The sequence below is a fragment of the Myotis yumanensis genome, unplaced genomic scaffold (genome assembly GCF_028538775.1).
Source record: "Myotis yumanensis isolate MYYU_CA2020_CCGP unplaced genomic scaffold, mMyoYum1.0.hap1 SCAF_13, whole genome shotgun sequence".
NCBI lineage: Eukaryota > Metazoa > Chordata > Mammalia > Chiroptera > Vespertilionidae > Myotis > Myotis yumanensis.
This window is the reverse complement of record NW_027223764.1, coordinates 26,251,022-26,395,200: the sequence shown is the minus strand read 5'-3', so window position 1 is coordinate 26,395,200 and position 144,179 is coordinate 26,251,022. Positions and strand designations below refer to the sequence as shown.

The window sequence follows — 144,179 nt, the reverse complement described above, 5'->3', positions numbered from 1 at the left end:
AATAGTTTCCATATTTTACTAACTGCATCAACATTTAACCTTTTTTGCCATACTCTTAGGGAAATGGGTCTATTTATTGGGAAATGGGTTGGTTTTATTTGGGGACTCTTAAGCCTGTAAAGCAATGAAACTGAAAATGTAAAGCATGTGTTTTTTATTGCTTTCCAAAGAAAACCCACACGTTTAAGAGGTGAATGGACTAGAATGACAGTTCTCTGACTCCAGCTTCTTCATAACTCTGACTCTTTTTAAAAAGTCATATGGTTTTAAGAAAAACACATCATTGGGACTGGGCAGCACTGGAATGAGAAAGACCCATTGTATTAATCAGTCAGAGACCATTGACCTTTATAAGAACATTTTTTTTATGATTTAAACAAGCGGATTTCTGGTAGATTAGAAGATTTCAATAAAATATGCCCTCATCTGAATAAATCATAACATAGTTATGACCAGTTTCCATCATACACTAAAAGATGTGGATACTTTATGCAAATTGATATCTGTTCATCAATAAGAAGGAAGGAAGCAAGGAAGGAAGAAAAGGGGGGAGCTAGAAATGAGACAGAAGAAAGATGATTTAGAAATAGGAATGAACTTTATGGTGATCTTAACTTTTCATGGCCTATAACCCACCAATTACTCCATCAAAGTAATTAGATACAAAGATAACTAGCAAGATTTATATAAACTAAAAATTGCAATGTACCAATTACTTTCTATATGTTATATTACTTAATCACAACTCCATGAGTAGCTTTTAAAATTAACTTCATCTTGCCCTAGCTGGTTTGGCTCAGTGGATAGAGCGTTGGCCTGAGGACTGAAGGGTCTTGTGCTTGATTCCAGTCAAGGGCACATGCTCGGGTTGCGGCTCAATCCCCAGTAGGGGGCATGCAGGAGGCAGCTGATTGATGATTCTCATCATTGATGTTTCTATCTCTATCTCCCTCTCCCTTCCTCTCTAAAATCAATAAAAATATCTTTTTAAAAATAATTTAAAAATAAAATTAACTTCATCTTAATGTTGAAGATAAAGCTCAAGAGAGGGTAAGTAACTTTTTCAAAGTCACATAGCAAAATTACAAAACTGAGATTTGAACTAAAGTGTTTCATGCCAATATCTTTCTTTCCTAATCCTTATAGGAAGAAAACAATTAGCTACCACCATTCTCCCTCCTTCAGCTTTTGGGCTTTCCCACCATTCTGTAATTATTTTGATAATTATTAAATGTTATCTACATTCTTCCTAGATGTTCTGTTTCAACTACCTTATATGTACAGTAATTAAGACGCAATGTACTAAAGCTGCTATAGTTCTTATAACTTCATTTTTTAGAATAAAAATAACAATTGCAAATATTATTAATGTATTTCTTTCCACTAATAAAGTCAATTAATTTTTAAATTAGAATCACAGCCTTAGAAAGCTCTTAAATATTCCCTTGCCCAGGCTCCACCCAGACCAATTAAATCAGACTTAGGTGAAAGCTTTCAAGTAATTGGGGATTTCAGAGCAGATCTTACTTTGAGCACAGCTGCTTTTTCATCATGTCAGGAAATTAGGGGTTTTTCAATACTGTTTCTATCAATGGACTTGACATGCTTCTCAGTTTCATGTCATACATAAACTTGATCATCATAACTTACATGGGCTTATCTAGATTACTAATATGAAACAGGGTTGAACCAAGTGAATTTGATTGAACCAAATACATTTACCCACCTGGGTTTTATTTATGGGTGGTCTGAGAATCAAAATCATTCCAAAATTGGTTCATAAATAATTTTATTAGCCCCATAAATCCGTTATTGTGTGGTGATGAATAGCACAGGGTTTTTTCGTGACAAAGATCTTTACTGAAGACCCAACTCTGACTTTTTTGTACAATGTGACTCTTGGCAAATTATTCTCTAACTCACAGTTCTTTTGCCTGTGAAATGTGGATATTATACCACCTTATCTGGAAGAGTTGTGAAGAATAAGTTAGAACATCCATTAAAGCATTTAGCTCATGATCGGTACATGAAAAGAACTTAATAAAAACAGCTACTCTCATTATTATTATTTGATTTAGAAATGTGTCACATTTTCTGTAATGTTAAAAACCTTTTACTATTCATTCTTTTATATTTGTGGTTAGCTGATTTGCTGTTGAATTAGTTGGCTTGCTTTGATTTGGATTGGATTGATTTTCACTTTCTGTTTGAGAATACTAAGACAAAGCAAATTATTTTCCACTAGACAGTGCTTTAAACTTTGCTAGTATATAACATAAAACCATTAGGTAATGGCTTCAATTTTCTGCTAAGAAATGAGTGGCAAATGTTTTGTTACTCACCTTACATTAAAAACTGCTGATTTCCAGTATAGTCTCACACCTAGACTTAAGTGGTGGCAGAAACTAACACAGTGCCCTGTTTATTTTCTCAGTTATTAGAATTACAGCATTATTTGTAAGATTAGCTGCAAAATTTTTGTCCCCTTCACTAGGTAAACTATACGCATTTGAAGAGCAGAAATTTCATCTCTAGCACAGTGTCTAGCTCACGGTAGATGCTCAATAAATATCCCAAGAGAAATAAATGAAATGTCTATTGTACATCTAATATTCCTTGCAATGACTCATTTTTTTAGAACAATCTTTCAATGTAGATGGTATTAACCCCATTTCACAGATGAAGAAATTGAGTCCAGAGTTAATGAACTGAAGACTGAGATTCATGACCTAAATCATAGCCTTGGATCCTTAGGGCTGGTGGCACCTCACAGGGGCAACTGACCATTATGCTTTCTCATAAATCCAATCTTGGTGTTTTCCTTTACATAAGTAGAACTGGGTCCTGTACCAAGCAAAACAAGCTTTATGCGTTTTCCTGAGAAGTTACAATAGACCTTCAACTCCTGTATGCGTGATCAAGATTTACTCTTTACAAATTGGATTGGAATTCCAATCTGGCTGGTGGGTCAATTCTTCCATGACAAATAGGTTATAACCCAGTTCCAGAGAGAAAAATGTGAGTAGGTGTCTGAAAGGACAGACACCACCAGCAAGATGAGTTCATTTTTCCTGTATCGGCAGGCTTTCTGCTTATGCTGGCTCCTTACTGTGCGTTTGGCCCAGGTGGACTGAAAAACAGGACTTGTCAGGAAATTGAAACTTGTAACCAAACTGGAGAGGCCACTTGCCGTGTAGCATGTCTCAACATTGCTCTCTCAGCATCACAGCTTGCATAATCTCCTATTTGGAATTGGATATAACTTTGAATCTGTAGCAGTGTTGAGTTTTTATTTCATTGCATCTAGTAGAGAATTCTTGACTGGAAATTCTACCTGTGGTTCTTCCAGTAACTTTGTGGTATTAGGAGACTTTTAACTTCTCTGGGAATAAGATAGTCTGCAAAGCCAACATTCTAGAGAGTTTTAAGGAAAAAATAAAATTTGTCTATGTGAGAGAACAGTGCTTGCTGGAGAGAAGGCAGCATGGCTGCTCATGGTGATTAAAATGGAGCAAATGGCCTGGCTGGTGTGGCTCCAAAATTGAGATTAACCTATGAACCAGGAGGTCATGGTTTGATTCTCAGTCAGGGATGGATCCCCAGTAGGGGGTGTACAGGAGGCAGCTGATCAATGATTCTCTCTCATTGATGTTTCTATCTCTCTCCTTCCTCTCTGAAGTAAATATATATATTTTTTAATGGAGCAAATGGCTGCCAGTGACTCTTGTGGACACATTTCAGAAAGTAGAGGAGGCAGAGAACAGGTTGTGGGCACCAGCCAAGTAGAACCTGGTGGAGAAAGAAAAGCTAAGAGCAGTTGCAGCAGGCACATAGCGGGTGGAAGTTGGAAGTTGAGCTGAGTACACTGAGCCTAAGGTATTTTCCCTTGAATTATGCCAGAGATATGGTGACTGCCATAAACGGGTATCAGAAGTAGAAGATGAATTGGGGGGGGGGGATTAATAGGGAATAGCAACAGAATAGTTTTAAATAAAAAGAGCAAAAAAAAAAAAAGGAGGAAAAGGAGAGAAAGCAGATTCTGGCCATTGTATTTTCTGTGTTACAGAAGAAAGGAGCGGTACAATTCAGGATGAGGGTCATGGTGTGGAGAACTTTAAGGATCATTTATGGAGAAGAAGGATGTCAGAGGAAGAAACTCCAGGAAGTCACCTCAGAGAAAGAATTACTGTGAAGCATGTATTGGATGAAAATAAGTAGAGTTAGACACCATACTTCCAGCTGCAGATGTCTATCTGCTAAGGCACAGAACAAAGGACATCAAGTATATGTGAGTTCTTAACCCAAAAAGACAAGTCTGATACCATAAATATCAATACTACCTTATTAAATGGAATTCACAATCAAAATGTAATAGAAGGATTTTTCCCCCAAAGCATAGACCTGATCAGATTGAGGAGAGGGGTGGGGGTGGAGGTGGGGGCGTGGGGGGAGAAAGGGAAGCAATTTGGCCCGGATCTCTGAAGTAAGTTTACATAAACAATCCCAGAAGATCCTCATCACACAATATATGCATATAGTCAACTTAGAAAAGTGTTAGACTGCAAATAGAAAACTGAACTGTGTTTTAAGCAATTAAGGATTTTATCTCTCAGAATCTTTCTCTTTTTCCATTCCACTATATTTGACCAAAAAAAAAAAAAAAAAACAACAACAATGCAACTGAAGCCTTCATGTCCACATTTCAGGCCAAAAGAAATGGAAGGATGATGGGCAGAAAGCAAAGGGTGCTACTTATTTTATTTAAAAAGGACCTCCCTCGCCCAAGGGCACCTGCTACCTTCAAATTTAGCAAATATGAAATCAGGTAAATAGAGGACCAGAGGAACCTTAGAAGCATGTTCTTAAATGAAGAAAAGAGTAACGGGTAAGTCTTTTTCATCTAAAATATGATGTTTACCTATATACCTTTTTCTCCAGCTGACTGGGATCATTTTGGATCCTACTCAACTTGAACTTTGACTCCTGTACATTGTGATATGCAGGCTCTCCCTGACCGTACTTAAGTCATTGAAGAAAATGTGAAAAACAATAGCACTGAGGTCAGATCCCAGTGGTAGTTCTCACCCCTTACTGTCAGGGAAATCTAGTTATTCAGCTGGTCTCATTTCCACTCAGAAAAAAATATATATCAGTAAAGGAAAAAAAGGATACTGGGCAAACAAACTGGGAATCACAATAGGAATTAATATTTGAAATAGATCTTATCATTATTTACAAATATATTTGTTCTATATATAAAACTATATCTCAAAAATAAAACCAGTTAAAATATATAATGGATTTCAGCACTGTATTTTAACTTAATTGTTTTTTTAAATCTACTAGCTTCATAAATTTTTAAATAGTTTGGGTTTCTCATCTTCTGAAAGATGTTGACACTGACATAAAGATAAATGTCTGTGTACATACAAGTAATGCATACATCTAAGGATGAAGAATTAGAGAAAATGAGAAAAGTATAGAAATAATAAGTGAATAAATTCTAGGATTCTCATTTACCAGGTGAAGGACATAAACATATATCCCTGACAAAGATCGCTAAACCAGCAAAAAGTGAAATAAAGTGGTGATAGAAAAGCTCTCCTATTGAGACATCTGGTAAAATTAGCAAAAAGTAGAGAATTGAATACATTTGTGACCTTTGTTTTAAAAAGTTAGTTTCAAAGAAAGGGAAAGTTTAAAAAAAAGAAGAAGAAGCTATTTCCACAAAGAGGAAATAAACCCACATACTAGTAAATAGAGTTAACTAATCTTCTACAAAGGAGCAAAGGCAATACAATGAAGAGAAGATCATCTTTTCAACAATTGATGCTAGAAAAATTGGACATTTACATAGCAAAAAAATAATAAATCTATTTACAGTGCTTATGTCCTGCACACACAAAAATTAATTCAAAATGAATCATAGACCTAAACTAAAATGCAAATTTTAAAACCCCTAGATTTCAGAGGAGAAATAACCTTAGGAATAGCAATGACATTTTAGTAAAACACCAAAGGTATAATCCATGAAAGAAATCACTGATAAGTTGAACTTCATAAAAAATAAAAAAACTTCTGCTCTCCAAAAGACACTATTAAGAGAATAAGAAAACAAGCCATAGAAAATATTTGCAAAGAACTATCTATAAAGGATGGTTATCCAAAATATGCCACACACAAAAACTTTTAAAACTCAACAGTACAAAAATAAAAAGAGCTGAACATACACCTCACCAAAGAAATTATACAGATGATAAATAAGCATATGAAAATATGCTCAACCTCATGTGTCATTAACCTCATGGGCAAATAAAATAACATTGAGATGCCACTATATACCTATTAGAATGGTCGAAATCTAAAACATAGCAACATCAAATGCTGATGAGGATGTGGAGCAAAAGGAACTAATTGCTAGTGAGAATTCAAAATGGTACAGCCACTTTGGAAGATTGTTTGTCTGTTTCTTACAAAACTAAATATAACTTATTATATGGTCTAGAAATTGTGCTCCTTGGTATTTACCCAAATGTGCTAAAAGCTTGTGTCCACACAAAATTTGCACACAGATGTTTATAACAGTTTTATTTATAATTGCCAAAATTTGGAAGCACCAAGATGTCCTTCAGTAGGTGACTGGATAAACAAACTGTGGTACATCCAGGCAATAGACTATCACTCAGCATTAAAAAGGAACGAGCTATTAGGCCACCAAAAGATGTAGAGGAACCTTAATTTCATATTGCTGAGTGAAAGAAGCCGACTGAAAAGGCTACATGCTGTGTGATTCAACTCTATTACATTTTGGAAAAGCCAAAACTATGGAGACTATAAAAAGAATCAGTGACTACCAGGGGTGACGGGGGATGAAGGGATGAATAGGTGGAGCGCAGAGGATTTTTAGAGCAGTGAAACCATTCTATATGATACTATAATGGTGGATACATGTCAAAAGACATAGAATATACAACACCAAGAGTGGATTATAATGTAAACTATGGAATTTTGGTGATAATGATGCATCAATGTATATTCATTGATTATAACAAATGTACCACTCTGGTATGGGAGTCTTTATAGAGGTTCCTGGTATGTAGCAGGCACTCAAAAATATTTGTTCCCTTTTTTCCCTCTTGGTTGCACAGAGTGTGAGTGTGAGGGCAAGAAAAGGGCTTCTTTTTTCCTGGCTGTAGTCTTTCACAATTTATAAGAAGCACCTAGGAATTAAACCCCAAGATTGTTAGCTCCTCTGATTCAAACAACCCCTCTGTTCAAACTGCAAGACAAGATAAGCTACTTTCAAGGCTCCATTCTTGCATACCCCTCCTCCATGTGGTTTTAGTGACTCCAGGGAACATGGTACCAGAGAATTTCTAGTTAGTAGAAATACTCTACTCCCTCCCTTTCAAACCCAAGCTGCTCCCCTTTCCAACTCTGGTTCTAAGAATGGTTTACAGGCTTGTGAAGACGCTGATAAAGACACCTCCCAAGAACATCTTCCCGGACTAAAATAGCAAACAAGCTTTCAGCCCCAAAGACAACCCCCCTCTTATCTACTCAATTTCAACCCCAACCCCACCCCTTTCCTTGTCACCTACCAACAGCAGCCAAGGCTTTAAATGGGAGATCCGCTTCTTATTCTTTGCCCTTGTATTGATTAGCAACGCACCAGCCCTTCCTCTTCTGGGAAAATAAAATAAATTTCTTCTCTGTATCTCTTCTTTTAGTTGTTAATTCTTTCACAGCCCACATCACCAGCCAAAAGCCCTAACACAGAGAATGTGTTTTTCTTATTTCTCTTAAGGGCAGTCTGGGAGGGAACAACTGCTCTACAGATGTTAGAACTGGTGAGAACTACCACTGGGATCTGACCTCAGTGCTATTGTTTTTCACGTTTTCTTCAATGACTTAAGTACAGTCAGGGAGAACTTGCACGTCACAATGTACAGGAGTCAAAGTCCAAGTTGAGTAGGATCTAAAACAATCCCAGGCAGCTGGAGCAAAAGGTCAAGTTTAAGACATGCAATTGAAAAAAGTGAGTGTAAGCTCCCACATCTGGCTCCAACTCAAGTGTATACGGACAAACATCATATTTTAGATTGAAGAGACTTATCCCGTCACTCTTTTCTTCATTTAAGAAGAACATGCTTCTAAGGTCCCTCTGGTCCTCCATTTACCTGATTTCATATTTGCTGAATTTGTTGAAAATTTTATTTTCGATATGTTGTACGTTAATTTATATGTAACATAAGCCCTTAGCCAAGTGCAACTATGTGAAACTTGGCACTTTGGCTTAAGTTTTAATTTATGAGAAAATGAATGAAGTCTGTGCCTGAATGACTCAGTTAGATGAGATGCTTTCTTTCATTTTCCCCAAATGTCTTCAGGCTATTATAACACAACACGGCCAAGATGATGTGGAGGATAAAGCAACATGCTCTTTCCTCATATGTGAGACTCGTGTTCTTTAATACAGGAAATGCGTCCTTAAAATCCTGGGGGGAAGAAGGGGAAATGGAAATCGAGAGCAATTATAATTATGAGTAATTAAGTGCCACTACTATTATAGAGCCAAGAAACAAACCATGTAAGAATAAAAATATCTTTTTAATACTAAAAATGAAGGATAATGGTAGTTTCTTCAGGATGATTTTGAAGACACATGAATGCAACAGTCCCATCCTCCCCAAGGACTAGAAAATGAGGGAAATTAAATTGTTGCCCTTGCAGAATGAACGTCACTTTCCAATGAAGAGGAGAAATATTCTACATCCATAAAAATAACCAGATGATTGGGGGATGATAATTCAAGTAAAGCAAGAATGTAGCGACTGATGGGGTTGAGGATATAGAGATGTGATTTGGAGAAACACAAAGGAGGCAATGGTTCACTGAGGGCAATGTGGCTCAGTATTCAACAAGCAACCATCTGATGCCTAGGTCAGCTCTCTAGGTGCTGAAATACTAGAAACTGTGTCCTCTGGACAAGGGATGACCCTACTTGTTAAACAAAACTATGTACATATATGTATATGTTTTATATATTTATATTACACATTTATTTATAGGAAGTTTCAGTAAAACTAATCATCGAGGCTGGGCTGCATATTGGATGCTGCTGTGCAAAGGTGATTCAGTTGGACTTGGTAAATAGTGAGCTCCATATCACAGCATCATGCCAGGTTCTGAGATCAGAGCAAAGAATTAAAACAAAAAGATCCTGTTCTCGCAGAGTTTGCAATTTAATTTGTTCTGAAGGATGTCATGATAGGCAACCAGTTGCCTCCCCAGCAACCTCACAATACCAAGCACTGTCTTTTAGATCCTGAAAGATGTTAAATCTGGGTGAAATTTCCCAGGGTGCTGGTGACCCAGCAGAGGCCAATCACAAGAAGCCAGATTACATTCTTCTGCAGCACAGAGAGCTCTTTCCTGTGGCAGGTAATAAATCTATGATATTTTACAGCCCTAAGCTATAACACAAGAGAAAAAATAACTTGGTTCAAGAAGTGATTGAAGGAAATAAATGTATTAGACACTGATCCTGGGTGGCGAGGCTCCAAGAAGCTGCTGCAATGAGGCGGGATGTGGGATGAGAGAGACACTGCGGCTTCCTCTGGTGGTTGAATTCAAGAAACACAGAGTGCCCTCTCCTCACACATCTCTTAATGCTGGTGCTAAGAATGGAATATTGATCTGGATTTACCATACATCATCAATAGGAGCTTATTCTCCCTGAGGTTCTGATAAAACCCCACCAGGAAGGCATGCCTTCCTTCTATATTTTTTGTAATGAAAATAACAAAAAGTTACTGCCGGGTATGTGTTGGCCATACAAAAAATGTGGAGGCATAGAAAAGTGTTTGCAAACTAGGGACAGACTATAAGTCTGACAGGTAAGCAAATTCTTAGGTTTGAGGAAAGCAGCAGAGTGTAGTGTAAAGAAAAATAAACTTTGAAATTGAAAGACCTTCCCTAACTCCCAGCTGCATAATTACTCACTGTGGTACTAGAGCTTTTGTTGAAAATTTCTTCATCTGGAGAACCTTGTACCTAATTAGAAGTAGCCATCTCACTTACACAAGAATAAGAATAAGAATAAGCCTGCTTCTCTGTCAGGACAATTCACTGTGAGGGTGATCTAGACAATTGCATGGGGTTGAGATAGGGAGGGAGGTAGATGACCACAGCCAGAGATTCAAGCAACCCTCTCTCAACTCAAAGGCCTCTCCCACCCATCCCTCAAATTAAGCACAAGAATCCAAATGTGTACATCAATCTAAACCTGGACAGAGAGCCCTAGCAGGCTGCTGACACTGAAGAAAAGATGCCTTATCACTGCATCTGTGAGGGAGCCTGTAATGACATCTGATGGAGCCAGAGCCTCAGAACACTCAGCCGGGGGACCTGGGGCTAGCACCTGGCCATAGAAAGGGAGAGAAAATCTCTTCAATGCCTTGCATCACGAATTTTCCCCAAACACTGTTTGTTGGAATTGTAGCTGGATCCAGGGCAAGAAGGTCTGAGAGCAGAAATAACCCAGAAAATAGTGTTGGAATATTATTTGCCAAGAGATGTTACTAGACGCCCTAGACAAAACAAGGTTCTTTGGTCCAATTAACTTGGGAAACATTGCAAACTAAATCACCCCCGTGAAGATTTGCATTTCACAAGAGCACATTGAGGCTCTTCCCTCTGTTACTAATTTGACCCACAGTGGCCTTTCACTTCTTCAGCCACACCAACATAACGTGGGGTTTTCAATGAGCCATTTCCTCTGCCTAGAGTCTTCTCCCTTCTAATCATCACATGACTGCCTCCTCCTTGTTATTAGGACCTCAGATTAAATGGCACCTTCCCAACACACTTTCCTGACCGCCAAACTGAAACCATCAGCCCAACTCTATCAAATATTAGTAACAACTGTTTTCATTTTTCTGCATATTAAGTAAGCTCCACATAACCATAAATTTTTCTTCGTTTTCATCAGTGAATCCCCAGTACATATAAGTATCCAACACAGTTTTAGCACTCAATAAGTGTTTGTGAATAAATTGTTAACTGGACATCTGCTGTTTCAGATACTGTAGTTTGGAATATAATATCTAGTTTCAGCATATTGTTGTATAGGTGGGGAAATGTTTGCCCACAGAGATACACTGGCTTTCCCAAGTCGTGGTGTTCACTGCAAGCATGAGAAAAAGCAAAGTAGACCTAAATCCCAAGATGAGAAAGAAGGAATCAACATTTGTCGAATGACCGCTATGTGCTTTTCGGTGTTAAAGCTTATAGCATCACTAAGTACTTACAACTCTGCCAAAGGGGCCTTGGCATGTGTGTTACTTCGATGAGGAATCCAGGGTTCAAGCCAATTACAGGCAGGACTTAAATATGAACCCAGGTTCAAGGAAGCCCAAAGCTTGTGACCTTTTTACTGGACCACACTGCCTTTCTGGAGTGGAAGAATCTACCATGGCCTTAATCATCAGTGGTAAAAGTGGAAGCATACCTAACCAAGAGAAATACAAGCGCCCCCTCACAGACACATAAGTTCAAGGTCAGAGCGTGCCCAGAAACAAGCTGCTGAGATAAAGCTGCTTAAATCCTGCCTTTCAAGAAGATCACTGTTCCCAAACCTGGAGTCATGATCAGTCTGTTGGACGGACCCAAGTGCTTTCCACTTGGAGGGTTTTTAATGTGGAAATAAGAAACAAAGCAGGTCATTATACATACTTACAACAGAAGTGGACTAGTAGCATATCAGGAAGCAGAAAACCCTCTCTAGATCTTCTAGTTTATTTATTTATTCCATTGGCACATAAATATGCAATCTAAGACATATATCATTCATTCAACAAGTATTTAACGAGTGTTTGCCGCATCCGGGCACTGTGTTATATGTTGGCAATACAGCGGTGAATAAGACAGAGAGATCCCCTGCCCTGTCCAATCAATGTTTCATGAATGAATGAATATAGGAATTAATGAATACAGCTAAAGATGTGCAGGGCTTCAAGAGCTACTTGCTCTGCTTTGAGAGTTCTGCATTTAACTTTGCAACATACATATTTCGGGGGGAAAGCATTGGATTACCCCACTATTTCTTACGTACTAGTAAGTGTAAATTTAACCCGAGTAAATTTGGTTTTGAGTTCTGCTCCAGAGAAAATTATTTCATTGTGCCTCTGTTTAATGAGGCAAGTCAAATCAAGCACCAGCTACCACCTGCTTGTTCTAAGTCCTGGTAAACTGACACCTGAGAACCTTATCTGAACAACCTTGTCACTTTCAAGAAAAGATGTGGTATGACCTTGGTCAGGGTTCTCCAGAGAAACAAAATTAATAGGATGTGTATATATTTATACAGAGATTTATTTGAAGGCATTGGCTCATGGGATTGTGGACACTGCCAAGTCTTAAATCTGTTGGGTAGTCTGGTTGGGTGAAAACTCAGGCAAGATTTCAATGCTTAGTCTTAAGGCAGAATTTCTTTTTCTCTAAGAAATCTGTTTTTGCTTTTGAGGCCTTCAACTATTTGGATGAGGGCCACCCACTTTATCAGTGTGGTCCAGTAGAAAGTCAACTAATTGTAATAATTACATCCATAAAACACCTTGACAATGGCATCTAGACCGGTTGTGTTTGACCAAACTATTAGGCACATAGCCAAGGTGGCATATAAATCACAACCTCTTAAGTGGCCAAAGTTTTCTGTATGACTTAATAATTTGATTAAGTTATTGTTTTCTATTTCTCAACAACAGTCTCAAAGTCAATTATTCAGAAAATAAAACAAGTGAAGTTAGTAAGAAAAAAAAATAAAACAAAGCTGTGTTTTTATTGTTCACAGAGACACTGCCCAAACTCTACTGCTTTTCAAAGGACAGATTGCGTGACATGCAGTAAAATAAACAACCCTGCAAAATAGCCAGCCTATTTGTGCTGTCACCATAAAGCCAGGATGCTGCCAACAGGGAGAATTATGACCGGATGCCAAAATCAGCAACATCAGAACCAAAGAAACTGTAGAGAATTATATAGACTTTAGAAAGTAAGGAGGAGAAAAAGAAGGGAGAGAGAATGATAAAAAGGAGAAGAAGAAAGGGGAGAAGAAAGAGGAAGAGGGAAGGATGAAAATGGAGAAGGATTAAAAGGAGGCAGAAGAGGAGGAGGAGAAAGAAGGAATTTGCAGAGAGGGAGAAGGTGGGAGAGCAAAGGAAACGAGAAACCTCTTGGGGGCTAGAATCTGTTTTAAACTGGGGTGTGTGTGTGTCTGCAGCCTCGGAGGGAGGGTGGGTGGCACTAAGAGAATAAGCTGGAGAAAAGCAGAGTAAGTTCTGTGCCTGCCTCTCCCCTCCATTCGCCTGCTCCCTCTGCAGAAATCTGCAGCAATAGCCAGAGCCCAGATGCAGGGTCTTTGGAAATAAAACCACAGCAGAGCAGAAGCCAGCTGGGGTGAGGGGTGAAGAACACGGTGGGACTGAATGGTTTCAGGAATTCACGGCACCCAGTGGAAGCACCCAGAGTTGCTATTTTAACATGTAGAGGACTTAGAACCTCATACACTGTTGCTGGGGGTGCAGCTACTATGAAAACAGTTTGGCAGTTTCTAACTGTGGTGATGGTTGCACAGTACTGTAATCACACTAAGAACCATTTAATTATACACTTTAAATAGGTTAATTGTATAGTATGTAATTATCTCTCAATAAAGCTGCTAAAAAAAGAATCCTCTCTCTAACCCTAACTCTAATCCCATGCATTCTCTCTGAGGGTTTGAAAATGAAGCCTTGATGATGATTGCGGAAAGGTTGCTAGGTGGGTGATTTCAAAGATTAACTGTGATTTTTAACGTTCTAGGGCTCCTATCCTTCCCTCTCCTTGAACTTACCAGGATGGACATGGACTAGAGCAGTGTCTCAACAGCAGTATTGGCAATCTGGACCGGATTCTTCTGTGCTGGGAGAGGCTGTCCTGTGCATTGTAGGATGTTTAGCGGCATCACCTGCCTCTATCCAACAGATGCCAGTAGCTCCTCCCAGTTGTGACAATCAAAAATGTCTTTAGACATGGCCAAATATCTCCTAAAATTGCCTCTGAGAACCAGTTGAGAACAACTGGACTACAATCTGACTTCTGGCCCTTCTCCAAGAAGAGTTGCCAGAGTGGCCAACCTGAACTCACAGACAAGACACATCTGAGCAGGATGACTACCTCGAGAGGAAAACAATGGACTGGACAACATTTACTCATGAACAAAAGTATTAGAACTAGAGGAAACAGTGATTTTAAATGACAGTTAGAAATAACTAAGAGAAAAGGGAAGGTCTACTGGAAACTATGATGAGGGGTTGTCTCTGGGGAAGAGTAGCAGGGGGATGAAGGACTGGGATGGGAGGGAGAGTACATGTTTCCTTTATAAAAAGTATTTTAATTGCAATATGCAACACATGGACATAAAAGAATGTTAAACACAAAAGAACAGCTATTTTAACCATTATTCCAGACCACAATTGCTTTCCTTTCCCTAGAGATAGCCAGTATCCTGTATCCTGCTTTTTATTATTATTTCTTTGTTTTTAATATCTTTACCACTGTGCATGCATCCCTATACAATACAGTTCAGTTTCAAATTTCTATAAATAGAATGTTATTACATTTATTCTTTGTTCAACATTAAGGTTGTTAGATTCATACATATTGTCACATGTTACTGTTATTTATTCATTTTGATTGCTGTATAATAATGAATTGCATGAATATACAACTCATGTACTCATGTTATTGTTAATGGACATTTAGGTTGTATCTACTTTAAGACTATCATGAAAAATGCTTCTGTAAACCTTGTACGCTCTCCTCAGATGCATACTGTTCTCTAGGGCACATACATAGAAGTGGAATCGCTGAGTCACACGATCTTCATAATTCACTTTTACTAAACAATCCAAATAATTTTCTAAAGTAGTTTTTCCCATATACATTAGTTCCCCAATTATCCTCGGTCCATGTGTTCCAAGACCTCAAGCGGATGCCTGAAACCAAGTCTAGTACTGAGCCCTAATCAGGCCTACCCCTTGGAGATTCTGTGGTTCAGTTTCAGATAACCATAATAAAGCAAATATTGCAATAAAGCAAGTCACATGAACTTTTTGGTTTCCCATTGTATATTTACACTATACTATTAAGTGTGCAATAGCATTATGTCTTTTTTAAAAAAAAAAAACAATGTGATAAACAAGTGGAAGAATATACCATGTTCATGGATTGGTAGAACCAACATCATTAAAATGTCCATACTACCCAAAGCAATCTATAGATTCAATACAATCCCCATTAAAATATCAATGGCATATTTCACAGATCTAGAACAAACACTCCAAAAATAATATGGAACAAAAAAAAGACCCTGAATAGCTGCAGCAATCTTAAGAAAGAAAAACAAATTTGGAGGAATCACAATACCAGATAGCAAGTTATACTACAAAGCCATTGTATTCAAAACAGTCTGGTACTGGCACAAGAACAGACATATAGATCAGTGGAACAGAATAGAGAACCCAGAAATCAACCCAAGCCATTATGCTCAATTAATATTAGACAAAGGAGGAGGAGCATACAGTGGAGTAAAAACAGTCTCTTCACTAAATCGTGTTGGGAAAATTGGACAGGTACATTCCAAAAAATGAAACTAGACCACCAACTTAACACCATACACAAGAATAAACTAAAAATGGATAAAAGACTTAAATGTAAGTCGTGAAACCATAAAAATCTTAAAAGAAACTATAGGCAGCAAAATCTCAGACATCTCTCATAGCAATATATTTACTGATACATCCCTTCGGGCAAAGGAAACTAAGGAGAAAATAAACAAATGGGACTACATCAAAATAAAAGGCTTCTGCACAGCAAAAGATACCATCAGCAAAATGACAAGAGAGTCCACTGCATGGGAGAACATATTTGCCAATGATTCATCTGATAAGGGGTTAGTTTCTAAAATATATAGGGAACTCATACACTTAACAAAGGTAAGACAAATGATCCAATTAAAAAATGGGTAAATGATCTAAATAGATACTTCTCCAAAGTGAACATACAGAAGGCCAAGAGACATACAAAAAAAATGCTCAAAGTCACTAATCATCCGAGAGATACAAGTCAAAATGACAATGAGGTACCATCTCACACCTGTCAGAATGGCTATCATCAACAAATCATCAAACCACAAGTGTTGGCGAGGTTGCGGAGATAAAGGAACCCTAGTACACCGTTGGTGGGAATGCAGACTGGTGCAGCCACTGTGGAAAACAGTTTGGAGTTTCCTCAAAAAATTAAAAATGGAACTCCCATTGAACCCAGTGATCCCACCTCTAGGAATATATCCTAAGAAACCAGAAACACCAATCAGAAAGGAAATATGAACCCCTATGTTCATAGCAGCACAATTTACAATAGCTAAGATAGCCCAACTGCCCATCAGTATCAGTAGATGAGTGGATAAAAAAGTTGTGGCACATTTACACAATGGAATACTATCTCGCTGTAAAAAAGAAAAAACTCTTATCATTTGTAGCAGCATGGATGGACCCACAGAGTATTATGCTAAGAGAAATAAGCCAGTCAGAGAAAGATAAGTATCATATGATCTCATTCATATGTGGAATCTAATGAACAAAATAAACTGGTAAACAAAATAGATCCAGAGACATATAAGCATGGAACAGACTTTGGAACCTCAGAGCGAAGGCAGGAGAGGGTGAGTGGATGGGAAGAGATCACCAGAAGAACTTGTATGCAATGAAAGAAAAATACCACATGATCTCACTTATTTACGGATAATTAAGAACATTATAAAGTGATGAACAAAAATAGATACAGAGACAGAGGCAGAGCAACATCGAACAGACTGTCAAACTACAGCGGGAAGGCCGGGGGAGGGTTAGGGGGGGTAAGAGATCAACCGAAGGACTTGTATGCATGCATATAAGCATAACCAATGGACAGAAGACACTGGGGAGTGTGGGAGGCTAGGGGAAGGTCAAGGGGAGAAAAACAAAGGAGACATATGTAATACTCTTTGTAATACTTTAAGCCAGGGGTCCTCAAACTTTTTAAACAGGGGGCCAGTTCACTGTCCCTCAGACCGTTGGAGGGTCGGACTATAGTTTAAAAAAAAACTATGAACGAATTCCTATGCACACTGCACATATCTTATTTTGAAGTGAAAAAAAAAAAAAACGGGAACAAATACAATATTTGTATTTGCATGTGGCCTGCGGGGCCGTAGTTTGAGGACCCTTGCTTTAAGCAATAAAACAATTTTTAAAAAAAGAACTTGTATGCATATTTGCATAACATATTGACACAGACAATAGGGTGGTGAAGACCTCCAGGCTGGGGGCGGGGGGGGCTAGAAGAGGTCAATGGGGGTGGGGGGAAGGGCACATATGTAATACTTTCAACAGAAAAGATTTAAAAAATAAATAACATTAAAAAACATGTATAGCTTAATTAAAAATATTTTATTGATAAAAAATACTAACCAGCATCTGAGCTTTCAGTGAGTTGTATTCTTTTTGTTGGTAGAGGTCTTGCCTTGATGTTGATGAAAACTCAATATCTGCAAAGTACAACAAAGTGAAGCATAAAAAAATGAGCTGTGCCTGTATTTAAGCACTTATCACATACTATGGCTTTATCTTTTGCAGTTTGAGCTGCAAACATAATACTAGTATGAATTTCTTTTGCCCCCTACAATTTCATAGATAGAAAATTTGCTCTTAATGTAGATCTTAGCAACCTTAGCATATGATTTTTTTTCTTTTCTTATTAACTCAAGAACTTTCATGTTTTCACTTAAAGCAGAGGTTCTCAACCTGTGGGTCACGACCCCTTTGAGGGACTAACGACCCTTTCACAGGAGTCGCCTAAGACCATCAGAAAACACATATATAATTATATATTGTTTTGTGATTAATCACTATGCTTTAATTATTTTCAATTTGTAACAATGAAATATGGGGTCACCACAACATGAGGAACTGTATTAAAGGGTCGTGGCAGTAGGAAGGTTGAGAACCACTGACTTAAAGGAAGCTCTTTACATCTTCTCTTTGGCATATTCAAATTGCCAGCATCAGGATTCTTGCACTTTGGGGCCATTGTTAAGTATAATAAGGTTCACTTGAACACAAGCACTGAGATACTGAGACAGTCCATCTGATAAGGAGGTGGCTAAGTGACTAATGGGCAGAGAGTGCATACATCTTAGATACACTGACCAAGGGATGATTCACAAACTGGGTGGAATGGAGCAGGAAGGTTTGGGATTTCATCACACTCCTCAGAAAGGCACAAAATTAAAGATTTAAAAACTATGTCTGGACTTTTCCATTTAAAACTTTTGGACCTTGGTTGATCATGGGTAACTGAAACTGCCAAAAGTGAACCTATTTTACTAGCAAATTTATTATACAAGGAAGAAATTACAGGTATAATGAGAAAGCAGGAGGGAAATCTACTATTATTTACAAATAATTTTATTGTGAATATGAAAAACCCAAAAGAGCTGAAAGACAAATGCATACATTACAACGGCGGGTATACCTTTATTTAGAAATCATTACCTTTCATCAATACAATCAAAACTACATAGAAAGCCGAAACCGGTTTGGCTCAGTGGATAGAGCGTCGGCCTGTGGACTGAAAGGTCCCAGGTTCGATTCCGGTCAAGGGCATGTACCTGGATTGCAGGTACATCCCCAGTGGGAGTTGTGCAGGAAGCGGCTGATCGATGTTTCTCTCTCATCAATGTTTCTAACTATCTATCTCTCTCCCTTCCTCTCTGTGGAAAATCAATGAAATATATTTAAAAAAAAAAAAAAACTACATAGAAAGATTAAAGAGAGTGGGTGACCCTAGCCGGGTTTGCTCAGTGGATAGAGTGTTGACCTGAGGACTGAAGGGTCCGGGGTTTGATTCCGGTCAAGGGCATGTACTTTGGTTGCAGGCTCCTCCTCAGCCCACGTCCTGGTCAGGTTCTAGCAGGAGGCAACCAATCGATGTGTTTCTCTTTCACTGATGTTTCTCTCTGTCTTTCCCTCTCTCTTCCACTCTCTCTAAAAATCAATAGAAAAATATCCTCTGTTAGGACTTGAGAGAGAGAGAGAGAATGAAAAAATTAACAACAGGACTAGTAAAATACTTTGGAATAAGTTTACCAAAAATTGTGTATGATCCCATGTAAGAAAATATGTAAAAAACTGGAAAGACACAATGACTTGAAGAACTGGACAGATAGAGCATGTTCTTGAATAGAAAAATTCAACATAATGAAGATATCTATTCTAATTATAAATTATTATAAATTTATTGTACTGGCAATAAACTGCCAACAGTGTTTGGGGGAACTGAGGACACTGAAAACAAATTATTGGGAAGTTAATAAAGAACAATCAAAAACAAGAATGGTTAAAATTTTTTTGAAAAAAGAGTAACAATGTGAAGCAACTAGCCTGATCAGATAATAAAACATTCCAAAACTACAATATCTAAGAGCTACTAAATAGGCTATAAAATCTCCCACCCACTCCTGCCCCCACCTGATCATGTCCCACCCACTGCTTTCCACTACAGATTACCTCTGTTATTGGTCTCTTGTGAATCTTTTCAGAGTCTCTCTCTCTCTCTCTCTCTCTCTCTCTCTCTCTCTCTATATATATATATATATATATATATATATTAGAGGCCAGGTGCACAGGTGGGGTCCAGCCAGCCCACCCCGATTGGGGCCAGTTAGGGCCAGGCCGGCTGGGGGGAGGGGCCAAGAGTGGTTGGCCAGCTGGCCACGCCCCCAATTGGGATGGAGGGGACCCAGCAGGCCATAGTGCACGTCAAAGCAACCAGTCTTTCCAGTTATTCTGGTGTTCTGGTTGCTCGGCTTTTATATGTATAGGTATATATCCTTATTCTCCCTCATTTTTACACAAAAGGTAGCATCTCATTTCAAAATCTGCTACGTGTCATTGCTTCCATTACTAGTGTCATCCAATCTCCTACCAAGTCTCATGTAGACAATTAACTGACCCACTAGATTGTAAGTTTCTGAGTGGTAAACAAAGTGTCTTGGCATGTGCCTGTCCCTCGTGCTATCTTGCTGAGAGCCTAATACTCGGTGGTACTCAATATGTATTTGAGTGAGTGTCTTGCCATCTTAGAAGGCAGGAGTCTGGTCCTTCAGAGGGGAAATGCAGAACAAATAAATTCAGGGTTGAGGGAGAGTATTACAGCAGCAAACCCTGAGGGCCTAAGGAACAGCCAGGAGAGTAGAAGGGCACTAACATTTATGGGACAGCCACTGAGCCTGTGCACAGAGGTGTCTGCAGGTGAGTAAATGTGCCCATCACTCTGCCAGTCACCGTGAGGAACACAAACACCTATGAGACAGGATCCAGGCTGGCTAAACACTTTGGAAAATGGAAACAACCCAAAGCTTCACAGCTGCCTTAGAGACTTACCAACACAGATGGGCAGGTAAGACATAGCCAGACAGATGATGCAACAGGTCTCCACATACTGACAAAGCCAGGGCTGACCCCAACTGATGCGAACCCCCAAATTTGTGATACTCCACAAAGTTCTTGGATTGGAGCCCAAACTTCCCATGTCAGCAAATAAAAGATGTTTAGACAAAAGGGTAGATAAAACAGTCTAAGAAATGGCCATTGTCCACATGCCAGGATACACAGCAAAGAACAGCAAATCTGAAGGTCCAGAGGCTGAAAGTGAAGTCAAGGTCAGGAGCCAGGTGTTCAGAAATCGGCAGACAGCTCCTCACTGGTTGGGAAGAAATGCTGTGATGGGTTATTAAAGCACCCCCCCCCCCCCCCCCCCCCGCTCCCAGAGTCCAGGAAGAGCTCTCAGTGAAAGCACAGCCAGTGAATTGAATGGGATGGCAGAGGCCACTTATTCATGTTTTACCTGTAAGAGAACTACCATCAAATTCATCTCTGAATATACACAACAGATAAAGGCACTTTTTGGCCCCAGAATGTTCTTTGTGAGCTGAGCTTCTCTTGTAAACTACGTAACTCTGCCATAGCTTTCTCTGAAAAGCTGGTGCGTCTTAGTCACATGTGTTTCCTTAAGTTCTTTTATGACAATCATTTCCTTGACGATATTTCCGGTTTTCTTTGTTACTGAGGGCACATGTCGTGTTAAAAATTTCAGCCTATTCTGAAGGCTGAGGAAGAAATGAATTCCAAGATCATTGGGTGGGATAATTGCGCTCTACCACCATCAGCACAATTCCCCCAGGTGCACAATTTCACACGAGGGTGCCCATATACCCTAGCACACACTTATACACCCACACACCACACACACATCCCACTCAAATGCAAGCACAACACACTGCACACACCACACACAGGTACTAGACCTGCAGACAGAGGAACACACACATGTGCACAACACACACATATACAACACTCAAAAACAACCCCATGACATAACACCACACACAACCCCACACCAAGTACACTATTCTCTCTCTCTCTTGCGCGCGCGCACACATACACATAATGAATACACCACTCATATGCACACACACCACACCACACACACGCACAAGAAAGAATTGCTTTTATAGTTTATGTGTCTTTCTCTCACACAAGATTGTAAACATAAAGAAGTCAAGCACTCTGGCTCATTCCTTTTTTTATAATATAGTTTTATTGATTTCAGAGAAAAGAAAGAAGAGGAAGAGACAGATAAAAATAGAAATGATGAGAGAAATAGCAATGATCAGCTGCCTCATGCATGCCCCCAACTGGGGATTGAGCCTACAACCTGGGTATGTGCCCTGACCGAGAATCAAGCCATGACCTCCTAGTTCATAGGTCAATGCTCAACCACTGAGCAACACTGGCCGGGCCTGGCTCATTCCTTTTTTATCTTTATGACCTCCTTGCACCTACTTGCATAGGGCTGGCTGCAACATAGGTTTTCCTCAGGAAAGGTAGAAATCTAGCAGCTGCCACAGTGAAAATTACAGTGAGATTTCTTTTTTCTGTATGACCTGATATAAAGTACTATTGTTCTCTGGTTTATAGCTGTTTTGCCTTCCAAATCCGTTCATCTTGAGCTTTGTTAAAGGTGATCTCAGATGAAAATGGCAAACCACACAACAGCAATCGGGAATATCAGTAAGGGGCTGGAACGCCCTGTCGGTGGATTCCGATCACAGCTCTGGCCCTTTACTGACCATGTGGCCTTGAGGGGGCTGAGTAATATCCTCAAGCTTCAGTTTCCTCCACTTCCAAATCAAGGGAGATATTAACAGCAACTCCCCAAACTGTTGTCAGAATTAAGTATTATAATGTGCTATCCTTAAAGTGTTCGGCACCCTCCCTAGTTTACCCCGAGTGCCCAATAAATGTTATTTGTTCTCAAAAGAAATTGGGAGCTTTAGAAACTAGTCAATACAACCCTGACCTTCATTTGAAAATGAGCTGAAATAATTTCTGGAAGGAGAAAAGTCACAGTAACTTCAACAAATAAGGGCAAGTTTGAATCAGCCTGAGGAATGCTAAGTGTGAGGGAATCATACATTTGTGGTTTGTACCTTATTCATGGGAAATACATTCTAGGATTGTGTGTTGCAGAGCGGTAATCCAGCCCAAACATGCAAATTAATAAAAGGGGCATAGGAATAAATCCTGGTGGTTGAATCTCTGTGGACAACACTCAGTCAAATGTTTTCAATCATTGAGGCAAAAATTCTCTCTTACATTTCTATGTATTTGTAACTGTTTTCTGTACATGTTTTGCCTTTAAAAATGGGCTAAAAGAAAGCAAAATTAATTTTGCTGATTCTGCTAAATTCACTCTAATTCCTTCTATATTCCATAAGAGAAGTGTGGCTTTTGATCTCATTCACTGATAAGTGTTTTTGTTGTTGTTTGTTTTTTCTTTGTTTCCCTTGCCCAAGGAGATATATCAGAAAAAGAGATTGCTAACAGGATATCAGAGATTTTACTGCCTATGTTTTCTTCTAGGAGTTTTTTATTTCAAGTCTTCTATTTAAGTAGAACAAGAAGAATCTCGCTCTCCAACTCAGGATGGTCTACTTTAGTAAACCTCACCATGACCTTCAGTATATCATTCATTAACAAATATATCATTGGAACTGCCAAGATAAATTCCCTACCTTGAACAGTAGTCACCTCCCAGAAGCCACAAAAATGAGTGGATTCCCAGCACCGTAATGCTACTCTGAGTTCATTTTTTCAATACCTCTAGGAAGTCTTGATCCTTTGTAGTGAGAAATGTGGAGGAAGACTTGTCTCAGTCTTAGCTGGTTTGGCTCAGTGACTAGAGCATCTGCCTGCAGACTGAAGGGTCCCAGGTTCAATTCTGGTCAAGGGCATATTGCCCGGGTTGCTGGCTCAATCCCCAGTAGGGGGCATGCAGGAGGCAGCTGATCACTGATTCTTCTCATCATTGATGTTTCTATCTTTCTCTCTCCCTCTCCCTTCCTTTCTGAAATCAATAAAAATATATTTTTAAAATAATAAAAAATAAAAAGTTTTAAAATTGAAAAATAAAGACTTGTTTCAGACCACAACCTCATATTTACTACAAAGACAAACAGAATTTCCTTCCAGAAAACTTCAGGCCAAATGCTGCTTGTTATGCAAAGTCATATAGTCATATGTTGAAAACCTACACCCCAAATATGATGGTAGAAGGTGGGTCTTTTAGAGGGTTATAAGTCAAGAGGGTGGAGCCCTCATTAATGAGATTAGTGTTCTTATAAAAGAGGCCCCTAGAGATTCCTACCCCCTACCACCATGCAAAGAGATAGTAAGAAGGCACTGTCTCTGAACCAGGAAGAGGGCTCTCACCCAACCATGCTGGTGCCTTGATCTTGAACTTCCAGCCTCCACAACCATAGGAGAGAGATTGTTGTTGTTTATAAGGTACAGGAGGATCCTGGTTTGGATTTTGGTTACATATTTGTTCCACTTGTTTCCCTAGAGGGGAAAAACATCAATGGGCCAAAGGGAAAGCTTCTGGCACTTTAGCTCAAACTCTTGAATCAGATAGAGCACACACATACGCACACACCCCAAGATCAGTTATGAGGAAGTTCACACAGTGGCTCATGAGAGTCACCCTGTACAAAGAGTCAGGAGAGGTAACCTCAAATCTCAGAGAGGGAACATTTGCTGAGGGCAGTCAGAGCTGTGATCCCTTGCAGGGGTACTTGACTCCTGTCCCAGATTGCCTCTGTGAGGACATACCTAAATTCCTCAATAGAGGGCACTCTCGATGCAGGCAGAGAACCTGGCTCAGATAACATAAGTCCAACTAAATTGTTCTGGAAGCCCATGCCCGCCAAACAACCCAAGGGAGAGAACCATAAGGGAGACCATATATGGGAAGCTGAATGGAGAGGGCACACACAGGCATATGGAGGACCCAATTGCTCCAGGCCCCTGACCACACAGGGAGAAATTAGGGAGACAGTGCAAGACTGGCCACTGGCAGCACTCGTTTATTCAGTAGTCCTTAGGACAATCTGTTATCTATTTGCACAATCTAGCTTATGCTCTTGGGAAAATGTTTTTAATAACATGTGTCACATTTCATAACAAATAGTGGAAGATTTGGAAGCAGGACAATCTTATCTAACATTTCTATCACTCCTACACAAGTTTGTCAGAAATCCATTTTTTTAGCTTGGTTTGCAACCCATGATTCTTTTTCTTTCTTTCTTTTTTTTTAAAGGAAACATTCCAGAAATATCCATGCCTTGCCATTATTTTGTGCATAATTTTTACAGAGAAAATTGTGGTAAATGAGGCTTGCATGTGACACCTGTATGCAATCTCTATAAATTCCTTTCTTCTCTTACTCACTGTAGAGCTTCTGGATCCAGTATCTCTCATGCTGTTTCTGATGACTACATTATTTATGTGGAGATAGAGGTTCTAGCTTTGTGTATTAAAATGGGACCAAATGATTTGTTACAAAAGGAGAATTTTAGGAATAATCCCAAAAGAGACAACATACTCATGTCTTCATTTTGCTGCGCTTTAATCCTCACCACCTGTTCTGATCCTATCTCCTACCCATCCCATCTCATGTAAACCAATATGCAAGTCAGCTAAAACTCATCATTTATCATCAGCAAAATCTCCTTCCCACAACCATTCACCTCTGTGTCCTCACTGAAGTCTGACTATCCCCTGAGAACACAGCTTCTCCTGCAGCATTCTTAAATGCTGCCCTCCCAACCCTGTATAGTGTATAGTGAAAATAATGATGGGTGTGTAGGTGCCTTTCTTGTTCTTCAAAGCTACTTTCAACCATTTTCCCTCTTTCCTCCCTAAATCACCTAGCTTTAATTCTCATGTCAGCAGATTGTATCATCCTCTATCCAACTTTGTTACTTTTATCTAAAAATCCCTGGGATAGCCCTGGCTAGTTTGCTCAGTGGATAGAGAGTTGGCCTGCAGATGAAAGGGCATGTACCTTGATTGCAGGCTCTTCCCTGGTCTGGGCCCTGCTTGGGGCGTGTGCAGGAGGCAACCATTTGATGTGTTTCTCTCACATTGATGTTTCTCTCTGTCTTTCCCTCTCTCTTCTACTCTCTCTAAAAATCAATGAAAAAATATCCTCAGGTGAGGATTAAAAACAACAACAACAAAAACTAACAAACAAACAAAGATCCCTGGGATATTTCTTCTCATTTCTTGAAGATTTTAGCTCCTGGCTCACTGTTTTCTCTCCAAAAATATTCTTTCCAATTCCCTGATCTCTGAATTTCATAATCTCCTGTCCTACAGTGATCTTGTCCATTACACTACCTTAGTCATTCACTTCTACAGTCATAACCTAGATGTTATCATTACCAATAACTTTTCCCACCAAAATTTAATTTCACAATTCTGTTTTAACCACACCACAGCCTATATTTGCACCTCACTCCATCAGTCCTTTGACCCCACCCAGACCTTTAATCCATATTCCTCCCACTTTTCAGTAGCCTCACCCAGTCCATCTCACTTTCCTCTTTCCCCAGGTGAAACGCAATGGTCAATTATTACAACCCTTCCCTTGCTCCATAATTGTTAGCAATCATCATGAAATTGTTTCTTTTAATAATATTTATATTTCTCTTAGCATAGAAATTTGAATCTTATGTTTTTGAAAAATTGAACAGAAAAGAAAAGGACATAGGAAAAAAACAATTCTAATCTTATCACCCAGCAATTACTTCTGTAAAAATTTGGTGTATATATTTTAGACTTCATATATGAGAAACTGTATCCTTTTTTAAATTATTTATAAATGTAGACATTTGTATGTAATTTTAGTGGTAAAAGCATATAATAAAATTATTTAATAAGGAAAATGATTCGTTTCCTAGTGACTTCCTATTGTAGAGATTTTATTTTTAAAAGTGTTTATCTGTGGAGTAATGATGAGAAAAGTTGAAAGGCAGGTGCAGTCAAGGCCAAATTTCATACAAAAGTCAATTATCTAGAAGGAACTTCTAGTGCTATGACTCTTCCTGTCATTTTGCTGTCTCCACAGAGTCCACAGGCTATGCTCTCATTGCTTAATTCCAATTTATCGTATCAGACAGCTGCAGATACCAGTCTAGCTGGCTTTCCCAGAAAGGCAAGAACCACTCCATTCCTCCCGGAATACACACACACACACACACACACACACACACACACACTCATTTTCTTCCACAAGTACTGCTACAAACTGCCATAACCAATGTGAGTTCCAACTTGGCCCTATAGTCATCTAGATATGCTTGCATCTGTGTTCTCTGTACCAGATCCTATCTAGGTAACAGACTAGCGCTGGTCATGGCTCTTGATACTTTTCTCCACTCCTTCCCATGCAGTGTTTTGTTCTCCAGAGCCATCTGAGAAAAATCACCTGGCTGGGAAACAACGCGGCTACTTTACATTCCCCATCACTCAGGATCACAAGTTAGAACTCTGTTGTATTTCTGATTATAACTTATCAGAGCTGGAAAGGAGATTAGCAGTTGAAGTTCATAAATGAAAAATGAAGAAAACCAACTAGAGAAGTGAACTGTTGCTAGGCTATACCTGGTGGGATAGGACTATGGAGATGAATAAAACCCATGATATTTTTAACTTTTACTCCAGAGTTCTTTATGAAACAGCTGTATTCTATTCCCTACAATCAGAACATTACTTTTAAGGATAACTGTTAACAGATTTCATTCATGAAGAAGAGTGATTCTCAATGACAAAGGAGGAGGCACTTAATTGGGGCAAGATGGAATTTGAGATTTAAATGTTAATTAAAATGGAGTCAGTCATAGGTCCCCAAAAGTTAACACAATATATTGTTTCACTCTCTCTGCTTCCTGCTGCTGTGTCGGCAAGGTGGGGGAGCCGAGCTAGCTCGAATAAAGACTCTTATGCTTTTGCATCGGACATGGCTGGCTCCCTGATGTGGTTTTTTGGGGATCCTGAAATCTGGGCATAACATTTGGGGGCTCGTCCGGGATTCCCAAGACCATCCAGGGACCCCCAGTTCGAAGAGTCTGACTGGCCGCGGTAAGTGTCTGTGTGTTGTGTATTCTGTTCTGTGTGATATATGTTATCTCTAAGGGACTTTTCCTGTATCTGGAGGAATGGCTTCTAGATGGTACTCACCGTCAAAACTCAGACTGGCTAAGGGTTCGAATCTGGCCTATCTTTTAAAAAAGGTAGAAGAGAAGCATTCCTAGGCAGTTTTCTACTGCCTCTGTTCAGGGACTTGTTCTGTATCTGTTCTGTGTGAGCTCACTTCTGAAATCTGTAATCGCCCGCAATGATCTAAGTGGACGCACAGGGGGATCAAGGGCGGGAGGAGTCGGGGGACGCCTCGACCCTCCATCTGGAGGGGTGTAGTTTTGCTTCTGCGGAGTCGGAAGGTCTGTAGAAACCCCCTCAATCTGAGAATCTGAGACGAGGCGGGTCGCTCCCGCCAGTTTGGCGTAAGGCCATCGTCTAGTTGCTTCCATGGAGTTGGAAGGCTGTTCTTTGGGGCCCTCTGTTTGTCTGTGTCTGTGTTTTTCTGTTTTCTGTGGACTTACTGGACGGATGTTATGGGACGGACTCAGACTGCTCCTTTGGGTATTGTGATTGATCATTTCAAGGAGATTGGGGGAGGCTGTAGAGCTCCCTCAGGAGTTGGAAAGTTGGTATTGTTTAAACTCTGAGTGAATGTCTGGTGAAAGTGTGTGAGTGTGGAGGGAGGGGGTCTGCCATCCCCCCCTCTTTGTGTGGCTCCACGACTTTGGTCAGGTGGGCATCTGAGTGAGGATCTGTGAAAACAGGTCACCTCCTCCCCAAGTAAATGCGTCTGGGATTTCTGTGCATGTGTAGAGAGAAAAGCTGGCTTAAAACTAATGCGCGCACTGTCCGATTTTGGATAGAGTTTTGAGCTAGAGTCTCTTTGCAGATGTGCAGGATGGAGCCCAAGACTGATCATTTACCCAAAGAAAAAAACGGATGCTAGCTAGATTCTAGACTGATTGAGAAATGCTGAATATTTTGACTTGCCAGCTAAAAGTTTAAGGTTTGGATTGAATTGGGAAAAATTGTGTTATTGTGGAAACTAAATGCCTTTGCTTATTGGTACAGCCACCATTTTGGGCTGCAAGCTTTGGCAGCCGCCATGTTGGCCGCATGGTTTGCCGCTCCCCTGGGGGCTGCCATCTTGAAACAGCAAAGGCCCCGCCCTCTGATTTAGTCAGGGGTGGAGCTTTAAGGCAAAGTTTTATGGGGCTGCAAATGTGCTTGCTTTGTGGATTTATTTTTTTAAGTTAATCTCTTAAATCTAGAAAACCCTGCTTTCCTTAAACTAAGGACAATCAAAGGTTATGTCAAAGTCTTTAAAAGGGACTGATAGCAGTAATCCAATTTCTAAAGTCAGATAGAGACTGTGGTTTCATGCTGAACCTAGGTTACCCAAGGACTCTAGATAATCTGTTTAACCACAGCTGTGGTTTGGATTGCATGCTGTCTCTGCTTCTGTAAATTGATCTGTCCTTATTGCTTAAATATGTATCCTTGTTAAATTTGAATGTATTGTTAATCTGAGGAATGTTAATTATTTACATGTCACCTAAAAATTAAGTCTAAAAGTTTTAACTAACTGAAAAGCATGGTTTTGGTGTGATGGGAGGAAAGAAATTTTGAATGGATGGTAGGCCAGTAAGCTGGAACTGGTCACTGGTGGTGGATTGTGAGAAGGGCTGGACACTGCCTAACTTCTCCTTCCTTGGTACCCCTGAAACATCAGAGGGTACTTCTGGCCTTGGTTTTCTTGGTTTCTGGTTTTGGATTTGTTTTTGTTTGTGATGAAAACCGTTTCTATCTGAATGAGACATAGGTCAAGAATCCTGTCCTGGAATGTGGGAAAGGGAAGACCCCCACATCTGTTCCTGTCAGGCCCCCATCAGGGGACTTGGGCGATGTTCCTGTTATCAGCTCAAGAGCCCAAGACTGTAAAAATACTTGTTCACTGAAAAGGTGTAAGTGTAAATGTTTATTTGATGTTTGTAAGCATCTCTGTTTGTTTGCTGGGAACTTTGATTTGCTATGTGATATTCTGTGCTGGGTTGGGATTTTGGAATTCTGGGGTAAATTTAAAAGGTATTTGTGGCTTTTCTAGTCTGATTGGGACATTTAAGGATGGGGCTCACAGTTCCTCAAGGCAGAGATTTCATGGGCCCTTCCCCCTGCCTGTGAAAGGAAGGCAACGGGCCCTAGAATCTGTACGAGACCAGCCCCAACCCCAACTCCTCCTCATCAGCACAGACCAGGAGATTGGGTCTACAGCAGAAGGCACCGCCAGGAGACCCTCGAGCCACGTTGGAAGGGTCCCTACACTGTGGTGCTGACGACCCCCACCACTCTCAAGGTAGACGGCGTCGAGACCCGGGTCCATCTGTGATCCGGGAAGACTTCATCATCAAATGGAGCGTCGATCGAGATCAACGCAACCCGCTCAAGCTCAAGCTACGGCATGCTCGACCTGCCTGATGCTGGTAACATTGCTCGCGATCACTCCTGCTGCCGGGAGCCCCCACAATACTGTGTAATAGACTTAGATGATGCCTGCATCTTCATGGACATGGCTCCAAAGAGACAAGGACAATTTATAGGAAGGTCAAGAATAGACTTTAGTAGGATTTGGCTGCCTGAAGCGGCCATGATGCCAATATTATGTTTCATTATATTGATATGTTATATTGACCTTTGATTCTCTTGCAGGTTTGAATGTATGTTGACTGTCCTGGAAGGGGACTGTGTGGGGTGAACCCCAAGAGTAGAGGGTGTCTGGCTGCCAAGAGGGCAGGTGCCCAACTGGGCAGGGAAGGGTGCCCATCAGGTTTTGGTCTCTGTTGAGAGACAGTTGATGGTTGGCAGCCTGTATATTGTCTTGCAGGCCTGCGTAACCATGCCCATGTCAGGGGTAGTACAAACCTCAACTGTAGAAAGCTGGGAAAGGCCTGTTTGGAATAGAAGGTCTAAGGCATGGTTATGCATAGAAAGAAAGTTTAATGCCAACAGTTACTGTTTTGTTATAACTCCATGAAAAGGAATTGGCAAGGAAAAATCAGAAAAATCTTAGAGCAGATCAGTATGTTTCTCTCCTTACATAATTCCTCTGAAATATTGGCAATGCTAAATAAGTCATGGCAATACATTTCTTTGCATAGATTCAATAAGACTGGTACCTAATAGTGGTTTTATTAATGGAAAACTTTGACTGGAGTATCATGTTTTAAAGAGCCCTGTCTGAGCTCTAAAGACTTGAAGCCAGTAAAAATGCCACGAAGAAAGCCTGGTATCCTGCTTGGAAGCCCTGAAGATGGCTGGCGCTGGAGCGTCAGGCCCATGCCCTACCATTATTGGCGGTTGGTAAGAGTAGAAGGGGAGCAGTAGGGATGCCTCTGCGTTCCTGCGGAACCCCCACACACTCTGGGCCGCAACAAGTAGGAGGGCTACTGAGATGGGCTTAAAGCCTAGAGCATGGGCTAAGGTGGAGTTGCTACAGGTGAGGGATTCACCTAACTCAGCAGATACTGCAGGCGGGTCTGATGGCAGCTGGGTGGCACGGCTTCCTGGCCCTACGGGGCACATTAAGATTCAACCATGAGATTCCAGCAAAGGTAGTCAGTTACCATTCTTGTTGTGTTTATGCAAACATCAGGACAGTAGATAAATTAATCTTGATTTGGCTTTTTGATAGCCATGGAGGAATTTTAAGAAGAAAAATCCTATTTCAATAGAAGTTGTTAAAGCTAAAATGGTTTCTTTCCCTTCCACCAGACCATTTGTTAAGATATGCCCAGTACGGGCCTCTAGCAACGGTGGAATAGAAAAGCAGTCCGTCTCATGATTGAGCTGGAAGTTCCAAGACAAAGGGGGGAATGAACGGGCGAGGGCTAGGCCCTCCACCTTGCCCCAGGGTAAGGGCTACGCCCTCCACCTTGCCCCAGGGTAAGGGCTAGGCCCTCCACCTTGCCCCAGGGTAAGGGCTACGCCCTCCACCTTGCCCCAGGGTAAGGGCTAGGCCCTCCACCTTGCCCCAGGGTAAGGGCTACGCCCTCCACCTTACCCCAGGGTAAGTGCTCCATCTTACCTTGGCCACATGCTTGGCAAGGAGCTTCTTCCCGGAAGTCTAAGCCTCTGCTGGCCACACCCAGGAACAAGACACAGACTTGTGCCTGGCCAATCAGCAGAGCACAGTCCTTTCTCCTCCCCTTCCTCCAACTCCCCCTATATAACCGGTCTCCACACAGAGTTATCTCTCTCTCTGCTTCCTGCTGCTGTGTCGGCAAGGTGGGGGAGCCGAGCTAGCTCGAATAAAGACTCTTATGCTTTTGCATCGGAAAAAAAAAAAAAAAAAAAAAAAAAAAAATATATTGTTTCAGTAAAAGAACTCTAATTAAATGCCAAAAGGCTTCTTAAAAGGCATCTTCAGTTCCCTTAGAAATCTGTGTAAATTATGTTAACAGATTTTATAAATTTTGTTGTAGTGTTTCCCATTCAGCTATTTCTAGGTAAGAGCTGACAAGACTGAGGGGTAGCTGGGATGACAGACCTCATCAATAATCTGGGGATATCTTGGCTATAAAAGACTTATTTGTTAAAACAAGAATACCATAACTGGTTCGTTTCAATGAGACATTATGGGACTAATTTACACCTCCTGTAAAGATATCACTGTTGCTCAAAACATTCTGGAGGGGTGAGGCAGGGGGTGGGGAGCTCTCTTTTAACCTGCCTTCATAGGTTTTTGTCTGCTATATATTATTTCAACCATCCTCTGGTGTTAAAAACCTTTTTTTGACATTGGAACTGATTATGGAACCAACATCATTTATAATGATGCTTCTTGTTTAAAAAAAATTACTTAATATTCTAAAATAAAATCTGTCATACCTATTTCTAAGCCTATTTCTAAGCCTTCTTTGTGGACTAATTGCTTAGAATAACCCTTTGTAAACATTTATTATGTACAAATGTCAGTTGTTAATACCATCTAAACCTCATGCCTTTTAGTCATAATATTTAGCAACTATCAAAATATCATAGTCACAAAGGAATTTGGTTTTTCCCATTCTGTCCTGATGATAGATTTCAATAGACATTGCTAATAAGATATCTTTCTTCGAAATAATGTGGTTAAAGAGATTTTCATTATGTTGTTCTGTCATTCTTTCCACATTATTTTGAACACATCTTGACTACTAGTTGATACTTTGGGGCCTAGTTCAGGCTTTGAAAAACGTGCCTAAATACTTAAAGCAATATACAACTCAATGCAATTCCTATTAAAATACCAATGGCATTCTTCTCAGAATTAGAGCAACTAATTCTAAAAATTATATGGAACCACAAAATAATCTGAATAGCCAAAGAAGTCTTGAGAAAGAATGAAGTGAGTAGTATACACTCCCTGATATAAAACTATACTCCAAAGCTACAATAATCAAAACAATGTGGTATTGACATACAAACAGATATATAAATCAATGCAATAGAATAGAGAGCCCAGAAATGAATCCTCACTTACATGGTCAATTAATCTATTACAAAGGAGACAAGAATGTACAATGAGGTAAAGACAGTATCGTCATAAGTGGTGTTGGGAAACTGGACAGATAAATGCAAAAAAATGAAATTGGACCAATTTCTTACATTATATACAAAATAAATTCAAAATGGATTGAATATAAGCCTGAAACCATAAAATTCCTAAAGAAAACATAGGCAGCAAAATCTCAGACATTTCTCATACCAATATCTTTTTAGATATGTCTTCTCAGCAAAGGAAACAAATAAAAATACGGAAATGGGACTGCATCAAACTAAAAAGTTTTTGCAGCGCAAAGGAATCAATCAACAAAATGAAAAGACAACTTACTGAGTGGGAGAGAGTATTAGCAAATCATACATCTGATAAAGGATTAATATCCAAAATATATAAGAAATTCATACAACTTAACACAAAAAAACAAACAATTCAATTAAAAAATGGGCAGAGGGCTTAAATAGACATTTCTCCAAAGAGGACATACAGAGGGTCAACAGACATGAAAAGATGCTCAATATTACTAATCATACTTAAAAATGCAAATTAAAACCACTATGAGATATCTCCTTATACCTATCAGAATGGCTATCATCAATAAATCAACAAATAACAAGTGCTAGAGAGGATGTGGGAGAAAATGAACCTTCATACAATGTTGATGCAATTGCAAATTAGTGCAGCCACTATGGAAAACAGTATGAAGATTATTCAAAAAAATTAAAAATGGAGCATCCATATGATCCAGCAATACTACTTCTGAGTATTTATCTGAAGAAAACTAAAACACTAATTCAAAAAGATATATGTACCACTATGTTTGTTGCAGCATTACTAGTAGTAGCCAAGATATGGAAAACATGATGTCCATCAAGAGATGGATGAATAGGGGAATTGAGGGAACCAAGATGGCAGTGTAGGCAAACACCTGTACTCACTGCCTCCCACAACCACATCAAAATTACAACTAAAATACAGAACAACCATCATGCAGAACCACTGGAAAGCTGGCTGAATGAAAGTCCTACAAGAGAAGTAAAGAAGAAAGCACACTGAGACTGGTAGGAGGTGTGGAGGCACAGAATGGGCTGGGCTGGCACTCATTTGGGCTGCTTCTTTAATTGGGAGGGAGATTGCCTCTGCAGAGGCAACCCAGAGGAGCAAGGGATCCCAGCCCCACACCACACACCCCACCCAGGGTCCCAGAGCTGGGGAAAAAAGTCCCTACGGGCATTAAGAACTATGGGCTGTAAAAACCAGTGGGGATTGGGCCTCAGTGACACACAGGCTGCTAGAGACCCAGCTGCTCCTCTTAAAAGGCCAGCACCACGAACTGAACTTACAAGCTCCCACTTCCTATGAGCTTCAGTACCCGGCGAGGCTCTGGGGGACCCAGACACATATGAGGAGCAACTGGACTGTCTGCCATCAGGGATGGAACTCAAGGCAGCTTTCTTCCAGATGGAGGTGCTTGCAGTGGTCATTGTTCCTGTGCTGGGACAGGTTGCAGGGCTGACTGGCAGCCATTTCTGTTTGCTCTGCCCTGGTGATTCCCTGAGACCCCGCCCCACCCAATTTACAACCCCACCCAAGCTGTGCACACAGCTTTCTCAGGCTAAAAACCTGTCAAACAAGCTGCAGCTGGGTCAGGGAGCCCCAAACCCAGTGGTTCTCAACCTTGGCTGCACATTAGAATCACCTGGGAATCTTTTTAAAATCCTAATTTCGGGCCTCATCCTCTGGAAATTCTGTTTCTTTGTTATGGGGTGGGGCCACAACATTAGTAACAAAGAAACAGAATTTCTGGAGGATGAGGCCCAGACATCAGGATTTTAAAAAGATTCCCAGGTGATTCTAATGTGCAGCCAAGGTTGAGAACCACTGCCCAAACCTATTAATAAAAGACCCAAGACCCAGCACCAGCACCAGCCTGCCTTGCTTCACAGCTCTGGGCCTCATCTGGGCACTTCCCAACCTGACATAAACAGGAGGAATCTGCAGATCTCTCTGTAGCTCTAGCTGGGTGGCCCCAGGCAGTGGTTGACTTTGCAATTCCCTGGAAACCCTAGAACCAGTGTATCCAGTGATCAGTGTGAGACCATACTAGATTATAACTCTTCACATCCATAAATGACACACTCAAGAGGCAGACTCAGTGTGCTCCAAAGCCCCACTGAAGCAAGTCCTGCTCATAAGGGTGTTTCCTGCACAGTAGCTCTCCCACTATAGTTGCGGCTGGTCCCCATAGCCAGTTGGCCTAGAGGTCAATTCCTCCCAGTGACACCAACAGCAATCAGGGCTCAACTATAACAAGACTGTGCACACAGCCCACAAAGGGGTGCACCTAAGGTATCTACCTCAAGTGACTGGGGAGACTGAGCCACTGGGCCCTATGGGACATCTACTACACAAGGTCACTCTGTCAACTCAAGGAGATTTAGCAGCTCTACCCAATATATAGAAATAAACACAGGGAAGCAGCCAAAATGCAGAGACAAAAAAACATGTCACAAATGAAAGAAATGGAAGAAAGCAAACTATTGGATATAGAGTGTATATAAACCACAGTTATAAGGTTACTCAAGAATCTTCTAGAAACCTCCAAGGAACTTAGACTTTCAAGGATCTTAGTGAGAATGCCAACAAAATGGAAAAGGACCAGTCAGAAATTAAGCATACACTGACTGGAATAAAATATAATATACAGGGATTCAGCAGTAGACTAGAGGATCCCGAGAATCAAATCAATGATTTGAAATATGAGGAAGCAAAAGACACCCAACCAGAAGAGCAAAAAGAAAAAAGAATTAAAAAATATGAAGATAGTGTAAAAAGCCTCTGGGACAACTTCAAGCGTACCAACATCCAAATTATGGGGGTGCCAGAAGAAGAGAGAGAGTAAGATATTGAAAACCTATTTGAAGAAATAATGACAGAAAACTTCCCCTACCTGGTGAAAGAAATAGACTTACAGGTCCAGGAAGTGCATAGAACCCCAAACAAAAGGAATCCAAAGAGGACCACACCAAGACACATAATAATTAAAATGCCAATGGCTAAAGACAAAGAGAGAATCTTAAGAGCAGCAAGAGAAAAATAGTTACCTATAAGGGAGTGCCCATACGACTGTCAGCTGATTTTTCAACAGAAACTATTCAGGCCAGAAGGGAACGGCAAGAAATATTCAAAGTGATAAATAGTAAGCATCTACAACCAAGATTACTCTACCCAGCAAAGCTATCATTTAGAATTGAAGGTCAGATAAAGGGCTTCACAGACAAGTAAAAGCTAAAGGAGTTCATCACCACAAAACCAGTATTATATGAAATGCTGAAGGGCATTCTTTAGGAAGAGGAAGAAGAAGAAAAAGGTAAGATGAAAAAATATGAACAACAAAGTAGCAACAAATACATATCTATCAACAACTGAATCTAAAAATCAAATGAATAAAAAATCTGATGAACAGAATAAACTGGTGAATGGAATAGAATCAGGGGCATGAAAATGGAACAGACTGACAGATCTCAGAGGGGAGGGAGTGTAGGGGATGCAGAAAGAGATTAGACAAAGATCTTATATGCATGTATGCATTACCTATGGACACAGACAATAGGGTGGCGAGGGCCTGAGGCTGGGTGGGAACCAGGTAGAGGGAAGGAAGCTATGCGGGGAAAAAAGAGGGACATCTGTAATAATCTCAACAATAAAGATTAAATAAATAAATAAGAATGAATAAAGAAGATGTGGTGTATGTATAATGGAATATTATTCAGCAATAAAAAGAATGACATTTTACCATTTGCAACAAGATGGATGGACATAGAGGATATCATACAAAGTGAAAGTAGTCAGATAGAGAAAGACAACCTACGACTTCACTTATATGTAGAATCTAAAAAACAAAACAAAACAAATAAAACAAAACAAAAACAGACCCATAGATAAAGAGAACAAGTAGAACAAGTAGATGGTTGCCAAAAGCGGGGCGGGGGGGGGGGGGGGGGGGAGGTTTAAAAATGTGTCAAAAGACCAAATTCAGACTACAGCTGCAGTTGAGGTCATCTTCCCAGGCCTTGATCCCTTCAAGCCCCACAGCTGGGGGCGAGCTGGAAAGTTTGCAAGCTACCATTCTGGGGACTTCTGGAGAATAGGGATGGTTCTAAGATTATCTTTAAGATCGGTGCTGAGATTCTTAGTTTGCCTAGAATTCACAAAATCTAGAAGTGTAGTTGTCACCTCTAAAAACAAGCAATTACCTTTTCTCTCCTGCACCTTTCACACCAGGATTCCTCAAAATGTGGCTCATGAACCATTTGTAAAAGGACTCCTAGTCCCTATCCCAGGTCTGCTGAATCAGAATAGAATATCTAGAGTATAGTTCAGGAATCTATGGTTGTTGTTTTTTACAGTTTCCGGGAGTGATTCTTATGTATTCTAAAATTTGAGAACCATGGTTTTACAAATTATTAAAGCCTACCTCTAGGATGCTTATAAATTATACCTGACAATATATCAAGGCAAAACCTCATTGAGCTGAAAGATTCATTAGTGTTATGTATTTCATTCTTTATTAGGACCAAATAGCAAGAAGTACCTGTCCAGGTCAGCAATTGTGAGAACATCAAGACACATAGGCCCACATTCATTCTCCTTAATATACTTACTTCCTTGTGTTCCTTTAGTTTAGGTACTTTTGTCACTCAAACATAGATTTTTAAAAATATACTTGTCTATTTAACAAATTGCTAAACTAATCAGTTCCTGCCATGAGACAGGTCTTGTGCTTGTCATCAACAATATACAAATAAATATGTTAGGATCCTGTCCATCCAACGGTTCACAGTCTAATCCTTTCTTTCTGGTGTCCTCTAGCAGTTGCGATAGAACAGCAACCACATTCCCCACAAAGAAATTCAGACATGGCCTAGTCCACTGGTCTTTCACTGTGTTCCTTAGAGCTCTGAAGTGTCTCCGATGTTCCCCAGGGGATGTGTGGATGGCCGACCAAGCAGGCTCCATATAACTACCTGCCGTTCAACCATTAAAGGTCCAGTTTTTCCTGCTTATTTTTTATTACATGTCCACATGACATTCTAAGACAAGAAACTTTATAAAATATCACCCTATAACACATATATTTTCAAATATTTATCTCTGACAAATAGTTTTAATGCTGTATTCCATTCTCCCCTTTTTGTTGTTTCTGGTTAGTCAGCGAGGATACCTCAGATTGATGCTGACATGTCATAAACTTCCCACCAGTTATAATTTGATAAAGGTGTTTGCCCTCAAGCGGACTGGAGGCAGTTAGAAACATTAACTTTCTCTGAAACCACTGCCTTGGCATTTCACTTGGAAAAAGATGTTTTTGAAACCACATCAAGCCACACAAGGAAATTCAAAACCACAAACCTTAACTCTCCCATTTCCTGCATTCTCATTCCAACCTGCTCCAAACCTGGTCTAAGCTGATCTCTTTGCTAAACTCCCCATTGAGCTGTGTATTAGCACCTGCTTCCACTGGATTAGAAGATATTTCCATTTTCTAAATAATATTTGCTTTTCACATCAAGAGTTAGTTCAATTGTTCACAAGAACCTACATGTTAAAAGAGAACAAGGAGGGCCTTTTATTTGTCACTGATTAATGATATACATGAAGGCATGTGCTTCTATCAGCATGCATGTTTAAATACGAAAAAATCATGCCCGCCAGACCACATGTTAAGCTCGGAAGTATAGAAAGGACCATTTAGGGGGTGTAAGTGTGGGTTTCTGAGGGAATAAAGGTATTGCCAATCCTTGAGAAGGAATATAGCATCGTAATCTGGCTGAGTGACAATCAAATATGCTGGGTTGTTTGTGCTCTCTACCAGACATACCTCTGTAGGTCAATAGGGACCACATGTTTACATGGGGTATGAACATCTGCTTGGTCTTGGGGTAGTTCTTGTTGAAGCAATTCTTAATAGACAGCGATTGGAATTCTTCCTTTTACTGTTTATGTTGGCACTTGTAGCTGATTAGGTTTACAGAAAGGGCTATTTCTGGAGAAGGCAGTTTACAAAGACATGGATTTATTCTACCAGAATATTCACTCAACTCTAATTAGTCTAAAACCACTATAATAATTTGGAGATATTTTAAATGTTCTCCACATTGCTGTAGTGAATCTTTGGGTTTGGGACTTAAGGAAAGCAAAGGATGTGAGTCTCTACAACCTCCAAACAGATGCAGTGATTGCTAGGGGCCTTCTGGAATGAAAAGCCCCAATATGGTTCTGGACTCTGATTTGCTTTGTGAATTTGGACATCTTTTTTGACATCACTAGCTTAATAGTCCAGATTTCTCTCTTGCAAGACATAAAATTACCTATCCACCTGACCTCACAAGATTACAATATGGCTCTAAGGTCTTGCCTATAAGAACATTCTATAAAATCCTGTATAACTGCAAGGGAAATATAATAAACTATTTGTAACTATTACTGAGGTCATTAAATAAAGTCATTAAGTGGGCCCAACCCAGACCATAGGCCTTTCTCAGAGCCACTGAAAGCTAGTGTGTCTGCTGCCTCCAGCTCCTTTAGTGCAAACACCATTATTAAAGCTAAGCTGGTAGGGTAGGATCTCTGTGGACCATAGCATTTGGGAAGTTGGCCTAGGGAAGAAAATATGCCCAGATGAAAACTATTCATGTCCTCTAACGTATTCTTAAATGTATATTTCCTCTCACATATGCATAAAGGCACAGCTAAAGGCATAGAACAATACTAAGCTGCATCTTCTGGAAAATTACACATGAAAGGGTTTATTTCATGGAAGACTGCCTCTAAGACATTCAGTGGCTAAAGCACACACAGGTACCTGAAGAAAAATCTTCCAAGATGAACTAAAAGAAAATAGCTCACTTTCGCCTGTGTTTTGGCATCAGACTGCCAAATCGAGCTACGTACACAATTTCTTTCACAGCATGCTTTGGAAGGTGGCAGGCACATAGGGGCATATGGAAGGTGAATACTCAAAGAAGAGTACAAATGCAGGCATACCCACAGGGTGAGAGGTGATGTGGTCAGGTTGCTTTGGCTCATGTACTCAGAATTATAAAAGCATGGAAAGCACTTCCAAGAATGATTGAAAAGAGGAAAGCAGGGCTGTCAATGTAGCTGTCAACAAAATCTTCTCTCCTCTCTGAATAAAACACATTAACGGCACCAGGGCCTCCTCATGCATGTCTGCAAGTTGTGCTCTGCGTGGCTCCAAGGGTGTATGACATTGATACATATGAAAATGACACTCCCGGAGTTGTTCCATGTACAACCTGCATGGCTGTGCATGGAAGGCCCAGGAGAGTCTCTCTAGCATTTGAGGGAGGGAGTAGCATAAAGAGAGGAGGTCTGTGGAAGAAAGAGGCTTTACTCGTATCCTGGTTTTCATATCATTATAGACTTCATCAGGGGCAAGTCATGTAACCTCTCCGAGTCTCAATTTCCTCCTCTGTAAAAAAAGTAATAATAAAAGATTTCTACAAGATTACCAGGGTAAATGAGGGCTAAGTGAGATCATGGAGATAAAAGTGCCTGAAACACAGAAGGGACTCCTAACTGACCATTACAATCAGGCACCACTTAACAATGGAAATGCATTCTGAAAAATGCATCGTTTAGTCGATTTTGTCAGTGTGTGAACATCTGAGAGTGTACTTGCACAGGGCTAGTGATATAACCTCCTATGTGCTATCCTTTTGTACAGCTGGCAGCGCAGCATGTTTTTTTACACCAGCATCACCGGAAACATGTGAGTAATGTGCTACCATGTTAGGATGGCTACCACATTATAATGGATGCGGCATTACCATGGCTATGACATTACAATGGCTATAACTTTAGGATGGCTATGATGTTAGGATAGCTGTGACATCAGCAGGCAATAGAAAATATTCAGCTCCAATATAATCTCACTCGCGGCCCGATACACAAGATTCGTGCACTGGGGGTTAGGGGTCCCTCAGCCCAGCCTGTGCTCTCTCACAGTCCTGGATCCCTCGGGGGATGTTTGCCTGCTGGCTTAGACCCGATCCTTGAGGGGGGTTGCAGGGAGTCTCACAGTCCAAGACCCCTCACTTCTTACCACTCACCTGAAGTGGAGGCGGGAGAGGCTCCTGCCACCGCTGCTGCGCTCACCAGCCATGAGCCCGGCTTTCAGCTGAGTGCCACTCCGCCCGTGGGAGCACACTGACCACCAGGGGACAGCTCCTGCATTGAGCCTCTGGCCCCTGGTGGTCAGTGCACATCATAATGACTGGTCGTTCCACTGTTCAATTGATTTGCATATTAGGCTTTTATTATATAGGATGATACCACCATCCTATATGTGGTATGTTGTTGACTAAAATGTCATCATGCAGCACATGGCTGTATTAGCATTGACTACATGGCCAAGCAGATACTAGAGGAAGGAAGCCCCTTTATTTATAAAGATAGATAAAAATTGCTATAATAAAACCCCTTTAAGTGGTGTTCAATGTATTACTATCAAAATAATCTTTTTGTAGGTACCATCAGTAGATCCATTTTATAGATTAGTTAAGTCACTTTACCAAAATCACAAAGTTAGTAAGTGGAAAAGCCAAACTCACATTATTCTTTTGATTAAAAGCCCTATCTCTGAGTCACTGAGCAAGAAACAAAAGGGGCGTGGGTAGAGGCACTTGAATGACGCTCCATTGGCAGAGTGGGTTGGCTACTGAGCTTCGCTGGCAATGGATTTTATGAACCCATGAAAATTTATTTAAGAGACTTCCTTTTTTCTCCATCAGCCACCTTGAGACTGCTTTTGTGCAACTCAGAGGCAGAAGAGAGCAATCAGCTCTCAGACCACACACAAAGCCCTAAGAGAAAGAAATAGAAAGATGTGAAATTTAAATGTTGGCTCTAACATAAATTACTTCTATTTTGGTAGGACATATGTCTTTTTTCTCATCTGATAATAGATGTGTGTCAAGATATGAACCAGTTCAACAACACAACAAAAAGCAGAATTTTCAAAGGAGTTTATACTCTAATCACATTCCTCACTCTGCCCAAAGTTTGAATCCTCTACATCTAGAATAGCATACTAGTCAAAACTAAAGACCGTGAAATCTAACTGCTTGGGGTTTTATCCTACTATGTAAAATTTTGTGCAAGGTTCTTCATCATTTTATGCACTGGTTTTCTTCTCCTCTCTAAAACTGAGATAGTAAATCCCAAATAAACTCTTAACAATGAAGGAGCTTATGTATGGAAAGCATGTACAAGAATGCTTGTCACACAGTAGGTGTTCAATAAATTAGGAATGCATAATAATCCTAAATGTTCCTATAGCTCAAGTAACAGAGTTCAAAATACATAAAACAACACTGATTGACCTAAAGAAGAAACAGGCAGACACACCCACAATTATAATCAGAGATTTAAAACACCCACATTCAATCATTGATAGACCAAGTAAAAGGATAATCTATAATAATAAAAGCATAATATGCTAATTAGACCAGGCAAAAGACCTTCTGGATGAAGCCGAGGCAGTGGCAGCTGCTGTGGCTGTGAGGGCCGAGCCCCTTGCACGAATTTTGTGCATTGGGCCTCTAGTAAAGATATAGAAGACTTGGATCACACTTTAATCAACTTGATGTAATTGACAACTACAAAACACTTCACCCAACAGAATACCTATTCTTTACAAGTACTGAATGAATGTTTGTCTCACACCCCTGCCCCCATTCATATGTTGGTCACCTAACCCCCACGTTGGAGGTAGAGCCTTTGGAAGGTAATTAGGATTAAATGAGATCATGATGGTGGGGCTTCCAGGATGAGATTAATGTTCTTTTACAAAGAGAGAGACCAGTGCTTTCTCTCTCCTATCAGGTGAGGCTCTCTATAAACCAAGAAGGGGACCCTCACTAGGAGCTGAATCTACCAGCCCCTTAACTTTGGATTTCTCAGACTCCAGAACTGTGAGAAATAAATGTCCCAGTCGATGGTACTTTGTTATAATAGCCCAAAACTAAAATTTAGAACATGAGGTCCTGGATTACTTTATCATCATCATCAGTATCTAGTATGATTGAAAGACCATACACTATACATATTTTAAGTGCACAATTCGATAAATTTGGACACATGTATACACCTATTAAACCAACACTACAGTCAAGACATGAACATATCCATCATCTGTGAAAGTCTTCTCATGCCCCACTGTGATCCATCTTTCTGCCCTCTCCCTCCCCCAAACAACTGCCCATCTACTTTCTGTCACAATGAATTCATTTGTATTTTCTGGAATCTCATATAAATGGAATCTTATATAAATGGAATCATATAGCACACACTATATCAACAGACCATAGAGTGCATGTTTTTTTGGTCTGGGTTCTTTTACTCAACATAATTATTTTAAGATTCATCTTTGTTGTTGCTCGTATCAATAGTTCATTCCTTCTTCTTGCTGAATTGTATTCCATCGTATGGATGCTTCTTAAAATGTTTTCTAAACAGAGAGTGTCAGAGTTCGCAGGAATAAAACACAAGTCCACACCAATAACCCACAAGTTATATGGCAGGACCGATCTTAGCAAATTTTGAAATGAACACTTCTCTCAAGTTGCTACAAATGAGCAGAGCTGTTTATGTGGTGTTCATGCAAATGCTTTTTTAAAACATACAGATTCTTTCTAATAGTGTCCCAAAACCACATTTCTGCTACTCAGCAAGAGACAGCCCCCAGTGGCTTTAGGACCCAGAGCATGGGAGGGAAGCAGCTGGGAGAGGCAGGAAGGATGCAGGCCTTTGAACTCCAACTCAGCTGTCTGATTAAGGAAAAGCCACTTTTCATTTGAACCTTGGTTTCCCTATTCAGAAAATAGGGAAACTGGACCGTGGTGTCTCAGCCTTAGCATTCCTAGAATCTCTGACCTTGACAAGTGTCAGCCATGTGACCTACCTTCCCTTGGCAATGCTATATCTCAGGCTAATCAAACCCACTGCCAAGCATGAGCCACGCTTTCTCCCTCCACCTAACTGGGGACTCAATCTACCTAGTAAGGGGTGACTTTTTTCTAGTTAGTGTCCAACTGCAAGAGGCTCCTTCTTTCAAAAGCCCTTCTCCGCTGCCAAATTCTGCTTACGCAACAGGCGGCAGCTCTTGGCTTGGAGCCTGTCGTTAGATTAACACTACTTCTGACTCGGACACAAATACTACTGCTCAGGCTACTTCTGCAAACTGTGCTGTCCCGGGGTCAATTTCCCCTAACTCTGGTCCCTCTGAGGCGTCCCTCCCCTCCTATATTCTTCTGAGAGTCAGCAGGAAGCAGGAACCAGGGAGTGCAGAGGAGAGGAATACAGGAAAGGAAGCTGTGTGGAGTGAGAGGCGGTGGCTGGATTGAGGAAGCCATGAAGGAGCATCATCATGGCAGAGATGGAGGGCAACAGGAGCCATTGCACCTTTGTACCTTCACAGATGTCTGGGCTCCACACTGTCACACTCACTGACAGAGTAACCACTCATCCACTCAGCATCCTGCTGCTCTAGCTCACTCGACCTTCACGGCAGCCTGAGGAAGCAGGGAAGGCCAATTATAATCACCCCAACCGCCACCCATTTCACAGAGAGGAAAACTGATGTTCAGAGTGATTCGAAGATTTCCCCCAAAATAAAAATCAGGCAGCTCAACCCCAGCTGCTTCAGGCTCCAGATCCAAGAGCCTACACTCCAGAAACAGTGACTGAGCACTTCCTAAACTGTAAGATCCTTGAAGGAATCAATGATCTGTAAGGCCATGTTCTCTTCTTTCAGAGAGCTTCCTCTCTGGTAGAGAAGGCAGAGAGTGCAGTTACTGTAAGAGCTGCCAATGAAGTAGGGGTGAGCAGATGAGAGAAAGGGGTCTTCAGCTACAGGGAGCAAGGAAAGCTTTGCTTTGCCTTTGACCTGCTGTTTCAGGTATAAAACAGTCACAGTGGCAAGCGATCCATTCATGGACGCTGTGGAAGACAGACAACTTAAGTTTCTCTTCTTGTTTTGAGAAGTGATCAAAAGACATCAGAACAAGGAAATAAGCAAAAACTATTTAGAGAGGGCTGGGCCTTTGTCTAGAGAACTTCTGTTCACACTAACTTGCTTTTTTTTAACTTTTAAAAACAAATGAATATATCACAACTGAAAGGAAGGAAGAAAGACACAATGAACGACTGATTTCTGGTTTGGCACCAAAAAAAGGAGTTACCTTTGATTATATCTGCAATGGAAATGAATTCATTGAATGGGGATAGAAATTGCTTTTTATTTTACACTGTTTTCTCGCATTTGAAATTTTTCCATGAGCGTGCGTTACTTTTATGATCAAAGAGAAATCCATTTCTTCCTCTACACCTCATCTCCACTTGTTTTGGGACAAACGTATTGTCTCTCACCTGTATCCATAACCCTTTTGTAACAACCAGTAGCAAAAGAGATTCTATTTACAGAGTGTTTGCTCTATGTGAGGCAGAGTGCTAAATTCTCTAAATATTTTACTTATTTCTTACCACAATTCAAGGGTAGGCACTACCACCCTCTTTTTACAGATGAGGACATTGAACCTCCGAGAGATGAAGTGATTTGCTCAAGGTCACAAAGTTCATAGGCAGGGGAGCCAGGTTTGGAATCCAGGCAGAACTGAATCCCTACCACCATTCACTGCCACCCATTATCTTCTTAAACCAGATGGAATCATATCACTTCTTTGCTTAAAATCTGTGGCACCCCCAACCCTCCCCTCCATTGCCCAGAGAACACAACCTAAGCTTCTTAACATGACATTTCCAAGTCCAGTTTTCAATGCATTTATTCATGTACTCATCATAAATCAATAAGTAATAGCAAGCCCTAACATTTGTTTCAAAGCAGTTTTATATACAATCTCCCCAAAACCATGTGGCATAGGCAAGTGAGCAAACAGTCCTAAGCAGTTTCAATGGCTTGTTAAGAGGCAAGAAGACATGCCTTGACTTTCCTCCCTTGTCTTCACAGTGCTCTGAGCTTCCCACTAAGCCTTAAGTATGTCAAGTTCCGTCATCCCTCTCTGATTCTGTCACACTGGTTGTTTTCTGGTGGGCACGCCTGGGAACACATACAAATCCTTCATGATTTCTGTGGCTCAACTGACCCATGTTTCTTTGGGCTTCCTCAACAACCTGTCATTCGTCTGCATGATCACACTGGCTACATCAGAGTAGATTCATTTGTTTGCTTGACTCTCTTTTGCAGTAGACTGTGCACCTCTCTAGAACAGGGATTATGGGTTGTGAGCATGGCCTTATCTAGGAAGCTAGGATAAACTAGTGATGGAGGATGGAATGGATAAAGAAAGACATGATTAATGGCAAAGGTGTGTTTCTACTGCTTCCAGGAGTCGTGCAATACTAAACCAATCATTATCAAGAATGAGGCATGGTAGTAGGGGCAGAGAGAAATGGAGGTGTGTTTGGTGTGTATGTACATGTGTGTGTGTGTGTGTGTGTGTGTGTGTAGAAAGAGAGGGCAAGGGAGTATGTATATAGTGGATATACATATATAGTTTCTCTCTATATGTATAAAATGTTGGCACATGTACATAAAGTGTGTATATATAATATGTGCACATATACGTAGTGTGTATAAAGTGTATAAGTACATATAGAGTACATACATGTATAGTTTATTTATATATATATATATATGCATATATATATATATACTAGAGGCCTGATGCACAAAATTTGTGTAAGAGTAGGCCTTCCTCCCCGCACCTGCTGGCACCAGCTTCCCTCTGGCACTGGGGACCCGGGCTTCCCTCACAGTCCCAGCTTCCTCCCGAAGGTCATCTGGAAGGATGCCCAGTCTAATTAGCATATTATGCCTTTATTATTATGTATATATAGTATACATGAGCTTGTGTTATAGTGTGTGGATATATAGTTTGTATGTGGCATGTACATAAATAGTGTATATATATAGTGTGCATACATATATAGTGTCTATTCATACATATGCTTGGTATATGTGTGCATATACCTCATCTGTGTGTACTAGAACACCATGAAAGCAGAGACGTAAAGGGTGCACTTGAAGATGGTAGGAAGGACATTTATTACACACAATTTAGATATTTTTTAATAAAATAGAAGCACCTTGAGGCTTGCCTCCCTCTGAGGAAAGCAGCCCCTGAAGGAAGAAGAAACAGAATTAGGAAGGAAAATAGAGAAATCTTATTAAAAGCAAGCAAGAACCGAATTCCAACATGAGGCTAGTTAGCAAAAGAAAGACCTTACAAAACAAATCCAAGGCAATGGGAAAGCGAGGGCAGGGCATAGGGAATCAATGGACTTGATAGTTAGGAAGATGGCAGTGAACAGAGGTGAAATTTTCAGGAAGCGGTGGGATGACTCATGGTGATAAACTAGAGTCAGACACTTTCCAGTCTATCTCTTCCCGATACTTTGGCTTTGAAAGATGACAAGCTAAGCAGCTTTCATGGAAGCAAAATAAAAAAATGGCTTTCTTTGGTTCCCGGTAAAAGGAGAGAGCTCAAACATGTTTGTGGACAGAAAGCTACAGTCCTGGTATTCACATCATGAAACATCCATCATAGCAATCCTCCAATCCACCTAGTAGTAGCTCAAAATCTCTCGCAACAACTCTGTGAGGTAGGTTCTATGATTACCTACATTTTATAGGAAAGGAAGCAAGGCATGGAGAGATTAACTTTTCCAGAGTCCCTCAGCTTTTAAGTCTCATAGTCAAGGTTGCCCCAGGCCATCTGACTTCAGCCTGAGTGCTAGCTGACATGCCGTGAAGGACAGGGAAAACAGAGCCCTGACCTCCTGCTTTCTCAAGCCCACTTAGATGACCTAGGCCTACTTTCCCTAGCTTTCCCTCCTGCCCAGCAGAGGCTTGGAACCCAGGGACGTCCACATCAAAAGAGTGGGCTAGGGGGGCACCATGTTGAGGGGCAGTGGCTGGGGAGGAATAGTGGAGAGGCCATTTGTTGGTGCGGCAGAGTTTGCAACTTAATAGCATTTGGTAAGATGGAGATTATCTTAAGCTTCATCAGAGAAGAGGGATAGTATACACTACCAGACCTAAGGTCGAGAACTGGCTCCAACTTCTATTATTTTAGAATCTGGAGTAAGTCACTTAACCTATGGAGGTACCAATTCTCTTATCCAGAATGTTTGATAATAATAATAATAATAATTTTTTAAATGATGATAACTATCCTACCTCCCTTAGAGCAATATAAGGAGCAATGTGTGTGACAGTGAATGCAAATGTGAACTACTTCATCACCATCATTATTATTGTTATAACTATTAGACCCTCAAGCTATCTGAAAAATTGCTCATCCTCTCCACTCCACTTCCACCTCTCAGGGTATTACAAACTGATAAGACATTCGATTTTGAGAAAGTCTTTCTAAGCCCAAATAATTTCTATGTGGACAATTTGACCCAAGTGTAAAATTCCCCTGTAAAATTCCCTAATAAGGCGCGGCAACATGACACATTGTTAAAAACTCTCAGAGAGTGAGCTGTGACTGTCATGATCCAAGGTTTGCAGGCAGCTCTGGGGAGACTGGAGCTGCTCAAAACAACAAATACTTCTATCAGATGTTCCACACCTGCCCGTTCATCCTTCTTTGCTATGTTAATCATGATAGTAACATTCGACCTCCAATCAGCACTTTCCCCTTACACCTCACTACCTGCTTTCGTGGATTTCACTTTTATACATCAATATAGACTTTAAGTCCCAGCCTGGTCTTGCTAAGGACAGAGGAGGCGATAACTTTAGTGAAGAAGCCAAGAGAGCACACACATTGGGAAGGAAAATGCCTCTGAGTTAGTTGCCAGGCATTCTAACTGCATTTTGCCAAAGAATTGGAGGAATTTCATTTGGCAGACTGTGGAGACAAGGTCTTTAGATGGATTTTTCACCTTTAGACACATAGTTTGGTTCATATATGTAGTGAGCCTAAAATTAAATGCAAAGCTGCCATTCTTTATACTTTTCTGTCTAAATTGTATTGACTTGTAACTTTGCCCTATCTAACTACACTCCAAAGATAAAATTAAAACAATTGGGCAGCAGTTGAATGGAGAACATGATGAGCAGTGATAGGGACACTTACTGTCACAAATAATCTTCAAGAACATTGGAGGCACCTTGGCCAGTTTGGCTTAGTGGATAGAGCATCAACCTGCAGACTGAAGGGTCCCAGGTTCAATTCCAGCCAAGGGCACATGCCTGGGTTGCAGGCTCAATCCCCGGTGGGGGCATGCAGGAGGCAGCCGATCAGTGATTCTCTCTCATCATGGATGTTTCTATCTCTCTCTTCCTCTCCCTTCCTCTCTGAAATCAATAAAAATGTATTTAAAAAAAAAAAAGAAGCAGAACATCGGAGGCACAATCTCCTTTTAAGGTGAGGAACTAGGGATGTAGGGTCAAATTTCACTTTTTTCCTTTGAGAAATGGACATGCAGTTTGCATGTTTGTTTACTTAAGAAAAATGAATATACAAAATTCCCAAATAGCCGAGACGATGCGTATGATCGTCATTTGTACTAGATTGCTTCATGAAAAAGGGGGATGCACTCTGAACCCCTTTCTGTATCTACCAGGCCCTCGAATGTACCCATTTGACTCACCACTTTTATAAAGCAAGGCACCCCAGTAATTCTATTCATCCCCAACACTGCCCTCCCGCCAGATAAGCAAATGGTTGCTCAGTGTTAATCTCTCTAAAACTTCACAAGGTAATTCTTTAAGTTGCCTGTGAGGCAGAAAACAGTTAAAACACATTTAGAACAATAGTGTTTTTTCCTCTTTAAAATCTCTAGGCCAAAACAGACAGACCCCTTCTCCTGCCTTTTCCTCTCCTGTACCCTCCCCACCCCCTGCACACCCCATCACCAGATTTCTCTCATCCCAAGGTGGGGCAGGGGAGGCTGGGACAGAAACCTGCCATCCCAGCTCCCTCGCCCTGTTTTAGTTTTTTTACTCAAAATGCCAATGAAACAGGAGCCAGTACTTATTTGGTTCATATATTTTTTAAGCATAAATAACATTTCTTTCCATATAAATATAAAATTCTGTGAAAAAATAGGAAAAAAGTACGATCATCTTAGTTACTGTCCAGCAGAAACATGTTGCATTGTTTATAGCATCAGGCATCAGATTCTCCATTTAAAAAAATATGTTTTTTAGTCTCATTCTAGGACACTTTCAAACATAGGAAATTCTTTGTCCTACAAACAAATCCGTTTAGAAATGATTTAAATATGCCAGTGATAAATGTCTAAATCGATCCGGGAATCAAGGCTACTGAAGTGAGCTAGAATTCAACACCCAGTATACAATTATTGATACACAACAATTGATATAAATTACTTCATCAGATTGCACACAAAAATACATCAGATTGTCTCCAGAAATTTCCAGCAGGTAATAAATTACTTACTAAAATATAAAAATAAAAGCGCTCAGGCGTGTTTCTTCTGATTCAAGTGTGAAAACGCGCCAACAGTCCTGGTTCCGAGGGGCACCCCCTGCCCTCCGCAGCCACCCCCACCCGGGAGGGGTGCGGGCTACCTGGCGCGAGGGGGCCGCAGGGTCCCCCAGAGTCTGTCCCAGTGCGTGAAGTACGGGGCGAAGTTGTAGTTGAAGTGAGAGTGATGCAGGTCGTGGTGCACCACGCCCCCGTACCACCCGAAGGGGACCAGCCTGTGCGTGGACCAGGGGAAGTCGTAGCCGGAGTGGTCCTCCACCGACAGCCAGATGTTGAGCGTGTGGAAGACCAGGACGGTGAGCGGGTGGCACTGGAGCAGCCAGACGTTCACCACGTCGAAGAAGCCCAGAGAGAACAGCTCCCAGACGCTCACGTACTGCGTGGCCAGCGCGAACGAGGGCGCGTTCTGGTGGTGCACCTTGTGGAAGGTCCGGTACAGCCAGGGCACCCGGTGGTGCAGCACGTGCCACGCGAAGAACTCGGCGTCGAAGAGCAGCAGGCACAGCACGACGTGGCCCAGCAGCTGGGGCAGCGCGGGGGCCTCGGGGGGCGGGAGGGCCGGGCTGCGGGCCCAGTGCAGCAGCGTCAGCGGGAACACGATCACCAGGTGCTGGTAGAGCGTCTGCCGCAGGCAGGACAGCAGCTGCCGCGCCGAGGGCGCGCTGTCGGGCTGGATCTTGCAGCGCCGCAGCGCGGGCACCCAGGGGCACAGGAGGTCCAGCACCACGAAGGGCAGGCAGAAGCTCACATAGGTGGTGATGGCGAAGATGACCGGGAAGAAGGGCGACTGCGTGAGGGCCTCCCGGGTCCGCAGGCGGTCCCAGACGGGCTGCAGGAGCATCTGGCCGGAGCTGCACCCGGCGGCGGCCTGGAGCTGGGAGGAGTTGGGGCTGCTCATGGCGAGGCGCTGCTTGGCCGCCGCTGCCGCGGCTGGCGTCCCACCGACTTTATAGAGACTCGAGCCCCGCCCGGCGTGACGTCAGCTGCCTCTGCCGCCCTTTCCCAGCTGAGCGGCGCTTGCATCCGAACTGGCCCCGGGGAGGTGACTTTAGCTGCTCCACTGCACCCCCGCGGCTGCATTTCGATTTTGGATAACTCGATCCATGTGTCATCACCACGCCCAAGAAGAGGGGGATGTTCCCATCACCACCAGCGCAGAACTACTCGTCTTTAAATGCACACGTAGAATTAATTGCCTGTGTGGATCCATGAAAACGCCAAGTACAATTGCACTTCTAAGAACTTTTTAAAGTGGCTCACCTTTTGTAGTCCTAATCTTTGCTGTCTGCACACCCTGTAAATTTAACCCGGAGCGAGTGGCAAACTAGCCTTTCTCGGAGGGAGTCGCGGGGGCGATCGGCGCAGGAAATCAGAAAACCCGCGACCGGGTGGCGGGTCCGGAGCCTCTCCAGCTGCGGTCTTTGGAGAGGATGTATCCCCGCCGGTTCGCCGCGAGCTCCAGATCCTGCCCTTCCCGGATCCCTCCACCCCACCCCACCCCACGCCCGACACACACACACACACACACACACACACACACGCACACACACACACACACAGACACGCACACACGCACACACGCACACACGCACACACACAGACACGCACACACACACACACAGACACGCACACACACACACACAGACACGCACACACACACACACAGACACGCGCACACACACACACGCACACACGCACACACGCGCGCGCGTACAGTCTGCTCAGAGGAACTCGCAAACCCCGGGCCACTAATCAGCCCTCCGTGACGCTGCCGAAGCGCGCAGACCAGTGACGGGAACTGAGAGACGGCGAGACTCCCCGGCAAAAGAGGGGACCGCGACTGTTCTTCGCTTTACGTACTTACGCATATATACAGACATGCATATACATACATGCATACATACATACATACATACATACATTCTGGCTTTAACTTCTAGCGCTGCCCAGAACTGGCTAAAAGGACGCTGCATCTCAGGAAGCAATAGAATCAGTAAAGCACCCACCTTGTCCCTAAAGGGAATGTTTGCGTGTTCCTAACGCCTCGCGGAGCTGCCGGTTGGACAGATGTCGCGCCTGTCTTGCCCTTCTCTGGGCTGGCTTCGTGGCGCCGATTTGCCCTTCGCCTTGGCCCCCATTCCTCCAAACCACCCCAAGGCGCAGCGCCGGCCTGCGGGGCTGGCCCCACACCTGCGCTTCTCTGCCATCAAACTGGGGTTGACTGGGCGAGGACTGAGTGTGAGGAGGTGGGTACTAGAAGAGCTCTGGGGAGACACCCCCCCCCCCCCCGCCCCCAGACCACCAACAAAGCCTCCTTTGACCCGGTGGTTGAAACACAGGAACACCTAGCAGATAGGTTTGGACGAAAACTTGGAAGCCAGGGACGCCGCTTTGCCTCTGGTGATGTGAGGTTATAGCCAGCACTTCGCTCCTCCAAGCTTTGCATTTTCAGATCTACCCCCGCCCCAAGGGATATGATAATAGTAGCTATCTCACGAGTCTATTTCGAGCTTAAGTAGGAAAATAATAATAATAGTAATAATAATACCATGTAACATCTGTGAGGCACGAACTAAATGTTTTATTTGAGGGGATTTCACCCAGGCCGTGTAAGTAGGCATTATTATTATTGCTGTGGTCTGACAGAAGTAAAAGCATAGTGCCTGGCACATAATAAGCATACAAAATAAGACACATCATTTTTATTTTATCACCATTTATCCCTTCTATGCCCTCTTCACCTTCACACCCCCCCCCAAGACACATTATTTTAAATTTACATTTCACATTTCACCTAAATCATAATGAAGGAAAATTTGCAATGAACATCAAATAAAATTATGTAAAAAGATATAAAGCTATATATTGTGAGGAAAGAATGAGTACAACAAAAATATAGACCAATATCTGGGCGTAGAAATATATAGGCTATGTACATACCCTAATATATGTATCTATATATTAGACCCGGGGTCGGCAAACTGCAGCTCGCGAGCCACATGAGGCTCTTTGGCCCTTTGAGTGTGGCTCTTCCTAAGCCTTAGGAGTACCCTAATTAAGTTAATAACAATGTACCTACCTATATAGTTTAAGTTTTAAAAATTTGGCTCTCAAAAGAAATTTCAATCGTACTGTTGATATTTGGCTCTGTTGACTAATGAGTTTGCCGACCACTGTATTAGACACATTGTATATAATATGCCAGTTTATAATGTATAGTCATATATTAATATATAATAACATAAGATATACATGGGGTCTATAGGATGTTATACACACACACCCATAATAGGCCAATTCATAATTCAGAACCACCCAACTAGCGTGTGTCCCTGAACTGCCACTGATGGGTCATGAATATTCCTTAGCAGCCCATTCTCTGAGCCTCAGGGCTCCGTGTGCCATAGGATTATTATGATATTCTGCTTGTGTCTTGAGGAGATAAAGGTTCAGAGGCAGCTTTGAGCTTCCTGACAGCCAATGCCAAACAGGAAAGAAAGTGGTGTTTTCTACTGTCTTGGCTGTCTGGATGGTAGCAGAGGCAGGCGCAACGCAGGCCCTTGGCCTCCCTGCTGGTGGGTTTCTTCCAGTTAGAAAACCTGTCCTTTCTGATCTCTTTGGTGTTCCCCGTCCTCCAGTGCTCTTCCCAATTCACTTTTTGCGCCACCAGGAACTGTCTTCTTTTCCATTCCTGGTAAGGATCACCCTGCCCTTGAATTGGGTGTGGCTCAAGCAGCATCTCAGAGAGAAGAGGAAGGGCTTCTTTTCCTTGATCTTCATTTATGATTTTAAAATAATAAAAATAAGAAAGTTTACTTGAGAATCACACCACACTACTGAAGATAGCATATGCCATTTACTCAGCCTTCATTCTTGGGCTCCTCAGAATTCCCAAGGGTCCATCAAAACTCACTTTCTCAGGCTTACAATTGAACTCTGCTCAGATGTCAAATGTCACTCAGATTTGCCCTCAACAGAAATCAAGTCAACCGTCAAATCTCTGTCCAGTACATGCTGTCCTTTCCTTGTGGTTTCAGTCTTCACGCTTGGATGGTTTGGATGGATGCTCGCATAGATTTTTTAAGTGGGCGGCATTGGCAGGTTTGCTTAATTTATACTTAGCTATTAGATTGTTGTCAGGACTGCCCCCTTTGAGCCCGTAGCTCTAACCAACCCATTAATCTTCTTCGGTTCTTCCATCCTCTATCACTAAGCTTGTTAGAATATTCCCCAGAAAGCCCAGTGCAGCAAGACCTGGAAGCCCTGGCCTGCCCCTGGTTGTTCCAGGCTCTCCCCCTCTTGCTTGTGGCACTTTGAAGAATAGCCACCAGCTTCTCTGCCTTTGCATTCCATGCAGCCACCCGGACAAAAGGTTGTGTCCAATACACAAGTGCAACCATGGCAAGGCAAGTGGTCGGTTCAATTATCATCAGTTGTCCATTCCAGGCCACAGAGGATGCTGCAAACGTAGGCACAGGATGTTGGACAACCACAAACAGAACATGACTTAATGGAGCCAAATAAAATAGAGCCCTATTTAGTCTTGACTGAAGTGGCATCGTTTCTTGAGTTGCAAACATGCATCTTTAAACACTTTTACTTACACAAAATTGATTTAACAGCTTTGCTAGATGAATGGGTCTTTTTAGGGCACAGATTCTATCTCCGAGATTTCTTCCCACAGCGCCAAGCATTATACCTTGCACACACTAAGCGTTGAAGGGTTATTTGTGGACTCAATGTACAGTTTAAAAGATATTGGCTCTAAATTGAGGCTAAAAAAATTGAATCTTTTTTTTTTTTTTGAGCACTGGTTATGTAGTTTAGGTCTACTTATCCCCTGGGATGGTTTTTCATAAAACATGTCATTTATTTATTTCAAATGGTGTTAGGCCTTTGGCCACACTGTTTCTGGTGCTTCTCCTTTTGATTTGACTTCCTGTGTATTATTTTTATCTTGGCAAGGTCTTTCTGACAGGGCTAGAGTGCAGGAATCCTTTTCTCTCTAGCTACTGCAGAGATCAAATCACTTCTCCGAGAGTACAACATCCAAGTCTATGCATGTTTAATACAATCTAGATGCTATTTGGTACCAACTTACCAAAAGACTTTGGGTACTACCTCCCCCCACCCAATAAAAATAGAATATGTCGTTGGAAAGTGCATTACCTACTACATAAGGTCTTCTTGTGTGACCTTCATGTTTGATTCCTTCCAAAATGAAGTGAAACTGTCTTAGCATCTATCTAACCAAAACGATTATCCATCTAACCTGAACAATTATTCCTGGATAGGGAAGACGAAAAGTGTTGTAATGTTTTACAACTGTAACACATCAAGACTCATAGAGAGTGGATAATCTAATCCCTGGTTGTAAAAGCGAAGACTCAGCCTCAGAAAGGTCAAGACTAGCTAGAGTTAAATAGCACAGTACAGCCAATCTGAGCGCAAAACCTGGTCAGTGTCAGTTTCAAGACAGGTGCCCCTACATCAAAAGTGGTGTTGGGATGGGGCATTGAAGTTGCATTTATAGGCAGTTTACAAAAGACTTGGAAAGCATTCATTATCCACGCCAAAACAGGGGGAATGCTGGTGAAGAATATGACACGGATGCTGGTGCATATTTGGTTTTAAACACTTTATATTTGTGATTCATCTGGGTCACATATGTGTGGGTGCTTCTACTGATATTGGAACTCTCATCAACCTATTTCCAAATAACATTTCTTTTAATGGGAATGATTTACAGAGAAAATACCTCACCTGTCAAAGGTGTTGTTGCAAAGATCAAAGCCTTATGAGAAGGCTTTAAAAATCCAGAAGGCACAATGTAAAATGCAAAAGTATTTGTGTTTGTACTACTAAAACATGTGGGCAGAGAATTTTCTGCTTAGTTTGGAATTGAACTTGAAATCTGCACCTAAAACAATACAATAAATACTCTTGAATTAATTACAATTTTTTTAAAAAAATCAGAATTATTACAACCTGATGTTGCCTTTCAGGGATCACATTTTGAAAATCTCTCCATATGTTAAAAAATGAACAAAAAGAGTTAAAATTAGTGTATTTTAAATGTTTTCATTGAACAAATTAAGGCCTTTAATACCCACAAACACAGAATAATCTTCATTATTTGGAGATAATATCAACAGTCCTGTGATAAGTGTGAGGCCTAAGGTTAAAGACATTTCCATTTCCTCCCCCCAGCCTGAGGTTCTGACCACTCTATTAGGCAAATTTTTATTTTCATGTCACATTCCAGACACAGCTACTCTTTGAGAACATCTTTCAGATGTTATGCATTAGACAGGATTAGTCATAATCCTAGAAATGACCACAGACATGGTTGATCTTACCAGTCCTCCAATGACAAACTGGCTCATGAATCAAGAGCTCTCTGCCTCGCCGAAACCGGTTTGGCTCAGTGGATAGAGCATCGGCCTGCGGACTGAAGAGTCCCAGGTTCGATTCCGGTCAAGGGCATGTACCTGGGTTGCGGGCACATCCCCAGTAGGAGATGTGCAGGAGGCAGCTGATCGATGTTTCTCTCTCATCGATGTTTCTAACTCTCTATCTCTCTCCCTTCCTCTCTGTAAAAAATCAATAAAATATTAAAAAAAAAAAAAAAAGAAAAAAAAAAAAAAAGAGCTCTCTGCCTCTCCCCAGAGGAAGGGACTAGAGAAAACCTTCTGAAAAGGTTTGGAAGCAAAGCCAAGAGTGCCCTCTTGTGGCAAATGAAAAATCATAATTTTGTTCTCAGTTGTGACTTCATTTGGTGGCTTTGCCCATGTAAGTATCCAAGAGTCCCAAGTTGGCAAATATTAACTAGTCACAACTTGGCTAAGTTAATATTGCCACACAGGTCTGTGGACATCTTTGTGACCTGCTCAATAGAAATACATATATATTTTTTAAATATATTTTTATTGAATTCAGAGAGGAAGGGAGAGGGAGAAAGAGATAGAAACATCAATGATAGGAGAGAATCATTGATCGGCTGCCTCTTGCACATCCCACACTGGAGATGAAGCCTGCAACCTTGGCATGTGCCCTGACTGGGAACTGAACCATGACCTCCTGATTCAGAGGTTGACACTCAACCACTGAACCACACCAGCCAGGCAATAGAAATATATTAAACGCAGTTGATAAGTGTGGGGAAGCATGGGGCTTGATTGGAAAGTCTGTGGGGAGGATTCCCTGGGAGGCCAGAGGCCCCTGGGGGACCTTGCCGAAGGCGGCAGACCCTGCCTTGACTTTTCCAAACAAGTCTGAGTCCTGGGTGTCTTACTAGAATCTTTATGTTTAGACTTCAAAACGTCCTTGTTTGAAAGACACTACAGATGCAGGTGCTTTCTCAAGGATGCCTACCCTGCTGATTGTATCTAGAGGTTAATTTTAGTTCAAGCTGTTGTGACAATAAAAGCCTACGGAAGCAGGCAAACAGGGCTTTTCGCTCCTAAGGCAAAACAGCCCCTTAGCCTTCTCTTTCACAGAAATGTGTGTCAGAGTAATCATTCATCCATCGTTCGGGGTCTGCCGGCCAGCCCTTTGGATAAGGAAATCAGAATTCCTACAAACTTGTTACCGAACTTCTTGAGGCACATGCTCCAACCTTGTTCTGCACTCTCAGCCAAGGATGAAACAAAGCTACATTAATGCAGTCTGGTTACAAAGATATGAAACTGGAGCAAGAATGGCTATGCAGCATTTCCACCTCCAGACTGACGCACATACTGAAGAAAATCCCCAGGGATTTGGAAAGGAGGTGAAAGAAAAACACTCCAATAAAAGGTAGGCGCTATAGAATGAAGCCTCCGCTTATTACTATGGCCTGGTGACCACAAGTTTTCAAGGGCATCTATGGGAGCCTCCATGGCCGTAACCAAAGCAAGAGAAACCAGGTCACCTATGGCACTGAAGCCATCCTCCAATGAGCTCTCTGCCACTACTGGTGTAAAACAACAAACAAAAACACCTGCTCATCGTTCCTTTCTTTCCAGCCCTAGCAACGAATCTTGTGCCTGGTTGGCCTTGATCAAAGGGGAGTGGCATCCTCCTGGGGATGTACATCCTTTGGATCTAGTACAGCTTTACTCTTTTCTGTGGTTGCCATGGAAACACAGATTCCACAAATGTGCAGTCCCAGATGTTACCTGTGAACCTAATTTTATTTCAGTAAATGACAAAGTTCATCATTTTTCACACATTTTGTCAGTGCACACATTTTTATTGACTCACTATATTCTAAGCTGTGTGTTAGATTTGGGGCAAGATATACTTTCTGCCCTCAAGCTCAGAGTAATAGGAGAGATCACATTAGACCCTAAAATCTAGATTTATGATCCTTGAAGCATGACTCATCTCTGCCAGTTCTGGTTGCTTCACTTGTTCATGGCAGGAGTTGGATGGACAGTCCTTGAACCCATGGTCCTGCCTTTCACAGACCACTACCTGCAGATGGGGTTAATCGCTATTTAGTGTCCACTCAGCCTCCCTCTGTGGACCCTGCAAGATGACACTGAAGGCCAGTGTTTCCAAACTATCCCCGATGTTCTTTGTGTTTGAGACGCTCTCTGCTGCCCATTGGAGAGGATCAAACGTCCACGGGCAGTATCGGTGATGTTTACACAGAGTAAGGGAGAGGGGGAGAAGATGAGAAAGAAAGGGAAAGAGAAAGGGAAGTAGAGAAGGGCTATTAAATAAAGACACACACACACACTAAATCCGTCAAGCCTCTGAGACTCACTGAGTTTTATTGAAAAGTTTAAATAAGACTTTTTATGTTACAAGGAAGTATTATGCTGTCTCCACATATTAGCCAATACCAAATATTGTTGATTATTGCAGCTGAAGTAACTATATCAGAAACACGTATCAGTGTTATTCTGCCCATCGCACAGAACTGTAGGAAACACAGCTGTGAGCAAAGCAGCTGAACCTGGGCTTCCTGACACAGGGATGCAAATCAGGAGCGAAAACATGGACACACACAAAACTAAAACACAAAGTGATTCCCTGCGCTGTGATCTGAAAGCACCCGCGGTCATGTTCCTCTCGCGTGCAAAATGCATGAGGACACTTCTGGGGGCAGTCTTGGGGCTTTTGTTTCACACACATCCTTGCTGAGCTACAGCCACGGGCTGAGAGAGCACATTCATTTGAGGAAAACTAGTGGCATCGTCTCTCCACAGGACTTTTCTTCTCCAACAAGTCGGTTGATGACCTGCCTTACAATGAGGAGTTCAAGAATATAGAAGGATGCGTGCATCCATCTTCAAGTATTTGAAATACGGTTGTTGCGTTGTAATGAGCAGAATTTGCTTTTGAAATTATTTTGCTTCCTCTGAGCAATGTAAACACGTGCTACATAACGGCTATCACAGAGAGATTTGATAAAATGCATTATAGGATTTTTACTACTGACACGGCTGAGGCGTCACTGGCTTTGACTCAGCACCCATTGAGTGACTACATGAGGAAGTGTCATTAGATCCCTAAACTCAGGGCCATTCCTCTGGAGAGTCTTTTAAGGCCAAGAGATGAGAACAGGATACTTACACCCTGAGCTTTCCTCAAGGCAGTGTCAGGTTATTTACCAATGAGCAGCACAGTTTAAAAAAGTCCAACGCAGAGGTCAATGTGTCCTGCATGGAGCAAAAAAAGCAATACAGTCTCTTTTAAATTGTATGGATAAGCAGAATGGCTATGACCTTCCACAAGTCAGTGATATTTTTAGAAGACTTAAAGAAACTACATTATTGTTAAGACACAAGCTGCGTGTTTGACCATGATTAAACAATCAAAAAAATAAAATAAAAGCAAGTGCGTTTCTACCCTAACTGGAGAAAACTGGGCATCTTCAACATCATAATTTTCTTAGATCTGAACATAGAAAAGGCCTGGGAAAGAAAAAATAAGTACTTTAGAAAAATGAAGCCAACAAATTTTTAAGATGATTCGACCATGGTAATCACGGTCAATTTCTGTTTGGCTTTCACTGATACTTTCTCATTAGATTGATCATTTTCTCATAGAGCCGCCAAGGGGCATCCAAGCCCCAGATGAAGTCGAGGTGCTCCCATTCCGGAATGCACTCATCATACACCAAGTTGGTGATCTCGGTCAGTAAGATGCTGACGTCCTTGACGTCCGCCAGCCAGTCCTGGCCGCCGCTCCAAACGGCAGTCGGCACGAGCATGTCCTTCACATGGTAAGCAGGAGGGTACGTCTAGAAAGAAAAACCCACAGAAAGCTTTGTCACGGTTGCTTTAATTTACAAAAACACGGCCGACAATCTCCATGGAACACTGACTCATTCATTGAGTATAAAAGACTATATTGTGAAAGTCACTCTGTTTACTTTTCAAGTCACTGCTACCAGAACAAAAATAAACCTAACCCGCAATGAAAGCACAGTTAGTGTAGGAGCCTGGTGGGCATGGTACCAACTGCTTAAATCCAAGGGGAGGAAGGTATTCTCCCAAGTAGTTGATTCAAAGCAACAGAAGCCAGTGGTTGGGAAGCGGCTTTGGAGTCCATGCCTTTCTATGCTTTTCTTCCCTCTGGGGTGTAACACAAGTCACTGAAGTTCTCTAAGCCTCGGTTTCCTCATCTTTAATACTAATAATAACCGTAGGGAATTTGTGAGAACTAAGTAAGTAAAACATGGCAAAGTGCCTTACACTTCAGAGTACTCAGCACTCAAAAATGGTAAGCTGGACAAAATAAGACCTGAAGCAGGGAGACATGGAACAGACTGACATACCTCAATGTGGGGTTGGGGGGATGAGAAGAGATAAACTAAAGAACTTATATACTTACTAGAGGCCCAGTGCACGAAATGCATGCACTGGTAGGGTCCCTAGCGGCTGGTGGCTGCTGGCCGGGTACTCCCTCCCTTCCCCTGGCCAGCCCCGCCCCCTGGTTGAACTCTCGGACAAACTCCTGGTCAAGGGGACAATTTGCATCCTATGCTGTTGTTATATAGGATATGCATAGCCCATGGACACAGGCAATGGGCTAGTGAAGACCTGGGGCGGCTATGTCAGGGCAGGGAGGAGGGAGTATAAGTGGGGGGGGAGGGGTTGAAATGGGAGATATCTGTAATGCTCTCAATAATAAAATATATATTTAAAAATGAAAACAATGGTAAGTTAATTGCATATGGGAGAAAAGGCTTAGGTAATGTCATTTGGCCAAGGCCCTCCAGCTACCAGATCACAGACTTAGGCTTGTCTGACTCTATGTCTGTGTTCCTGATCACAATGAGTCATGTATGACAACAGTGAGAGTGACAATTGTTACACAGGGCCAAGGAAATAACAAAGAGGGAATGCCCAGGCCACTACACCAACCACAAAGCTCAGGTTGTTCTGGGATTGAAACACTATCTAATCAACTCTCCCAAACATTTCCACAGCCCTGAGCCCAGAATCCTGACAACTCGGGCTGACTTCCTTGATGAGTTTGCAGGGCCCACTGTTTCTACAGACGTTGAAGACTTTACCTGGTTGTAATGAACATAATTCCTGGCTCTGCTCCCCCAGTCGAAGGCTTGGAACTTTTGCAACTTAAAAGTCTAGAAAGAAGATAATTTGGACAAAAAGTTTATCTGACACAGATGTTTGAGATAACATCACAGGTTGCTAGAGTTAGCCACACCCTCAGAAATCAATTGTACACCAATACTCAGGTTTACTCTTCATTTCCAAGCTGTAATTTAAAGTAAGTGGCATTACTTTGCTCTCTTTTGCTAAGTGACTCAATTTCTTATTGTATGATTGGAAAACAGCTACTGAAGGACACAATAAAGCAGCTATAGACATGCTATAAATTATACAGGATTGGGGCAAAAGTAGGTTTATAGCTATGAGTATGTAAACACAGAGCTTATTCTTATATTATTTATTAATTATTATTTTCTATACAAACAACTGTAAACCTACTTTTACCCCACCCTAGATCGATGGTCACACTCAATTGGATAAACTTTATGCTGACATTTTTTTTAAATATATTTTTATTGATTTTTTACAGAGAGGAAGGGAGAGGTATAGAGAGTTAGAAACATCGATGAAAGAGAAACACCAATCAGCTGCCTCCTGCACACCCCCTACTGGGGATGTGCTCGCAACCAAGGTACATGCCCTTGACCGGAATCGAACCTGGGACCCTTGAGTTCGCAGGCCGATGCTCTATCCACTTAGCCAAACCAGTTAGGGCAATGCTGACATTTTTCACTGAAATGTAAATCTTAAACTTTTCAAAAAGTTAACTATCTTGCTTAGGGAAATTATATATATATATATATATATATATATATATATATATATATTACATACAATATATATAAATATACATGTATGTAAATTAGAATATAAATATTAATTATAAATCACATATTTATATAAATTAATATGATCACTGTATATTCATATATGTATTAACATATTTCTGTATGCTTATATATAAGCTCCATATATAATCTCCATATTTTCTATATATTTAGTCTACTTGACTAGTTATATTACTTAATATTTTAATGATTTTATTGTTTTGACACTTTTTCTCGAGTACCAGTATCAGAATAATCACCAAATTGTACTGCACACCAGCACAATTCTAACTAGAGTCATGAAATAATATTGTATATAAAATTCAAATTATGCATAGATAGCATGATATAAAAGTATTTAAAAGGGCACTTATTTTTAAATTTTTAAATAATTCAAATTCACACCTCCTCTATACATATCCCCAAATTAAAAATATGTCAAGACTTAAATCCAAAATCGGCAACCCAAATGAATTGGAAACTGTTCAAGCTTTGGCCAGCAGGTGGCGTCTGGTAAAGAGGAAAAACATCCTCTGTGGGAACTGCTGTTGATTCATGTGAGGTTCCAGGTCTTACCCGTTGCCTAAAATTCTAGGGTCTGATGTAATAAAAGACGGCGTGAGCTTGGAAGCCACAGGGGATTTCCACAGGAGAAATGCTAGCATCTGCTTCTGCCCACTGCAAAGGACAGAGTTTAAATACCTGTGGCACATTTAACAAGCAGAACAAAGTATGGATTTACAGCTAGGGCGTCTGTGCTCTAGCCCTGGCTGTCAGTGAAAAAATATCAGCGCAAGCTGTTCACCACTGTAGACAGTGTACCGCTTTCTCACATATGTCTTTCACATTTACATAAAGCACCCTAGTGAGTATGGAACACACAGGAAAAACTGGCCTAGGGCTCAGACTGAACTTCTAAACTTGACTTTTGTGCCTAGCGTCATAGGAAATCTCAGAAGGAGAGAAATTCGAAGATGATTATTTGTAGTAACAAAAACATGGAAATAAGCTAAAGTCCAATCATAACTATTTGGTTATATACATCATGTTACATCAATAGACACAACAGTATGCCACTTTTGTAAATACAAAGATAATAAAGTAGAATAATATTTAAAAATAATACTAAGTGGGGGGGGGGGGGGGAGTCAGAAAATGAAAGTGAGCAAGCTCTATGGTTACACTTACATGAAAATCCTATGTGACCAAAGATCAGGAGGACATACTTACACTATTAGGATAATAGGATAGATAGATTTTAAAGTGACATTTTAAAAATTATTTTTATGTCTTGAATGGTGATAAAAATGTCAATAGGCTCAACTTTTCTAAAGTACAATCTGTATCAGAAATCTTAAAGATATGCCTCCCTCTGACCACTAAGTCTACTTCTACAACTGCACCCTAAGAAAGTAATGAAAGATCTTTAATTCAAGAATATCTGTCCCAGAATGGTTTACTATTGCAAAAAAATAAGCTATTGTAGCAAAAATAACAGTAACAATTACAATAATAATAATGAAAATGTTAATAATAATTTAAGCAAAGGAAAACTGTCTGCTGTTACAAATATTTTAAAATTTAGTTATTGACCTGGAAAGGTATTTTCGATTACAGTAGAGACAGCTAATTGCCCATTCTTGCTTGCTTCCTTAATCCCCAAAGCTCTTGCTAAGCACATGGCCACCAGGGGAGGAACCACATCTTTATATGCTTCCTGGGGGCTGGAACATACGTGGAGGCAACCTGGCTCCCACCAGGTAGAAGGGGCAGCATGCCAGGAGTGGCAGAGCTGCAGTGCGGGGGGAGCTGGGACCCTGCATGACTCCCGGGAGCACTGTCACACCCCCTCCACCCCGATCCCGTGGCACTGATGTCTGCACTGTATCATGAGAAACAAAAGCTATTTTAAGGCTGTATGATGGCATCTCTGATTCAGCAACTTAGCAAATATACAGCTATTTAGTTAAAATAATTTTAACGCGTGCATAGTGTAATCTGCTTTTGTAATAAAACCAATTATACAGAAAAGAAAAAATAGAAGATGGCACTGAGAGATTTCAGGACCTGCCACCACAAAATATGTTACTTTGGCCATTTTTAAATTATTGATTTAAAGGAATGTGAGAAACAGCAGATGCAAGGAAGATACACTGATCTTCCTTTGAAGCAAGATATAATATTCCCATGTGAAAGAAGCCACCCCTATGCCAGAAGGAAGAACTGTTTTTATTATCAGAGTTAGAGGGGAAGCCTAGAAAAATCTGTATAAAAAGACCTGGTTAAGCCCTGCTGGTGTGGCTCAGTTGGTTGAGCATCATCCCATGCACCAAGAGGTCACAGGTTCAGCCCCCATTGTGGGCTTGATCCTCAGTAGGGGGGCATGCAAGAGGCAGCCAATCATGCCGAAACCGGTTTGGCTCAGTGGATAGAGCGTCAGCCTGAGGACTGAAAGGTCCCAGGTTCGATTCTGGTTAGGGGCATGTACCTGGGTTGTGGGCACATCCTCAGTGGGAGATGTACAGGAGGCAGCTGATCGATGTTTCTCTCTCATCGATGTTTCTAACTCTCTATCCTTCTCCCTTCCTCTCTGTAAAAAATCAATAAAATATATTAAAAAAAAAAAAGAGGCAGCCAATCAATGTTTTCCTCTCATCAATGCTTCTATCTCTCTATCCCTTTCAAAAAAAAAAAACCTGGTTAAAATAACTCTTATTTCCTTTAGTCTCCTATTTATTTTAGTTACTTCTTCACAATTGCTACTTTGTTCAACCTCGTACATAAGCACTTAGGCCTAGTCACTTCTGTGGGTCTTCATTTTTCTTGTGAGGGCTCCCATGTACATGTAAATAAAATTCATATGTTTTTCTCCTGTTAATGTCTTATGTCAGACCCAGTCAGAAACCCTAAGAGGGTAAAGGAAAACGTTAACTTCCCCTAATATACCAGCATACTACCAGTAGTTATCCCGGGTAGGGGACATGTGGGTAATTTATTTTCTTCTTTGTACTCACATGTATCTTTAAACTCCATAATGAATACATACTACTTGTATAATTTAAATTATACTAAATGTCTTTTTACAAAGTTTTTAAGACCCTTCCTAATGTACATTATTTGTTAAGCACTAGGTTTCAAACGATAGAGAACATCAGAATCACACGAGGAACTTCCTAAAATGCAGATCTCAGGGACATACCTCCAGGAATTTGAATTCTCAACAGGTCATGGGTAGGCCCAAGAGCCTGAATTTTTTATAGCACCCTAAGTATTTCTGGACAACACTGTAAAGATAAGCTAGGACCACCCTTCTTCAAATCGGACCGAGTTCCTGGGCTCTGGGCATGGTCAGTGAGGGGGTTAAAGGAGGCTTGGGGCGGGGCGGGGGGGCAAGGGGGCAAGGGGTCTCCAAAACTTGTCAGATTTATAAAGAGAATAATATCTGTAAACTAAATTTAAAAGCCCAGTAAAGAACTAGGTTTTGGATTGTCAACTACTATGCTGTACACCTGAAACTAGTACAAAATAATATTGAATATAAACTGTAATTGAAAAAAATTTTTTTAATTTAAAAAACGTATTTTTTTAAAAGTAGGAAACATAGAAAAATAGAGATCCATGCAAAAAAACAAAACAAACAAACAAACAAACTATGTTTGGGAACTGTTTTTATAAAATGGAATGCTAATTGTTTAAACAAGAAGTAAACTTCTGAATGTTCTAGGAATCAAATGACCTTGTAGGGCACCCTCAAACTCCCACCATAGGAACCCCCAAACTTCACACTTGAATCGTAGCCCTCAGCCTGCCAGGGCCCAGGCCCCACACCTTCAGCAGAAGCCTTCGCCAGCAGGCACCCAGGGTGTCCTTGGCAGGCAGAGAGTGGCAGCCCCTGGCCAGCAGCCCAAGGAGGGAGAATCAAGGAGAAGGTCCTACGAAACAGCTGCACAAAGCAACGCTTCTTGACAAAGATGACTCAGCGAACAGAAGAGCAAAGGGCAGGACTGCCTTCCGCAGTGCATCTGGACTTCGGAAATGTTCATGAGGCACATTCCAATGTGGTTAGAGCCTAAAACCACAATGGGGCCCCAGAGTCGGGCTCTAAGCCTCAGTTTGCGGCCTTCGACCCCGGCCGGCTGCTAGATTAAAGGGGCTGGGACAAGAACAGAAGCCTGGATTGCAGCCGATCCAAGAGCTCTTTTGCAGACCTGGCGCGTGGTGGAGGCCTGCCACCCAGAGGGGTGGAGCGACCCTGTCCTGTAACATCAGCAGGTGGTCTGACAGCCGAGTCTGCCCCCTTCCCAGGGGCCCCTGAGCCATGGTGCCTGGGGAGCAGCTGTACTTGGCTGAGGCGCGTGACACAGCACACGTGGCCTGCAATGGTCACTAAGCTGGGTAGTTCAGCAGCTGCCTTCAACTCGGCGGGCCATCCTCCCCACAAAAGTGCACTAATCCCTGAGGTGACAAGAACTGGGCCTTTTTAGAAATTATCCATTAGGTAAGAGGGTAGAATATGTGCCAAAAGGCAGGGGTATTTGGTGACAGGGTACATAAAGAAAACAAGTGACCATCAACAGAAACGTGGCTGAGGAGAGAAGCAGGAAGGGCGGGCAGAGAGGTACATCATGGGATGCATGGATCTTCCTGGCGCTGATTTGACACAAACCCCACTGCCCCCCGGGAATGCCTACCTGGCTCCAGTGTATCATGTTTTGCACGGACGTCCCAGCAGGAGAGTGTGTCACATACACAGATATTCTAGACTGCAAAAAGAATGTTGAAATAAAGAATTTTAAAAAACAGTGTTAAGGAGGCATTGATAATACACAAATTTTGCACTTCAAAGCATTAAAAACCACAGAGCCACAATCTCCATGATATGATATTAAGAGCAGGAAAATATTCTTTGACTACAAATATGTCATAGCAAAAATATGTACAAACACACACACACAGAGTTCATGGCAACAGGGTAACTGTGGGGCTGTATGGGTTAAGATAACTGCTCATTTTTATTTTCTTCTTCATACTTTTCTGAATTTCCAGAATTTCATATAACAATTATACCTTACGTTTATCATCAGAAACAAGAACATTTAGTATCACTTTAAAAAGTTCACTAGTGTGAATGACCATTCCAAACTTAAACAATTATATAATTTTTAAAAGAAACAAATCACTAGAATATAAATGTCATTCCTACCTCTCCAGCATGCTCCAACACAAATACGCATATTCACAGATAAATTAAAATCATTCAAAGTTAAAGCAAGTCTCATTATAAACATACATACCATATTTAAATTTCTCTCATTAAATCCACACAGAAGGAAAAAAACATTTCCGCAAAGCTCTTTCAGAATGACATGATTGCAGACATGCAGACTCAGCCACTTCAAAAATGCATTCTGGGGGAGAAATTCTCTCTCCCCAAATAAATCCTGCAAAGAAAAAGAAACCCAAGAAGACCTCAGCGTTTCATTCTGCTACACGGGCCTCCGTGACCACCTCAGAAGCAGAGACAGGAGAGAAGTGGTAACCAGTGGAATCTAATGAACAAAATAAATTGATGAACAAAATAGAACCAGAGACATGGAAATATGGAACAGACTGACGAATCTCAGAAGGAAAGGGGGGAGGGGTGGAGAAGAGATTAACCAAAGAACTTATATGCATCTATGCATAACCCATGGACACAGACAATAGTGTGGTGAAGGCCTGGGTGGAGGGGGGAGTGGGGAGGCAATGGGAGAGGGGTGGAGGGGGTCAATGAGGGGAGACATACGTAATACTTTCAACAATAAAGATAAATTTTTAACAAGAAGAGAAATGGTTACCAGTGGACGTTCAAACTAGGGTACCTTAGCAATCTGTTTACTAAGGCAACAGCAGATGTTACAGATGTGCATTTAAAGTTTCAAATGAAGAAAGGGAGGCAGAAAATCCAGTACATTTGCAGTGGACTTTTACAGTGGGAAGGGGCCTCAATGATCACTCATCCCAGGGCCATCTCAAGTTTCACTTGACCTTGATGAATTGGTAGTGACTTCCGAGAAAGAGTCAAAACTGTGATTGATCAGCAACGGGCACATACATCTAATCTGACTCCACTGGCCAATGGCTGCCCACTGCCTATTGTTTTCTTTCATACTTTTTTTACTCTTTTTTTTTTTTTAATCCTCACCTGAGGACATTTTTCCATTGATTTTTAGAGAGTGGAAGGGAGAGGGAGAGGGAGGGAGGGAGAGAGAGAAGAACATCAATGTGAGAGAGACACATCAATTGATTGCCTCCCACACGGACCCCAACCAGAGCTGGGGATTGAGCCTATAACCAAGGCACATGCCCTTGACCAGAATCGAACCTGGGACCCTTCAGTATGCAGTCCAATGCTCTATCCACTGAGCCAACTGGCCAGGACCATACATTTTTTTATTGTGGTAGAACACATAACACAAGATTTACCATTTTATCCACTTTCAAGTATTCAGCTCAAGGGCATTAAAAACCCTCACGTTGTACAACCAGCACCTCTCTCCAACTCCAGAACTCCCTGGACATCTCAAACTGAAACTCTGTCCCCATTAAACAATGACTCCCCATTACTTCTCTACCAACATGCCCGCTTCTGTAAATAAAATTTACTGCAACACAGTCACACTCATTTCTTTACACTCAAATGTTTCTCTGGCTGTTTTTATACCATAAGGGCAGAGGTGAGTAGTTGCCAACAGAGACCATTATGGCCCACAAAGCCAAAAATATTTACTCTCACAATCTTTACAGAAAAAGTCTGCCGACTCCTGGTCTATATCAGTGTTGATCAACGGCCGCCGAACCTGGCTCAAGTATTTCTGGGACAATCACTATGATCCCTAATCCCAAGGCAGATCTTCACGTACTTCTGCACCAGGAAATAAGAAAAAGATCTTTCTTACATTGAACCCAAATTTGTTCCCGTACAACTTACACTTTTGCTGATGCCTACCCTCTGGAACAGCGGTCGCCCACCAACCGATAGTCCGCGGACACTGGTGGCCCGTGAGGTCCGAAAGGTTGGCAACCGTTGCTCTGGAAGGTCAAGCAGGAGTGAGAAATTCAAATCCAACAAAAGCAGTTCTATGGGTTGAATTGTTTCTCTCCCTCACCTCCCCCACAAATCCACTGTAGTCCTAATTCCCAGTATCTCAGCATGTGGCCTTATTTGGAGAGAGGGTCTTTACAGAGGAAGTCAAGTTAAAATTAAGGTGTTAAGCAATCTGACCGGTGATCTTATAGAAAGGGGTAATCTGGACATAGACACAGAGGGAGGTCTGAGCACACACAGGGAAAGCGCCATGTGAAGACAAAGGCAGAACTTGGGGTGATGTTTCCACAAGCCAAAGAACACCAAGCAAACCCCCAGAAGCCAGGGCGAGTCATGGAACAGCTTCTTCCTCACAGTCCCAGCAAAGGCCTGTAAATGTACATGTTAAAACAGCACGTGCAACAGGCCACCCTGCCCCGAGTGATGGCTAGGGAACACTGAGGACAGGCGACCTGGAAGCTATGCACAGCCTAATGTATGCAACTGCTTTGTGGTACACAGCGTCCTTTTTATTCCCCCCAAATAATCAATTATCAAGATTTCCATGCTCAATATTCCGCTTTTTAAAAATGAACTACTAATTTAACTTAAAGCATGGCATGGGCTGTATTCAAAACTCTTAGGGCAACTGTGGTCTGCCACAGCCTGCGATCTGTCTTCTCCAAGGCAACCAATGGATACCCAAAGACTGATACCAGGACTCCTTGAACTCCCTTTCCTCCAGATTAGTCACGCTAATATTAGCTGGGAGAACCAGGAAGTAAATACCACGTGCTGATAAGGTCAAGGGTGATGAAAAGGCATCAGTTTCTAAAACTCATGGCTCTGAGTCTACATAATAGTCACATGTAATAAATGCATATATGTTTGAGGTTCTCTACTAACAAGTTAATAGGATCAGGACTTAAATCAACAAGCTGAGCTCTCCTTTTGACTGACAAAGAGGTGAAGTTATCTTGCATCTCAGAACTGTCACCCAAACACTGCTGTGGCCAACTCCGTTGAAAATTACTGCAGAGCAGGACAGCATTACAGAAAAAGGAAAATTCACCTGACACAGACAGGCCTGCTCCTGTCCACCCTGATGTCTTCTGACACACACCTTTGTATTCTGAGAAAGAGTTGTGACACTCAACTTTCATGGAAGTAGCATAGTCTTCCCAGAATAGCAAAATTCAAAGGTTGTACTCTTTCACTTTGTCACGCTCCAGGATATTATAAAACACTAATGTCTGGACCAGTAATTCCTAAATACCAGTCTCTTTAGACTGCATGAGAAACATACAGGGTACAGATCCTAGACCGCACTCCAGATTTAACAAAACACCATCTCCAATGTGGGGAGGGGAGTTTGTGTGTTTACAAAGCTATTAAATCACAATCTCCAAGAACTAAATTAAATTGAATGCATTCCTATGACACAGTAGGTTCAGCTCTCCATTAAAAAAAAAAAAAAAAAAAAAAAGGTACAAGGATGCAGCAACAGCAAATCAGCAGCAAACTTAATATCCACCACAGGCATCTGGCAGTTCTTTATCAATGGAAAACTTACTTTGCAGCAGTTAAAAAGCATGTGGTAGAGTTTTATGCATTAACATAACAGCTCTTCAAGAGTGAAAAGTATAATCTGCAGAACAATATACACAGTTGAATACTGTCTGCGTTAAGACAAAACAATATATGTCTCTGGAAAGTCACACACAAGGTCTATAGGAAGAGACCCTAAATCAGTGATGGCGAACCTATGACATGCGTGTCAGAGGTGACACGCGAACTCATTTTTTTGGTTGATTTTTCTTTGTTAAATGGCATTTAAATATATAAAATAAATATCAAAAATATAAGTCTTTGTTTTACTATGGTTGCAAATATCAAAACATTTCTATATGTGACATGGCACCAGAGTTAAGTTAGGGTTTTTCAAAATGCTGACACGCCGAGCTCAAAAGGTTCGCCGTCACTGCCCTAAACTGAGCACTGTGCTTAATTATGAAGAAGGCACCAAGAGAAGCTACAGTAAAGGACACTTTATCTGTAATATTCGAATTGTCTATAATGAAAATTTTAATAGTATTACCCAAGGCATTATAAATTAATTTGGTTTGAGGAAGCCACATCTTATCTGCATATCTGGTCACCTATGCAGAGAAACCCATCTTATGTGAGAGTCAGATTCTAAGCTCAGGGTACAGGCTGTATTTCTTATGAAAGTCTCTTAAATGGCCAGTAGATGTGCTCTTCCTGATTTGTAGTATATATGCCTGAATGGGATTTCATATCGGTGTGGGTTTAAATCTGTCATACATAAAAGTATATAATGCATGCTAATGGACCATCTGGCCTCAGCTGTCTCTCAACTCCTCATAAAAACTGCTTCCTCCTTGAATAGAGCTTGGGGTCACACAGCTCAAGGGCTAAGCCCCCATGAGGTTACTGGCTTGTGTTTAGATCACCCTCATTGTGGTCAGGGTCAGGCATGTATGTGGGAAGGGTGCATTTCCTTCTCCCACCTCCTTCCTACTCCTCTACACCACTCACTGCATAGAATAAAAGGCAAGTCCAAGAGGACTAAGCTACCTTCTCCCAGACTCTCTTGTGCTCTCTTTGCTTGATTGGTAGATATCTGCACTGATATGTTAACTATGAACATGGGCTTTAGGTGCAGAATTAATGATACACCTTCCCTGACTCCCCATGATCTGGAAGTAGAGGAAAGGGGGAGAGAAGAAAAACCTTGGAGAGAGAAATCCCACTTTCCATTGATGGCAAACCATAAAGGAGAAAGCGCAAATTCTCCCTCTAATGGCCAATTCTTCAGATCTGGAAAGGAAATTGGGGGAGGGGTGGGTTGAGTACCTTAATGAGAGGATCTGGAAGTAGTCCTAATTTAGCTAGAGGGCTACTAGCGAACTCGACTGAAGCCACAGGACCCAGAGCAAAAAACATCTTAATCTTTTTGGCCAGCTCAGGGATCTGTGAAAATGCTATAAAACCTGTGGGAACAAAAGGAAGGAAACAGTCATTTGATCGTCTGAAATTTTTTCTGAAAAAGCAGACTGTCAAATTACAGCGGGAAGGCTGGGGAATAAGAGATCAACCGAAGGGCTTGTATGCATGCATATAAGCATAAACAATGGACACAAGACACTGGGGGCGAGGTGGGGGGCGGTACAGGAGGCCAGGGGAAGGTCAATGGGGGGGGAAAAAGGAGACATATGTACTACTATTTGTAATACTTTAAACAATAAAATTAAATTTTTTTTAAAAAAAAAGCAAGGGCAGTTGTGTGTGATACCCTCTAGTGGCAACCTGAGAGACATGCAGGCAAACACTTGAAAGGGGCCCTCTGAACTATGTGCACAGTTTGCCTAAACTAGTAAATCAAGTATTTGTTAAGTGCTTGTTTCAATTTTTCAACCTAGTTATGCACTGGAAGAAATCTTCGTTGCTAAAACCAGAAGATGTTTCCTATTCCTTTAATAATGTAAACCAAGCTCCTGAAAGATTGTAGTCCTAACAGCTTGGGAGGGCCCCACCACGTCCATATTCCTAAGAACAATTTACAAAGCCATTCAAATACATTAGCAATGACTCGGAAATGACTGGCACATGTAGCGTGCCCTAGCGTTATAATACCTCTTAGCGTCCTTTCAGGTCACTGCTAGCCTTAAACATGGCTTTAGAATGCTACTTTAGAGAGCAGTGGGGCAAAGGGCATTCAGTAGACAAGTCAAGAAATTTGAATGAAGAAAAATGCTTAACTTAATGAATAAGAAAGGCAAAAAGATACCCACGTTACTTTTTGAGTGTGTGTTCTAATGAGACCATGTGACATGAACATAAAGATATTGGTCACAGCCGAAACCGGTTTGGCTCAGTGGATAGAGCGTCGGCCTGCGGACTGAAAGGTCCCAGGTTCGATTCCGGTCAAGGGCATGTACCTTAGTTGCGGGCACATCCCCAGTGGGAGATGTGCAGGAGGCAGCTGATCGATGTTTCTAACTCTCTATCTCTCTCCCTTCCTCTCTGTGAAAAATCAATAAAATATATTTAAAAAAAAAAAAAGGTATTGGTCACAGTAAACACTAACAGGGAATTATTCGAATTATGGAACGGTTCCTAGTCCCTAATCAGAGGAACTCTTGTTTGCTAGAATTATGGGCAATTTTTATTTTCTTTAAACTTTGCTCATTTTCTCTTTTTGTTTACAATGAACACATATTACTTTTATAATCACCACAAATAAAAAATGCATATGACTTTTAAAAACCATTTATAAATAAAAGTGTAACAGCATTGGCAAGGTAACAATGAAACGGGATGATTTTTGCATATCTAGTAACAACACTACATCTTTGTAGTTAGCTTCATCCCACTGAACTTTAAGTCAGTGTACTTTCTTGTTTTCCTTTTAAAAGTCTTTGCACTTATGAAACTTGTTTTCCACCCTCTCACATCCCCATGTTGCTTAACTAGAAAAACACGTAATAGGCTATGGCTTAATACCTTTAAATTCAAGAGAACCATGAACAGCATGGTTTATCCATTTATTTTAAAGTCTGAATTTTGAGAGAAGATAAAATATTACCAAAATTCTTTGCCCTATTCATTATTTCTGCTTGGTAATAATAATAATAATAATAGCAGCCCTAGCTGGTTTGGCTCAATAGATAGAGCGTTGTACTGCGGACTAAAGGGTCCCAGGTTCGATTCCGGTCAAGGGCATATGCCCGGGGTTGCGGGCTCGATCCCGAGTTGGGGGCATGCAGGAGGCAGCCGATTGATGAGTCTCTCTCATCATTGATATTTCTATCTCTCTCTCCCCCTCTCCCTTCCTCTCTGAAATCAATAAATATACATTTAAAAAAAATAATAATAATTTTAAAAGTCTATTTAAGCTAACATTTTTTTATATTTCACTTTTCGGAACAAATGTAAACTCTGTAATAATACATTATATCAACTTCCAATCTTTATTATATACATACCTATTGTAGTGCCTTGAGAATGACCCACATAGTACACTTGTTGTTGGCCAGTTTTATTCAGAATGAAGTTAATTGAAGCTGGTAAGTCATAATTTGCCATCTCATCATAACTGAAATCCAAAAATGGAACTCTTTCATTGAGACATTACATACAAATGCAGCACACACAAACAGTAACTGTGCAGTTTGATGACTTTTCATAAACTGAACCCAGCTGGGAAACCGTGGCTGAGCACAGGAAACAGAACTGCCAGAACTGCAGAAATCCCCTGAGCCCCTTCCCAATCGTGCCTCTAAGGGTAACCATTATCCTCATTTTTTACACCATAAATTAGTTTTACTCATTTTTGAACTTTTCTATAAATGAGACCACAGTATGTATTCTTCTGTATTAGGCTACATCCAAACTGTCACACATAGCTATAGGTTGTTCATTGGGTAAATAGAACACACTGAATTTGTCCATTCATTGTGAATGGACAAATTGGTAGGTTCCAATTTTTCACTCTTACAAACAAAGTGACACGTCGCTGTACACGTCCTTGGTAAAGCTCTCCTTCTTGCATTTCACGTCCTTAGGTAGGCTCCGGTATAACAAATGGGAAGCCAGTCTGGAGGATCCATAGCCTGCTCTTCTCTGTGCCTGGTATCAACACAGAGCCCGGACCCGTGGACATGTGAGCGCTCGTCATCAGGAGAAAGATGAGCCAATTGTTGCCACTGCTTATGATGTACCAAGTTCTTTCCCTGTCTCCTCTCCTGTAATCCCCCAATAACCTTATCAGATAGGTGTTTATTATCCCCATTTTACATGAAGAAAACTGAGACACAGAGCGCTTATAGACATGCCCCATGTCACACAGTGATTGACTGGTAGAGCCAGAAGTAAAAAAGAGAGGAGGAAACTGTGTGGATATAGAGTCGTGAACATTTGGAATGTGTGATTTTGAAGGGAGGAAGAAGGTTCTGGGACACAATTTACCCAGCAACTCCCACACCACCAGGAATGTCAATATCACTAAAAATTTCTACTTGAAACTAATTCTTAAATGTGATCACGTATTTAAAAAGTACCTTACTGCCGAAACCGGTTTGGCTCAGCGGATAGAGCGTCGGCCTGCGGACTGAAAGGTCCCAGGTTCGATTCCGGTCAAGGGCATGTACCTGGGTTGCGGGCACATCCCCAGTGGGAGATGTGCAGGAGGCAGCTGATCGATGTTTCTCTCTCATCGATGTTTCTAACTCTCTATCCCTCTCCCTTCCTCTCTGTAAAAAATCAATAAAATATATTTTAAAATAAATAAATAAATAAATAAAATGTACCTTACTGCTGTTTATTAAATTCCTAAAAAGGTTTAAAACATTTCACGGTCCACCAGTTCCTTCTCTCCTACGACCTCGAGTTACCCGTCTATCTGCCGCCCTGGTGTCCGCCCTGGTGTCTGCATTAAGGATACGAAGGAACTAGACGCCTGTCAAGATCAAGCCAACTCTACCTGAAGGCCCAGTATTCGTCCTCAAAAACTGAAAGGGTCTTGTGTTTCCGAGACCAGGTGTTTCCCCTGCTGTTCCCCATCCACACGTCGAAACCAGCATCTGCCAGGATGAAGCCCAGGCTGCTGTTGGGCAGGTTTGTGACCCAGTTACTTGAATCTGCCAGCAAGCCGTGCTGCAGGAACACCACTGGTTTGGGACCTGAAAGACATTTATGTGTAGGAGCTAGCAGCACCTCGCTTCTAAACAAGCGTGAATCTTAAAGCAAATAATGAAATAGAAATAAATGGAAATATTAAGGTAGCAACGCACTCCTATATAACATTAGTAAGTATATATTTTTTAATAGCGCTGGCAAGGTAACAGTGACACTGGACTATTTTTGCATATCTAGTAACAAGACACATTGACTTAATCATCAAAAAATTTTTAATTTTTTTAAGGAACTCATGTAATGTTTCTATACTTTGTTGCAATAGATTTCTCAGAATGCATCCTAACAAAACAAACCAAAAGATAAATATCACACAGACACAAATTCATAAGTATATATAAACATATATATTCATATGTGTGTACAAACATATATATATATTTATATGTAAATTTATCTTCTACTCACCCATAACTGAGACAGTGATATAGTAGAAAAAACAAAGATTTGGGAGTCAAAGAAACCCGACCTCTGGCTGCTAACAGTGTTAAAGCATCCAGTCATTCACTAAACAAGCATTTATTAAGCACCAACTATGTGCCAAGCAACCCAACTATATGCTGAGGACTCCACAGAGAACAGAAATAAGTGAGAGAGAGAAACCTCACTGTCATGGAGCTGACATTATACTGACCATGAGTTTTAGCGTCAGACCCTCCTGGGTTCAAACCTGTCCTCTCCTAGTTCTGATGTGCATGTTGGGCACAGCATATCAACATCCCCCTGAAATTTGTATCATCCCCTGCAGCACGGAAATGTAATATGTACCTCACAGGGAGTAATGAGATATGAGATACTATATGAAAAGTTCTTAGCAAAGTATCTGACACACAGTTAGAGTTGAATAAACATTAGTTCTAATTATTATTAAGTTGCTTAACCAGTCTGAGTCTTAGTTCCTTAAAGAGCTGTTAAGAGGAATGAGTTAGATAATTAAGTGTCTGGTACAGTGGTGTCTGGTACAGTGACTGACACATAGGTCAAAATGAATAAATAAGAACTCCCTGTGCCTTCTGCCCATTCTTTATAATAGTGAAACACTTGAGATAAACTAATTTGTCGAGGGGACAAATAATTCATTGCAACCTAACTGGTGCAATAATTAAGCTATCAATGAAAGGACTGTAGCAGCACATAGCCTTGAAGGGGGGGAAGAAGAGTAAAGTACAAAATTATAGTCTACTCTGTACTCCAGCTATGCAGCAATGCTGTATGCAAATGAGGAATGTAAGATATCAGCAAATAATGAGAAGACTGATTCATGGAATACTCAGATGGGAAGTGAACTGACAAATTTTTCTTTCTGTTAGTTGGATTTCTTTTCACCTTGCTGAGAAAAGCTCATTGAAATAACAGCTAGCTGCGATTGCATGCTTATAAGCTCTAAGGTATTGTGGTGAACATCCCGTGACGCTGGTACTATTCCCATTTAGCAGAGAGGGAACTGTGGCTAAGAGAAGTCAAGTAACTTGACCACTGTTGACTGAGAGCTAGTAAGTGGGAGAGTTGGGATATGAACCCAGGTATGTCTGATACCAGGGTCCATCACTGTCATTTCTTTGCTATAGGAAAGGAGGTTAGCCAGAGAGAAGTCGTTCTAGACCAGTGGTCGGCAAACTGCGGCTCGCGAGCCACATGCGGCTCTTTGGACCCTTGAGTGTGGCTCTTCCACAAAATACCACGTGCGGGCACGCATGTACAGTGCAATTGAAACTTCGTGGCCCATGCGCAGAAGTCGGTATTTTGTGGAAGAGCCACACTCAAGGGTCCAAAGAGCCGCATGTGGCTCGCGAGCCGCAGTTTGCCGACCACTGTTCTAGACCACAAAGAAAGCCCTCAGAGAATAAACAACCCAAAGAGGGGAAGCTATTTTGCAGGGAACTGGACCAAATGCTTGGAAGAAAGCAATCTCTGGTGGGTGCAGGAGATAGAGAATGGGAGACAGGGGCATGATACTCAACCTGGCCCGCTCAGGCAATTCTTCCAAGAACCAGCCTGGTCCATGCACTCCAGCACCTGAGGCCTGGTGTGTCTGAGCAACATACTAATATGATAAGAATAGGGCTGCCTTCCCCAGCTGTGCCCTACAATTAGTTTGTTTGTCCCAAACTGGCTCTGGGAGGGCTGGGGACTGAAGGGTAGGCCTAAAAGCATCTTGGACCAGAGAGGGCAGGTGACATTATCATGGTCACCTAAATAGCACAGAGTCAGCAAAGGGAAGCAGCCCAGTGATGACCCATCACAGTGCTGCCTGCCGTGAGTAGGCCCAAACATGTGTGGAAGTGAGGAGGGGATTGCCCAGGCTCCAAAAACCAATCTGCTGAGCCCACAGTCTCCCAAGAGGAAGATGACCGGGTGAATGAGGAAGTTCCTCCTGCCTCCCAAGCCACTGGCCTTCTCTGCCAAGGCAGAGTCTGGTCAGGCCTCCACTGGTCAGGCTCTAAAATGGTGTGAGAAATCAGCTGAGGTGCAAGGACAAACCAAAAGAAGAACAAAGATCAAGGCGTTGGCGTGAAGCAGACCTTGGTTCTAACTCACTATGAAACCCATGTAGCATCTACTCAAGGTCCTTTCTAAAGTGGGAAGGATACAGTGGCTGATACACAGCAAAGCTCAATAAATAATGGCTCATAAAAATATTAATGAGCGTATAAATTTAATAAAATAATACTAGAACAGAAGTCACAGGCAGGAGCGTGAGAGAGAAAGAGAGGGAAGAAGAAGAAGCAGAAGGAGGAGGAGGAGGAGGAGGAGGAGGAAGAGGGGGAGGAGGAGGAGGAGGAGGAGAAACAACAACACTGCTGGCTTTGAAGATGGAGGATGGGGCCAGAAGCCAAGGAATGCAGGCAGCTTCTAGTTGCTAAAAAAGCCAAGAAAACAGATTCTCCCCTAGAGCCTCCAGAAGGAACACAGTCCTGCCAACACCTTGATCTTAGGCCTTCTGACCTCCAGGACTACAGGATCATAAATTCGTGGTGTTTTAAGGCACTATGTTTGTGGAATCGGCTACCACAGCAATAGGGAACTAATAGAGTTTTTACCCCCATTTCTCTGATAAGGACTCTGAGGCACAGTGTGACTAAGTAACCTGTGCATAGTTGCACAATCAGCAATCCCGAGCTTGGGCTCAGAGGTGGTAGTATGCCTCCTGGGCCTAAAGAAGACGGGGCCTGGCTCCTTGTTAGTCTGGCAGGAGCTTGCATAACCAAAACCTTTCAGGAGCTCTTAGAAGATAGGCTGTAAGTAGCATAAGGGCTCCCTCTCCTCGGCAAAGAGAGGTTCTAGACAAAACGGCACCAAGGACTTAGCTCACGGTACATAACCTTCCCACCACTTCACAGTGAGTAATGCAAAGTCAGAACCGCCCCTCACTTTAGACCTTTCTGCAGTCATCTATGGGACTAAACAAGTCAAGGAAGCTCGACACCCAGCAAAGCAGTCCTCGGCTTGCGCAAACCCAAGTCCAAGGACTGGGTCAGCCATCCCTTTTGGCTTTAGATCACCCAAAGTTTCGGGGCCTGGAAGGCTTCCTGAACCTGCCCCAACCACTTGAGATAAATCCTAGAAAACATTCTGCTACCTAGTTGATTAACAGTTACCGATTATGCACACAGCACTTCATTTCTCATGAATTAAACTGTTACAAAAGAGCTATTAAGATCCGGCCCATGTTAAAGATAAGGTAACTGATTCCTGGAATCAGAAATTAAGAAACCTATCCTAGAAGACTCGCCTAGTAGAGAGCCAGAATGGAAACCCAAATCAGCCTCCTTCCAAAGCCCTTGCTTTTAACTTCTTCTCTAAAGATTCATTAGAAAACAGAAATGGTGGGGAGAGGAGGTATGCTTATACGTATTCCAGACATTTCAAAGCAAGCCAACCGCTGTTTCCCCTGCGTCTCTAAATCACCTGGGGACTTGGAAGATAGACATTTCTGGCCCTGCTTCTGATTTAGGGAAGCCTGCAAATATTTATTTTTGAGACACTCTCTCGGCTCTTCTGATACAGCCCATCCATAGGCATGTTCCACATGGATTCATCTAAAGGGGACCATGTCCAGCCCTCGAAGGGCAGCCCCTGAGTCTTTGCCAAGGCAAAGTTCACAGTGCCCGTCTGTGCCCACTGAAGGCAGCCGTTCATATCCGGAGCACCATCAGATACACAACTTGCAGATGGTGTTGGTGCTTCATTTGATGATTGTCTTATTGGACAATTTATTTCCCAATTAGGCAAGGAGTAAGTATGCCTTGTTGCTGTTTATTTACTTTAGTCAAGGCCTATATGTCTATCCTTTTTTCAGCCAAATAAAATAAGTATTTTGTCAGGAGACTTACTTGCTCAAGACTTATTACACAAGGCCATGTTCTCTAGTTTTAAACAACACTATCTCAGATTGGCTGGCCTGCTACCCTTTGACCTGAAACAAATCTCTTTCCTTCTTTGAACTTGGCTGCCTCACCTAGTAAAATGAGGACGTCGACCTAGAACACAGGTTTGCAGCCCCATGGGCTCTACCTTGGAATCCACAGGAGAGTGTGTTCAAAATGAAAGCTCTCCAAAACCTTCACCCAGGCAGGACCCTGAGATCCTTCCAGCACTAACATCCCATGACCTTCTGGAATAAGGCCGAGCAGATAAAAACAGAACCACTTCCCTATAGATGATGACTTCCTGAATTTCAGTTCCCTTATGGAGTTAGTGCCAAGCAGGGGTAGCTCAACACCCAATAGAGAAGTTTGCTTGACATTGAGAAACAGCCTGCACTTACTTCACAGATCACCAAGAGCTTCCCAAACAAGGGTGCGAAGCTGCCCTAGTTAGTAGAGGTTTGACCAGACAAGCAAATGATTGTCTAAACCAGGGAATTCTTTACTGGGTCCATAAACTCACTACAAATACATACAAAATTTCTGTGCACACAGGTGTCTTTTATTCTACTAGAGACGAGGCCCACTGCCTTCATCCAGCTATGTACCCCAATTCTGAAGACTGCCCTGATATCACTGTCACTCAGGCTGACTGTGCCAAGCTGACTCAGGCATCTAGTTGTGGGTTCGGTCCCCAGTTGGGGTGCTGCTAGTCGCTCTAAGGGATACAAAGATGACAAAGACTCAGCCTCAAAAAGTGGCTGAGGGAGCAAGGATGGGGAGAAAGAGGCACAAAACTAAGTCAACCCAAAGCAAAATAAGCAAAGCACCTGCAGAGGGGGGTTAGCAAGACTCGCCTAGTAGAGAGCCAGAATTGAAACACTTGGCAGTCCAGAGAAAGTGTGTGTCTCCTTCCGGCTTAAGCAATCCGGGAGAGCTGGCAGGGAAGCGGGACTTGGAAGGATGAGAGGAATTCTTTGTAAATACATATAAAAATGAAGACAGTAGGCAGGGTGGGCAGCATTCCAGGGGTTGTGTCCACCAGCTGAACTCCAGGGGACTTTAGAAAAAAAGGAAATAACTCAGTTGGATTTGCGTTCCAAAAGGAGTTCTTTGATACTTTTAACATAAAATCACAACTTTGATTATATCACGCATAATTGGGCTATGGAGCCTATTTAAACCTGTGCAGTTGATAAACGATGAAAGTTCCTTAGGTAATGGGTAAACACAACTGGCACCCCACAGTTCTCAAGCACTCCTCGTGAGCCTTGTGAAAGAGGTATTCTACCCCGTGCTACAGGGGAAGACACTGTACCCACCAGAGCTTAGGACTGCACTGGCTAATTCGGGGAGTCATATCCATGGTGAACGTCAAAGGCCTACTGCTTACAGAATGGGGGCAAGCAGTACAGACAACAAGACAGAAGATGAAGGAAAGGTTCCTGTAGATTGCTGACTGGCAAAATCACTTCATTATGCCTGGGCTCTACCATGTTTAATCCTGAAAAATTACACGAGAGGGGTGAAAACAGGGAGGCTGGAGAAAAGAGAGCAGTTGGCATGTGTAGAGGAGCCATGTGCTAAGCCCTGTGATCATAAAACCTCCAAGAATCTCCAGATGAGGCTCTACATGTGCCCAGAGGGGACCACTGTGGCAGGACTGAAGGATGGTCTCCATATGGCTGTAAACTCGGGACATGGCAGCACCACAGTACAGCCAAAAAGCCGAGGGAAAAACCCTTTTAAAAGGGTAATAGGAACCGTTTCACTTAGCCCCCATAAATGAATAATGTTTCAGTGTTCCTTGTAACGACTTATAAGTGGTATAAGTCATTTACTATGGTGTTATTGCTGTATTAAAAGCACTAATTTCTTAAAAGATAAAGCAGACTGAATTTTCATATTCCTGTTTCAAAATTCTTTCTTTTTTTTTTTTAACATATGGGAAGTCTTTAAAATGGACCTGGCTGAAGCCTCTCTCAAATTCTGAGCTGAGTTCAGGCGTCCAGTTAAATGGTAACTAGAACATAAGGTAGGGTGACAGTACCCTGGCCAGGTGGCCCAGTTGGCTGGAGCATCATCCCATGCACCAAAGAGGTTGTGGCCTTGATGCCAGGTAAAGGCACATACCCAGGATGTGGTTTCGATCCCCAGTTTGGAGGCCTGCAGGAGGCAACCGATCAATGCTTCTCTCACTCATTGATGTTTCTCTCTCTCTCTAAATATCAATAAAAAAAATTTTTAAAGAAAGAAGATAGGGTGGCAGCCTACCAAAGTGAAGGACGGAATAAATTGAAGCCACATCACATGAGCAGCCTAGAGAGGACTTGACAGCCACTTGACGATGGGAGTCAGAAATGATTCTGCAGTTTCCAGTCTAGGTCATCAGGAGGGCAATGGTGTTATTAATAGAGGAGGAAGTTGGAGAGGAAGCTGAATGAATGAGAAGACGACGCGCTCTGTGTGAAGCATCTAATGAACTCTGTTTGTCTATTTGGCTTAAAGGAGCCAAAGGAACACCACTGACCACACTGTTCCTGCATGAGTGCAGGACGATGAAGAGCCTCTGCCTTGGAGCGGGGGCAGTGCTCAGGGAAACCACAGATTTCCTTCAAACTCCCCTGCCCTCTGAGCTTAGCTCACAGCAGGTGTTATGTACACACCACTGATCCCCTACAGGAAGGCCTCTGCACAACAGAGGAAGAAGGTGGGGAGCTCGTGCTAAGGCCAGATTTAGGGTACTTTCCGTCTCTGTTCCCCATTTTGAAGGCCAAGGGTATCCACTGCTCTACACACTTGCCAAAACAAGAAGAATATAGACTGTAGCCCACAGAAACAGAGAGTGGGAAAGACTGAAGGGGAACTTTGAGATTATTTCAGCCAATCGGCTGTTTTTACAGAGGAAGAATCCAAAGCCCAAAGATGTGAAACCACACAAGCACTTAGGGGCTGACCCAGACCTGGCACTGGGGTCTCCTAGCTCTTCTTCCTACCACCTGGGAGCAATTAAGAATCATGCTCACTTTCCTCATACTCCAGGGCACAGCACCTTCCCCAACAACAGCCATGATACGCACAAGTAGGGTATGTGGCACAACTTGCTTAATTGACATATGGACAGAGAAGCCTGGAGGTAGTGATAAAGAAAAAGAAGAGGAGGCACATTCTCTAAGCTTGTTTTTACTGAGGATTCCTGCATCTTTTAACAATGACTCGCCTACTAATTACATTAGTCAACTCACCACTTTTAAGAGAAATCATACGAATACATATTTTCCTTTATATATGGAATCTGAAATCAGTATACAGGGTTTACTTAAAAAAAAAAAGAAAGAAAATAAGGAAGGAAACCAAGATCATATGATCTCTCTGAAATAAAATATATGTTTTGTGTGTTTTGAGCAGGAGGAAAAATAGAAACTCTCACAATAGCTCATTACTCATTTCTGTAACATGCTTATTAAAAGGAAGCTTAATAGTAAGTATCCATACGACATAAAAATCTCAAGAGGTAGAAATTAAATTTCTGGCCAAATTCCAAGCTTCCCTATCTTGACACAGAAAACACCCATACCTTCGTCAGAATGGTTCTTCCTCCCATGAGGGATTCGGTGGAGGCAAAGAATATACCCATCTTCGGTCTCGACTAGGTGTTCCTCACTAGGAAATCCCCAGTAAGAGATAATTTCACTCTACAGAGAAAAAATAATAATTATAATGGAAATTCTACAGACAGAATCTGATAAGATCTCCCATATTTACCGGCAAAGGAGAAGACACCATGTCAATGACATTTTCCAGGCTTCACTTAAGAAATCGACTGTGGCCCTGGCTGGTTTGTCTCAGTGGTTAGAGCATCCAACTGCAGACTGAAAGGTCCCGGGTTCGATTCTGGGCAAGGGCACATGCCTGAGTTGTGGGCTCGATCCCCAGTAGGGGCCATGCAGGAGGCAGCTGATCAATGATTCTCTCTCATTGTTGATGTTTCTATCTCTCTCTCCTTCTCTTTTCCTCTCTGAAATCAATAATATTTAAAAACAGTTACGAAATCAACTGTGATTGAAATTTTAGCCTGCTGAATCTAGTAGCACACCCACCACAAGAGTAAATCCTCCACTTGTTTCATCTGTGTGTTCTACACACAGGTGTGTGATTACATTTGGCATCATCATTCTGGCATGTTCTGCACCAACAGTGACTAATTTTATCATAGCTGTGGGCCTCTTTGTTTTCATCCTTGCTCCCAGGCACAAATAAACACTCTTCTTTCTTTTTCTTTTCTAAATGTAACAGCTAATCAGGGCACATGCCTGGGTTGTGGGCTTGATCCCTAGAGTAGGATGTGCAGGAGACAGCTGATCAACGATTCTCTTTTCATAGCTGTTCCTACCTTGCTCTCCCTCTCCCTTCCTCTCTGAAATCAATAAAAATATATTTTTAAAAAGAAATAAATAAATGCATCCACTAATTATGTGATCTACCACTATTCTCATTTTAAGAGGTCCTCTCCTGTTTTGTTTTGCTTAGGAATCTCTGTTTTCACAATCCTTTGTGCATAAATAAGGTATTTCCAGACTTTATTGTTTACTTAAGATTAAAAACTTCGACATGTTTTAATTGCTCAAGGGGTTATTTTTGCTTGTATGTTCTAACTAACAAAATGTTTTTGAGACATTTTGAATTTTGTATTGAACTGTGCTTCCCGGACATTGCTGATCACAATCCTTGTTCGGTGTATTGTAAAAGCAGCACTCAGTAACATTCTTGCAAAGTTTTGACTTGTTTTAACTGTTCTTCAAACAAATTTAGTGAGACTTAGACATAATTTATCTCAGTAAGAAGTATATAGTTTTAACAATAGGATGCAATCTGCAAAATACACCTCACCTGGTGGGAAGGTGTGGTGAACTGAATCTAAGATTTCAGAGAACATGAAAGCACTATGAGATAGAAAGAGATTCGAGCTTGTGGCTGCACGTAGCCCATGTAACTGAATTTAAGAAAATACTTTGCCAAAACCGGTTTGGCTCGGTGGATAGAGCATTGGCCTGCAGACTGAAGGGTCCCAGGTTCGATTCCGGTCAAGGGCATGTGCCTGGGTTGCGGGCACATCTCCAGTGGGGGATGTGCAGGAGGCAGCTGATCAATGTTTCTCTCTCATCGATGTTTCTGGCTCTCTATCTCTCTCCCTTCTTCTCTGTAGAAAATCAATAAAATATATTTATTAAAAAAAAAAAAAGAAAATACTTAACATCTGCCACATGCATCTTAAAAGCAGGTGACTTTGAGAAACTTACCACGTTCATATTTGTTTCAGGATCCACGACTGCCCGCTTCCCTCTAGATGTCTCGGAAGGCAGGGTCCCAAGGGCCACACAGAACACCAAACCCAAGAGCCACATTTTCATTCTGCACGAAACAGTCTCTTGTTATTTGTCCAAGTTTCATTGCACATAATTATGCTGATAGATTAATGTCCCCATAAAAAGTTCAGAACCAGGTTTAGGGCAAGTAAAAGTTGGGTAAAGGGTAAATAAGAAACAAGTCATATCTGGAAGCCAAAAAAAGGAATTCTGTTTTACTAGGAAACCTCCCCAGTAGCTACCCCCAGTTAATATGTGACCTAGCACACCCACTCACCTCTTCACCATGAAGTTAAATAAATTGTTCCTGGAGAAATGGAGGAATTGGAAGAAAGTAGGCCGAGAAAAAGGAGGATCCTCAAAAGTCCCGAGCCTGTTAACCTCCCACGTTTTCCTCCCTGATTGTGATTTAAACATTTTTTAGTTTGGCCCATATTAGCTCTTGCCCCACCCCCCACCTCCACCTCCACCCCCATTTACTCATTTCCATTCTTGCTCAAAATTATATGTCAGCATTCAAAATTCGCCACCCCAGGGGGAAAAGCAAAATAAAAGAAAAGATCCTGCAAGAGAAGTGGAGGCAAAGAAACCACCCCTCTCTCCTTCTGAGACCCTCCAACCATCAACAAAGACCATCTCCCTTCTGGCAGCCGTGGGCACAAAATCACAGCATGGCAAAGACTTGGGGATGGATGTTAAAGGCAAAGTGAGGTGACTCTCCCAAGGACACCCCAATGGTTAGAGGCAAGGCCCAGGCCTCCTAGCTTTTTTAAAATAAATATACTTACTTATAAGGATCGATGTGTCGCCCTAGCCAGTTTGGTTTGGCTCAGTGTATAGAGCCTCAGTCTGCAGACCAAATGGCCCCAGGTTTGATTCCAGTCAAGGGCATGTACCTTGGTTGCAGGCTCCTCCCAGCCTGGGCCCTGGTCGGGGCATGTGCAGGAGGCAACCAATCGATGTTTTTCTCTAACATCGATATTTCTCTCTGTCTTTCCCTCTCTCTTCCACTCTCTCTGAAAATCAATGGGAAAATATCCTCAGGTGAGGGTTAAAAAATAATAACAAAGATCTATGTGTGTATGCCCATACAAAGACTTGTACAAAAATGTTTATAACAGATTGTGCATAACAGCCCAAAACTGGAAAAACTCAAATGCTCAAATGAGTGAATGAATAATCATATTATGGTATACACATGCTAGTCAGCAATACAAAAGAATGAACACAATAACATGGATGAATTTCAAAATAATTACAGTGAGTGAAAGAAGACAGGCCCCACCCCAAAAAAAAACTACATATGATTCCATTTATATAAAACTAATCATATTGATTGAAAGTCTGAGGAAAAGTGGGGTGGAAAGAACGGGTTACAAAGGGATATGAAAAGGAAGCTTGGGGGGGGGCAGTGATGGATAGGTTTATATATTGAATTTACTGATTTTTCACAGGAATGTACATAGTCAAGCTTATAAAATTGTATAATTTAAAGTATGTCTTTTTATTTCATGTCAATAATACAATACAGCTGCTTTTAAAAGACTATGCTTAAATTGAGTAGAGGCATATCTCGGTGATAGTGTGCATCTGGTTCCAGACCACAGCAATTCAGTGAGTGTGGCAATGGAGCTTTCTTTATTCTGTCTGGAACCAAACACAAAATATCTCCAAGATAGGCCTGTATTCCATGAATCTTAAGAAACTGGTTCCTAGGAGATTACAAAAGTGGACTGACACCTTCTGTGGATGCAATTCCTACTGGTGCTGCACTTATTTCTACAAGCAGTGGTGAGCCCCGACCTTGTAGGCAGCGGGGATGTCATGTTGGGGACTACATGGGAAAAGCAAGCCTACTTGCGTTTACTCAAAAGTTTGTATTTGTTCATGGTGGTTAGAAGGGCTGTACCATCCTTGGCTACCTTTTATCATAAATACAACCTCCCAAAACTCCATTATTACTAGGGAGTAAGGGGTAGGTTGAAAAGAAAAAAATGAAAGGTTATAACCGCAATTGAAAGCAACGAGGCATCCAGCAGGAGCTGCTGCTCTCCGTTCAGCACCTACAGACCTGGGACCAGCTGTCCACAGGCGTCTCCAGGAGGTAACCGCTGAAGCCACTCAAGGAAATAGCGCCCAGCTAACTTTCCTTCCAACACAACACTAGGCACGTTTCTCAATCACTTTCTCAAGTGATTCTTGCCGGGATGAAGGCTGACGAGTGTAAACGGAGAGTAAAAGCCCTTTTCAGGGAGCATTCCAGAGCTGAACACCGAGTGCTTTTCTAGGCTCCCTTAGCAACTTTCCCTCAGTCCTTCCCATATTGCAACAATCCAATGAAATGCTTGTCTGCCTTCATTTCACTCCAGCCCAAAGGCAGAGTGGGTGTCTGATTCAACCAGGACCCAACCAAGTGCCACTCACGTAACAGATGCACAATGCAAATTTTGCAATATGGGATCGGGACAGTCCAACAGTTCAGTGGCTGAAGAAAAGCTCCAAAACAGCTTGCCATGTAGCTTTATAATAATAATAACAACAACAATATCTTGCTATAGGGTCTTGGGACTTATGATGTTAATTACTCTTCTACCAACTTTATGCAGTACCCTTACACCCTTTTTTCGGGAAACTGAGGTTCACCCAAGTTAAGTACTGAGAGCAGAGTGACAACTGGCTAAGTAGTGTCGCCTTAATTTTCACCAGGATCAATGCCAAAGTCCACCTCGACCAAGCTCTGAGCTAGGTCGGGCAGGCTGCCTGAAGGAGCTAACGGGGCGTAGAGGAGGAGGAAGAAGGGGAGCTGGGAATCAATAATCAATAATCATCGCAGTCGGAAGGCTCTAGGAGTCGGAGGGCACCGGGGAGGGCAGACAACTTCAGAGGGCTACCTACTCCTGGCCACTGGAAGGTGCCTCAGGCCACCTGCTGGTGCTCGGGCAGGGCTCCCAGGCCGAGCGCAGAGGGTGCTGCCGCCGGCCTGCAGAGGCTCAGGGATGGCGGGACTGAGACCCCGGGAGCCTGGCGAGAGCCGCCCCGCGGACCGGCCCAGGCTGACCCGAACTGCCGCACCCGCACCTGGCGGAGCAGCGGGGACTCACCTGGGGACGTCCTCCCGGGTCGCTGTGCAAAGCGCAGAACCAGCTCGCAGAGGCCGGGACTCGGGAAGGGACTCGGGAAGGGGCTCGGGGAGGGGCTCGGCGGGGGCGGAGACAGGCCGGCCCGAGGGTGGGCGTGCACGACCAGCTAAGGCTGCTAGCGCAGCGAATCTGAGCAGCGGTCAGTGCGGCGGAGACTCCACCCCGGCTGAAGGCCCCGCCCCGGCTGGAGGCCCCGCCCCGGCTGAAGGCGGAGACTCCGCCCCGGCTGAAGGCCCCGCCCCCGCCGCCGTTCCCGCGGAGCATGCGCTGTGGGCGGGCCCTAGATGTGCGGCGGCCGGGCTCCGCCTCCCAGGCCGCGGCAGCCGCTGCGCTACCTGCAGGCAGCAATCCTCTGGTCTCCCGGCTCCGCACCGAGAGCTCCAGTGGGGCCAGCACCCTCTGCTTCAAATTAAGCATTTAGCATTGTGCCTGATGCAAAGCAATCTTGCTGTCCATTTTATTTTTATTACTAAGTATGCCAAGCATTATTGAGAAACTGGGAGTATAGCAGCCAACCAAACAAGGTCTGGCCCTCCTGCTATCATTCGAATGAGAAGAGACACACCATGAACAACTAACCATATAATATAAAGTAGTAGAACGTGCCATGAGAACAACAACAAAAGAGTAAAGGGATAATGAAGAGCATGCTATGTTACATATAAGGTAACCAGAAAAGGACCCTCTGATGGAGTGGCATCTAAACACAAGCAGGAAGGTGGTTGAGAACCATGTTGATGCTGGAGGAATCACATTCTCACATTCTGGGGTGTGAGAATAGCATATGCAATTAGGATATTAGGCCCTGAGGCAGTAATATCCCTGGTTGGTTCTAGCAAAAGCAATGAGGTCAGTGTCACTGGAACAGAACGCGTGTGGTGAGTGGTAGAAAATGAAGTCCTAGTGATAGTTAGCACCTTAAGGGTCAATGGTAAAGACTGCTTTTTCTTCTGAACAAGGTGAAAAGCTGGTGGAAGGTTTTCCATAGAAAGGCAACATAATCTGGTTTAGAGTTTAGAAAGACCACTCTAACTGCTAGGGTAACTATGGAAGACACTGCAATAAACCAAGTGAGAGTTAATGATGGCTTGATCTAGGGTGGTGAGAATAGTAGAGGTGAAGAAAAGTACTCCACTCTAGGTATGTTCTTAAAGCTGAGCCAACACCACTTGCTGGTGGTTGGATACAGGTATGAGAGGGAAAGTGGTGTCAAGGATGGTGCTAATGGGTTTAGTAAAATGGGGTTGCTGTTTTACTAAATACTCTCACCTGCTAAGGCCCCATCAGGAAACAGAACTGTTCTAGGTATTCCAAACAGAGGAAATACTGGGGTCCAGCCCCAGTGGGTCCAGGGGTTCCCAAAGGTGTGGACGGTGTCGGCGATGAAGGAATAACACGGAGTCAGCATTCAGGTGATCATCATGGTTGAGTTCTCTCTTTATTGTGCTATTACACCTATATTTATACTATTTGATCCCATAAGCATGCCTCTACAATTACATCATGGTATGTTTTGGGTAATGTTATACAGTTCCTTGTTTCTTATCTAACCTTAGCCAAAAATCCTGTCTCTATCTAGTTCTGTTGATATTAATCTTGTCCAGGTTAATCTCTGTGTTCCATTACAAGGGCTATTCCAAGGTGACTATTCTATTGCTCTGCTGATAAGCTACAAGGAAGTGACTGAAGGAGTTTATCCTACCCAGTAAAGGTTATGTCCTCCCAGCCTCGCTGCTTGCCTTCCCTGAGACTGCCCTGTGTCAGTGGGTCTCCAGGGGTATAGGCTTTGGTGCTTTCCCTGGTGGGCAGACCCCTGGGGATGTGGGCCCAACAAATCCCAAATTTATTGCCAACAGTCTTAGTCCAAGTTCTTCATAAGTAGTACATGGTATTTCTGTAACACTAGGGGGATTTACTGATTTATTCTCTTCCTAGTCCTGTTAACCCCTAGCCTGGGGAAACAACCTTTCTTGGGGAGGTCGTCCTGGTTAAAACACATAGCGCTTAAGAGGGGGTACAAACATATGTCATATATGCCAGGTTCCTTGAAACATAAGCTGTGCAGATGTTTCTTCCCTGCAGCGCCTGTGTCAAGCAGCAAGGATGGACCGGCTCCCGGCAAGGAAATGGTTACACAGTAATGCAACAGGGTTTAGGGAGACCCCATGGAGATTAGCAATAGCAGGAAGGGCTCAGGCATTGGGGGAAGATAAGGTCAACAGAGACTACAGGTTGCAGCGTTGAGCAGCAGCATCTGCCAGAGACACTGCCCAAGGATGAACGACGGGATCTAAAAATGCCATGGTTTTTCCTTCCTCCTGTCCTCCAAGCTCCCACCAGTCCCTGCTGTGGATCAAATGTAGCCTGTAGCTGGCTGACACGGGAGCCTAAAAAATGCAGCCTGCAGGGTCAGACCCCTCCATAAGACAAGTAGAGCAGAGGAAGGAAGGGGGGGGGGGGGGTGAATCTGGGGACAAAATGGCAAAAGTCAGCACTAGGATTTATAGGTCTAATGTTCAAAGTCAAATTCCAGGCCAGAGATACAATTTGGGAATAATCAGCTTAGAGACGGTATTTAAAGAGACTGGATATCTCCGATGGGGAAGGCATATAGAGATTCAGAAGATTGAAAAGCTAAGGAGACAGTGAAGTTGGCGGACAATTGAGTGTTGTACTTGACACCCAGTGGAGAGAAAAAAATTGAGAAAGAATATGAGTAGCCTGAGCCAGTACCAATGAAACCTGAGTGAGGTGAGCATTGAGAAATAAGCATCAGATTAGCCGCATTTCTGAGCACCAGGCATTGGGCTAAGTCCTTTACACAGTGTCTCATTCAATCCTCAAAACTACATCCACGTCCTCATTTCACAGGTAAGGCTTTGAAAGGTTAACTTTATTGCCCCCAAATCCAATGTAGAAAGGTACAAAGATAGAAAGTGATGTGGCCCAAAATGAAAGCCAGGCTAATTAAATCCAGGTTGCCATCTATGCAGGTATGAATAAAGGAAAGTGCAACCAAGGAGTTCCTTCACCCAGGTAGGGGGGGATTGCCCCATTTCCTGCTTTGGGCCATTGTAATCCATAATGACTGGTAGATGACCCATACTTTTATTATAAAAATAAAGCTTTACAGAAGACAGGGGGAATGAGGTGGTTTATAGGGGTGTGTATGTAAGCCATCTGTATGTCTTCTTTAGAAACTGTCTATTCAGATTTTATGCCCATTTTTTAAGTGTGTGGGTGTGTGTGTGTTTGCTATCGAGTTGTATGGGTTTCTTATATCTTTTGGGTACTAACCCCTTATCAGATATATGGTTTGCAAGTATTTTGCCCCATTCCACAGGTTGCCTTTTCATTATGTTGATTGTTGTTGTTTTTTGATGTGCAGAAGATTTTTAGTTTGATGTAGTATCACTCGTTGATTTTTACTTGTATTGCTTGTGCTTTTGGTGCCATATCCAAAAATTCATTGCCAAGATGGATCATATCCAAAAGGTCATTGCCAAGACGGCTGTCAAGGAGCTTTTTTCTGCAAGGGAACCATAGAGTAGCGAAGGGAGCTAACAGGCTGTCCCACCAGGGGGCGAGCTTGGCTTACTCACCTGCCCCTCCTGAGCTGGTCCGTGCTGGCCAGTCTACCTTCCTCCTCCACAGAAGCTGCCTTCTACATCCTCCACAAAAGTCAGTGTTTAAAAAAAAAACACGCCATTTTTCTTTTAAGTTTCTTATTTGAAAAAGAACACACAGAAACTTTAGAAAATACCGAAAACATCAAAGAAAATAACAAAAATTGCCCACAGTTTCAGAACACTGGGATTCCTTTAGCAATTAAGTGTGGAAGGAATTGAATTTTCTTTTTTAATCAAACTAAACATCTGGCATCCAAATTCTTCTTTGGCAGATAAGTTTTTTCATATTTATTGTCATTGCATTTTTTCTCTCTTTTTGAGAAATACAAACTGACACATGTTCAGGATTCAGTGTAAGAACATCTTGTGCCTTGGCATAGGAAGGAGAGAGATGGAGTGTGGGGGCTGACAAAAGCGATTCAGAGCTGCTCTTGTCTCATCTTTGCAGCACAGCAGGAAGCACGCTGTCCGTGGCTTTAAGGAGCACGTGATTTCGAGTCAATGGGCAGACATGCACCATGTAAGTAAGTATTGGGGCTCTTCCCTACTACCCCCTCAGGCTTCTCCCATTCTGGGGAAGCAGCATTCTAAGCCAACAGTTAAATCTCCTCCCACACTGCTTGGATGAGCCCCAAGGAAGGTGAGCATTCATGATTCCTGCATCCAGGTAACTGGACCCACATAGATTCTTTTCATGTATGACACCCAATGATTTTTGCAAAAAGTATTTTGCATGGGCCATTGTTCTGTTTTCTGAAGCAGAAAGTGAGTGTGAGGAGTGGGAGATGGGAGAAGGAGGGGCACGCTGAGCTTTTCCATAGCATGCCTTCGACCATGAGAAGATACTAAAGAAAGGAGGATGGGTTCTAGGGCTCCTATAGGCACGGGCCTTTCCATGTCTGATGGGAGGGAGGTGACTTCCCTGGGGACAGACTATGTTAGAGTTCCCTTCCCCTCAGAGCATACATAGATGCAGAATGACTTGGTTCGCTGGTGCTGCTGTTATTTTTAGAAGAGGCTTCTGGTGCTATGACTTCTTCTGCCATCCTCCCGGAAATCAAGAATGCATTTTATTCTTCACCACCTTCTCAAAGGGCTTTCAATCTGCGGGTGGCCCAGCCCTGGGGCTCACATAGCAGAGACTCAGTTAGGCAACAACAGCACTGAGTGGTAAACTGTGGGAGCTTTGTACTGTGTCCACGTGGCTAGACGGAACTGTGTCTCCCAGAATTTTCTCCTTTGTCTGATTCCAGGCAGAGTGAGTAAGTCAGGGGACATTTTTGCTTGTGGTTTGGAGAGTGGAAAAAAGAAGCACTCATTTTGCTTTTTGTGCTTGGAATGGCAGGATGGGTGTTTTTGCAGCTCATGGCTTACTGTTGCTTATCTCCTGGCTCCATCCCTGGGTGTGCCTGGCCTACCACTGCTGCCCCTCCCCTGGACCCTCCTTCATTGTCTCTGAATCCTGGGTTTCGGTGTGTTTAGCTCCGTGGTGAAGGGCACCAGCTTCTCCTGCGGAGCCCACATCATCCGAGTTGGAGGCAGTGAGAGCTGACTTGCATTCCAGTCCACTGTTGTGAGGATGCGCACAGCACGTGCTGTGGTCCTGTTGTCTTTGTTCTCCCACGTCACCTCCATCTCCCCTTCTCCACTGCCTGCTTGTGGACTTTAAGCTCAAGATCAGACAGGGAGACAGCAGTCTCACAGACACTGCTTGGCCAGCTCCCCAATTACATAAAATCCAAGGCCTGTAAGAAATACGTATATATTTCTCCATTGGCTCTTCTTCTCCCACTCAACTCTAACACACAAATAAAGAGACTTCCTGCAACTAGGAATTAGGAAATTAGTGATCTAGTTTTATTTCTGCTGATTCTGGTTCTGTCACTTTGTGGGAATTATTTTATCCTTTTAGGCCTCAGTTTCTTTAAAACACAGGAGTTTGACCAAGTGATCCCGTTCCAGCTCTGGGGCTATCAAATGACTTGATGGTTCTTTGCCAAGTATACCAGGCCTTTCATAAATAGCTCTCTAATTACAATATGTGGAGATTATGTTATGACTTTATTTATTTCTACCTTATCTCCAACCCTTAACTACACAGTTTGTGTGAGCAATGCCAGCTCAGGTCAGAGTGTGACCTTTCTGTAGAGAATGTTAACCTGCAGGGGGCAGAGTTTACAAACATGGGTGCTGGACCCAGACAAGGCAGGGTAAGGGGAGAGAGGCACCTAGGGCATATCATTTAAGGAGACACTCACTCTCACCGCCATGCAAGTGCAGGGTCAGCGTTTATAACACCCTGAGAGCAAGTGTCTCTTTAAATTTTACACCCTAGGTGCCTCTCTCACCTCACTCTAGTGCTATGTCTGGTTCTAGAGCCAGACTAATGGGTTGGAAGCACAGACGCAGCACTTGCTAATGTACAATCTTATGAAAGTAATTTAATCCCTTTGAGTCTGTTTCCTGGTCTCTAAAATGAATCACAAAGTGTATCATAAAACTGTTTCAGAGATTAAAACACCATAGTGTATATAAAACAGCTAAAACGATTCCTGGCACATAGTTATGGATCAATTAATATTAGCTCTCTTTATTTTCATTTTTTATTATATTCAAACATTAGAGGCATAGAAGAGTGTCTGACATGTAGTTGAAATTTAATAATCATTGAGTGAATAAATAAATGAAGAGAGATAATGGATGGATAGACAGATGAACAAAATATTTACTCTGAGTTCAGCATCCTAAATTTCCCCTCAGCTATTAAAAAAAATACAAATAAAACAAAAGGAACAATCACTGATAAATTATTAATGATTGTTTTTAAGTGAAGAAAACTATTTAAAACAACCTCTGCTGATCATGATTGGGTTTAGGGATATGACTGGGTTAGTGGCAGTAAGATGTCTTCATTCATTCATTCATTCATTCATTCCCCAAGTAAAGAAAGCACAACTTGCAGTTTGAATGCCTCCAGTGTCTTTTACTCTATGGTTTTTTTATACAAATAACAACCCCCTTCCCACTCTCTTTATAGAAATACTAGAGGCCTGGTGCACGAATTTGTGCACAGGTGGGGTCCCTTGGCCTAGCTGGTGATTGAGGCCGATGAGGGGCCGGCCGGCCGAGGGGAGGGACCACGGGAGGTTGGCCAGCCGCGGGAGGTTGGCTGTGGGAGCGCACTAACCACCAGGGGGCAGCTCCTGCATTGAGTGTCTGCCCACTGGTGGTCAGTGTGCATCATAGCAACCAGTCAACTGGTCATTCAGTTGTTCAGTTGCTTAGGCATACATATATATGTATGTATTTTTGGTTTTGGTTTTTAAGTGCCTCAGTCTCACTTAGCTGTATTACAAACGTAACTTGAAAATACAAAGTGCTATAAAAATGTGAGGGACAGAGATGACATGCTGCTGTTTGGGGAACCTGTTATACAGCCCTGCCTCTTTCTTCCCTCTCCCTCTCTTTGATCAGAATAAGTGCTATGAATCAGGCTCAAGGTCAAAGTCTTGGTGAGGCCCCCATCAGAGTGACAATAGGAGAAAGAACCATTCGTACTCAAATGATTTCCTGAGTTTCTTTGAGGAAGGATAAGGAGGATGGTTTCCTTTCCTCTGTTCTATTGGCTTCATGTCTCTGCTGAAGAAAAAGGAAGGGGTGACAAGGCTAGTGATCTGCTTCCACGAGACTTTTGACAAACAAGAGAGGCCATAGCTGGACTGACTCCAAAGCTAAAGTCCAAAACAAGATTAGCTGGGATTTGAGTCACTGTGCCCTCAAATCTACAATCCAGACTTGTGGGGTAAGCCTCTCTCTGCTGCAGTGTCAGGCAGGTGTGGAGAAAGTACACAATGACCAAGCAATAATATTTGTAATGAACTCTTACGAAGAGCTTATGATTTGTCAGGCACCATCCCTGGGGCTTTTCTTGGTTTATCTTACGTAATCCTTCCCACAAATAAATGTGGTAGGAAGCAGAGGCAGAGAGGTCAAGTCACTTTTCCAAAGCCACACAGCTAGAAAGTTGTCCTATTTTACTTCAGAACTGGAGAACTTGACAATTTAAACTGTTAGTTTAGGATATTAGCCCCCAAAAAAAGTAAAAGAGAGGCTCCAAAGAGTGCCTTATGCTTTGGAAAAGCAAGGACTCTCATAACATATCACTGAATTGTAAAAAATATGAAGTCTTAAGTTTAGATAAAAAATGTAATAATAGAAGCACACAGAATATATATTACTGATACCTACACTCCTCATACAAATTATATAGAATTTATAATAGGATATTATATGATAGAATATATTATTTTATATATGACATAGAAAAAAGTATATAACATATAAATACTGTGTAATATTATTGATATATATCTTATTATATTTATGTTATACTTAAATATTCTCATATATTTTACATATTAATATTTATACTTTATAATGTAATATGACTTTAATTGTATGTTTTATAGAATACAATTTAAAATAATATATAAATTATTTAAATATATAATAAGTATGTTATAATAAATAAAATATATTATAACGAAATATTATATGTACACATGTATAATGAGAACACGAAATGGGAGAGATTTTTGTCTACAACTGCTTCATTGAAGCTCACATAAAATACTTGAGAGAATATCTTCTGTGAACAATGAGTTGTTATCACAAAGAACCCCCTTTTGGCTACATTAATAGAAGTGGAGTCGTTCAAAAAAAGGGAGAGGATAAGTGTTCTAAGCTTACTAGTCATGAGATTCTGTTTGATGTGATGTGTCCATTTGAGACTCCAGGGCTTTCAGGATGAACCCAAAACTGACCCTCCCACTACCTGCCCTACCTTTGATGATAGACCCCACCTTCTTCCCTTCCTCTTAGCTTAACGAGTTTAATCTCCAATGAGTTGAGTCAAAGGGGACTATTCTGTAGGAGAGGATGGATGAAGAAGGTAGGGAGCGAGTTTGGAGAAGCATCCAGAATGACCTTTCTATCTGAGTGGCAAGTGGTGGAAAACAGGGCAAGATGGGAGTGGAGAAAGCTCCCACCTTCAGGAAGGATTTCAGATTTCCAGATGCACGGGTGTGAGCCACCTGCCATGACCCTAGCTTGGAGCCCAGGGCTTCTACACAGAGCACAAGAAATGATAGAGAACCAATGGAGAAATGCCTCCACTTCCTGAGAAGGGGCTTTGAGCTGAATCTTGACAAACAATACATTTTCTTGGCCTTGAAACTTCAGAAGAAGCATGAAGAAACAGGAGTAGAAATGCCATTCATAGAGGCCTTTTAGCAAATCCCACCACTACAAGAATACTTTACAATGCAGGCAAATTTTAACGTAGGACAGGAAGTCTGAAAAGGCGCTGAATTATTTATAAAGGTTTATGAATTCTCACCCAAAATTGCCTACCTGCTTCACCAGATCTAAGACTACTCTGGGAGAAAATTCAAACAAATTCAAATGCAAAAGCATATGAATCAAATGGAAAAGGATAAATTATACAGACCCTAAGGAGATATGCTACAAATTCTTTTTCTAATAAGATGTCTTCATTTTTATTTTTTCTTCCAGTTTTATTGGCATATAATTAACAAACAACATTGTTTAAGTTTAAGGTGCACTTCCTGACTCACACAGGCTCTCCATAATGGAAGATTTTAGAAATCCTAACCAGCCAGTGGCCAGAAGCTGAAGTAGGAAGAGATGGGAAGATAGGGTGCTGGTGCGGGAGGCTTTGGGGGTAGGGGAGGGGTGAGTTTATTTCATTCTGTTGTGGGCAAATTTTAATCAGTTAAGGATGCAAACCAGGCAGAAATGTTCTTACAGGCTTTTATTTTTCTGTTTATTTGAAAGGAAAAGTCAGGAGTTTGGGGTTATCTATCTAAATAAAACCCTAATATGCAAATCGACCAAACAGCGAAATGACCAGTCACTATGATGCGTACTGACCACCAGGGGGCAGACACTCAACGCAGAAGCTGCCCCGAGTCCGCAGGCCCTGACCAGTGGTGCCAGCGGCAGGGGGCAGGGCCAGCAAGCAGAAGGCACCAGGCCAAGTGGGTGTGAGCGGGAGCCCCCTCAATTGCCCCACCAGTCACCCCACAGATCGGCTGTAGGGACCCTACCTGTGTACGAATTTCATGCACTGGACCTCTAGTTTAACTGTAATTTTTAAAGGAAAGGTATTTCTTTATCAGAGCTCAGCAGTGGCTGTCCTAGTAAAGGGTGGATTTAACTCACTTTCTCAAAGAACAACTGTCAGGCACTAACCCTAACGCACATCTCCAAGAACCAAGTCCAGTTTCTCCAAATATTTAGAGAAGCGGGACTTGGTTGGTCCCAGTGCCCATCCTCCCTTTCCTGTTTTGTTTTTAAGCCTCGATGATCTTTAAATAACAAAAGAACACTCATACAACAACAAAACTAAAATTATGAAAAACACTCCTAAGGATAAAAATACTATAAGCACACTTATACCCCCCGGAAAAGTACCAGCTAATATAAGGGGGGGAATTCGTATCATCTATTTTATATAACCAACCAGAAATAAAACATTTCAACACTTATAAAACAGACTTGGGGGGATTTTTTTTAACTTTAGAGTGCATATTATTTACAGTTTCATCTTGTCTTTTTACTTAACATATATTTTGTGAAAATCTTCCCATGTTAATAAATTTTTAAAAATATTATGACTATTGAAGGCCTCATAATAATGTTGCAAAGTATGGATGCATCATGACTTCTTTCCCTTGATTCTTTCTTCCCTCCATCCTTCCCTTTTTTATTCCTCATTTTCTCCTTCCTTAGTTCTTTCCCTCCTTCCTCCCTTTCCGATTTCTTCTTTTATAGTCTAATCAAATGTATACACTCACACCACTGAAATAGTCAACGTGATCTACAAGGTAGGAGAAGTAACAGTCCTTCACCTTATTTCCCACTCCCCAAAGGCAACCATTTATAATTCTTTTAGTGGCTATTGTGTTATTGCCTTATACTAAATAATATGCTTATCTTGGAAATTCTAAAAATGTTTTAAAATGGTTAGGCTTTATGTATTGGCTTTTCACCACTGAACTCCCTCCCCCAACATACACATGCACACACAGCGCCTCTCCCAGCCAATGGCATTGTCTTAGATTAACATTCACTATTTAGATTATTACAGTCACATGAATGCTATTTACAACTGAGCCCTGTTTTGTTCTACAATGACCTCTGTTTTCCTGTACTTTGTTTCATGTTTCCCCCACGTTAAAGGAAACGAACAAAAAGGTAGTTGTGTTGTTTCCTTTTTTTTTTTTTAAGTTTTCTAAGTTATGATCACTATCTCAGCCCCAACCAAACTCTCCTCCAGTTGAATAGATCTCCTCTCCCCATTTTCAAATATTAGGTAAGCTGACATGTTCACATTTCCGTGGAAATCACTCACAGGATATGTGACCGGCTCCTGTCTACACTGGTCGCTCCTGAGACCTGTAGCAAGGATTTCCCTTCCCCCTCATTTAGGGTTTTCCTTCACCTCCCTCTGGTACCGGCCCTTCCCTTGCACTGTGTCCTGTGCTTCCTAAATCCCGTTTCTTTATTTCCCTGGGTTTACTGCTACTTCTCCTCCCAGCTTCCTGAGGAACAGTGCGTATAAACATTTTACTTTTATGTGTAAAAGTGTCTTTATTTTTTCCTCCCATTAGTTTGCTATATTTAGAATTCTATGCTAGAAATTACTTGCCCGCACTATTTTGATGACATTTCTCCCTTGTCTTCTAGCTTTAACTATTGTTGATGAGAAGTCCAAAAACATTTGGATTTTATTTTATAAGTCCCCCCCGCCCCCTGCTCCAGAACATTTAGAATTCTCTTTGTCATCAGTGTTCTAAAAGCTTACTTGGTAAAGGTTTATTCATTTTTTCCCACTTGGAAACTTATAGCTTTCAATCAGGGAAAATTTATTGGATATTTTCATGAATATTTTTTTCCTTTCTTTCTTTTTCTTTCTTTTTTTTTTTTTTTTTTGGCCTCTGTAGAACTCTTACTATTCAGATATTGATCCTCATAGACTGCTCCATGCCGTTAATTCCTGAGCCTTTGGTGTAGTCTGCAATATAAATTGGGTTGATTCTTGGACTTCCCCCACTGCTGACAGATGTAGTTTTCTCAAGTTTAGTACAACATGAGGAAATTACCTCTTGTCTAGCTCTTTCAGAGTTTCCAAGATTTTGTTGCCTTTGTGTTCTCTACTATTCTCTTCTCCTTGAGGATTTGATTTGAGGAGAAAGCTAAAACAAACTCATGTGTTCAACTGATAGTTCCATAATGCCTTTAAGTATTTTTTATGAACCATCATTTAGTTTGTTTAAATTGTTAAGCAGTTGTAACTAATCCTGCAATGAACACCCTTTGTTCATAAACCTCTGTATCAGTCAGGATTCAACCGAAGAAGCAGAAGCAAGAAGAGGTACATAGTAAGAGATTTACTGTAAGGAGTTGGCCTATGTGATTGTGAGGGATGGCTAGGCAAGTCCAAATCCATAGGGCAAACCGGTAGGAAAGGCAGGCTGGGACTCTGGGGTGTGGGTTGTCACTGGCGGCCACAGGCAGCAGCTCTTCATCAAAGAAGCCTCAGCTCTGTCTTAAAGCCTTTCAACTGATTAAACCAGGCCCACCCAGGTTATCCAGGATGATCTCCTGCTTCAAGTGAACTGATTACGGCATTTCATCACATTTGCAAAATACCTTCCCAGCAACATCTAGATTAATGTTCTAACCACAAAATAATAGGTGTGGTTAAGAGATCGGGGAGAGCAGACACACACACACACACACACACACACACACTTGGTTAATTGATATGGCACTGTACTTATTGTGTGAGAAACTCTGTCTCTCAATTTCTCATCTGTAAATGGGATACCACCTGCCTCCTGGGGCGGCTGTGCATACTGAATGAGATGATTCCTCACCTGATTCATGTTTATTGCTCCACATAATGATAATGCTAATACTGTAAATCACATGTTCAGATGCTTCCTGTCTACCAGGAACTGTTAGAGGCACTTTTCAGGTGTTATTTCATTCAATCCTCACAAAAGATAGGAGCTAGACAGCTTACCCCAGGTCACAAAGAGAATACCCTAATTTCATCTGCCTATTAGTCCTCAGACCCTGGGTTTTGATTTTTTAAAATATATTTTTTATTGATTTCAGAGAGGAAGGGAAAGGGAGAGAGAGATAAAAACATCAATGATGAGAGAGAACCATCGATCCGTTGCCTCCTGCACGCCCCCTACTGGGGATCGAGCCAGCAACGTGCCCTTTGACTGGAATAGAACCCAGGACCCTTCAGTCCACAGGCCGACGCTCTGTCCGGCAAACCAGCTAAAGCTGGGTTTTGGTTTTTAAGGTTTCCTCTCTGTTTTCTGTATGTCAGGTTCCTAGCAGGAAACTGATGTCAAACTCAAGCTGAGTAATTCAAGAAGGTTGAATACTAGTATAGAGGTGGGTTGGGTTTAGAGATAATAAGAGAATATGCAGTACTCTGGGGCTGATTACAGTAGCCTGGAAGGAACACGAGAAGGGAGAAATTACAGACCACTGTGTAGCTGATGCAGCTCCTCAAGGTGGCCTTTTCTCATTCTGGGAATAGCAAACAAGGTCTCTCCTTAGTCTACGTTGAGGCAGGGGCAGCCTGAGGCCTATGTAAAGACAGACAGAAATATTTGTAACAAGCAGAGGAAGAGGAACTCTCGTTTCATTTTTCTCAAAACAGAAACAATTTCCAGGAGAGAGTGGTTTCCTTTCCAGTTTCTATTTCCCAGTCACACCATGTATTCTCACTCTAGCCCAGCAGCCAGAGCAGGTGACTCATCCCTGCTGAGATCACACCCGGGCTGTGGCCACACAGACTCCTGAAAGGTGAATCCGTATTTCTAGGCCAGTGGTTCTCAACCTTCCTAATGCCGCGACCCTTTAAATACAGTTCCTCATGTTGTGGTGACCCCCAACCATAAAATTATTTTCGTTGCTACTTCGTAACAGTAATGTTGCTACTGTTATGAATCATAATGTAAATATCTGAGATGCAGGATGGTCTTAGGCGACCCCTGTGAAAGGGTTCGTTCGACCCCCAAAGGGGTCGCGACCCACAGGTTGAGAACCGCTGATCTAAGCGCTTCACAACACAGTGACCACGTGCTTTCTCTGAGCTTCTCCCCACCCAGCACCTTCATGAATAGGATTGAAGCATGTCTATCTAACAGTTTCCTTGAGTGCCAATTCCCAAAAAATAAAACAAAACCCACAATGTTCCTAATTTCCTATTCCGGCACTTCTTGCACATTTAACAATACGTTTCTATAAGTACGTAAAAGAACTTGTAGGAAAAGTGAGACCTAAAAGAACGGATTTCCAACGGAGACAGGCTTAGCTGTGTAGCCTAATAAAAGGGTAGAGGATTGTCAAGAAGCATAGCTTCCACCAGGTCCTGGCAGAAAAATGCACAATAAATCACGCTTCCTCCAAGACCCAACCACCTGGCTCGTCAGCCTCAGTCTGAGCGTGTGTTTCTCCCAGGCTCTGTGTAAGTTCCTGGCCTCAAAGAAACCAGGTGCTATTAGCTCCCTTCCCCGCCTTGGGTCTATGTACATGGTAATCCCTTTGTGATTAAGGGTATGGATAAGGAGAGAGCAAAGAAGGTACATTTCCTCTATCATAACACACCACTACGGCTGCCCATTGCGGTGTGGGGGTGCAGAATACCAAGGCAACCCACGGGGGCTTACACGGGTGTGGAGCCCAGGGAAGCCAGCGATGTGTAGAGGGGTCACGGGTTGTTTTCCTTGAGTCAGTGACAATGATGGGTCATGAGATGTCAGGCGAAAGCTCTGGAAAAAGCAAATGTCGCAAGTTTCCCTTCTGGTTGCCATGGTTAAAGCCCTGAGTTATTCATTAAAATAAAAACTAACATTTCCTTATTGTGTGCCGGGCATTATTCTCCCTAGAAGAATGTGTTTGTTTCGTGTGTCCACCCATGTGAGCCCCAGACACCACTGTGAGTTGGTAGAGTATTACCTCCATTTCAAGGGGAAGAGACTCAAGCATGGAGCCATTCAATCATTGCTAGTGGCCCAGCATTCAAAAGCAGCCTAGTTTCTAATCTGGAGAGGATGACATCAGAGTCCACTGTTCTATCCTGCATTCATTCATTCAACAACTACTGCCCGGCCAGAATGGCTCAGTGGTTGAGCATCAATCTATGAACCAGGAGGTCCTGGTTCAATTCTCTCTCAGGGCATATGTCCAGGTTTCGGGCTTGATCCCCAGTGGATAGCATGCAGGAGGCAGCCGATCAATGATTCTCTCATCAGTGATGTTTCTATCTCTCTCTCCCTCTTCCTTCCTCTCTGAAATCAGTAAAAATATGTATGTATTTTTTAAAAAACTACTTTTGAATGCCTGCCGTGTGCCACCTATTATTGTAAGAACTGGAGGTTCAGCAGTGAATGAAACTGACCAAAGACCCCCCTTCCCATTGGAGGTTACCTAACGGCTCCTGGCAGTGGCCGGCCAGTCCTATTGGCGATCAGGGTGGGCTGGCTGAGGGTGGGTGGCCACTGACCACTGCAATAAGGAGGCAGGTGCTGGGAAACTGTATCCTCCCCGCTGGACGCCCTGGATGTCAGCTGATGCAGGACATCAACACAATTCACCAAGGGCAGTTCCCTCTGACTCACCGCCCGGGGGGAGGAGGAGGAGGAGGAAGAGGAGCGCCCCCCCCCCCCCCCCCCCCGCCCCCGCCCTGGCTCTTACTGAAGCTTCCCTTCCCTTGGAGCCCTGCCTGTTTCACTTTGCAGTTGCAGTTTCTCTTTCCCGAAGCCTTTTGCCAGAAAACAAGGCGAAGGAACGGGGGTGCCTCCATATATAAGTGTCTTCAGCCCTGACTGCAGACAGAGGAGGAAGGTAGCTGAGGAGCAAGCACAGCAGCCCCAACAGCAGCCTCCCCGCAGCACAGCACAGCGGAGAAGGACGCGGCGACCATGAGGTAGGCATTCCCTGCGGCGCTGGAAAAGTCTGACCAGTCCTGTTGTGGACGCAAACCCTCAGCGGCCTCCCAACAGGCAGGTGCCCCGCAAGCTTTGCCTCTGAGTTGGTTCACAGCCTTCCCCAGGCTCCCGTCTCTAGGCTGCGGGCTTGTTTACTCCGACTCCGTTTTCTGCCTCACACCGTCCCGCTTCCTCAGGGCGACTGGCCCTGGAGAAGCTGAGAGCTGAGTTCCTAAGGGAGGGAGGGAGGCGGAGGGAGAGGACAGAGGGAGGGGGTGCCATCAGCAGGTTCTTCACGAAAACGCGGGCCTGCGATTGCTCCTGGAGACTCCTTTTTGTTTCTTTATTTGCAGAACTACGTGAGGAGTTTTTAATAAGATTCTTATTTAACAAAATAAGAGCAATGTTTAGAGTGTTTGGGCAGTGGTTGTTTTTGTTTGTTTTTGAGCAGTGTTTAAAAAGCAGTCAGGGTAGCAACCCACTTCATGTGAAGGTGGAATTTATTTACTTTTTTATGTTCAAATTCTGTTATGTTTGTTTGTTATTTCGTTGTTGATACATCATTCATATCCCTTGTGCCCTCTCCCACCTTCCCCCTCCTCTTCAATCACCACACTATTGTCCCTGTCAGTAAGTTCTTTCCCTTTTTGGCTCAATCCCTCTGCGGGCTCATTCCCGCCCCCCCCCCCCCCCCCCCCCCCCCCCCCAGCTGTCAGCCTGCTCGCTGAGTCTGTCTCTATTTTGCTTGTTGGTTATTTTGTTCATTAGATCCCACATATGAGTGAAATCATATGGTATTTGTCCTTCTCTGTGTTTACAATTCATCTCAGATCTGCATCAGGACGGACAAAATGCATTCATTCATTCATTCAACAGAAATATAATTTACCCCCAAATTCAACTGATTGGCTAGAGTCGTCCTGTCTGAAGTATAAACTGGAGATGCTCTTCAGAAACAGAAGTTTGCCCTGAGGAGGAAGTACTAGCTTATTGGGTAGGAAGAGAGCTTGCTTTTTTCTCCAGTCTGAGGACGGGTTGACCAGACTGGACACCCAAGCCTCGTTCCTGGGAGCTCCAGAACCCAGGGACACCGGCCCCAGCATTACCTTGGAGGGCACATTGCCACCCTTCTTGAAGTGTCCTGGTCTCTCTTCTGGAAAGGTGTTTTTTTCTGTTAGTCTCCATGTTTGCCTGATAGAAAAAAGAAAAGATTTGAGATATTTCCACATGTGTGTTGCTATAGTAACTCAGCATTGTTTGTACTTAGAATTTCAGCATGGTCTTCTCATCGAATCTTTCTTATGATCATACAGACCCATCAGTCTCTCTTCTAATTTGATTCTTAGCTATAGGCACCCTCACCAGGCATTGCCCCCAGCCCCCCGCCCCCGTGCTCTAAGACAGTGATTCCTATATTTGAGCTCAAATATGAATCACCTGGAGAACTTGTTAAAGAGAGATTCCTGGGCTCAACCCCCAGATTCTGATTTGGTAGAGCTGGGATGAGGGCCAAGGGTGTGCATCTCTAACAGCAGAGGTTCTCAACCTGTGGGTCGCGACCCCTTTGGCGGTCGAACAACCCTTTCACAGGAGTTGCCTAAGACCATCCTGCATATCAGATATTTACATTACGATTCATAACAGTAGCAACATTACAGTTACGAAGTAGCAACAAAAATAATTTTATGGTTGGGCCACAACATGAGGAACTGTATTTAAAGGGCCAGAAGGTTGAGAACCACTGTCTAACAGGGTCTTCCTGGGTGGTGCTGCTACTGCTCTCACTCACTGCGGGGCAGCACGCCTCTGGCCTGGGGAACAGTGTCCCTGTGGATTTTCTCCAGACCTGGAAGCAGGGCAAACACATTGTTGTGCTGTAAACAGTTAGGGCTCCCAGCGGCATCAGGAGCATACGTCACAAGCATAAGTCCAGGAAGCAGGTATTGGGACCAGCTTCTGATTTGCCGGTGGACAAAATAATCCATAATTATGCAGTGAAATTGGTTGGCTTTCGAAGGGCTGCTCACAGGGATTGTATGTAAATGTGTACATTAACTGTCTCTATCCTGCAAGTGCACAACGAACTCTATGTCTGAGATCATTTCAGCTGTATTCATTCTCTGTGTTTCTGCTATAAAATGAGAAAGGAGCCAAGAAAGCTCATGTGCTTTAGGAAATCTTCCTGTGAGCTCACTGAGAAGGAAGGTAGGTGAGATTGGACATCAGCTTTCCAAGGGGAGGCTGCTGCCATTACAATGCAGACGCCAAGCAAGTCACGCTCCTGGGCTCTGCCCCACCCTCCCGGTTACACAGGAGACTTCAGACAACCTAGCCCTTCACTAAGACCCGCCTGGGTCTTTGAAAGAACACACGTTCCTTCCCTGAGAGGAAATCCCTACCCACTTCCCTCCTATATTTTGTTTATTCTACTTGAGGTAGTTAAGTTTCCATTTGTTTCAAGTAACAGAAATGAGCAGGTGCTGATTTAAAGTTCCTGGAATGATTCCCAGGATTCCACACACAGGACCATAGCAACCCCAGGAGGACTAGAACAGGACACTGGGGCGCTTGGGGGACCCAGACCCTGTCCTATCCAAGTGCATCTGAGTCCCTCTCTGCAGTACATAATGCAGAATGCGGTCCCATCAGACCCCCAGCATGCACAGTTCCCTTCTTAATGTGTGAAAACCACCTCAGGCTCCCTCACTCCCTCTCAGTTCCATTCCCAGCTTCCCCCTGAGTCTGGGTACCCAGCCACGGTCCAATCAAATTGTGGGGTGGAAGGGCCTATACAATGTGAAAGCTAGGGGACAGAAGTAAATGAGGGAATATAATCTTTCATTTGGGCAAATATTTCAAAAGTCATCGATCCTTGACACATAACATGTCTTCCCAGATTGTCTTGGCTGCTCATGTCAGAATCCATACTATTTAGAATATCAGCTCCTGATAAAAAGGCCAGGGAATATATATCATAAAAATTTTTTTAAGTGAGCAAAAGCAACATTTCAGAGACTTCTTGGCAATGTAGAAAAACAATTTGGTGCTATTCGTGAGTTATAATAACCTCCTCATCGGTGAAGTTATTCAAGACAGGGTTATTTGTCTGTTTGCTGTTTCTGTTTGGTTGGGTTTGTTCATTTGTTTGCTTGTTTTAAGGACCAACACTAAAGGGAATGAGAAATGTTTCTAGAAGAGTTGCTAGGGTGCCCTAAGTGAAAGAGAGCCTTTCCTGTGAGGGAGGAAGCTGGCTGTTTTGTGAGCCTCCTCTTGTAGCCACACATCTAACAACTTGTCATGAAAACAACCCACAGAAAAGGAAAAATAAAATTTCAAAAGAAAATTATTAAACAACAAATGCAAAATTATTACTAAATCAACTCAACAAAACATGTTAAGAACAGAAATCAACAACCTAAGAAGTTGGGGGTGGGAGTGATTATATTTATTCCACAATAAAAGTTTAAGACATTACTAACATATATAATACTAGAGGCCCGGTGCATGAAATTCGTGCACGGGTGGGGGGGGGTGGGTGTTGTGTCCCTCAGCATGGCCTGCACTCTCTCCAATCTGGGACCCCTTGGGGGATGTCCGGGATCGGGCCTAAACCGGCAGTTGGATATAACCTCTCACAATCCAGGACCACTGGCTCCTAACCGCTTGCCTACCTGCCTGCCTGACTGCCTCCTAATTGCTCCCCTGCAGGCCTGATTGATCGCCCCCAACTGCCCTCCCCTGCAGGCCCAATCACCCACAACTGCCCTCCCCTGCCACGACCTGCCTGAGATGCTGGGACCAGCCTCCTCCACATGGAGCAGCGGCCTCCATCTTGTGGCTACGTCGTGTGCAAGGACCACCTAGGCTTTTATTAGTATAGATTAATCAGGTTGGGAGGTAAAAAATACAAATGTAGGGGAAATGAGTAAAAATTAAGAATGGTTGAAATTAAGCCTGATCGGCATGGCTCAGTGGATGAACATTGACCTATGAACCAGGAGATCATGGTTCAATTCCCAGTCAAGGCACAGGCCTGAGATGTGGGCTCAATCCTTAGTGTGGGATGTGCAGAAGGAAGCCAATCAATGATTCTCTCTCATCATTGATGTTTCTTTCTCTCCCTCTCCCTTCCTTTCTGAAATCAATAAAAATATACTTTTTTAAAAGAATGGTTGAGCCCTAACCAGTTTGGCTCAGTGGATAGAGCATCAGCCTGAGGACTGAAAGGTCCCAGGTTTGATTCTGGCCAAGGGCATGTACCTTGGTTGCGGGCACATCCCCAGTAGGAAGTGTGCAGGAGGCAGCTAATCGATGTTTCTCTCTCATCGATGTTTCTAACTCTCTATCCCTCTCTGTAAAAAATCAATAAAATATATTTAAAAAATAACAATAATAATAAAAATAAAAGAATGGTTGAAATTAAGATTTAAATGGTTAAAATGGAAAATTTTAAAACAAGGCTATAGAATGTCAAAATAATAAAAAGACAAAACCGATTTGATTTTTAAAAGGTTTGGCTAAACAAAGAAACTCAATTAAGTATATATGAAAAGCTCAAATAATTAGGCAGGAAATAGAAAGTAATAGAGATAAAAAAGACAAATTAAGGGGAACTAAGGAATTAAAAGTGTAGATGCTAATATGGCATTGAATCTCAGAAGAATAGCCAAGATTAAAATCAGGTTGGCAAAATGTTAAAAGAAGACAAAATTATAAAGCTACAGTTCAAAAGTGAATGTATGCCCTAGATGGTTTGGGTCAGTGGATAGAGCATCGGCCTGTGGACTGAAGGGTCCTGTGTTCGATTCTGGTCAAGGGCACATGCCTGGGTTGCAGGCTCAATCACCACCAGTGTGAGGCATGCAGGAGGCAGCCAATCAGTGATTCTCTCTCATCATTGATGTTTCTATCTCTCCCTCTCCCTTCCTCACTGAAATCAATTATATATATATATATAATTTTATTTTTTAAAGTGAATGCTAGTAGGAAAAAGAACAGAAACAAACAAACAAAAATCAGTGAACTAGCCTTCCCAGAAAGCACAGAAAGCCTCCACTGGAATCAATTCCACAGCTTTGGCCGCCCCTGCAGAGGCCCCCCAAGAAGAGAGCAGAGGGCTGGCCACCCTAACAAAGCTGCCTTCTTTAGGGAAACCTGCCCACTGCTCTCTCCCTAATTCTTCCGTTGTCCAGTCTCTTGATTCCTGCTTCCCCGTGCTTGAACGCATATGCCAAAATACAGAAATTTTAAAAAGGAAATGTTTTTTAAAATATATTTTTATTGATTTCAGATAGGAGGGGAGGAGGAGAGAGAGAAACATCAATGATGAGAGAGAATCATTGATCGGCTGCCTCCTACACACCCCACACTGGGGATCGAGCCCGCAACCCGGGCATGTGCCCTGACCGGGAATCAAACTGTGACCTCCTGGTTCATAGGGCGACACTCCACCACTGAGCCACAGTGGCCGGGAAATGTTCTTTTTTGATTGGGGTTCACTCCCTTTCAGAGGAGGAGAACTGCGTTTGTCTTGCTCCCTGCTTTGTGCCGGGTAAGTCTGTGCTGTGTCTCACATGTCCATCTCTCTGCTTTTCCCCACAGCGAGGCCACCGAGAACTCCTTGGAGAGCAGCCTACGGCGGCTAAAATGCCACTTCACCTGGAACTTAGGGGGAGAAAATTCCCTGGATGATTTTGAAGACAGAGTGTGTCACCAGACCGAGCTGCAGAACGGCGAGTTCAAAGCTACAGCGTACAACTTGCTGGCCTACATAAAACACCACAGAGGCCGAGGCGAGGAGGCGCTGCAATGCTTGCGGCAAGCCGAAGGGTTAATCCAGCAGCAGCACCCTGACCAAGCAGAAATCCGAAGCCTGGTCACCTGGGGCAACTACGCCTGGGTCTACTATCACATGGGCAGACACTCGGAAGCTCAAGTCTATGTAGACAAGGTCAGAGAAACGTGCAAGAAGTTTTCCAGCCCCTACAGAATGGAGAGTCCTGAGCTGGACTCTGAAGAAGGGTGGTCGAGGCTGAAGTGTGGGAGAAAGTACACCGAAAGGGCAAAGGCGTGTTTTGAGAAGTGTCTGGAAAAGTGCCCAAACCACCCCGAGTACACCTCGGGACTGGCCATTTGCAGCTACCGTCTGGCTGAATGGTCAGGGCCTAAGAATCCCATCAATGCGCTGAGGCAGGCCATTCGGCTCAATCCTGACAACCAGTATATTAAAGTCCTCCTGGCTCTGAAACTGCAGAAGATGAACGAGGAAGGGGAAGCAGAAAGGTTAGTTGAAGAAGCTGTGGAGAAAGCCCCCTGTGCCATAGATGTGCTTCGCGGGGCAGCAATGCTGTATCGGAAAAAAAATGATGTGGACAAAGCTATCGAACTGCTTACACAGGCTGTCGAATGCTCGCCAAACAACCCCTACCTGCATTGCCATCTTGGGGTGTGCTATCGGGCAAAAGTCCACGAGTATGAGAAGAGAGGCCTGAGCGGAAGGTATGGGGAGAGAGAGGACTACCAGGAACTGATCAGACGTGCTGTGGGTCATTTGAAGAGAGCGGATGAACTCAACGGAAACCTGGCCAATGTCGGCTCCTTTCTTGCCTGCCTCCACCTCCAGGCGGGTCAGTACGAAGAAGCAGAATATTACTTCCAGAGAGAATTCAGCAAAGAGCTCACGCCTGTAGACCGGCAAGTGCTCCATCTCCGATATGGCAACTTTCAGTGGTTTCAGATGAAGTGTGAAAGCAAGGCCATCCACCACTTTCTAGAGGGCGTGAAAATAAACCAGGACCTAAAGGCGACAGGAAAGATGGAAAACAAACTGCGAGGTATTGCCAAAACCAGGCTTTCCAGAAATAGAGACGATCCCGAGGCTTTGCGTATCTTGGCGTGTCTTGAGGAGCTGAATGAGAAAAGGCAGCCAGCAGATGAAAACTCTGAGAGGGGTGTGAACTCCGGACGCCTCAGCCCTTCGGCATCTTTCGTGGAGGATTGAGGAATCAGGATGTGGTGCCCATAGGGCTACTCCTGGGAGGGAAGCAAAACCCCTTCTCGCAGTTGGTACCAAAATATTTAACTATGAGTATGGCGTAGGCATGGACTAAGAGAGTGGCCACAGTCCTGGATTGGGCCAAGTGTTAACACTTGAGTTACTCAGGGAGTTTCAGGAAAGGGACTAAGTTGGGGGTTGCAGCGGGGGGGGGGGGGGGGGGGGGGGGGGGGTGTCCTTACAGATGTCCCCAATTGACATCTGTAACACTGGTCCATTTTTGCAATGCTTTCCCATCGCTGGTGTCATTTGAGATCCGTTACAGGAATGTTCTAGGTTCATCCAAAGGCTGGGGGACCAAAGCTTATCAAAGCTTAGATAGGGCTGGGTGTTCTCTCTCTCTCTTTCTCTCTCTCTCTCTCCTGCCTTCTTTCTCCACTGCCCTAGATTATCCTTAATCTAGATTGTCCTACATGACAGCAGTTCAATCGTCCTATTAACTGAGGTGGGACCATAGTTTGAAAAATAGCAGAAAATAAGTCAAATCCAGAAGGGACATATCTCCAAGAAGTAATGGGGTCAGTCAATCATACTACAGAGATTCGAGATGCACATGGGGGAGATTTTGCCTTCACTCTGCTCTCCCTGTAATCATAATACAACATGTGAAGAATTTTTTAAAAAAAGGATTCTGGCCCTGGTCAGTGTGGTATCGTCCCATGCACTGAAAGTTGCCGTTTGATTCCCCATCAGGACACTTGCCCAGGTTTCCGACTTGATCCCTGCTGGGGGCATGAAAGAGGCAGCCAGTTGAGGTTACACTCTCATGTCGATGTTTCTCTCTCTCCCTCTCTGTTCCTCTCCAAATAAATAAACAAACTAACTATTATTTTAAAAAAGGATTCTGTACAGTATGCTAGAAACCAAAATAATACCTTTCTTTAAAAATAAATGTCTCACCCGTAGGGATAGGAACAGGGTAGGCAAAAGAGACCAAGAGAGAGGAATGCTGGTTTGTCATTGTAGATTGTAATCATATGGAGAAATTTTCATTTCCGTAGCCACTATTAGGAAAATTAATTTGCTTTGTTTAAAAAAAAAAATGCTTTGTTGACCCCCAGGTTCAAGATGATAGGAAAGCAGCAGAACAGGGAATTATTTGGTGGCTAAGGAGCTAGTGAAAGGTCTTGGGAAATTACATCAGTAAAGGAAGAATTTCCCACCATTAGAAATGTAAATTCGGTGATATAAAAGTTCTCTTAACCCTGAAACTTTTTATGAAACACCCAAATTAATGGTATGTTTGGAGCAGTTGGAATTTTCTAGGTAGCTACTGAATAGCCTACAAATGTCAAGTTCTGTGTGACCCAAAACACAGTCAGCTGACCGAGCACGAGACCATCTGTTATTCTCCGGGTTGCAAAATGTTTGTCTGTTGGAATCACTTCAAATTTAAAAGGTGGTTATCTGGGGCTGGAAGGAGGGGGCGGGGATACAAGAGATTCTGTTTAAGGGTACAAGCTTGCAACTAGTAGATAAAGAAGTTCTGGAAATCTAATGCACAGGACAGTGAATATAGACAATAATACTGTTATAATCATCAATCTTGTTAAGACACTAGATCTTAATTAGTCCCACCACAAAATATGTCAAACAATTGCAATCATATTACAATATAAAAAATGTAGCAAGTCAACATGCTGTATACCTTAAACTGACACAATGTTATATAAGAAATATGTTTCAATAAGATTAAGTCTATATTAACATGTTCATCAAGCAATTAAAACATTATATGTAAATCAAGGTTCTTTTTCTATTAAAATTTCCAACTACTGTAACAATGGCTTTTGTGTTATTTTCTGTATCAGAAATAATGTTGTGCCCTGAGACCATCCGTATGCACAGTATGGATTCCTGAAAAAAAAAAGTCATAGATTTAATTAATACATAATGTATATGTGATGGAACATAAAGGGATGTTCTGGTTTTTCTGAAAGTTTGGTGTACCTTACCTCCTCCAACTCAGCTACAGATAAATGAAATGTTACCCTGGGTATGAACTGGCTCCAATAACCTAGGCTGGTCTCACATCACAGCCACTGAAAAGAACATTTTTCCCCCTCCAGCTTTCTTAAAAGAGTTCAGGACTTCGGCTTAGGCTCTGACACCCACCACCATGCACCCTTGTGCACATAAATGCCTACCTCCACACTGACAGTGGGGAGGCGGGGGCGGGGGGGGGGGGCTGCTGTCTTTTTCTCCATTAAATCTTGTTAATATCTGCTTCTATCCACATTCTCTCTCCTTGTCCAACTCCATCATGAGAAATGAGGAGGTGCCCCTGATGCTGTGTTATGCCCCACCTGGAGGCAGTCTCAAAGGCATAATAAGTAAAAAAGAGTTTTTCTTGATGAGTAAAGAATACAAAGAAACACGAAGCCCTGAGTCTCTCCTGTTTTTCAAGAGGCCTCTCTGGCGGAAAACATGATTCATACCAGCCGCAAAGGTAAACTGCTTCCATTGGACGGACTTGGACAGGTGTACGTCTCAAGGGAAGGTTTAGCTCACTTTGCCTGAGTAATTACTGGATCTGGTGCCTGGGGAAGGAAACTGGGCATGTTCTGTTGACCGGAGTGAAGACCATTGGCACCTCCAGTGTGCTAAAGAAGGTACAACAGGTGTATGCATGTGCATTGCTCAAGGATGTCATACTACTAGGAACAGAACCCTAAAAGGAATAAGGTGGAATGGGTAGGCAAGAGATATGACATATTACACTTAATATTTACTTGAGGACTTAAAACTAACAGAGACATTTGGAAAACAATGAAGAACATTTTATTTATAACTATGTTTCCTGAAATGTCACTATCCAGGAAACAAATGGAGCCACATTAGTTGGAATGACCTGTAATTCCCTGGCTCTTAACCACATCTCCCGGTGCAATACATTTAACTCTCCTCATAAGCTCACCCTGGTAAATAACATGCCCCCAAGAGGTGCCTCCTAAGTGTGGATGAACTAGTCTGTCAGAATGAGCTATTGGCATGGTTCCAGCACCCACAGCCCTCAATGTCTTCTCGAAAAAAGGGCTCCAAGACATCTCATCATTCCCTGTAGTAATTGATTGCCACCCGGAGAGCACCGATATCCCTGCCAACGCTGTTCTCAAGTGTAGTCAGACCCATGAAGGAATGAGGAGAACCTCTCATCCTTGTCTGGGTTCCAAGTCGCACTAGTTGTTTCTCAGCCGCAGAGTCCTCAGTGAAGGGTTTGTCGTGCGTTTCCCGCAGAGCTCGGACACAGCCCGTGGAGGCAGCAGACCTGAGTCATGCTCCCCACTCATCTTCCTTCCCACCTCATGTCCGTTGGTTAGGGGGACGTATCATCTGACAGATAGAGCACCTGAGTTAATCTAAAAAATAATCACATTATTTTGAAATTCTAAAATGCATATATGCATGGGAGCAGAGAGTTAAGTTTCTTATATGGGAACAGAGGGTTATTTTTTTTTTAAATCTAAGTTTCATTTCTCAGGCCAGTGCACCTGCGTACCCACTTTGGTCCCGAACAAAGTGATGGAGAAGGTGATTCAGCTACAGACAATGTACACTGTACCCAGCATGCAAGCAGAACTGTTAAGCATGATCAGGCCGACCCCACCAGGAGTCAAGCCATCATCTCATCGCCAGACAACCAAGAACAATGGTTGACGTCTGCTGACCTTAGGACTGCATGAATCGCATTCTGTACCCAACTTCAGCCCAGTCCATTTTCCCTATGTAATCCGGTCCCCGGCACCTTGCTGTAAGGCAGGTTTGGGATGCTTATAAGCCCCTTGTCTTCTTGGTTGGCTGGCCTTCTCAGTAAGCGCCTTATATGATTCAACCCTGCCTTCGTTATTGGACATTGCGGCAGGCAGCCCGGGCCCACCCAGGGGTTTCCTGGTAACTAACTGACTCGCACAGTCTGTGTCCGGAAGTGAGACAGCACTCGAGTCCTGAAGATAAACACAAATAAGACTGGGTTAGGATCCCTGCCATTAGCACAATCAACCTTGGATTTCAACCTGGGAAATGTGGGTTCCAACTGGAGACCATAAGCTCCTGTCTCCTCGCTCCCTGCCTCCACCGTTTCCCCATCATTTACTTTGGGGAAAGGTAATTAGTTTGTGGTAGGCAGTTAGACAGGAGCAGAGCAAGAACGATGGGCCAGGTACAGAAGGTCACCAGGGTGGAAAGCCCTGGGTGCCTAGCAAAGGACAATCGTAGGGTGGGACCTTGCCCCCAGGGTGACCTTTCCTCCATTAGTATATCGCTGGTCTTGCGATTTGAACCCCCTGACCTTTCCTCTCTAGAGATAACATCTAGGCCTCAGTCGTATTTCAGCTCCAGGCTCAGATAAGCAACAAAACCAGCCACAGCTGACCTCAGGACCAGCTGCATTGAATAATGCCCCCATGCCCTGGTGCCCACCAACCAATCAGTGGAGAGAGACCACACCCCTGAAAGGACACACCTGGAAAGCTGCTAAATATTCTATTAAGATCTTTCCCTGGGACCGCCCCTAAAATCTCCACCCTTGAAGCCCTTAGGAAGGAAGACTCAGTGCACTCTCCCTCCTGGGAGCCGCCAGGAGGCTCTGGCCTTTTCCCTCTTCCCAAGTCCCCCTCTTTCTAGGCGAATTACCATTACCATCCTCCCTCCCAGGCTACTAGGGCCCTTCCTTTGCCTCCATAAAGTACTTCCTCAGCACACCTCTTCTACGAATGGCTTCTTCTATCTCTGTAACTTTCTAAATAAATGTCCTCTTATAGTTGGAGTCTTGGCTCTGAACTCTGTCCTTACCAGAACTCAGTACCGAGATTGCTGATCCTAGGTCCAGTCTGACGCCATGGGTCTAACACCCAGTGCCGTCCCCACTGCCTACAACAACTTGGTTAGATGAATTAGAAATTTTCCTTATGATAGACAGTGCCACTGTGTTATTGCTAGTAATCTACACCTTATTGGGAGGCTGCAAGGGGGTGGATCATTAATGACTAAAATCCTTAATGTAAAATGGTGCAGCAACTTTGGAAAACTGTTTGGCAGTTCCTCAAACTGTTAAACAATGCATCACCATACAACCCAGCAATTCCATCCCTAGGTATGTACCCAAGAGAAATGAAAACATATATTCACATAAACCTGTACCTGAATGCTCATAGTAGCATTATTCATAATAGCCAAGAAGTAGATTCATCAACTAAGGAACTGATAGATTAAAAAGGTATATCCTTACAGGAGAATGATATTTGGCAATAAAATAAATTAAATAGTTACTGATACATGCTACAACATAGATGGACCGTGAAAACTGTTAGGTCAAAAGGGGGTTCAGGAGCTGATGTATGCCTCCGCCAGGCAGATGGTGACGTAGATACTGGGCCCTTCCTAGAATCCTAACAGGCCAGTGCACCAGGTAGATGGTAACGCAGATACCGGTCCCGCCCTGGAATTCCTAACAGGTCAGCTCCCAGACAGATGACGACACCTGGAAACTGTGACGACCCCCGAGGCGGGAACTCCCATAACTCATGCTCTCCCACCCTCACTGAACAGCTGTATAAAAAAAGCGCCCCCCTCCCTGTTGGCGCGGATCCACGAGCCCTGTCTTTGGGGTTTGTGGGCCCCCCGGGGACACGGAATAAAGCCTTTCCTTTCTTTCTTTTCTGATTAACTGGACTCTCTTTATTTCCTACACCACCTCCTGAGCCACCTAACCTAACAAAAACATTACGCTAAGTGAAAGAAGCCAGTCACAAAAGGTCACACACTGTATGATTCTTTTTATTTTTATTTTATTTATTTATTTATTTATTTTTAATCCTCACTCAAGGATATTTTTCCATTGATTTTCAGAGAGAGTGGAAGAGAGAGGGAAAGGTAGAGAGAAATATCGATGTGAGAGAAACACATCGATTGGTTGCCACCTGCATGGGCCCTGAGCAGGACTCGGGCCAGGGAGGAGCCTGCAATCAAGCTACATGCCCTTGACTGGAATCAAACCCGGGGGGGTGGGGGGGGGGGGGACCCTTTGGTCCACAGGTTCTCTATTCACTGAGCTAAACCAGCTAGAGCTGTATGATTCTTTTCTTTTTAAATATATTTTTATTGATTTCAAAGAGGAAGGGAGAGAGAGAGAAACATCAATGATGAAAGAAACTCATTGATTGGCTGCCTCCTGCATGTCCCCTACTGGGGATCGAGCCCAGAACAGAGGCATGTGCCCTTTTAGACCACAGGCTGACACTCTATCCACAGAGCCAAACGGGCTAGGGCTGTATGAATATTTTTATATGAAATGTCCAGAATAAGCAAATAGAGAACCAGAAAGTAGATTAATGGTTGCTGAGGACAGTAGGAGTGGAGGTAACAACAAATGGGGTGTGGAGTTTCTTTGGGGTTAATGAGAATATTCTAAAATTGACTGTGGCCTGCCTGGCAGGGTAGCCCAGTTGGTTTGAATGTTGTCTCCATGCACCAACGTTTCTCATTCAATCCCAGGTCAGGTCAATAAAAATTCAACCAATGAATGTATAAATGGAACAGCAAATCAATGTTTCTCTCTCTGTTTCCCCCATTCCTCTCTCTCTCAAATCAATAAGCAATCAAAAATAATAAAACTTAAAAATGTATTGTGATGATGATTGCACAGCTCTGTGAAATGCTAAAACTATTGAACTCTATACTTTAAATGGGTGCGTTGCATGGTATGTGGATTACATTTTAATCAAACTTAAAAATGTGTACTCATTACAAATGTGTACTGTATAAGGAAAGCAATCTTTTCTTCAATCGCCTTCTATTTTTAAGCTCTGGGTTTGCTTGCACTGTCTTGTTCCTATCTAAATTCTTTTAGGGAGTTAAGGGAGAGGTCAAAGCTTTTCTTGAGTCTGCTGGCTTAGTTGTCCTCAGCTTAAAACAGTCCACACGCCAAAGTGGCACATTTTGGGGAGGTTCATTCTAAACCTCTTCAGAAATTTTATAAAAATAAAAAATGTGTCTTAAGGTAGTATTCCTCCTTCAGAGTTCAAGGAATAAATACAGGCATGTAAATTTATCAGCTAACTAGCCAGCCACTACACAATATTATGTGTTACTACTTCCTATTTCACAGCTGGGAAGACCAAACTATTATCTCAGACTACTCAGAGATTTAAACTGCCCAAGATTATCTCCAGGGGTTGGCTTTCTATATTTAGTCTGGGGCAAAACAGATTAGGGCATGGTGATGTGATTCAGGGCTAACCCAAGTGCTAGTTAACTGAACAAACAGAACTAAATCCAGTTCTCCAAGTGCAAATTGTCTCCCACAGATAAAGTGGATGAAACTACTTTTTAGAAAATATTTCTGGAACAATTTTTCACATCATGTGGTCCCAGAAAACCCTGGTGTCTGAATCTCCTACAGACTATTCCTGGGACCCACCCCAAGGAATATGAGTGGAATTTAAACAATGTACTTTGAGTCATAGCAGAACTCATCTAACTTGTTTTATTTTCCTCCTCCTGATGTGAAATCACTTTCACTTTCCAGTTCCTCTTCCCTCTCCTAAAGGCAATCTCTTAGAAACGGGGAGCAAGCCTTCCCCCCACCTCCACTTCCCCTTTAAATAGCTGATTCAGCATTTACTGGCCACAGACAAGGAAGATTTTCCAAGAGCCAATCAGCTTGGACCCACCTTTTGAGACATGCTGAGAAGCAGTTTGCAGTCATGAGGTCAGTAAGATAACAATGCATAGATACCATTGATCTTGAATGCAAAACAGCGTTTCTCAGGTTCAGACAAGGTCCTGAGTTGTCCTGTTACTGCGGAACTAAATGTGCCTTCATCAGCATGGCACTTTTCATTTCCGGGGCTTTTTCTGGAGTAGGAGCTCAGCTCTCTAAACTTCTAGAATTGTTCCCTGGAACACCTGGTGGAGCTGGGAGCCGGGCGAGGGAGGTTGGGCAGGAATGGTTAGATCCACTCAGGCACAAAGTTTGCTGATTCAGTGGCAGAACTAAGGAATCCCTCTTTATGGGGTTTTCTTGTTGTTCTCCTTTGAAGGACCGAGGGCCTTCTTCTTGTCATTTTCTTTTCAGCAGACATTATTCAAGATGGAATTGGAAGTCCAAACCCAACTCACATTGAGAGGAATTGAGCCCTGAAAGTTTGATCACTTCAAGGTGGGAATTCTTACAGATGGGCATTTATTTTTTCCATTTCTTATATGAGAACAAACCAAAGGCTTAGAGTTGATTTTTATCGCTGTGATGAGAGCTGGAAATCATTTCTCTTCAAAACATAATGGCCTAATCTCTTGTCTAATATGTACTGATCTAATTTCTAGTGGTAGAAAGCAGAGACATGGTTGCCGGAGCATGGAGGCCGGTGGGGCTGGAATCTACTAGGAAGGCACACGGGAAACCGAAGATCAGGCAGATAGTCTACAAGGAGTTACTCCTGGTGGTTACTTGGGCATATACATTTGGCAAAACACATCGGACTGTACACTTAAAATGGGTGCATTTTATTGTAGGTAAACTATAACCTTAGCACACGATTTCAAAAAGTGCATACAGACCAGTTGGAGCTCTGCCATCACACAGAACCTCAGAAGAGAGAGGACAGAGAAAAAGAAGCCTTTCCCATCAAACAGCTGTGGGAGGGATTGATTGCCTGGGTGTAGCTGGACAAGTGGAATGAAAAGTTAACTAGAAGAAGACGCTCTGCCAGGAAAAGGCGGGGGCCTGCAAGCGGGCCACGTCAGAACAAAGTCTTGCACACAAGACTTATTGTTCAGAGGCAGAATTCCCTTGACGTGATAAATAGTCCATGAGGGAATGGAAAGTTCAAGGGAGGGTGCACTGCTGCAGGTGGAAAGGGTCTTTGTATAACATAGGAAATTAATAGTGTAATGTAAAACTTAGCTTAGATGATCTCATAAGCATGCCTGTTCATCATTGTCACTTACTGTACTCCATTGTTATTTGCTGTACTCCCCAAATAAAAGCCATGAGAGCTTTGGGGGCTTGGCTATTCGCCTGAGCGAGCGGTAGCCCTCTGCTTCTCTAAACTTAATCCTGCACGCCAAGCTCCTCTCAGTGTCACCGTTCACAAAGAACATCAATACTGGGGAGGAAGGATCCAAGTGACCACTCAGGCAGTGAGGAAAGGAAGACCCAAGGGCTCCCAAATCCCCTGCAGCGGAGAGGAGTAAGAGGAACTCACTGCCAAGTGCCTCGGTCACCTTTTCCTGTAGAATGGGCTCCTGGCCATGAGTAATATCAATTGTACCTGCATGGATAAGCTTGACCAGAAAACCTGCCGCTGTCCAGAACCTCGGTCTGTCCAAGAGGTTTTGCAGCGACCTGTGCTTGAGGGTGTCCAGAGCACTGACCTGAGGGCGTCTGATGCTGGGGTCCAACCCCAGTGGATCCAAGGGTCCCCAAAGGTGTGGGCGGAGTCGGCGAAGAAGGAATGACACGAAGACAGCCTTCAGTTGATCAGCAGCCTAGTCAGGACCTCTAGCCAGGATCTCCAGCCAAAGTTCTGGTCGGAGTTCTGGTTAGGAACTGATCAGGATCTGATGTTTATTGTCTTGTTACGTATTTATACCAGCCGATTTTAATCCTGTCAATTTCTATTACAAAGGTTAGGGCGTTTCTTATCTCCATTCCAGGGAGTAAAGATTATGTAGCTTAACTACCCGCCTGGCACTTAATTAAGGGGTTGTATCCCCTCCCTAACCTCAGGGAAAAATCCCCACCTGGGGAAACAACCTTTCTCAGAGAGGTGACCTTGGTTAAAACACATGGCACTAAGGAGAGCAAACATATTAAGAACAATATGCTATATATGCCAGGTCCCTTGAAACATATGCTGTGCCGATGTTTCTTTCCCGCAGCGACTGTGTCAAGCAGCAAGGATGGACCGGCTTCCGGCAGCCTGAGAGGGGCATGCTGGAGTATGCTGGACTAAAGCCCACACCAGCGTGTCCTGTTCCCAGAGGCTGTGTGGGCCACCGGAGTTAGGTGCTCCTCCCCAGCAGTGCTAAACATTGTCAAAGGGAGAGCCACATGGGGAAACGCCCAGCACCTGTTAGCTGGTTCATGGGTGCCCTCCTCTGTCCCATCCACTGAGAAACTCTGTGGTCCCCTTCACCCCCTCAAAATCCACTTAAAATTGTAGCACTAATTTACCAGTAACCACAGTTGTACCAGTTTCTATGCGATCAGTAGTAGGTAGTGTCCTGTTAAGTGCTTTATATACATTATCTCCTATCATCTTTCCCATAGCTCTAGGCAGGAAGAACTGTTATTTTTTTTTACTAGCCTCATTTTCTAGGCGAGTAAGACGGGGTTCAGAGGGCAAATCACTCACTCAAGTGTTTGAATACAGTAAGGTGCCAAAATCCAGCGCCAAGCATGTCCCAGCTCTGGGCACAAAGGCCAAAAGGGTGAAATGTCTCAATCCTTTCAGTTAAGCTCACGTTGGAGAGAAGGGGCAGGGACTGGGAGGACTAGGCCCTCGGGGTTTTTATTGGAGGGTGAGGACCACTCTTGGATGGCAACTCACTCCTTAGGGCCACACCTTAGATCAGTGGTTCTCAACCTTGGCTGCACATTAGAATCACCTGGGAATCTTTTTTTAAAATCCTGATTTCTGGGCCTCATCCTCCGGAAATTCTGTTTCTTTGTTACTAATGTTGTGGCCCCACACCACAACAAAGAAACAGAATTTCCGGAGGATGAGGCCCAGAAATCAGGATTTTAAAAAGATTCCCAGGTGATTCTAATGTGCAGCCAAGGTTGCGAACCACTGCCTTAGATGAAGGTAAGAATGGATCTCCCCATGGCACAGTTTTCTATAATTCGGATGGAAGGAAAAAGTCAGTTCATTCTAGGCCATTTTAAAAGTAAAGAAATGAGGCTCGATGATGTGATTCAAGAAATATCCCAGAGCTGATCAAAGAGATACCCTAAATCCAGGTGTCCTGTGTTTATTTCCCTCTATTCTAGATCGTCTGATTCACTACATTATCTTCTGCAAGTAAATAGGAAGCTGCTTTTCCAAACACCTCTAGGATAGTGTTTCTCCATTTGTGGTACAGGGACTCCTGCAATAGAACACAGAGAGTCCTACAGCACAGCACTCACAGAGCCAAACACTAGGCACCGAGAACTGCAGGGGAGAAATACTGGCTATTTTATGATGAATGGTGCCACCCAGGAGAACAGGAAGCTTTTGAGCAAAAGCCCTAACACCCTGATGGTGTGTAGGTTACAGATTATACAGGGCAAAATCACAAGACACTATGGATTAGGGGGCTCATGATGACAGCTCCTTGGTCGGAGGTGAGGTAAGGGCAGTGAGTCATTTCTTCAGGTCTTGCTCTGAGATTCTTGCTGGCATCCCTCGGTCTGGTTGCCGGAAGCCGGTCCCCAGGACCCTCTGGGGTTGGACCCCAGCATCTGGTCTCCTGGGAAAGTAGCCAGAGGGCCATTCCATCTTAAGGCTCAGGAGCTGAAACATAACTAAGGTCAAGATACCAGAGGCCCCCACACTGTGATCATTAGTCAGATTTGGGCTCCTGTCTTCTGCTACGTGGGGGGATTGTCTGGGGGAAAGGCTCATTTCTGAGGGGTGTATCTATAAAGAGAGAGATCATTTCTATAATTAGGATTTAAAGTTTAATTTAATCAAAGTCATAAGGACCCTGGTTTCACTCCTGCAACCGTAAATCCAGGGAGTGTAAAAATGCAGATTCCCGACCCCGAGCCCCAGCCCCCCCCCCCCAACCCCCCGCGTTGGATCAGGTCTCTAGGAGTAGGGCATGGAAACTGCAAGCCGTCTCTGGTGCCTTTTCCAGTCGTTCAAACACAGTTTCAGAACCTGAGTAGAACAATATTCCCGGGCGAGAGTGAGCTGAGCGCTCAGACCTTAGTTTCATTTCTCCTCACCAGGAATCCTGACGGCATCGCATCAGTTTCAGTTTCCATTTCCTCTCCATAAAAGCACAGACCTAAGGGCCAGAGCCAGGGCTTGGAAACCTCAGCGGCACTGGCTTGCGATCCACCAGCAGAACAGAACATCAGCCTGGTCCCCAGCTTCTCAGAATCCCAGGGACACCGCCATCATGAGGTAACGATGCCTGGCTTCTCTGCTAGCAAGTGGAGAGCATTTCTTACAAACCTTGTTCTGGCGGGCAACTCCCAGGATCCTCCTGATTCGGTGTGTGCTTATAGATTACAGATGCGTTGCTCTTAACTTGGTCATGAACCTCTCTGACCAATTCCTGCATTTTTATTTCTGTCGCTCTGTCTGTTTACTGAGTCCGGCAGCCTAAGGACACGGAAGAAGGTGCTCGCAGGAGCGCTGGCGGCTGCAGCAGGGCAAGGACTGGAGTTTCTGGAGAGAGCCCGAGGGCTAACCTGCTCCGCTCCTTCCAGGCAAAATCTGGGCAACGGGGAGGGACAGCGGAGGTCCTGGTCCCTCTTTTGTGTCTTAGATTTTGTCAGACTAAGCCAGCGGTTTGTGAGCTCTGTGGTGGTGGTGGTGGTGGTGGTGGTGGTGGTGATTTTTAAAGTATGCTTGCTTCTCAGCAAATGTGCTAATGACTAATTCAGAGCTGCAAAACTGCAATCTAGAATGAGGACGCTTCTACCTTACCATTGGCTCTTTCAGAATTGAGGGATGTGTCTTCTTAGTGACCTGCCAGACCGCCTCTGTGAGCAGGGAGAGAGTGTTGTAGTTTCAAGCTGTGTTGCAGCTGGTGGGTATGATAAAGCAGAGTGCTCTATTAGAATGCAAATTACTGGGCCCTGCATTCTGAAGTCCTAATCAGACTTAAAGCCTGGGGAGAGAGAAGGGGGGACAGAATACATATTTATCTATTTATTTTATTTTTTTAAAAATATATTTTATTGATTTTTTTACAGAGAGAAAGGGAGAGAGATAGAGAGTTAGAAACATCAATGAGAGAGAAACATCGATCAGCTGCCTCCTGCACATCTCCTACTGGGGATGTGCCCTTGACCAGAATCGAACCTGGGACCTTTCAGTCCGCAGGCCAACGCTCTATCCACTGAGCCAAACCGGTTTCGGCAGAATACATATTTAAAGAGGACCACAGGTACTTCCTAGACACTCAATGCTCCCTGCCGAGTGTGTGTGTAAATGGGAGTGGAGGAAGCCCAAAGTGGGTGGCCAGTGGGGGTGTGGGAAGGATGTTCCTATAAAGCAAGGCTTGCCTGTTTAAGGGCCATTTAGGGATGAGAAACTGGTGATTGGAAATCACTTCCAAAAAGTGGTTAGGCCCTTGCTACTCACCGTGTGGTCTGAATCCAGCACCTGCTGAGAGGAGGTTGTAAAGGCGGCATCCCGGACCTGCTGAGCTCAGCAGTGCATTTCAGCCAGGTCCTCGGGTGATGTGGTCCATGTGCATGGGAAAGTGCGAGCAGCCCTGCTACGGACAGTTCCTTGGCTCACTTTTGGAAGAAATGGGCTCCTCGGGTTGTGCCTGTTCTGACCAAACAACTGGCCACGAGTTCTGCTCACCAAGTGACACAAAAAGGTAGCCCTGTAGAAGGTCAATCCAGGTAGGGGAGCAGGAGAAGGAGGAAAGACTGTAAACGGGCTGGTTCTGGGTGTTTCCTAAGGAGTTGCAGTGCTGCTTTTATCTGCTTTGGTCAGCGAAACCTCAAGGCTGCCGTTGGAGGCCGTGAGAAATCTCTTCCTGGACCAGAGGGACTCCCGCTCCCCAATGTTTTCTACTAGGTACATAGTCTCCAGGAGGGAAGAGCATTCAACTCCATGTTTCACCTGAACGGAGACATTCTCTTCCTAAAGTTACTGCGGCCATCATTCCACCTGCTTGCTTGTCCTCCCTTCAAATGTTTGATTTAATTATTGTTCAGTAACTTACTGAATTTTATACATATACATATAAAGAGTATTTAGAGCCACTTTCAAGCACACATGATAGAAATTATAAGCGAGGAAAGCTTGGCAAATGGAATATTGGTTTTTAGAAAGGCAATCGTATTTTAATTAAATCAGAATTATCTTCAAATGTTTCATTTGTATCTACTCAGTTAAATATGTTAATGTTATCCTAAATGTGAATTACATAGGAACATGTACATAAGTCAATGAACAAATAACAGATATATAATGAAAATTTGAAGGTGAAAAAAGCAGAGCATTTCATGTACTTAAATTCACTCTCTCTGGGATCTGGGCTGTCGGGGAGACTGCTTCAATCAGACTGAAACCCAGCTTTCATGGGTCCTGTGTGGTGGTGGAGAAGATGAAGAGAAAAGACTAAATCACACAGCATGGTGGCAAACATTCCCTGGGTTTTCATTCTTTTCATGGCTCCTTCTAACCTGACGGTGAGCTCCTAGGGGCAGAGACAGCCAGGATAACCTTTATTTTTCCTAGTATTCCCCAAAGATCACCAAGTGACACAAAAAGGAGCCCTGTAGAAGGTCAATGGATGGCTAAATAAAACTCCCCCCTCAGAATGTGTGAGGACTGAGCCCTGACTTAGTGAGTGAGCAGCACAAGAGAGATCCCAGTTCCACTCACCATAGGTTTCGCGTCTCATCACCTCACCCCGCCTCCTGCATGTCTATTCACATGGTGGCGGGGATATGCTTTGTGGGTTTTTACACAGACCACAGCTACAGAAAGGTGAGTCCAGGAAGCAAGAGGAAAGTACCTACTCTTCTGTCTGGGAACACTTAGGGGTGTGTATAGTCAGAGTTCTCCAGAAAAACAGAACCCATGAGAGACACATAGATAAGCTGCAGGTTGATGTCAGGCCCAACCCCCAAAAGCTGGGAAGAGGAAGCAGGCATTTGCTAACGGTTGTTCCAGGCTCTTCCATGTTTTGCTGGCCAAGAAGTAAAGTATTTTGAGCACCACAATGAAGGAAATTCAGTCAGGCAACTGCGGAACCCAGACTTCACTGAAGGCTTGTCTTTCTTCGGCTTGCACTTGAAGGTGAATGGAGGACGGAGAACTCTTGGCTGTTCTACCATCAGCTCTGCCTGGCACTGTGGTCATCAATTTTGCTTAGACCAAAAGCAGGCAGGTACAAGTGCTGGGCTCGCAGCGTTTGACCTCAAGTTATTTCTAAGTTATTTTGTACATTTTCAGCTGAGAAACCAAACTGGATCTTCATCTTTATGTGCATTTCTTGCAAGGGGAGAGGCTTTATACAATTGGATGTTTTGCTTTTCCTCTTTGAGAATTTTAAACCTCTTTTGTATTATTTCTACCTAATTTGTAAATATTCATTTTTTTACCTGCCTTTTAAAACACTTCTCTGAATTTTTTTTTTTTTAAATAAAGATTCTCACCTATGCTGGTATACATACATACATATATATATATGTATACATATGTGTGTATACAGGGTTGGGCAAAAGTAGGTTGACAGTGAGTACGCGAAACACGGTTTATTCTTATATTATTCTTTATCAGTTATTGTATTATTTTCCATAGGAACAACTATCAACCTACTTTTGCCCCACCCTGTACATATATATGTAAATAAGCTAGAGAGGGAGAGAGAGAGATTATGAGGAATTGGCTCACATGATTATGGAGGCTGAGACATCCTTGATTCACTGTCTGCAAGCTGCAGACACAGAAAAGCCAGTGGTATAAGTCCCAGCCTGAGGGGATGTTCCAGCTCAACCAGAGAGAGCAAATTCACCCTTCCTCCGTCCCCCTCCCCCCTCCCCCCCAGGCCCTACAATAGATTGGATATTGTGGAGGGCAATCCACTGTACTCAGTCCACTGGCACAAATCCTAGGCTCTTCTGGGAACACTGATATGCCCAGAACTGATGTTTAACTAAAAGTCTGGGCATCCCATGGCCCAGTCAAGTTGACCCACACAATTAACCTGTGATCGCACCCACGGTGCGATGCTTGGCAGGTACACCTCAGAGTGACCATGTTTATTTTCTCCACAGTGAGGTCAACAAGAACTCTCTGGAGAAAATCCTTCCACAGCTGAAATGCCATTTCACATGGAAATTACTTAAGGAAGAAAGTGTCTCCCATGATCTAGAAAACAGAGTATGTAACCAGATTGAATTTTTAAACACTGAGTTCAAAGCTACAATGTACAACTTGTTGGCCTACATAAAACACCTAGATGGTCAGAACGAGGAGGCGCTGGAATGCTTGCGGCAAGCTGAAGAGTTAATCCAGCAGCAGTACCCTGACCAAGCAGAAATCCGAAGCCTGGTCACCTGGGGCAACTACGCCTGGGTCTACTATCACATGGACAGACTCTCAGAAGCTCAAGTCTACGTAGACAAGGTGAAACAAGTGTGTGAGAAGTTTTCAAATCCTTACAGCATTGAGTGTCCTGAGCTTGACTCTGAGGAAGGGTGGACCCTGCTACAGTGCGGAGCAAAGCGAAATGAAAGGGTGAAGGCGTGTTTTGAGAAAGCTCTAGAAGAGAAACCCAACAACCCAGAATTCTCCACGGGGCTGGCAATTGCCATGTACCGTCTGGATGATAAACCACCGAAGCAGTTCTGTGTCAGTGTTCTGAAGCAGGCCATTGAGCTCAACCCCGACAATCAGTACGTCAAAGTTCTCTTGGGCCTGAAATTGCAAAAGATAAATAAAGAAGCTGAAGGGGGGCTGTTGATAGAAGAGGCCTTGGAGAAAGCTCCTGGCCAAACAGATGTCCTCCGCAGTGCAGCCAAATTTTACCAAAGAAAAGGTGATCTAGACAAAGCAATTGAACTGTTTCAAAAGGTGTTGGAATCCTTGCCCAACAATGCCCACATCTATCGCCAGATCGCATGCTGCTATCGGGCAAAAGAGAAACAAATGCAGAGCGCAGAGGACTCTGAAGCTGGTGGGAATAGAGAGAAGATAGAAGAACTACGGACATCTGCTATGGACTATTCAAATAAAGCTATTGAGAAAGGACTGAATCCTCTGTATGTATATTCTGATCTCACTGAGCTGGAATCAGAAGAATGTTATCAGACAGCTTTCGATAAGGCAGAGAGAAAACAACTGCTTCAGGGCTATTCCAACTTTCAGGAGCAAAATGGGAAGTCTGAAGACACTCCTGACCAGCATCATTTAAGCACAAAATCTACTGCGAACGGAGCTGAAAGGCAGCTTCCACGGAATTCTTGGTATCTCCAAGGATTAACTCACAAGCTGAATGGAGATCTGCTGCGAGCAGCTGAATGTTTTGAGAAGGAACTGGGCCACCTCCTGAGGAACAGCCCTTCCGGCATAAGCAGTTTTTTCCTGCCAGCAGAGGAGCTTGAAGAAGGCAGAGAGGAAGTGGGCCAGGGCGCAGGCAGCTCCACTCTCAGCAAGCTCTCTGATCCCTCAGCTGACACAGAGGAGTGAAAGGAACAGAAAGGGTGAAGCCTGGAATGGTGTTTGTGAGGGGGAGAAGGTTGGAAAGGCAGGAGTTCCCTAATCTGAGTTTGATGAGCGAGGTGGTCTTGTTTATGGTTTTCCGGTACATGGTTAGAGAGTTGTTTTCTCATGTCTATGTCTGTCTCCCTTGTTCTATACCAGCCACACTCAATTGTCTTGTAGCATATGACACCCAGGAACAGCGCTTCAGCCCTGGGAGATGTGATTATCTCAGTTTGCACTCAGTTCACCAGAAATCCCCCGTTTCTGCCCTGCTTGCCAAGGGTCATAGCTGGTAGACTGCCTACCAACAGAATCTCACCTCCTCACCCCATTACTGTTTAACCTTCTGGGCCTCCTAGAAGACCAGCTTTTGACTAACCCTGCAATATACCTTCCATGTTGTGCTTCACCTCAGCCATGTATATATATGTATTTTTGATAGTGTTACTATAGTAAATACTAGTATGTATTGTTGCTAGTAATGCTACAATAAATGTCAAAATTTCTACTCAGGATAGAACTGTGTGGTTTGCATGTGTGACTACGAGTAATATTAATTCTCCAAGTTTCTCTTGTTAGGGATGTGGGTACTTACTACGGCTGTGCCACCCTGTTCTCAACATGTCCATTTTAGCTCCTCCTTGGAACTAACACTCACCCCATAGCCAGCCCATCCTAGGGCTATGGGAACTATGACTCTCACTGCAGCCCAGGAGCCAAACCCGAGCCCAGTGCCCAGTTCACAGCTGCTGCTGTAGACCAGGGTTGCTGTGCACACACAAATACCTTGGCAATTGCTTCCCTGCTAAATACCATTTCAGTCTCCACCCCCCCCCCGCCCCGCCCCCCCGACCCCCCTCCCTACCTCACACACACACACACACACACTCACCATGGTTATGGAGAAACACTGACTCCAATTTGAGATAATAAACAGAAGAGTTTTGATGTCCCTGCTCCTTTCCCCCTGCTAAAGTATGTGGAAACTTCCCTGCAACTGGGATCTACCAGGAGATAGACTCTAATCCCAGGTATGCCTAAGTATTGATGCTGTGTCCCTAGCCCATGTTCCCATGGGTTGGGAACCTAAGGGCATGCCACTTGTGAAAGGAGAGTCTTACAAGGGGAATCTTCACAAGAAATTGGGTAGGTTAGAGAGAGAGCCACACTTGGCCAGTCTTTGCCTGTCTTTTCTTTGCTCCACCAGGTGGAGAGAGCATTTCCCAATCGCTGCAGCATTGTTTCTTCCAGTGAGAAGACTCAGAAGTCAGCAACAGAAATTCCCAAGACACTTCCTGGGTCTGGTGGTTTTCACTAGAAGGATTCATAGACCTCAACATAGAGTCATATTCACGGCTGATATTTATGACAACAAAAAGATATGGAGCAAAATCAGCACAGGGAAAAGGTGCCTGGGTCTAAGAATAATGAAAATGAGGCACACGCTTCCCAAAGTCTCTCCCAGCAGGATCATACAGCACCTGCTTGATTCCTCCAACATCAAATTGTGACAACTCTTGTGAGCTCGTTAAAGACTCCATGGCCAATGGTTTCATTGGAGACTAGTTACATAAGGACCCTGTGCTTAGCACATAACAAAATCCCAGACTCCCAGAAGGAAAGCAGATGTCAGTGTTAACCAGATCATTTGCACAAACAAGAACCATGCTTCTCGGTTAGGGAATGGTGAGAACACTCCAAAAATCCAAGTCCCCAGATGCCAGCTAAGGGCTGACCTTGCAAGCAGACTTTTCTAAGGTCATGGTCTCTGGCCTAATGCTTATCTGCGTCGTCCATCCCCTTGGTCCTTAGCCAAGGTGTCTTTGCCGTCTAAGTGTTATCAGTAGCATCCCACACAACAGGGTCATCCCTTATAGTATTGGCCTCAGTTATGCCCTTTAGGGATCCTTAATTCAGCGGTTCTCAACCTGTGGGTCGCGACTCCTTTCGGGCCGAACAACCCTTTCACAGGGGTTGCCTAAGACCATCGGAACACACATATATAATTACATATTGTTTTTGTGATTAATCACTATGCTTTACTTATGTTCAATTTGTAACAATGACATGGGGGGGTCACCACAACATGAGGAACTGTATTAAAGGGTCGCGGCATTAGGAAGGTTGAGAACCACTGCTTTAATGAATAAAGTCTGTTTTTTGTCAGGTCACTTCCTTCTTGAGTTTCTTTTCTATCCCTTTTACCTGGTGGCACAGCACAACCCTGACCAATAGACTGACCTGACTGCCTTCCATGCTCATCAGATACACACCTAAGAAGTACAATCTCAGAAGATACACGTAGTGCCCCTGGAAACAGAATGACAATTGTTTGGTTATCCCAGGCAGGGCATACCTCCGTCAGGCAGTACAGGTTAATAGCCCCCACCAGGTGTGGCCTTCCACTGTAGGGCTGCCCGTCCTGGGGTTTCAGTCTAGTCTAAAAAAATCAGTTGAGTCCTTGGTTTTAAAGGGACTGCCTGACAGTTCCAAACATTTGCTCATCCCTGATACCAGTTCATTTGCCTCAGGAGTAAAGATGACATCTAAGGTTTTCTGGGTGGAATGTTCAGGAGCTGGCCCCCAGCCAGCCACCCCATTGCTGTCCCCCTTGTTCATTGGCTCAGCAGTCTGAATTCAAGCACTAGCATAAGTTGGAAAGGTCAGATTTCCTTCGGAAAGAAAGGAAAGCTTCCCGGAATGATTCTGAAAAACAAAGATCATTAATGCCCCTCCCTTCCCCATCCCTCCCTAAATGCTGAATTTTTATTTTTCTTCATTGTTTCAAATCAAAGCGCCTCATTCAACACTCATAACTTTTTTCAATTTTCCCCACTCTCTTTCACGCAGACCTTTCAACTTTGACAGACTATTTGCAAGAGAGACAAAAGTGTTTTCACAGGAAAACATTTTATACAACTTAACCAGAAAGAGGCATTGTATTTACAAACGAGTCAAAGTCCTGAATTTAAATTTAAAAAAATTCAAAATGGGTTTCCATCACTCCTCACCCCTCCATCCTGATCATGTATGTGGTGAGCCTAAAGAAGAGTGATTGTTTTCTGGGGTCACTTGCATTTAACAATCAGACTATGCACCTTACGAAGGTGTGCATACTAGGACAAAGGTGAGGGCCATGGAGTCGGGCTAGCAATCCATTCTCTCAGACCTCACCTATTTGGAAAAGTTGAAAAGAGCAAGTCAACAACATTGAGAGAGTCTGGAGAGGGGTCAAGAGTTCAATCTGTCAGGAGTGGGAGGAGAGGGTCATGCTCCCTGTTATGTGTCTTCTCCCAACTTGCAGCCTTCAGCAAGAATCACTGGTCAGCAGCGTAACTAGCCTCTGTATCCTGAGGCCCATTCAGAAAAAGCAGGCACAGGATGAGCTCCCTGCCCGCCCCCTCAGCCTGAAAGCAGAAGACAAATCCTCCATGTAAACATCCCCCACTACCTCCACCCCCTCCCCCTCGCTTCACCCCCCCCCCCTCCCGCCCCCCCCTGCCCGGGCCGCCAGATCCTATACCAGGAAGGGATAACAGTCTTGTTATCAGAGAGGAGATGGTACTGAAAGGAGTATAACAAACAAACCTTGTCTTCCTAGCTCTTACCATCCATTAATTTCCCCCATATATTTACTTCCCCACAATTTGCAGCCCCTGGAAGCTTAAAGTCCCTATCCTTTGTCTTGCCAATTTTCTACCAATGTATTTTCCTTTTGTTAGGGTGCTATATAAGCCCAAATCCTGAGTTACTCACTACTGGGTATCTCCATGAATATGCATGATGCACATGTTATTGAACTTCTGTTTGTTTTTCTCCTGTTAATCTGTTTTTTGTCAGTCTAATTTTCAGGGCCCCATCAAAGAACCCAAGATGGACAGTGGAAAAAGATTTATTCCCTCCCTTACAATAAAAATTAAAGAGAGAGAGAGAGAGAGAGAGAGAGAGCTGACCTGCCACTAACTATTTCAGATGGTCAATCAGAGACATGCCCTTTCCTGTGGGCATTTGTTCGTGACCCAGGAAGTTGTGCAGGCATCCATGGTACTTTTATGAAGCAGGGCCCCATGGAGGGGTGTCCTACAAGTGGGAATGTCCCAGAGTCTGCTTCTGTTCGCTGAGCCCTCTTTCAGGTCAACACAGGGCAAGCCAGGGCTGAAACAGCCCAGCAGCAGTCAGCCCCGCCCAGGTTTCAGCTTGGAGTCAGGGCCAGGCAGTCAGGACCTGTGAATTCCAGATTTCAAGAGTCAGCTGCTTTTCTTCCAGCAGCAGCAAAGCACAAAGAAAACTGTGGCTCCCAGAGGCAGCCAGGTGATTGAGGCTTATCATTGCAGTGTTGATAAACGATTGGCAGGTCCATATGTGTGTGTGTGTGTGTGTGTGTGTGTGTATTGATTTATTGATTTCAGAGAGGAAGGGAAAGGGAGAGATAGAAACATCAATGATGAGAGAGAATCATTGATTGGCTGCCTCCTGAACGCCCCCTACTGGGGATTGAGCCCACAACCTAGGCATGTGCCTTGAGCAGAATCAAACCTGGGACCTTTCAGTCCAAGGGCCCACACTCTATCCACTGAGTAAACAGCAATCATTGGCAGTTCCAATCCCTCTCTGCTGGTCTCAAACCTGACAGAATGAATTTGCTGACATCATGAAGTCAATCATTTTTTCTACGGCTTCATAGCGAGGTATGGTGAATCCTGTCTCCAGAAACACATGAAGTCGTCCCTCCCCTGCCTCCCGGACCCTGAAATCTGGCTCACCCCTCAGATCAAACACACACTGGAATGCCAAACAGTCCCTCTCAAAATCTCGCTGAGGACATGGGAAAATATTTCCTGCTCAGCTGTTGGATCTGGCCAACCATAACCCTCCTTGCTGACTCGCAGCTCTTTCTAGCCTTGTTGACTCCACAGAAAAGAAAAGCGCTTTTCGGACTAATCCTTGAGACATTTGCAGACCTTATGATCAGAGCCATCTCCCTATTGCCCTTATTGCAACAGTTATTTTTCCCCACGTAATAAACTTTATTTTTAGAGCACTATTAGGCTTATAAAAAATGCACAGAAAGTACAGTTCTAATATACCACCTGCTCCACACCCTCACCCACTGTACAGGTCCCCCTAAGATTAACATCTTGCATTCTGTGATTTTGTAGTTCCTACTGATGAACCAATATTAATACATTATTACTAAAATCCATAGTTCACACTGGAGTTCATTTTTTTTTGTATTGTATGTAACATCATGTATGCACCATGACACTATCATAAGAAGGGTTTCACTGCCCTAAAAATGCCCTGTGTTCCACCTAGTCATCCATTCCCCACTCCCTCTAACCCCCTGGCAACCACTGATCTTTTTTTCTATTTCTATAGTTTGACCTTTTCCAGAATGTCATATAGTTAAAAATCATATAGTACGTAGCCTTCTTAGATGCGTCTTTCACTTAGCAGTATGCATTTAAGGTTCCTTCATATCTTTTTGTGGCTTAATAGCTCATATATTTTTACTGCTGAATAATAGTCCATTGTCTGGACGCCCCAACCTTTGTTTATCCCCTCACCTACTGAAGGACATCTTGATTGCTTCCAATTTTGGCAATTATGAATAAAGCCGCTTCAAACATTCTTGTGCCTGTTTTGTGTGAACATAAGCTTTCATCCCATTTGGGTAAATACCTGGGGACACGGTTGCTGGATTGGTAAGGGGATGTTTGTTTAGTTCTGTAACAAACTGCCACACTGTCTTCCAAAGTGGCTGGACAATTCTGTATTCCCACCTGCAATGAATCAGAGTTCCTGTTGCTCCACCTCCTCATCGGTACTTGGTGGTGTCAGCGTTAGGATTTTAGCTATTCTAGTAGGTATGCAGTGATAGCTCACTGCTGTTTTAATTTGCAACACCCCAAGGGCAAGTAAAGGACATGCACCTTTTTACTAGTGTATGTTTATCTTTTTTAAAAAATATATTTTATTGATTTTTTACAGAGAGGAAGGGAGAGGGTTAGAAACATCAATGAGAGAGAAACATCGATCAGCTGCCTCCTGCACACCCCCTACTGGGGATGTGCCCACAACCAAGGTACATGCCCTTGGCCGGAATTGAACCTGGGACCCTTAAGACCGAGTCTCTAGCCACTGAGCCAAACTGGTTAGGGCTTCTGCCCATTTTTAAATTGTTTTTATTTTTGTTTTCTTGTTCAGTTTAAAGAATTATTTGTGTATTCTGGATACAAGTCCTTTATCAGACATGTATTGTGCATATATTTTCTCCCAGCCTGTGGCTTGTGTTTTTATTCTCTTAACAGTGTCTTTCACAAAGCAGAAGTTTTACTTTAAATAGAATCCAACTCATCAATAATGAAGTCCAACTTATCCCCAGCTTTCATCAATGGTGCTTTGGGTATTGTATCTAAAATCTTATAGCTAAATCCAAGGCCACTTTGATTCTATCCTGTGATATCTCCTTTGCATTTCTATGTAGGTCTATGATCCATTTTGAGTTAATTTTTGTGAAGAGTATAAGGGCTGTGTCTAGATTCTTGTTTTGTTTTTGTATACAGATGTTTAGTTGCTCCAGCACAAAAGATTATCCTTTCTTCATTGAATTACTTTTGTCCCTTTGTCAAAAAATCAGTTGTCTATATTTGTGCGGGCCTATTTCTGGTCTCTCTATTCTGTTTCCTTGATCCGTTTGTTTCTTCTTTGGCCAGTATCACCCTGTCTTGATTATTGTAGCTCAGTGGTAAGTCTTGAAGTGGGGTAGTGTGAGATCCCAACTTTGTTCTTCTTCAACATTGTGTTGTCTATTCTAGGTCTATTTTGCCTTTCTGTAAAAATGTTAGAAACATTTTCTTGATATCCACAGAATAATTTTCTGAGATTTTGATTGGGATTTTTTAAATTATATAAATCATTTTGGGGAAAACTGGCATCTTAACCATATTTACTCTTCCATTTGATTAATATGAAAATAGCTCTTCTTTGATTTCTTCCATCAGAGTGCTGTACTTTTTCTCATATAAATCTTTTACATATGTTATTAGATTTATCCCTAAGTGGTTCTTGGTTTGTTTGTTTTTTTGGACGGGCGGGGGGAGTCTGATGCTACTATAAGTGTTTTTTGTTTTGAATTTCAAAAACTAATTGTTCATTGCTGAAATAAATGATAGTCAATGACTTTTGTATAATAACCCTGTAACCTATGATTTTACTACTAGTGGCCTGGTGCACAAAATTCGTGCATGGGGGGAGGGGTGTCCCTCAGCCTAGCCTGCACCCTCTTCAATCTGGGACCCCTCGGGGGATGTCCAACTCGCAATCGGACATCCCTCTCGCAATCTGGGACTGCTGGCTCCTAACCGCTCACTTGCCTGCCTACCTGATCGCCCCTAACCACTCTGCCTGCTGGCCTGCTCACCTCCAACTGCCCCCCCTTGCCAGCCTGCTTGCCCCCAACTGCCCCCCCCTGCCAGCCTGATCACCCCCAATTGCTCCCCCCTCCTGGCCTGGTCGCCCCTAACCGCCTCTGCCTCGGCCCCGCCACCATGGCTTTGTCCAAAAGGACGTCCGGAAGTCTCCCAGTCTAATTAGCATATTACCCTTTTATTTTATTTTACTATAGTTGTACATTAAGTACAAAAGTTAGTTTATTGACTTCTTGGGAATTTCTATGTAGAAATCATGTCATCTTCAAAGACAGTTTTATTTCTTCCATCCCAGTTTGTATACCTTTCATTTTCCTTTTGTCTTATTGCATTAGCCAGGAATTCTAGTATGATATTGATAGGACTAGTGAGAGGGAACATCCTTGCTTTGTTTCTGACCTTAGAGGAAAAGCATCTGCTTTCTCATTATTAAGTATAATTGTGACTAAGTGTGATGCTAGCTATAAGCTTTTTGTAGGTGTTCTTCATCAAGCTGAGGAAGTTCCCCTCTGATCCTAGTTTTCTGAGAGTTTCTATCATGAGTGGGTCTTGGATTTTGCTTTTCTTGCATCACTTGATATGATCTCAGAAGCACAGACTTACATAGCCAAGGCAGAAAGTACTGCAATAAGTTTGCAAGTCTGAGAATCCAGCATCTAGAGATTGCTTGTGAGAAAGAATTGGCAGGATAATAATGTGGAAGATAGTACAATGAAAGGGTTAAGATGTGTTTCAAAAAAGTTCTGGAAGAGAAGCCTAACAACCCAGGTTGTTGGCATTCCAATGAACTATCACCCCAACCCTAAAAACTGGGCCATGGAGCTGGGTCCTGAAAACTGGTATGTTAGAGTTGTCTTTGTCAAGAAACTTCAAAATGTTTATGAAAAAGCTGAAGGAGGGAGGTTAAAGAAGCCATAGGGAATACTATAGACAACAGATCATGTTTTTTTCTTAAAATTTGTCTTTATTGTTGAAAGTATTACAGATGTCCCATTCCACACACACGCACATCCTCGCTCCATTGACCCCCTCCACTCTGCTCCAGTCCCCTTCCCAGGCCTTCCCCAAACTACTGTCTGTCCTTGGTCTATGCATATATGCATATAAATTCATTGGTTAATCCCCCCCCCCCCCCCAAATACGCCAGTCTATTGCAGATCATGCTTTTTAATAAATGGGATGCCTGCACTCTCTACTGCCATCATCTGTTGCAACTTCTACCTGGAGTAATATGAAGTCTTTACACACAAGAACACAGATCGTTTAAGTGGTTTTTATTGGAAGAAATGGCAGAGAGAATGGCGTTACTAGTCTCCTGTTGAGCAGGGATACTATGTGTATTTCCCCATATATAGCCAAAGATCACAGTGCCCAGAAAATGTGGGCAGTTGCTCAATGAACCGCATAGGATGTAAAAGCTGAACTCTCAAGAAATTGAGGTCTCCCAAGTCATCTGCTGTTTCCATCCAGGTGCGTGGAGCAAGCCAAGCACCTCACAGTGCAGGCCTTTATCTAAAGCTATGCTGTTCATTCCCATAGCCACTACATAGGTATTTAAATTAATTAAAATAAAATCTAGAAATGAATTTTTCAGACCCACTAGTTTCATTACAGGTACTCAATAGTAACCTGGGGATGGTGGCTACCACCTTGGACAGCACAGATTTAGAACATTTCCATCACTGCAGAAAGTTCTTTCAGAACAAATTAGTGTTTCTCAGTCTTGGCACTATTGCCATTTGGGGCCAGATAATTCTTTGTAGTGGGGGCTGTCCTGTGCACTGTCAGATGTTCAGCAGCAGGCCTGGCCTCTGCCCACTAGATATCCTTCGCATACCCATCTCCACTTGTGACCATCAAAAATGCCTCCAGACATTGCTAATGGTTCCCTGGGGTGGGGGAAAAAACACCTCCTGCTGAGAATCACTTTTCTAGAGCCATCACCAGTCCTGACAGAGATTGGTCACGCCCCCCACCCCCAGGAGATAGACCCCCAATACAGAGAGACTGGCTGAGCTGGAGGCTAAGAGTGCCAATGAAAGACCAAGCCCCCCTACACGTTACTCCATGGCCACTCAGGATCTCAACATGGCCTCAGCCTATGGTCTGTTACAGATAAGGGATCTTATCTGTAATCATGAAAATTCAGTTAGAACTAGAATACATGGGAGTCAGTCGGAAATGTGAATCACGGTGAGCCAAAGATAGCCACCAAGACCCCTGAGATGGTATGAAATTACTGGCACTTTCAGAGCAGACTAGTTCTTGGTAGCTGAGCATTTTCTCTAGGGATGATTGGCACACGTTTGCAAGCATGAGTAATCTCCAGAGCAAACACCAGACACTCTGTGTAGAGGTCAAAACACTTTGACCTACATTCCTTTATCATATTGTGTGAATTATTCAGGTGCACACAGGGACACCAGGCACAGAGAAATTAAGTTACTGATTCAGAGCCTCATAGAAAGATAGGTATGTATAGAATGAGTCCCTGTCCACCCTCCATGGCATTTAAACCTGAAAAGGGCCTAGGAATCATCTAAGAAAGTACCTCTCAAACTTTAATATACCAACAAATCACCTGAACATGGAAAAGACTCTAATTTAGTAGGTGCGTAGAGGGGGCTGACATTCTGCATTTCTAATATGCTTTAGTTGATGCTATTGCTACTGGTGCATAGACCACACTCTGAGCAGCAAAAATCTAGCTCAGTGATTTTAAGCCATGATTACACAATAAAATTACCTTGGGGCCTTCTGTTTTGTTTTTGTTTTGTTTTTTAAATTACTGATAATTCTGATGCCTGGGCCTCACACCCAGAGACTCTGATTCATTGAACTAGAAGATAGCTCAGGCATATAGGTGTCCCCAAAAAATGTATACACAATTTTTTTCCCCCTGATAGCTCAATTGATGTTTCTTTCTTTTCAGATATAACCATTGTGTATACATTTTTTGGAGACACCCTGTATATATTTAAAGATTCACATGGAATTTCCTAGTTTGCAGCCAAGATTGCAAACTATTGTCCAAGGCCAATCTATCTACTTAACTGATAAGGCAACTAATAGAGTTTCAGTTAAATCCAATTCATCCAGCTTTTCAACCAAACACAGAGCTGGTCCTTGAATCCTGATATTGAACTCATACTTCAGTGCTTAAGTTTCATTGCTTCAGGTAGGAACCCTGTCTATTAGAAATTATTTTTCCCTCTCTAGTTTTCATTGCTCTTTTCTATTTGTAAACACACACACAGACACATTTACACACTTGTTATCTGTTTTCTCTCTCCTTAATGCTACTCTGTCCTGTGTGGTTCATGGGTCTGTTTATGCCAGATACACACTGTGCAGCAGAGAATCAACTAATCAGGTGAGCCAGAGTCCCACAGAATCAGGACTGCTGCCAAATCTACACAGGCACACACATACTTCACTGGGAAATATTTCTTGGCCACAGTTAGGTGGTGAAAAGGAAGGTCACTGTATGTCTTCTTCACCTGAGTGGTCACCACTCAGGTGTGAGTTTAAGAAAGAACAAACTCTGATCAGGACATCACCGTTGAGGCCTGGGGAAGGTGGCTTGGCAGTATGGGGAGTTTTGAAGTCAAGACTTGGGGAGACATGAGAGGGTCATACTGAGCTGACAACTGTATTCGCAAAGACAGTAGTATGCCTGAGAATCCTGTGCTCACCTGGATTTATGGCTTTTTCTCTCTCCCGTTGTTTTCAAAAGGGAATGTTACATAGTCTGTTTGTGATTAGATTACAGTTATATATTGTGAGTCAGGATGGTAAGATTTATATAAAAATTGCTATCCATTGAGATAAAAAAAAAATTCATCAGGGTTCCCTCTGGGATCTTTCCTTGGGACTAACGGGTGGAAGATATGTTGAGTATGGAATATAAGGTAATTGGTTGAAGACACAGATGTAATATAACTACATAGGATGGGAGGATGACCTTTTCAAGTATTAGAGAGATTTATTTCTCTCCTCTCATGTTCTTGGAAGGGAAAGAGAATGCCGGCTTACTTCAGAGGAGGTTTGAATAATGGAAAGAAAATTTCTTGTCCACTGACTCATTTTTATTCTTCCTTTCCCCTGGGTAGCTAAGCTCACTGTAATTGTTGAGATTTTGAGTTCCTGTTAATAACTATGCTGCAGGGTTACCTGACAGCAGGCTCACTGAATTCCAAAAGTGGGACTTACGACTTCCTTGCATAGGCACAACTGTTTACTCATCCCCCTACTTCTGACCTGTGCATGTGCAGTAAGTTCATCATTGAGAAGCGGTTCCACCAATTTTTCAATATCTCAGGAATTGGTTGAGTAGGTTCACTCAAGCATAGATGTCAGGGTAGTACCACAATTCTCCACCCCGGTTTAAGTATTCATGAAACCATATTTGGTTCTCATACCATATTTTGCTCAGAACCCTTCCTGGGAAGTCAGAAAACCAAACCATGTTTATATGTAGGGAATATGGAAAAGATGAGTATGGAATTACCCTTCTGTGAACCCTCTGTCCACATTTCTTCAGACAGCATTAGTGATGCACTACAATGTTGAGAAAAGTCAGGAGAGAAGGGCTTTGCAGTATTGAGAGTGGTGCTGAAATTATTCGACATGAGAAAAACAAATCTCTTTCAGATTGCTTGCTCATAATTTTCATGGTGGAATCATGAAGTGATTAGCATTTTCCCAAGGTTTTTATGTCAACCTGCTGTCTGTCCTAGTGACACAATCATAGAGCCCTGGGAGGTGCTCTATGATAATGAATCAGGAACACGAGGGGGTAATATTTGACTACTCAAAGTTCTGGCTTCACTTCCAAATGAGCCTGAAAAACTACATATAATTATTGTCTCTTTTTACAGTGATGAATTAAATGACAAGCTCGAGGACAAACTTGTTCAACTGAGATGTCACTTTACATGGAAGTTACACATTGAAGACACTGAACTGCATGATTTAGAAAACAGGGTCCTCGATCAGATTGAGTACCTAGACAACAACTTCAATGTGGGAATACACAACCTACTGGCCTATGTGAAACACCTGAATGGCCACAATAAGGAAGCCCTGGAGAGCTTGAAAGAAGCTGAAGACTTAATGCAGGCAGAGCACGCTGGCCAGTCAGACGCGATGCAGCTGGTTACCTGGGGCAACTATGCCTGGCTGTATTACCACATGGGCAGACTGGCAGACGCCCAGATATACCTGGACAAGGTGGAAAACACTTGCAAGAAGTTTGCCAGCCCCTCCTGCTACACAATGGAATGCCCTGAGATGGACTGTGAGGAAGGATGGGCCTTGCTGAAATGTGGAGGAAAGAATTATGAACGGGCTAAAGCCTGCTTTGAGAAGGCTCTGGAAGTGGACCCTGAAAACCCTGAATTCAGCACTGGGTATGCGATTACTGTCTATCGTCTGGATGGCTTTAACACAACATCACGCTTTCGGAAGGCATTTTGTGTGCAGCCCCTAAAACGGGCCATCAGGCTAAACCCAGAAAATGCATACATTAAGTGTCTCCTCGCCTTGAAACTTCAGAATATAGGACAAGAAGCTGAGGGAGAAAAGTACATTGAAGAAGCACTGGCCAAAATGACTTCACAGGCTTATGTCTTTCGATATGTGGCCATGTTTTACCGAAAAAAAGGCTCTATAGGTAAAGCTCTTCAGCTCTTAGAAATGGCCTTGCGGGCAACACCTTCCTCTGCCCTCCTGCATCACCAGATAGGGCTTTGCTATAGAGCACAAGTCTATAAAATGAGCAAAGCTACAAACTGGCAGCCTAGAGGATGGGATAGAGAAAATATTGACAGAAAAACAAAATTAGCCATATCTCATTTTGAATTTGCTGTGGAACAAAAGCCAACATTTGAAATTGCTTATATGCACCTAGCAGATATGTATTCAGTTGCAGGCAATAGCAGAAAAGCTGAAGACACTTATCAAAAAGTGTTCTGCATGAAATCACTTGAAGAAGAAAAAATTCAAGAGATATATTTCCAGCAAGGTCAATTTCAGGAATTTAAAAGGAGATCTGAAGTCGATGCAATTATCTATTATTTAAAAGCAATAAAAATAGAAAAGCCATCATCTGTTAGAGATAGAAGTATCAGTTCTTTAGAGCAAGTGGTTTTAAGGAAACTTCAAAGAAACGCAGAAGACGTGGAAAGCTTGAGCATCCTTGGGTTCATCTACAAATTGAAAGGAGAAATGAATAAAGCCCTGGAGTACTATGAGCGGGCCCTGAGGCTGGCTGCTGACTGAGAACTCTGTGGGACATGCTCCTTAGGCGCTGAAATATGGACCACGTTGACATTTCATTTGATTTTACGTTAAGGTGCACTAATCATCTTCTCTGCTTGCTGCTTTCAGAAGCATGTAACTTTTGAACAATCACTCAAGCCTGATAAAATACTACTTGTATTCAAAAAAAGAATGAAGCAGAATATATATGTCTCTGTGTATGTAAAAGAGAAAGAGAGACATAAACCATTTCTCTGTGAATGTTATGTAACAGAAATAATTTGTTAAGTAAACTTGTAGCAAATAAAGCTTGTAGCAAATAAAGCACTTACTTTCATAGAGTAAAATGATTCATTCATTTGATCAACAAATAGTTTTCAGTGCTAGATACCAAATATACTATGGTGATGTAAGGAAAATTCTTTTCCTAGACCCATCTTAGGGTTTTTGACTGGGACTCCATAATTTAGACTAAGAAAGACAGAATGAGAGAAAAACAAACAAAACTTGATAAACATGTGCATCTTACATACACATGGGAGTACCCAGTGGGGAGTAACTCAAAGAGGTGGTTAGATCTTGGGCTTATATAGCATCTTAACAAAAGAACAATACATTTTCAGAGAAGTGACAAGACAAAGGGAAAGAA

The 144,179-nt window shown here is 42.8% G+C and overlaps 5 protein-coding genes across 8 annotated transcripts; 3 read left to right on the top strand and 2 right to left on the bottom strand.

Annotated features, from left to right (window-relative positions):
* Positions 1-50,265: 50,265 nt before the first annotated feature.
* Positions 50,266-51,720, bottom strand: CH25H (cholesterol 25-hydroxylase). Its single transcript, XM_070431895.1, has one exon. The coding sequence runs from the start codon at positions 51,625-51,627 to the stop codon at positions 50,809-50,811; it is 819 nt and encodes a 272-aa protein (XP_070287996.1). The 5' UTR covers positions 51,628-51,720; the 3' UTR covers positions 50,266-50,808.
* Positions 51,721-59,458: 7,738 nt separating this feature from the next.
* On the bottom strand, positions 59,459-89,819 carry LIPA (lipase A, lysosomal acid type). 3 transcript variants are annotated; one of them, XM_070432741.1, is made up of 10 exons: positions 89,687-89,819; positions 86,520-86,631; positions 84,797-84,914; positions 76,641-76,839; positions 75,145-75,254; positions 73,013-73,149; positions 68,364-68,510; positions 67,761-67,832; positions 62,242-62,313; positions 59,459-60,963 (listed from the first exon to the last, which is right to left on the bottom strand). In XM_070432741.1, exons 2-10 carry the CDS (start codon positions 86,628-86,630, stop codon positions 60,730-60,732), a joined length of 1,200 nt encoding a protein of 399 aa, XP_070288842.1. In that variant the 5' UTR covers position 86,631; positions 89,687-89,819; the 3' UTR covers positions 59,459-60,729. The 3 variants fall into 3 exon arrangements, with proteins under 3 accessions (XP_070288842.1, XP_070288843.1, XP_070288841.1); XM_070432742.1 differs by lacking the exon at positions 89,687-89,819 and adding an exon at positions 87,374-87,683; XM_070432740.1 differs by lacking the exon at positions 89,687-89,819 and adding an exon at positions 86,863-87,002.
* Positions 89,820-105,192: 15,373 nt separating this feature from the next.
* On the top strand, positions 105,193-112,580 carry IFIT2 (interferon induced protein with tetratricopeptide repeats 2). The gene is made up of 2 exons (XM_070431894.1): positions 105,193-105,394; positions 110,997-112,580. The coding sequence occupies exons 1-2, from the start codon at positions 105,390-105,392 to the stop codon at positions 112,393-112,395; spliced, it is 1,404 nt and encodes a 467-aa protein (XP_070287995.1). The 5' UTR covers positions 105,193-105,389; the 3' UTR covers positions 112,396-112,580.
* An 11,904-nt stretch (positions 112,581-124,484) lies between these two features.
* Positions 124,485-130,373, top strand: IFIT3 (interferon induced protein with tetratricopeptide repeats 3). 2 transcript variants are annotated; one of them, XM_070432736.1, is made up of 2 exons: positions 124,485-124,565; positions 128,411-130,373. In XM_070432736.1, the coding sequence occupies exons 1-2, from the start codon at positions 124,561-124,563 to the stop codon at positions 129,822-129,824; spliced, it is 1,419 nt and encodes a 472-aa protein (XP_070288837.1). In that variant the 5' UTR covers positions 124,485-124,560; the 3' UTR covers positions 129,825-130,373. The 2 variants fall into 2 exon arrangements, with proteins under 2 accessions (XP_070288837.1, XP_070288838.1); XM_070432737.1 differs by lacking the exon at positions 124,485-124,565 and adding an exon at positions 124,572-124,655.
* On the top strand, positions 124,485-143,852 carry LOC139021903 (interferon-induced protein with tetratricopeptide repeats 1-like). The gene is made up of 2 exons (XM_070432739.1): positions 124,485-124,565; positions 142,150-143,852. Exons 1-2 carry the CDS (start codon positions 124,561-124,563, stop codon positions 143,549-143,551), a joined length of 1,407 nt encoding a protein of 468 aa, XP_070288840.1. The 5' UTR covers positions 124,485-124,560; the 3' UTR covers positions 143,552-143,852.
* The last annotated feature ends 327 nt before the right edge of the window (positions 143,853-144,179 follow it).

Coding starts and splice junctions, on each gene's coding strand:
- CH25H (XM_070431895.1), bottom strand. CDS start 51,627: ATGAGCAGCCCCAACTCCTCCCAGCTCCAGGCCGCCGCCGGGTGCAGC.
- LIPA (XM_070432740.1), bottom strand. CDS start 87,002: ATGTTTAAATCACAATCAGGGAGGAAAACGTGGGAGGTTAACAGGCTC. Junction 84,915..86,519: donor CTGAAACAAATATGAACGTG/GTAAGTTTCTCA, acceptor TTTTCTCTGTAG/AGTGAAATTATCTCTTACTG. Junction 67,833..68,363: donor ATGAGAGAAATTTAAATATG/GTATGTATGTTT, acceptor TTCTTTTTGCAG/TCTAGAATATCTGTGTATGT.